This window comes from Nicotiana tabacum, chromosome 11 (assembly GCF_000715075.1).
Source record: "Nicotiana tabacum cultivar K326 chromosome 11, ASM71507v2, whole genome shotgun sequence".
NCBI classification, from domain to species: domain Eukaryota; kingdom Viridiplantae; phylum Streptophyta; class Magnoliopsida; order Solanales; family Solanaceae; genus Nicotiana; species Nicotiana tabacum.
The window spans coordinates 151,586,598-151,730,776 of NC_134090.1; the positions used below are offsets into that span (position 1 = coordinate 151,586,598).

The following is a 144,179-nucleotide window of genomic DNA, read 5'->3' on the forward strand; positions in this document are numbered from 1 at the left end:
TTTGAACATAGAATAACGTGACTTCATGCCGGATCCCTAGTAGGAACGCTTATTTGCATCACGTTGCATTTGACTTAGGGGACTCAACACAGGGGTTGGGTCCGTCTAGGACTAGCAACCTGATATGAAAAGACCATCCTGATGCATCCTATTTGTCTTCCGTGCATTTATTTTGTCTCGCTGACCGGTGTTTGAATATTATGAATATTGTGAAATTGAAAAGAAAAAAGAAATAGCGGTTGGGGAATTGATTGTTTATTTTTGAAAAACCCAATATCCAAATATTGTCAAAACTTTGCCGAAATTTTGAGAAAATGAAAAAATGTCTTATTAGTTTGTTTTATTAAAAGCAAAGGAAAAATAGAAAAAAAAAGAGTAGTGGCTTTGTCTTTTTTTTTTTAAAAAAAAACAAATTAGAAAAAAAAAATAGTTTGTCTTGCCATAAAAATGAAAATAAAAAAAGAGTCTTGTTTTGAAATGGGTTTTTATTTATTTATTTGTTTATGAAAATGCCAAAATAAAAATAAAAAATAATAAAATAGTTTGTTTTTTTAAAAAAAATAGTTTGTTATTTGTTGCAAATATATATATATATATATATATATATATATATATATATTATTTGTCACAAATATATATATATAAGTCCAAAAAGTTTTTCTTTATTTCCAAAATATATATGTATATCTTTATTAGTTGCAAAAAATATTTGTCTTGCCAAAAGTCTAGAAAAGTTTTTTTTAGACCCCCAATTTTCAAAACAAAAAATCCAAAAATATTTTCCATTATTGACTTCTTTAGAAAGTTTTTTTAATTATTTTAAAAAAATATATAATAAAATAAAAAATCCGAAAATATTTTGATTCTTCTTTCAAAATTGAAAAAAAATCCGAAAATATTTCAAAAAATATTTTTTTTAGAAAGCATTTCTTTTATTAAAGGTAAAATTCCAAAAATATTTTCTTTCTTCTTTAGAATAAGAGAAAACAAATGAAAATTCAGACAAAAAATATCTTCCTTTTACTTTTGCAATTCTCAAAGTTCAAATCAAAATAAAAGGAATTCTTACAAGTCTTTCTTTCAAAAGAAAAATCAAAAAAAAAAAATACTTCATTTCTTCTTTTGAAGCAGTTCTTTTACAAATTCCAATTAAAAAAAATATGTGTTAGTTCATTTACTTATTCATGATCTACCCGAACTACGCGGGTTTGATTCTCACTGGATGTGAGATACGTAGGCAACCCTCATCGGGTCCAACCCCACCTTTTGCTAAAAAAAAACAAAAACAAATAATAATAATAATAAAAAAAAAACAAAAAAAAAATGTCAAGATTTTTAATTTTGTCATAAATAAGTCGGGTGATGTCCAACTTCCCCTTTTACAAAAAAAAAAAATAGCAAAATATATATGTCAAATTTCTAAGAAGTCGGGTGACGCTGTTTTATCAAGACATAGCCGAATGTTCCCGAAGGGGACGCCGGAAGGCTGACTTTGCATAAACAGCCACTTTTGGGTCATATTTAAGATTTGGTCCAGTTGACCCACACAGCCTTAAAAATCTTCGTCCCCGAGACGTTGAAAGGCCGTGTTTGCAATATTGACTTTTCTAATTCGAAAAATGATAAAAAGAGTCATAAATAAGTCAGGTGATGTTGTTTTGTCATAAATAGCCGAATGTTCCCGAAAGGGACGCCGAAAGGCTGACTTTGCATAAACAGCCACTTTTTGGGTCATGTTTAGGATTTTTGGTCTAGTTGACCCACACGGCCTTATAAATCTTCGTCCCCGAGGCGCTGAAGGGCCGTGTTTGCAACACCAGGTTTTTATTGTAATTCGAAAAAAAAAACAAAGAGTCAGCGGTCAGGTGAATACTGTTTGAATTTTGTCATAATAAGCCGAGCCAGCTTCGGCCGCGTCTTAAACCGTTCTTGCCGAAATAGCCTTAGAGTATCTTTCAGTTGTCGAAAGGTTATTTTCGTAAAAGAACGGACAAGTTTGTAAAGTGTCAAAAAATAATCCTCCCCGGCCTCAAAATTAATGTGAGATTCGGAAGGGGCCACATTTGCAAAAATAGCCGTTCGGTTGCATTTGTCAAACGGGGAAAGAAACTGGCCGTTTGTAAATCTTTTGATTAGAATATGTGGGTTGTTTGATTTTCGAGTTTGTAGGTCATCTTCAAACCTTTGAAACCCAGTTTGTTTTAATATGAAAATTGAAAAAAAAATATTTATTATTGTTTATCTTTATTTGGTCCGAACTACGCAAGGTCTGATTCATGCGGGGACATGATACGTAGGCAATCTCCATAAGATTCGACCACCACTAAATAATAATAATAATAATAATAAAAAGAATAAATAAATAAAGGAAAGTGTGGGAAATTTTCGGAGGGGCACAATTGTATCTCTGATATATGATTGTCTGTCAAATGCCCGAACACTAACGTTGATGGCTTCCCTTTGTTGTGTTCATATATAGAAAAGTGGTTGGTTGTGGTAGCTCTTCCCTGCAAAGCAAAATCAAAGGACAATGGCTCAGAACTGCAGAACCGAGTGGGTCGGTATCGATGACCGGCAACAATTGGTCGAACGGAATAACGGGTTGGTAGAGGAAGTGAAAATGCTGAGACAACATGTGGCAGATATGTATCAGGCATGGATAACTAGAAAAGCACCACCCCCTCCACCGCCAAGCCTCTTGAACTCTGTCATTTCCCAAGCACCCAACACCATAACGGAAGATCCCCCATACTCTCCATCCCAACCAACTTATGGCAGCTTTCCCAGCTACCCGAGTAGCTCCATCACTCCTCAATGCTTCTCCGCTCCCCAACACCACTTCTTTCCCCGCCATACTTCACTTTTCAGGCACCCGGCTCCACAAAATGCCTACCCACCTACACAAGCCTACCAAAAGCCACCTGGATCAGGTTTCCGGCCCTGTCAACATGCAAGAATGAAGAGGCTGCTGAAACGAGGAAAGGCTCTCACCCCCATCGGGGTATCTTATGCCAGTCTGTTTGAAAGGCTAAGGCATGCTGGCTCGATTGAGCCACTCCCCGCATGTACTCTAAATCCACTTGCAAGGAGCTTTGATCTGGCAGCGCGATGCGCCTACCACTTGTAAGCACGTGATTTTTGACCCTCCCCGAGAATTTTCACATTTTTAGCGTGAATATGTGAAATTGGGTCTAGTATAGCTATTTTAACTATTTTTACTTTATTTCGTTGCAAAAAGAAAAATTTCAAAAAAATATATATATAAATTTTAGTTTATGTATCTCTCATAAACTTGAAAAATACAAAAATTGCACTTTATTTTTGTACTTTATATAATTTCGAAAATTACAAAAAATAAATAAAATATAGTTTTATTAATATTCTATAGTCATTTTAACTTTGAAAAATACAAAAAATATTGCTTCATATTTTATCTTAATATTTAAAACGAAAATTACAAAAAAAATAGTTTCATTAATATTTTGTAGCTATTTTAAATCTTGAAAAATATTTAAAAAAAAAAAGATATAGTTTTGTTTAAATACTAGTCTTATTTTTGGTAATTATTTTGCTTACATAGGACTAGTTAAGCAACATGTTCCTATTTCTCGGGTTCGGGCAAAAGAATAATATTCGGGTTCAAACTACCCGGTTTTAGGCCTAATTTTCGGACCTAGCCCATAATAAACCGTGTCCAGGACACGTGGGGAACCCCACCACGCGTGGGGCTCATTTTTATGGGCATTGTGTTACAAAACACGGACAGAAAGCCAAAGGAAAGGGGACTTTTGAATTTTTTTGGAAAAAGATCACTGTGGATCGTCTTCTTCCTCCTTGGAAAACCAGTGACTTCCCCCACGTCCAAACCGACCACCTTCTCAAACACCACCTTCAACGACAACAACCCATCCAAACGACCACCCGTCCCCTCCAAAACTCCAACGCCATAACCATCGTCAAACCTACCCAACGCCACCACGACCTTCCACCTCCAGTTCCCAGCACCATCGCCTCCTTCCTCCATTAAATCCGGCGAGCCCAGCTGCTTCGTCACAACCCACAACGCCATAACAGCTCCCTCTCCGCTAAACCACCACCAAACAGACCCCAAAACCCTCGCGTCCAAAACCACCGGCAGCCCCCACGTACCAGCTCCGTCGAGCCGCTGCTCGCTGCATCGTCAGTGCCCCCTCCTCGACCCTACTGTCGCTACCAGCCCCTTCACGTCCACCGTTCACTCCCTCACATCCAAACACCACCGCCCTCACGTCCAAAAACCAGAAAACCCTACCCGTCGTCACTGCCATCAGCCTCTACGTCCTCAAGCCTGGCGACCACAACCTGCTTCCCCCGCTGCCCCTCGTCGACCAACCCTGCCGACCAAACGGTACCCCCCCAGTATCATCGTCCCATACTGTCACTCATCCACGAACAGCAGTAACAGTTTTGGTCCGAGCTTGCTATTTCCATCGAGGTCGTCTTTGGTTCGTCGAGGTCCGGTACGTTGAGCTTGACGTCGAGGTTCCGTCGTTCTGTTATTGGAGAGGTGTCCGATAGTTTTCGGTCCAGTTGGTTGTTGTTCTGGCTTCAAACAGGTGCATACGCATTTTTAAACTTGTGATATTTTCTTAAATGGAATGAAATGATATGGATTTCCTATGCACTGTTTGTGTATCAGATTTGTTGAATGTCTCTTCCTTTGTTTCATTATTTTAAATAGCTATTCCGCATTTTGTTTCTTCATGCTAAGATTATTGTTATCTACATGCTTGTCTTAAGAGTTGTTTGTACGTATAGTAGTAATGTTAAAATCATAGGAGTAATTTTAATCCCACGGAAAACATTCGTTTCATCAAATAAGTTTAATCTACAACTCATGACCTCGCAAAGTAGCAAAAAATGTAGTTATTCTAGCCTTGTCTCTTTTTCTAAAATAAATAAATAAATAAATAAACAAAAAAAAACGAGACTAGCTTCGCCAAAAATAAAAATGTACAGATTGCGGAGTCCTCACAAAATATATGTATTAAACACTTAGATTCCGGGACGGGCCGTTTAGAAAATTTCACGGCCCCACCCAAAATAATAATGCGCTAGTTGCTTTAGGCGCGCCTTTAATAATGTTATCTCCCTAAACTCGGGTGCACATTTATGTGACCCAAATCCAAATCTCAACTAAATCGAAATGTGTCTCTAATCACGGGTACATTGACTGTGACGTGGTCTGAGATGCATTTCCATGACGTTGCGAATTCATTTTAAAATAATAAATGGGACGAGCCTCGACAAACAAAAAATGCAAATTGCGGGGCCCTCAGTAAATACTTGTTTTAAAGTTATTTAGAATTCAGGAGGGCCGCTTAGCGAATTTCGTGGCCTTCCCAAAATAATAACACGATAGTCTCTTTAGGCGCGTGTTTAATAATCTACTTTCTTAAACTCGGGTGTGCATTTCATGTGACCCAAATCCAAATCTCAAAACATCAAATAAAATGCGTTCCGGATTGTGGGTGCATTTCATGTGACGCAGTCCAAAGACGTGTTTTAAGCGATGTTCACATTCTTGTAAAAACAATAATAATAAAGTGGTTAAAAGTTAAAATTTGCACATAAGTTCATATTCGTATAAAATCAGATAATCAAGCCAAATATAACAGTTGAGCGACCGTGGTAGAACCACGGAACTCGGGAATGCCTAACACCTTCTCCCGGGTTAACAGAATTCCTTATCTGGATTTCTGGTACGCAGACTGTAATATGGAGTCATTCATTTCCTCGATTCGGGATTAAAATTGGTGACTTGGGACACCCTAAATCTCCCAAGTGGCGACTCTGAAATAAATAAACCAATCCCGTTTCGATTGTCCTTTAATTGGAAAAAACTCCCCTGCGCCCCCCGCGGGTGCGGAAAAAGGAGGTGTGACACCACTCCAATGTCATAGGGCACAACATTGAGAGCTGTCATAGTTGGAGAAGGGAAGTAGAGAAAATGATCCGAGAAGGGCGGGTTGTGATTAATAACAGTGACATGGAGCACTCGAACCCCCTCGAGAACTTGCCGACGGAGGTTGATGAGATTGAAGCTGGTAATGGTCTCGGCAGTATTGATGCAAAGCTCAGTGGCTAAAATGCCAATTTTGATAAAGTGGGAGGACGTTTCGTTCCTTGGTCAGCAAGAGAGAAGCTTGTGGTGGCTCATTTTGTTGTCATTTCTGTTGTTCGGATTATTAGGGTTATAAGTCGGATGTTGTCTTGTCCAGTTTGTTTTAGGATTTTGTTCTGGATGTTTTGTTTGTTTTGTTATTTAAACCATTTCACCGGTAGTCTAATACAAAATCCGGTCTTTTATTATTTCCAGTCATCTTTTTGTTTAGTCCTTTTATCATTTTTGTTCAATGCCGATTCTAGGGACATGACATGCGCACCCAGTTTGGGCCTAGTCTTAAAAGTTAATCATAAAACCCTGGGAAGGTGATCAAAGCATTTAAAGGAAATAAGAACGGTTTGAGATTATTTGGAGCCCGAGTCATGTGGAACTGGGTCAAGTTAAACACAAAGAAAACCGTTAAAGAAAGATTCGCCTAAATTGGCATGAGGGTCGTTCATAATAATGAGAATAAGAGTATCGCCCAACGGTGCTTTAGAAGTGACAAATGAACAAACATATGTTGAATATAATTGTCAAGTCCAGCACCATCGGAAGAGACTATAAATCTATTGTTTAATTGTGTTGTTTGCACTTGACATGTTTTGAAGACTGGAATGACGAAGGCATTTTGTTCTGCTACCCAAACACTTTATCCTTCGTTAACCCCTTTTGAGCCTTATTTATTTTCCTTTCATACCCCTCGTTCGGAATTAGTAGCAACGAATAGAATACGCAAGCGCGGCAGGTAAACAAAAGAAGAAAAAAAAGAGAAAGAAAAGAAAACAACAAAACGAAAAAAAAAAGAAAATGGTAAAAAAAAAAAGTCAAATGAAAAAGAGGAATTGGGAACTACGTTTGACCTGATTCCTCAAAGAGGATACGTAGGCGCTTCACGGCTCGGTCATAGTTTTGAAAAATAAAAAAACAATTCAATTAAGATATCCCCAAGCAAGAAACTGGGGTAGAGGTTGCGTTCGTTGTAAATAAATCTGGTTCCGAAAGTTGTAATTAATAACCCAGAATCGATGCACTTTTGAGCCTTTAATACTCTTTTTTTTTCCTAGCCCTATCCAAAACCCACATTACGGTCCAAAGAAAGACCTTCTGATCAGTCTTCAAAAGATGCCAAGTCAGACAAATGAAGAGTCTTACCGGCGAACATAACATTCTGTTCCACAGCAGAAAGGACTCTAATCTCCAACAAAAAGAGTCATGCCGGCAACACTCCAAATTCCCAGCTGGAGAGAGATATAAAACGAGAGAGTCTTATTGGTGAAAACCTTCACAGGCACCATAAGGCGATGAAAGCTGAGAGAAAGCCCAGAAATGAGAGAGACTTGATAGCGAAAATCCTTCGGGCACTACAAGTCGAATAAGATTAAGAATCCGATGGGGAATCGCCAATTGAAGATCTTGAAAGATGATTGACGGTAAAGGATAGGCCACATGCGCATGTCATGACCATTAGAGTCGGTATCTGCATTTGATAGGTTTTATTTATAGTTTCTTTTGTTAAAGAGTCGTCTTTCCCTTGGTCTTTTTATTCTGTTCCTTTTTTATCTTTTTCCTTTCATAGAAAAATCCCCAATAGAGTCTGTCTGGTCAGAACAAGTGTGAATTGACTTCAAAATATGCCATCAGCTTTCCAATTATGCCAGATGAGATCTGACTAGTGCACCCAAATGGTATAGTCGTCAAGGAACAAGCGCGGGGCCAGTGTCAAAAAGATATCCCCAAAAGGGAGTTGACAAAAAGATTGACAAGTGTCAAGAGGGATACCATCGCCTTTACCAAAAGTTATAAACCTCAAGGCCAAGGCCCATGAATAAAGCAAGGAAAGCAGTGTGCATGATTTGGGGAAATTCACGCTAGACTAAAAGGTCGGGGAAATGCCAGTTTCCGAGCTATGCCACGAAAGAAGAGGGATATCCCCAGCAGGAAGGGATTATCCCCAGCACATAATATCATCCCCAACAAGTTGTGGAGCACAGAGCAAGGAAGAGAGAAAGGGAAAGCCATCCCAGTAGGAGTATCACAACCAACCACCGCGTTTTAAACTAACAAAATTTTGTTTGATTTGAAGCAGGTAACGGAAATGACATTGATGCCAGAACTGCATGCCACAAGGGATATTATCAAACTGGGGCAGAAAATTTTCCTTCCATTTAGAAAAATTTTCTGGAAGTCAGGTACCCCCAGCTGATAACATTTTATCCCCCAGCAGGTAAGTAAATAATCCCCAGCAAGTGTTGAGGTAAGACATTTTCAAGCCTTAAGGATATTTTGGGTTCATCCGCCCTCGAATAGGATATCTTGGGTTCATCCTCCCTCGAATAGGATATTTTGGGTTCATCTGCCCTCGAATAGGATATTTTGGGTTCATCCGCCCTCGAATAGGATATTTTGGGTTCATCCGCCCTCGAATAGGATTCTATTTTCAAAGTTGTTGTCCATGCCAGGCGCCCACCTGTATAACAAGGGAATACATTTTGTGTCTTTACCATTAGGCGCCCACCTGTATAACAAGGGAATACATTCCACGTCTTTACCCATAGGAGATGCATTTCCTCCTAAGTTTGTTTTAGTTTCACCCTTAGGAGATGCATTTCCTCCTAAGTTTGTTTTTTACCCATAGGAGATGTATTTCCTCCTAAAGTTTATTTTTACCAATAGGAGACGTACATCCTAAGTTAAGTTTCACCAATAGGAGACGCACATACTAAGATAAGTTTCACCAATAGGAGACGCACGTCCTAAGGAGACGCACTTCCTAAGCTAAGTTTCACCAATAGGAGACGCACATCCTAAGGAGACGCACTTCCTAAGATAAGTTTCACCATTAGGAGACGCACTTCCTAAGTCAATTTCACCAATAGGAGACGCACATCCTAAGTAAGTTCCACCAAGAGGAGACGCACATCCTAAGTTAGTTTCACCAAGAGGAGACGCACTTCCTAAGAAAAGTTTCACCAATAGGAGACGCACGTCCTAAGGAGACGCACTTCCTAAAAATAGTTTCACCAAGAGGAGACGCACATCCTAAGTTAGTTTCACCAAGAGGAGACGCACTTCCTAAGAAAAGTTTCACCAATAGGAGACGCACGTCCTAAGGAGACGCACTTCCTAAAAATAGTTTCACCAAGAGGAGACGCACTTCCTAAGCTATGTTTCACCAATAGGAGACGCACATCCTAAGGAGACGCACTTCCTAAGAATAGTTTCACCAAGAGGAGACGCACATCCTAAGTTAGTTTCACAAACAGGAGACGCACATCCTAAGATAAGTTTCACCAAGAGGAGACGCACTTCCTAAGAATAGTTTCACCTATAGGAGACGCACTTCCTAAGAATAGTTTCACCAGTAGGAGACGCACTTCCTAAGCCAAGTTTTACCAATAGGAGACGCACTTCCTAAGAATAGTTTCACCAATAGGAGACGCACTTCCTAAGTTTAGTTGTACCAATAGGAGACGCACTTCCTAAGTTATTTCACCCAATAGGAGACGCACATCCTAAGTTATTTCACCCAATAGGAGACGCACTTCCTAAGTTAGTTTTACCCAATAGGAGACGCACTTCCTAAGAAAAGTTTCACCAATAGGAGACGCACTTCCTAAGTTTATTTCACCAATAGGAGACGCACTTCCTAAGTTTATTTCACCAACAGGAGACGCACTTCCTAAGTATAGTTGTACCCATAGGAGATGCACTTCCTAAGTAAGTTTTACCAATAGGAGATGCACTTCCTAAGTTTAGTTTTTCCCAATAGGAGACGCACTTCCTAAGTTCAGCTCTACCAATAGGAGACGCACTTCCTAAGTTTATTGTACCCAATAGGAGACGCACTTCCTAAGTTCAGTTTTACCATAGGAGACACACTTCCCAAGTTCAGCTCTACCAATTGGAGACGCACTTCCTAAGTTTATTGTACCCACATGAGACGCACTTCCTAAGTTTATTGTACCCAATAGGAGACGCACTTCCTTAAAGTTTAGTTTTGCCCGTAGGAGACGCACTTCCTAAGTTTACTTTTATCCCATAGGAGACGCACTTCCTAAATTAAGATTTCACGCATAGGAGACGCATTTCCTAAATTATTTTCATTCATAGGAGACGCACTTCCTAGTTTAAAATCATTAAGGTTTCACCCATAGGAGACGCACTTCCTAAGACTATTTTACCCCTAGGAGACGCACTTCCTAAGTTTAATTTCATGTATAGGAAACGCACTTCCTGAATTAACTTTTCATTATTAGGAGACGCACTTCCTAGTCTGGTTCGCTCAGGTTATACTTTTGCTTTAGGAGACGCACTTCCTAGTCTGGTTCATTTAAGATTTCATTCGTAAAAGACACATTTCCTAGTTTGAGTCATTGAGATTTTACCCATAAGAGGCACACTTCCTAATATTGATAGTCCATTTATAGGAGACGCACTTCTTAGTTTGGCTTTTTTAGATTATATTTTATTTCAGGAGACGCACTTCCGGAATTGAGATTTCACCCTTAGGAGATGCACCTCCTAGTTTGATTCATTTTAAGTTCGACCATAGGAGACGCACTTCCTAGTCTAGTTTATTGAACTTTTACCTGTAGGAGACGCACTTCCTAATCAAGGTCTTTCAAGTTTTTTAGGAGATGCACTTCCTAAAATCGAGATTTTATTCATAGGAGACGCACTTCCTAGTTCTAGTCACTGAAGTTTTCACCCCAAGGAGACGCACTTCCTAGTTTAGTTCATTCCGATTCAACCATAGAAGAAGCACTTTCTAGTTTGAGTCATCGAGGTTTTTATTTTAGCAGACACATTTGCTAGCAAGAGTTTTTGGTTTTACTCGTAGGAGATGCACATCCTAGTCTAGTCTTTAGTTTACTCTCATCATTGTATCTGTAGTATAAATAGGTTACAATTTTGCTAACGACTCACAAATCTTCCCAGTGCAAACTGAGGTTAGGAAATTTTCGTTTGTTTTGTTTGTTTTGGTGGTAGGATCCCACCTGGAAAATAGAGGTTGTTAAATTCAAGATGATGAAGCCAGGCGCCCACCTGTATAACGAGAGGAATACTTTTCAGTCTTCACATTTCATGCCAGGCGCCCACCTGTATAACGAGAGGAATACATTCAGTCTTTACATTTCAAGCGATGAAGTTGGGAGCCCGCCCAGATAACAGAGGCATACATTTCAGCATTAATTTTCAAGTATTGAAGTTGGGAGCCCGCCCATACAACAGAGGCACACATTTCAAGATCAAGTTAGAGGACAATAAAACAGAGGGTTACAACAGGAATCCCCAGCAGGAAACAATAAAAATCCCCAGCACCGGGAAGCAAAAGGATGCAACAAGAGGTCCCAGCACAAACTCAAGTGCATGTGTCAAAAGGAAGAAAAACATCTGAAGAAAAGCACCGGAGGAAACACAAGCCGACAAGAAAGCAAGGCAACAAGAACAAATTTTAGTCTAGCATAGCTTCTTGTTTTCTTTTAAACACGGTGTAACAAGGAGATCGGTAGGCAGTGATAACAGCATGCAACAACAGTAACATTGCAGTCTCACGGTAGTCCCAGCTACCAAAACTTCCCGAACTACATTGACCTGATTCCTGTTTAGCCCAGGATATGTAGGAAACCTTTGAAGCAAAGGTTCGGTCAAATCTTTTTCAAAATAAAAAAATAAAAAAAAATGCTTCACACGGAGTACTCGGATGGGCAAAAATCACTCGCTTTATCTTTGCACGAAAACCATTCGTGTCTTCGGGCAAAGAGGGGCAGCTGTAAGCACGTGATTTTTGCCCTATATGAGAATTTCTCCCAAAAAATTCAAAAATAAAATAATTTTTCTTGGTGTGCAATTTTTGTGATATTTTGTGTAACTATTTGTATGTTTGTCTATGCATGTTTATTTGTTAAATTAATAAAAAATACAAAAAATAGGCATCTTTTGCATTTTTAACATTTAATGTCCAAATGAACAATTTTATGCTTAATTATTACTTAATTGTGTGTTAATTGTTATTGGAAGTTAATTTGCGCTTTTATAACTTAATTTAGTTCTTAATAATAATTTAAGTACTTTTATAATTTAGTTTTAGAAAAATAAAAGAAGAAAAGAGAACAAAAATACAAAGAAAAATCGGATTGGGCCACTTCTTCAATTTCAAACCACAGGCCCAAATAATTGCCCAACTTTCCCCTTGACCCGGTCCGTTTCAAACCGGGTCGATCCGGTCCGCTCCATTAACCCAACACCCCTTCTTCATTTTTGTCCAACACAAAACAAAACCAAAAAAATAAAAAATAAAAAGTGAATTATCACTATTAATAGTTTTATTTTTTGTTTTTTTATATATAAAAAAATACGAAAATGTTTTATTTTATTTATTATTTTTATTTTTTAATATATATATATATATATATATATATATATATATATATATATATATATATATATATATATATATATATATATATAGTAATTTCGGAAATGATTTTAAAAAAATAAAAAATAAAAAAAGTAAAAGAATGTAGAAAATTTAAAAAAAGTAAAAAGTTTTAAAAAATTTAAAAGTAAAATAAGGTTGGAATTAAAAAATAAATATAAATGTATCTGAAAATTTAAAAAATTTAAAGTAATTGAAAGTAGCATTTTTAAAAGAAAAAGAAAAGATAGTGGTTTGTTTTTTAAAGAAAAGTTAAATAAAGTGAGATTCTCTTTTAAAAAAATAAAAAGTGGGATTTTAAATAAGATAAAGTAATTAAAGTTGGAATTTTAAAAATAAAAGTAAATAAAGGTTGGATTTCTTTTTCTAAAAAAATAAAAGCAATTTGTAAGTGGGATTTCTTTTAATTAAAAAAATAATAAAATAATAAAAAAACAAATCTGAAAATTTCGAAAATTTTGCTATAAATAGAAGAGAAAATTTAGGAAGAAGTGGTGGAAAAAAAGAGAGGAAAAACTAGATAGAGAGAAGAAAAAAAGAGGGGGCGGAGTGAGAAGTATACACCCGATATACATTCTGGATACACTGAATATACAGGGGCAGAATTCATTTGGGAGAGTTTTGAAGTTGAAAAAGAATAGTTACTGCTTCATTGTCTCGCTTAAGATCTGAAATAGTCAGAACCTTTCTGCCTTTTACTTCTTCTCTATACTTGGAGTCGTTTATAGTCTTCTGGGTTTTCTGCTATTCCTACTGTACTGGTTTGTGGTGTTGCTGAATCTGTTGTTGCTGTGTTATTACTGCTGCTGACTTCTCCTTCTTTTGTTCTTGTACTGCTGTTTCCAGGTACACATTTGTACAATCTCGGCTTGAAGCAAAAAATGAAATATTAATCAGGCTTTGTTCCTGTTGAATTCCTCCTGTTTAGATTTGTGGTTGAATATAATTTTTCTTTCTTCGTATAAAGATGTAGTTGAATGATTAATGAATAATGAAGTTGCATATGTATACTTTCTTCATCTAATAATGTTAGTTTAAATTAATCGGAGAATAATTAATCTGTTTTGATATTATGGTCAATCTCATGTTCTAGTATTATTGAATAACAGAATATAAAATGAAAGCAGTTTTTCTTTGTACAAACTCGATCGCAATTTTCCATTCGCATTAGCCGTAAACTAATAACTAATAAGTTACGTTTTTCAGCATGTAAATAATTAAGAAATTTTCTTTTATTTTAGAGACGAACTTAATAGAAAATATAGTCATTGTAGGTTTATCCTTTAAAAATAAAAATGAGACGAGCCTCGTCAAATAAAACGTATAGATTGCGGGACCCTCACAAAATGTATGGTTTAATTATAATTCGGAAGGACCGTTTAGCGAATTTCACGGTCTTCCCCAAAATAATAACGCGATAGTCTCTTTAGGCGCGTGTTTAATATTTTACTTTCTTAAGCTTGGGTGTGCATTTCATGTGACCCGTATCCAAATCTCAAAACATCAAATAAAACGTGTTCCGGATTGTGGGTGCATTTCATGTGACGCAGTCCAAAGACGTGCTTTAAGCGATGTTCACATTTCTTTTAAAAACAATAATAATAAAGCGGTTAAAAGATAAAATTTACACATAAGTTCATATTTGTATAAAATCAGATAATCAAGCCGAATATAATAGTTGAGCGACCGTGCTAGAACCACGGAACTCGGGAATGCCTAACACCTTCTCCTGGGTTAACAAAATTTCTTATCCGGATTTCTGGTACGCAGACTGTAATATGGAGTCATTCTTTTTCTCGATTCGGGATTAAAATTGGTGACTTGGGACACCCTAAATCTCTCAAGTGGCGACTCTGAAATAAATAAACCAATCCCGTTTCGATTTTCCTTTAATTGGAAAAACTCCCTTGCACCCTCGCGGGTGCGGAAAAAGGAGGTGCGACAATTACTGTGCGTGATTTGCTTTGGAAGATCTGGAAAATATTTAATTCCCCTTTTTAACGCATCTAAATAAGGAATCCTACAGCTATAATGATTCCTTATTTAATGCATTGTATATATTATGTAGAAATACTATTAGCATGAAAGGTAATATGCAAACTATGAATATATTTGACAATATAGTTTCCTATATGGTACAGGAACGAAAATTCCCAATTTTATTTTACCCAAATTTTACAAAGGAAAACTGCACAGTATAGTTGCTCTAAACAATAATAGCTCGCAAATTGTATATTTTTTTATTTATACATAATGTATAATATATATTGACGGCTGCAGAAAAAGAGATTAACAGAATTCCCCTACATTCATAAAATATCATTTTCCATTGGCAGAATGGCCTAAATGGCACCTATACTTGTGCCACTTTGTCATGCGGATCCTCCTACTTCATTTTTTTTCATCAAGACACTTTAACTTGTTCAAAATTAATATTTTAAACCCCTCTTACCGTTTGTGTATCTCACTTGCTTGACGTGGATGACACATCATATTCCACGTCATTTTTTAAATATTTTTTCTACTAAAAATATTTATTATATATTATTTTCTTAAAGAAAAAGAAAAAGAAAATCAATGCCTCCATCTCATCTCTCTTCCCTAAAATAAATTCACATATTACTTCTTCCTAGTAAATGTCAAAATTAAATGAAAATAGAACAAAATTAGTATTTGATAGCAACAATGGCCACTTTTAGTAAGAGATTTTCTAAAGCTTGTTGCTAACAAAAACATATGGCTAGAGTGCCGTAAAAATGGCCCAAAGAATATCCACCGTTTCTCATGGCCAAAGCACTACCGGAATTACCTCTCCCATGTTCAACATTGCAGAAATCGCCACTCTGTCAATCGTCTTGAGATCATGAAGCCAACTCTTGAAGAACCTAAGTGAATCACTAAGAGATGTTGAAGACCTTTCTCTTAAGTTTTCCATTGATGTGGACTTCAAAGCCAATGGGGAACTTGATATGGCAAGAAGGCAGCAGGAACTTATGGAGAAAACTCTCCCGGAAAGCTAATTCAATTAGCAAGCCTATTGTTAGCGTACATGGGGAGACGAAAAGGGGGTATTGTGTGTGTGTGGGGGGGGGGGGAGGGAGTGGGGAAGAAGAATAAGAAGGTAATTCGAGTCAGGGCGGGGAGGGGGGGGGGGAGAAGAGGGAGGAACAGAATATCCCTTTTGCTTCTTTTTTTCTTATTTATTTTTTATTCTTATTTTAATGATTTTTTTCTTTTTATTTTAATTATTTCTGGTTCAAAATATTCATATTCATGCTCCTTATTCGTGTGAATTACACCCACTTTGTCCAGCTCAACCATTATTTTGACACATGTGCTTGGTCAGTCAGAGGGGTTTAAAATATTAATTTTGAACAAGTTAAAATGTCTAGATGAAAAAAAAGTGAAATAAGAGGACCGACATGACAAAGTGGTACATGTATAGGTGTCATTTAAGTCATTCTGCCTTTTCCGTTACTTCTTCAAACTACAATAGAAATCAGCATTTCATTCTTCGTCCTTCTTTCTGACTCCAAATCAAGAAAACAAAGTCAGAGCTACCACGCGCCCAGAAACCCGGGGAAAAAAGGAAAATGAAAAATGAAAAAAAGAAGCTAATTACAATTGTAAATCAGCATGGCAGAATAATATGACCTATCATCACAGTTTACAGATGTACATACATATCCTCTTTTACCTCCAGGCACGAGCGGTGAAAATGAAAGCAATTTGGATCTCTAGACCTGCTACAGAAACAGCTGATGGTAATTATGAGAAACACCATGAGCAAAATACATAAAATGAACAAACAAATTCTCGTAGCAGGATTACAAAAGCAGCAAACCTGCACAGCATTTTAAGTACTGATGAACCGTTTGTTCCTTAGTCGCACGACTTTCATTCTCGCAGAACTACATAGAAGCACACTCCCAGAAAAAAAATCAACTAAAAGCACACAACTTCTGACCATTTGAAATCTTGGTTTTTAGTTGGCCAAATATATAAAGGACCCCTTTGAGTTGTCACAATCGATCAGCAAACACTTCCACTTGATATATATGTGTGTCATTTAAACACATGTAGCTGATTGGGCATATGCGTGATAGCTACCAAAATTTTGAGCACGTCAACTCATTTTTTCAGCCTATTTTTGTTTTCTTTGAAAAAGAAATACTCTCTCCGTTTCAATTTACGTAAAACTATTTCTTTTTTGGTCCGTATCAAAAAAAATAACTCATTTTCTTATTTGGAAACAATTTACCTTTATACAATTATCTATAGCCACACAAAATCATTTTACACCACACGCTCAAAAGTTTCTCTCTTTTTTTAAACTCCGTGCCTAGTCAAATGGGTTCACATAAATTGAAATAGAGGGAATATTTTTTTCTCTTGGTCTCTTTTCCACTTTACAGTCACCTCCATTACCGACCACCATTCACTGAAGCTTCATCTACGCCCCTTCAACCACTACCGGCAACAATACCTTCCATCCAATTGAAACACATAAACAACAACCAATTACTTGAATCGGCCAAATAATAATTTTAAGGAAAAAATTACACACAAAAAGAAAACAATAAATTAAAGAAAGAAAAGTGATACAAGTCCAAATTCATAATCAAGAAAATGACAGAGAGAGAGAATTAAAGATTCCAATACAATTGAATCTTTCAAATTTTTCCAGCGAGAGAGGCCACAAGATGAGAATTTTCGGCGAGGTCCGTGGGTAGTTGGGTTATTCGCTTGGCTATTCGATGTTTGTATTAGTTTTAAGAGAAGGTTATAGATTTAATTTTTGAATATGGATAGGATAGGTTTTGGGTAAAAGGTGTGTCAGGAGAAGAAGGTGGGAAATGGAAGGGGTCTGACGGGAAAAACTTAGGTTTGTTTGGTGGATGGATGGTTTTGGAAAAGGGAATGGGGGATCGGGAATTGCAATTGGGTCTGTTTGGGCAGAAGGTGGGTTTGGGTTTTTCTTTTTTAGTTTATTGAATTTCTTTTTAAATTATTGTTTACCATTTTAATTCAGCATTAAACGTGTTATTATCTTATTGGTTCATTTACCACGTAACCGGCGATTGCATTTCACGCATGTGATCTATTGAACGAAGGTGTCCAAATGACACATATATATTCGGTAAAAGTGTCTAGTTGGATATTTGGGAAGTGAAGGTGTTCAGCGTGACAACTTAAAGGGGTCATTCATGTATTTCGCCTTTTTAGTTAATAAAAAAGCTAGCAGTTAAAACCAACATAAACTTAGAAGGAAACAATGTCTTGCTTGGGTGAAAACAAGAAGGAATCAAGGTTAACGTTGACATATCTCAGGACAATACTATGGCAAGTGTCGATTAACTTTACACTTGCTATACTACTTTTGTCAATAATTAGTTACACAGATGTTGATTTAGAGCATAATGAATCATTAAGAAATGATAGAGAATCGAAGAATAACAGTTCAGGGATGTCACAAGAGGCATACACTTTCATAGAGTAATGTCTTTTCCTGCTATGTCCATAAAAAGAAAAGACTACGAGAGTGTTTTGGCTAAGCTTATAAGCTGGTCAAACTGGTTTATAAGCACTTTTTGGCTTATCTACGCGTTTGGTAAAATTAAAAGTGCTTATAATTTAAGTGCTTATAAGCCAAAAATAAGCCAAAAGCCATAAGTTGGTCTCCCCCAACTTATCAAATTTCAGCTTATAAGCACTTTAGGTTTGACTAAAATATTTACTATTCTATCCCTAAAATATTTCTTTTAAATAAAACTCTTCGTATACCCAGTTCTTCAGCTGCTTATTATTAATTTCAACACTTTTATCCAAACACGTAACTGCTTATTTTTTAAATCAGTTTCAGCACTTAAAAGTGTTTTTCAGCACCTATGCTTATCAGCTACTCTAAATCAGCTAAGCCAAACAGACTCTATAACTCTTCTCTGTACATACAAGGAAGTAAGTCTTCCACCATATTCTAGTGCAAAATAAGTGCAACATGCAATTGGAGGATCCATAAACAGAGAGACAGCATATTATAAGACATTATATACAAATAGCTGTATTTGAATTAATTTACTTTTCTCGGCACAAAGACATGCCAATATCAAAGTTATCCTGACAAAACAAATCATGAAGCTTTATAGTAGCAGCAACAAAAGCCATGAATTGTCTTATCTGCGGGGCAGTTGTTGCAGGAGAGGAGCTGCAAATGCAAGCTATCATCTTTTGACTTTTGGAGGCAAAGGATGTATGCATCCAACTGTTGCCCTGGAAAATTCACGCGCTTATGCATAAAACGCTTTGGAAAGAAATGCATACGCTCCCAACAAGACCACCAACGAGATTGGTAATTCAAATCCACAATATGTCAACATTATGAAAAATACATCATACATTTAAGGTACTAACAATCTATGTTGCTCGAACTCTCAGAAAACTTTGCCGGGTGCGTGTCGGATCCTCCAAAAATACTATTTTTGGAGGATCCGACACTGGTGTGACATCATTTTGGAGAGTCCGCAACATAACTAACAATATAAAATAACAATATAAAATTTACATGTCCGCAACTCAGCTCAGCTACATGTTCATCATGGAGCGAGATGCGAAGATTTGTTAACAATGCTTCTTGGTCCCAACTTAAGGGACCGGAAGCATACAATGCCTCCAAAGTAGAGCGATAAGCATGTAACTCCAAACTATGAATACTTGCTGCTATTTTCTCAGGTGAAGAAAGAGAGTGTCTTTCCACCTTATCTGCTGAATTTCGAAAAGACTCTGCATCACTGCAAAGAAGCTCAGTTCCTTGGCAATAAACTTGTACTGGAGAACAGTTAGAAAATTTTCTATCGTTAAGACTACAACTACCAACAGAACAGGCATCGCTATGAGAATCACTAGATTCTGTACTTGTGGAAAGGAAATAGCCAACTGAACCACTTCTTTTGGTTTGCCTCAATGCGCAATATCCATCAGATACATTGTTCAATGAATTACGCACATATTTTTCATCCGTTCTGTTTTCTTTGCACTTAGCACTAACATTCCGTCTCTTAAAAGCTCTCTCGGTTGCCTCTAAATCCTAAATGTTTCTAGAGGTTTCAGTTTTAGTGAGGGCAACATGGGATGCACTATTCAGCAAGCTAATATGAGACTTCCTCAATTCAGTACAATCCCGAGCAGCTAAATGATCATCCCCAACAAATTTAAGAGACAGGACCTTGCTCACTTTTTTAGAAGGTATTACAGCAGAAAGGCGATCAGGTCTCCGACACAGTCCAGATCCCTAAAAGAAGAAACAAACATGTACTCTAGTCAACAAACACAGATCAATTATTTCAACTCGGAGTAACTAAAAAGATGACGACTATGAACAACCAAACAATATAACGAATGAATAAATAAGATAAAGGATAAGTGGAACTCAAAATAGAAAAGGGAAAAATTCTCGAACAATAAATTAAAGCGAAAAAGGGTGAAATAAACCGGGAAGTTCAATTGGGAAAAAAGAGATGAACGCTAACAAAAAGAATCATAATGAAATGAATTGGGAGCATTAGGTTTGCGGAAAGGGAGAGGAAGGGAGACTATAAACTCACCTTCCCAATTAGGTTTAGCACTCTGGTATTTGATCTGTGCACGCAAGGCTCCTTCAGGCATCCAGTCTGACATACCAAATAGTAGTCTCTATCCAGAACCTTAACAATTGTGGCAGTTGATTCGTCAAATACCTCCACAACTCGACCAATTTCCTCATTATCCGAACCCTCCACACATGATCTGATATCCTTCCTCGACACCCTCTCAATCCTCCCCTGCTTTCCATTGTTGTCTCCACCCTATTCTTCCACTTTTCATAGTTACTTACCTGTTTTATTTCTATAGTTTCTAATGATAATACTACTTTTTCGTCTTCTTGAACCGAGAGTCTATTGGAAACAGTATCTCTACCTATGGTAGGGCCGTAGGGGTAAGTGTATGAGTCAAAATCTGACCACACGTGAATTAGCACTAAAAGGAATGGTAAGGGGTCAACCAAGTCGTGGTCGTACTCACAAGTCATAATAACGATGAGTATCTCGGCCACTGCCGAGAGCAATGAAAAGTATAATCAAGAGAGGGTATTCTGGCTAAATACCGTTGGGCAAAGGGGAATATTTGTAATATATATAGGAGGTAAGAAGGCAAGAAAGGGGGACTGAAGAAAGGGGGACTGACTCCCTGAGGAGAGAGAGGGATTGAAGAACAACAGGAGACCTCCAACAACAAAGCAAAAGATTAGATTTTGGTTGCAAATCTTTGTAATTGTCATTGATGAGTCAATAAAGATAGATCTAATAGTTATCAATGGCATTCCTTCCTTTCCTTCTTTGCTCTTACATTACGGAACAATATATCAAAGATGTAAGCTTATTATTTATGTTTGATGTCTCTTAATAATCTTAAGAAGAACTATATAAGCTCGACGGTATTCGATTCTCGTATTTGATATGCTTTGATCTAGAGTTAATTATCTTTGGCTAAGATTTACCCTTTATTTCATCATTAGTTAGTTTAACAAAAAGCTTAGCACTTTTTGGTCAAACAATTTGCCGCCGTTTGTGGGGATTTCTTAGCCAAAACCTTAATTTCCTTTAGATCTAAAACCAGCCAAAATATCACTTCTTGGCTGTCATAGCCTCACCATCTCGGTACACCAACTCTAAAAAGTGGTAGATAAGTTTTTGAGATAACCAAACCAATCTAGGTCAGATCTCTACATGAAATCGAAATAATATCCGACATCTATGCAAAAACCATGCCTCATCTATAGCGATGGGTTTGGCACGTCATAGGCATGCTCAAAGTAGGATCACAGTCACTACGCACTTAGCATGACCGCAACCCTATTTAACGTATTTACTCTATATACCAGCCTGTACTCCCACCTCTTAGGAAGGGACAATAGCCTACTAAGTGATTCTCTGAAATAACGGGCATATCCTGCCTTATTTTCGTACCCACACGCGCTGTGTGATTTATGAACAAGTATGACATGTTTCCCTTGTTGTTTGTGCATATCGAACGGGATCGGATTGGGACTCGAACTCGAGATCTCAATGGGTGAAGTAAGTCCAGCCCACGAGATGCCTAGATGTGACTAAACGAAGTCAAACACGACTGCCAAATCTGAAACCGCCATTTGAGCACGAGGCGAAGTAAGTAACCCTACAACGCCTTTCCCCATTCGCCGACTTTCCAGGCTAAGGTAACAAGCAATTTCGTTTGGATTTAACTTATCATACTCTCTTTTGGCTCAGAACAGGAACACGAGCATTCTCACAGGTACGCAAACAAGGAAAGAATGCCACCGGACACACCGAAAAAATGTTCTGTACCGTGTCATCTCGCAAGCAACGACAGAGCAAAGCCCTCTGCGCCATACCGTATCATAAATAATAGAAACAACCCAAAATAGGCCGACATTATTAAGAAACAATCTTTGAAACTGGGGACTGAGCAACGGGTCCATGAAACGTATAATCTCCCCAACCGGTAAAGCATGGGCTCGAAAAGCCTAGTGCCTAGTAACCCGAACAATAAGTCCATCATCCGTCTCGCCAACAACCTTTCCGGGCCGAGCAACGAAGGGACCGGGTAAACCCGTACTCCACCGACGCATACAAACTATGCAATGACGCACAATACTCTCCAATGAAAGCAAAATTAAGCAAACCAGACTCACCCCGATGCACACACAAACAACGCGGTAACGAGTAATAATCTCCAACAAAAGTAATGCAACAGACGAATCTCACCATCCCTCCAAACCCGCACATCACCAAAAAAATAGAATCTGATTTCGCTCGAACTCATATCGGTTATAATTCGACCTCGCTCGAGTTAACACCCTTACGACCATCGGCCATTGCCAAATGGGTTACGATTCGATCTCGCTCGAGTTATCACCCTTACGGCCATTGACTATCGCCAAATGGGTTACAGTTCGATCTCGTTCGAATTAACACCTTACGGATATCGGGTATCGTTTGATGGGTTACAACTCAATCTTGCTCAAATTATCACCCTTACGACCATCACCAAATTAAAAGAAAGTCCGACCTCGCTCGAACTTACAACGGGTCAAAATTTGATCTAGCTCAAACTCACACCCTTACGGCTGTTGGCCATCGCCAAATGGAAGTAAAAATTCATCCATTCGAATCAACAACTCAAAGTTCGACCTCGTTCGAATATATAAGTCAAAATTGACTTCGTCCAAGATGGCAACTCAAACTTCGACCTTGTTAGAATATATAAGTCAAAACTTGACTTTGCCAAGTCGGCAACTCAAAGTTCGACCTCGCTTGAATATATATGGAAAAATTGACTTCGCCCAAATTGGTAAGTCTAAATTCGATCCCACTTGAATATACAAGTCAAAACTGACTTCCCCCAAGCTGGCAAGTCTGAATTCGACCTCGTTCGAATATACAAATCAAGGTTGATTCCGCCCAAGTTGGCAAGTCAGAAGTCAACCTCGCCCAAACTTGCAGAGCCAAAGTGACTTCATTCGAACTCACACAACGAGACCCGACCTCTCTTGGATCAAGAAAACTAAATTCGCACTCATTCGAATTCCCATTTAAACGATCAGGGACTCATCACGGAGAAATTTGAAGATCTTCTCCCCAAGAAAGAAAAAACAAAAAAAAAATTGAGAGAAGCAGAAAGAAAGTCAAAAGATACACAAAAAAGTGAAGCAACTATTTTATTCAAATGTACGTGCGCAATAATCACTCCTTACAAAAAGGCCAAAACGGGCCCTAAAAAATGAAAATGAAAACAAATAACAAAAGGAACAAAAAATTAAATACAAGAGCTGCAACAAAGTTTCACTCAGCGTCATCTCCACCGCCGTTCTCCCCAGAATCATGATCATCAAGAGGAAGCCTATCCTCAATATCAACTCCATCACCAGCCTCTAGTGTCGCAGGGTCGTAACCGCAGGCAGTATAACCCTCGCGTACCTTCCCCCGAGCATCTTCAAAGGCGGCCTCAGCAATGCTCTCCACCTCCCACAAACCCTTCTATATATCACGTTGGGCCTCAGGATGGACCCATAGCTCATACAAACTGGGGAGGGGGGGAACAATAGCCGATGCAGACTCGTGAGGGGGAGCTTGAGCCAATAACTGTGCCTTCTCGGCTTCAAGAGCCGCAACTCGGTCTCCCAAGCTCGAAACATCCCGATTAAGTTCACCAATTCTCTCCTCGAGCCGTGCCTCCCTCAGCGTGGCTGTTGCCCTCTTAGATTCCTGCTCAAACTTGAGGACGCGGATAGTGTCTTCTAGCATGGCCGCCCTAAAGCCAACACTTGAGCACCCTCGGCTGCCTCCAACTCTGCCACTTTCCTTTCCAGCTCGGCAACCTTCTCCGCCCATTTTGCACTAAGCGCGTTGACTCTAGTAGCATTTTGCTCAATTTCAGCCCGTAAAGACAACACCTTCCCCTAAAGGTCCTCGCATTCCGCAGCAACCCCTTTGCCCACCTCGAGCTCCTCGTCTTTGGCATAAAGTAGCTCCTCAAGATCACTGCATCTACGGATAGACCGCATCAGTTCCTCATCTCTTTTCTTTAGCTCCTCCCCGGCAGACTGGGCACTAGCGCCCGTTCTAAGCTGATCGCGTATCTTATGGCACCTATTGCGATACCGCCGATACTTCTCTACCATTTTCAGAAAAATCTCAGCCTGTGTCTTATCCCTACGAGAGCTCTCAATCTCCAGCATGTAAGTCTAAAACAAAGAGAAATGAGAAAGAGTTAGTAAAGACAAAGGCCGCAAAACAAAGAAAACAAAAGTGAACTCACTCTTAGGCCCATTGCGGCCATGCCGCGTGACAACTCAGATTCGCTGACCTCCTGAAGAGATCCGCTTTTAGCGGCGGAGCATAAAAGATCAAACTGTATCACCAAATCCACCGTATCCTGTAATAGGTTGAAATTTGATGGAATTATGAGTATGCGGGAAGGGCCTTCCGCCCTTACCTCAATCCTGGTGAATCCCTCCTCGAACATCCTTATGTCCTCAGAGTCAATGTCGGATTCAGATTCATAATCTTTAACCATGACGCCTTTTCCTTTCTCATCTGCTCGGAACAACTAACCTCAAACTCTGTCCCTCCGTCACAATAGCCTCTTGAATGCTTGCAACGGGTATCGTTTCCGTGCCTAGGGTGGCACCACCGCCAGTTTCGGGAGCCATCAGAACAAGGTCGCCCCTCGAGGGCATTTCGGCTAAAGAAGCCCCTTCCAACACTACCCTTCGCCTCTTCGACGGGGCTTCTCTACTATCGAGGATTGCGCCCAAGCTTCTCATGGAAAGGCGCCCACTCACGAATCCCCATCATGTGGGGGAGAATTGCGCTCACCCACTCGCAGATATCGACAAATAGCGGGGGAGGCATTCTCTCGTATGCAAAAGAAAAAACAAATCCTCAGCGAAGTCATCAAAGAAAGACAACTGATGACCGTCTTAAGAAAAATTGCATAAAGTAAATAGAGAAAAACTCACGAGTGAAATTCCATGTCTCAGAAAATCATGCTAGGTTCGACACGACGTGATCTATTCGGATATAGAAGTAGCTCTCCCAAAAGCGGCGATTGGACTTATCGTCCATCTTCACCACCAAACTCTTGGTTCCTCGATGACACATATGAATCACCGTACCCCGAAGAAAATAAGGGGCGAAGAGGTGGAGCATGTGCCCTAGAGAAATTCCTCGGTCGGCCAGCTCCGTATACTTGATGAGCATGAGGAAGAGTTTGTATGCATACGGAGAGAGTTGAGCTGGACACACCTCACAGAAGCAGCAAAAATCCGCCACCAGGGAAGCAAGGGGAAGCGTGTACCCAATAATAAAGAGATATGCATAAAATGTGCAGTAGCTCGGGCGATGTAAGTGCACTATGTACTGATTCGCCAGCACCATTTCAATCTGATCGGGGATTCCCCACTTGGATTTGAGCGCCATAATCGCCGCAGCATCCATCGTGGAAAGAATGTGCGTTGGTTCATCTCCGGCAGGGCTGTTAAAATCAGTCCTCGTCTTTCCCAGGCGGGGAACCACCTTATCCACCATGGGAAACCCCTCGTCTTTTACCACATCCACTCCCTCTTCGAGTAGGGATACGTCATTTTCCAGTACTGGAGCACCTACAACTTTATCAAAATGGGAAGAAGCACTGGCCATTTGTTTTCTTTGATCGAAAGAAACGAAAATGATAAAGGAAAAAGATAATGGTCACAGCGAATCCTAGAAGAAGCAGAAGTATGAGAGACTAGAGAAGTAGGAGAAAGTTTTCAAAGTTCTTTCTTAAACAATTGAAAACCGTAACATTCAAATGAGAGGCTCCCCTATTTATACAAACATAAATGCCCTGAGCGGGAAAACTGTAACGACCCGACTGGTTGCTTTGAGCTTTTGCATTTTACCCACCAGTTCTCGGGCATGACTTGCCCCGTGTGGTATATTATGACTTAAATAAATCATTTGTATTGGGTTTCAGGTTAATCAGAATGAATTTGGAAGAACAGTCTCAGTTGAAAGCTTAAAATTTGAAAGGGTTGACCAAAATTTGACTTATGTGTATTTGATCTCGGATGAGAATTTTTATGATTTGGTTAGCTCCGTTAGGTGATTTGGGACTTAGGAGCGTGATCGGAATGCATTTTAGAAGTCCGTGGAAGGTTTAGGCTTGGATTGGCGAAATTGAGATTTCGGCGCTTTCCGGTCGATAGGTGAGATTTTGATATAGGGGTCGGAATGGAATTCCGAGAGTTCCAGTAGTTTTTTGTGCCATTTGGAATGTGCGTGCAAAAGTTTAGGTCATTCGGACGAGATTTGATAGACTTTTTGATCGAAAGCATAATTTAAGAGTTCTTGGAGTTCTTAGGCTTGAATCCGAAGTTGATTTTGTGTTTTGATGTTGTTCGGAGTGATTCGAAAACTCAATTAGGTGTTAATGATGTTATGGGAGGTGTTGGTATGTTTCGGTTGAGGTCTGATGGCTCCGGGTGTGTTTCAGGTGAGTTTTGAGCGAGTACGGACATTTCGGAACTTAGAAAATGGATGGGGGTAAAATTGTTAGCGCTGGCCGTGGTTGAATTAGCGGTGGGCGCGCTGGCTTAGTGCTGGGCGCGTAAAAGTGACCGCGGCCGTGGTCATGAAGATCTGCAGATCATCGGTCCAACTTCGGAAGCTCATATCTTTTGATCCACAGGGAAATTTGAGATGATTCAATAACGAAAGTTGTAGCCCTTCGTGTCTAGTTTCCAGAAAGATAAAGATATCGCAATTTGGTCATCTGTAGCAAAAGTTATAGCCAAAATCCTAAAGTTTATCACTGCAGAGGAAGGCCTGTGCGGCCGCGGTTGTGTTTGCACGGACCGCACTGGCTTGCGCGGACCGCGGTCATTTTGGTGCGGCCCGCGGAGGCTGGAACCTAAGGGGTACCCTATAAATACGAGGTTTTGGGTTTTATTTAATATTTTGTCCTAGAGAGCTCGAATTTTAGCGATTTTTTGAAGGTTTTTCAAGAAATTCATCGGGGTAAGTGATTTTAACTCAGATTTGGCTAGAATACGTGAATCTATCACTAAATTCATCATTTAATTCGTGATTTGGGATGGAATTTGGGAAGAAAATTGTGAAACCTTTCAAAAATGTAAAATGATGATTTGAAGGACCAAATGGTATTGGAATTGGATAATTTTGGTATGGTTAGACTCGTGAGGGTATGAGAATTCTGAAAATGTAAATTTTACCCGATTTCGAGATGTGGGCCCGGGGCTCGAGATTTGCTAATTTCGGGATTTTTGATATTTTTCGAATGTTTTCGCTTGGGCTTTGTTCCCTTAGCATATTGTGGCGTATTCGTTCTGATTTTGGATAGATTCGGTGCACATGGAGGCCAATTCGAGAGGCAAAGGCGTCACGAGCTAGAGAATTAGCCAGTTCGAGGTGAGTAATGGTTGTAAATGATGTCCTAAAGGTTTGAAACCCCGAATTGCACATCGTAGTGCTATATTGAGGCAAGATACGCGCTGGATGATGAGCGTGGGGTCTTTCACTACTGGGGATTGTGACTTGGTCCATCCCGATTGATGATTTTACGAAATATTTGACTGAAATTCATTTGTTATCATCATGATTTGGGCTGATTGCCATATTTGGGCTTCGTGCCAATTATTTGAACCCTTCGGGGATTTTTATCATTGTTTCCTCACTGCTTGACTTATTATTTGATCTCAGTCCTGTTGATATCTACTGTTTTACAAGCTTAGCCACTTTTACTCAGATTTGAAACTAAAATGATATTTCTACATCATGTTTTGGGCTAAGAACTACTGTTTTACTAATACCCAAGAGGCTTATGATGATTTCTGGACTGAGTGAGGCCGAGGGCCATATGTGAGGATATACTGAGTGATATGAGATCGAGGGCCTGAGTTACTATTTATGCCACGTGGTGGCTTGAGTGATGTGAGGCCGAGGGTATGAGATACTTTATATGCCACGCGATGGTTTGAGTGATGTGAGGATATGCTGAGTGATGATGCCACGAGGTGCCTTGATATAGCGCTTGGGCCGTAAGGGGCCCCTCCGGAGTCTGCACACCCACAATGAGCGCGGGTACCCATTGTTCTGAGTGATTGATGCTATGCCCGAGGGGCTGATATGAGTGATTGTAAGGTAGCCCGAGGGGCTGATACTATTCTGAGAGTGAGCCCGAGGGGCTGATACTGTTCTGAGTGATTGATACTGAGCCTGAGGGGCTGATACTGTACTGAGAGTGAGCCCAAGGGGCTGATACTATGCTGAGCGATTGATACTGTGCCCGAGAGGCGGATTTCTACTTGTTATTTACCTGTTAAATTACCATTTTACTTGTTTTAAAAGGAATATCATCTGATTTCTTCACTGATTTACTGCTTTAAGTGATTTTACTACTTGATATGGAATTGCTTTGTGCCTTTACGTGTTTATATACTTTCAGCCACTATTTATAATTATACTCACTGAGTCGGAGTACTCACATTACTCCCTGCACCGTGTGTACAAATTCAGGCATAGCAGAGTCCGAATCTGAGCGCTGATTCTTTCCAGGCTAGGCAGTGATTTGGAGTTACGAGGTAGCTGTCGACGTTCGCAGCCCTTTGTCTCTCTTATCCTCTATCATTTATGTTTTCTTCAGACTGTTGTATCGGATTCCGTACTTTGTATACCTATAGCAGATTCTGTAGTAGCTCATGACTTGTGGCACCCCAGATTGAGCATGTGTCGGGATGGTTCTTGCGGTTATTATCGTTAAATTCTGAAATTTATGAGTATTATATTATTTGTTATTACCGTTTATGATGATTAACTGTTTAAAAGAGTTGTTCTGTTTTGGTTTAGTTGGCCTTATCTTCACGAGAGGCGCCATCACGACTGGGTTCGGGGATTGGGTCGTGACAAAAACCAAGAGCCGCTAGTTAGAAAATGAAAAGGGAACGGGAAATGAAACAATACCTAGGAAACGTGCGCCATAATGATGCATGAGAAGTATTTATGACATCATGAATTGACGTGACGATCCAATTCTGAACTGACGTAACCGTCCGACACAATTCTTGAAACGTTACGTCGGTACCTTGCTATGAGGATCTTGATCCTCACATAAAGCGTTCAGATTCCTCCCAATTTTTGAATCAACAAAGTCCGCCCATCGAGCTCGCCAAGAGGCAACCCCAACGAGCGGATGGACTAACTGTATGGGTCAAAATTTGACCACATGTGAATTAACGCTAAAAGGAATGGTAAGGGGTTGACCAAGTTGTGGTCGTACCTAGAAGGTGTAATAACGATGAGTATCTCGGCCACTGCCAAAATAGAGCTATCAGAACGCTTGTACAGCAAAACATATGTCGTTATACTTGAGGGGAGTGATGAAAAGTATAATCAAGAGAGGGTATTCTGGCTAAATACCGTTGGGCAAAGGGGAATATTTGTAATATATATAGGAGGTAAGAAGGCAAGAAAGGGGGACTGACTCCCTGGGTAGAGAGAGGGATTGAAGAATAGGATGAGACCTCCAACAACAAAGCAAAATCCTAGATTTTGGTTGCAAATCTTTGTAATCGTCATTGCTGAGTCAATAGAGATAGGTCTCATAGTTATCAATGGCATTCCTTCCTTTCCTTCTTTGCTCTTACATTACGGAACAATATATCAAAGATGTAAGCTTATCATTTATGTTTGATGTCTTTTAATAATCTTAAGAAGAGCTATATAAGCTCGATTGTATTCGATTCTCGTATTTGACATGCTTTGATCTAGAGTTAATTATCCTTGGCTAAGATTTACCCTCTATTTCATCATTGATTAGTTTGATAAAAAGTTTAGCACTTTTTGGTCAAACAGTAAGTAGGATTGTTTATAGTTCGGTTTGGATCGATTTTTCCCTAAAAAGAAACCAAACCAAGTAAGTCGGTTTTCAAATATTAGAACCAAACCAAACCAATTAAGTTGGTTTTTTCTCGATTCGATTTATGTCGGATTTTGTCGGTTTTCGATTTTTTCGGTTACTTGTCAGTTTTTTCTCAAATATATGACATGCACTACCAAACACATATTCCATCGACTACATTTTCAATGTAACAATATCAAACATTTGCCCTTTGAGAAATCTATGATTTAACAAGATATATTGATGATAATTGAATCAAATAATGATGAATAATTTAAGGAATCAATTAAAAATAGATTATTTTTAACATGAAATGGATTCTTACACTTAACAAAAGAAAAGTATCAATCAATCTTGAATGTAAAGGCAAAAAACTATACTAATAGTGCGAACGATTAACATTTACCATAAACGACTAATATGTACCATAAAATTTTAGAAACTTTATATAAAAATATACATATATATAGGTATAATAATAAATTTAAATAGCTACTTCTATAGTCGGTTTGGTTCGGGTTTTTTCGGTTATTTTTTTATTAAAACCAAAACCAAACCAAATTTGATCGTTTTTTAAAATTCAAAATCAAAACCAAACCAAACCAAAAACGTATCGGTTTCTTTGGTCGATTTGATTTGGTTTTCGTTTTGGTTCGATTTTTCGGGGTTTTATGAATAACCTTAGGGGTAAGGTCTGCGTACACTCTACCCTCTCCAGACCCCACTTGTGGGATTTTTCTGGGTTGTTGTTGTTGTTGTTGTAGGGTTGTATCAGGTATTCTAGTTTTTTTTTAAAAATCTTTTAAGTGATGCACCCACTTTAGCCCCTTTACAATTTTGAATTTAAGAAAATAAGTGTAAATGACAGATATCTTACGTGTAAAAATAATTTCCCATGTGTAAAAAAAGAGTTAGGGCCATAAAACTAAAAATAAGTTTGTAAAGAGTCATAAAACTAATTGACCTGTGAGCTTTCAAGATGATATGGCCATTTACAAATTGAATTTAAGTAAATGTCCCTACTGATAGGCTCTAATCCTATACTACTATAGAATGGCAAGAGTGGTCGATGCAGCTTTTACTCGAAAGGTTAGGATCGAATCCACAGAGAGCTAATATTGGTTTGGAATTGGGTTTCTATCTAATCTAGCTATGTGCGATGTTCTTAATTGCACTTTCAATCATACTTTATTTTGGTTGCTATTCTACTTTTACTACTAATAAAGAATGAAATTAAACTAAGTATGATATTTTTGTAAGGGTTTTTTCAATTGGTAAAAAGGCACCAGGGAAGTGACTTACACCTAGGTGGGTATATAATGGTGTCTAAGACTTAGGGAAGACTTGTTATAATTGGGATCATGATATAACCATTGCACATAATTACTCCCACTATACCTCCCAGTAGTTTGAGTGACTTTGCCCTAATTGGCTTTCTCAAGCCCAATTGGGTGTTTAAACAATGCAAGCAAAATTGGCTCAAGTGGGGTATTAATATTTCTAGGTTTAACCCTTTAATCGAGGCTATCAATCTCTTGAATGCACCCCAATTCCTTGTTCGCTTGAATTTCCTAGACTTAGTCACTCTTTCTCAAGAAGAGCCTAAGTCAAAAAGGCACAAATCAGTGTTTGCAACCACAAATTCAACAATTAAAGCATGAATCAAGCTAAATATCATTAATCCATAAACATTTAAGCCCTAAAATTAAAAACCCATTAAATACCCACAACTAGGGTTGGGCCACAACCCTAGCTAATGGGTTTAACTACTCATAATCAAAGAATAAATCAAACATGGAGATGAAATGTAAGCCATAAAAAGTAATTACAAGAGTAAAATCTAAGATTAATAGCTAAAGATGTTCTAAAATTACTCTAAAGGGCTAAAAATGGCGGTTCATGTGCTCTACAAAATAACAGATGACCTAAAAATCTGAAAAAGAACTATTTATACACAACTAAATTTTTCGGACAAAATTGCCCTTACGGGGATTTCGCTGACAGCGGAAAATGGGTTGCCTCAGCGCTTGGACTTTCGCGGCCGCGCAAAAGCAAGCGCAGACCACAATTCTTCTATTCTGAACTTGGTCTAAACTCTGAGTCCGCTAAGAGCAAAAAATCTAATGCCTCAGTGCTCCTCCAACCACGGCCGTGAAATATGTGCGTGGACCGCGGGCTTCAATTTGAACTCCAAACTTAGATCTCTGATTCTCATTTTTGCTGAGGGCGAGAATTGGACCGCGACCGCGTCAGATGACACCGCTGATGTGCAATTTCACCATGGGCAGCGGTAACTTGTTAAGCTTCAGGAACACTCTCTGAATTCTCAATCCACTAAGAGCAGCATCAGGACCGCCTCAGCGGTAGACCTTCCGTGTCCGCTACTATTTCTCGTTGTCCGCGCCCTTTGATTTCAACTTTGAACTTGTGCAGGTTTCACTCTTTTTTGATCTTGTTATGACTTCGTTATCTCCTTTTGATCAAACACTGCAAACAAGCACACTAAGTTAGCATTCGGGAATACTTGTACATACTTTTAATCCAAAACCTAAGCAAAAATGAGCATAAAATAGGCTAGAATCCCTAGTTATCAACTTCCCCAAACTTAAGCTTTTTCTTGTCCTCAAGCAAACAAAGTAATTCCCACCTCCTCAAGATAAAAGGAAGGAAAATTTTAGCTGTCCTAAAGTAACCTCATCAAGAATCAATTGGGACTAACAATTACCCTCAATTCAAATGCATTATTAACAATACACAACCTTTTTAGTACCATGGCTTTAGTGCGACACAAAAGCATCAAGAGTTGAATCAACTCATCAAGGAAACTCTTTCTACTACTTTGGTCATTGTGGAACCTAAAAGCATACTCCTCAACTCTCCATATGCAAACCTCGTTTTTAGATTGTAGCACTCAGAACGAGGATTGTGGAAAACACACTCATCTCTCTCAAAGGAAGGTCACAAGTCCGGCTCTAAGTATCATAAGCTTGCCCCTTATGTGAGTCACCATAATGTAAGCTCACTCAACTCAAGGTCATATATGGATTTTGCGGGAATGTAATGAAGGTTTTTGGTTCAAGGTAGGATATATTGGTCAATGAAGGTTTCATCTTTCCTTAAGCACTTCATTTTCTTCATTTTGGCTCACATTTTCTTAACTCTTTGAGTCATTTACTTATTCCTTAGGGGCTAGAGAGACACACTGTCACTCTTTCTTGTTCATTTCAATCCTCTTTTTCTCTTTTCTAATCTTTCCAAGCCTTTCATCTTTGCTTTTATTGAATCCCTTCATTTCTTCCACATTGTTCACTTTCTTTTTGACTTTTTGGCTTTTCTTTCTTTTTCTTTTTGCCTTTCCTTTTCTTCATTTTGTACCTTTTATCACTTTTGCATTCCTCGTCTCCCCCCAAACTTATGCTTTTGCCTTGTGCTAAGGAAAGATCGGGTGCCAAGAGAGGATCATTTTAGAACGGATAAAGGCTTGTATCATGTTTATTGAAAGAATAAGGGCTATGGCTCAACGGGGTTGACTAGGAATATCATTCTTGGTAGGCTATTGTTGTTCTTAGGTCTCAATTTAGATCAAGGAGAGCCTATAATCACTTCTCAAATTGAGCTACACTTAGGATTTTGCCTAGATAAATATTCAGGGCAAATTCTAGACTTATTGGCACGAGACTTGGACTTGCAAATTAAAACCTCACTACACAAACTATAGGATTGCTAAAGAGACAAAGTCGAGGGCCCACAACAACCTTAGCTAAGATTTTGGCAACACAAATGGTTTCGAGAAACCACTCGATGGTTGTTTAGTCAACACAAGAGTCTCAAGGTCACAACTATCACCATCATATACACACCAATTTGTTTTTAACCATAAGGTCAAAGGTAAATGTGTTAGGACCAAGTGAAGCATTGCCTGATGCACTATTGTTCACTAACTACTATTTACACAAAAACGAAAAGAAAATAGACTCAAACCCTTAAGAAGGTTGTAATGCCATCCATCATCGGGAAGAGCCACCTCGTTCACACAAACTCCACCTTTGTAAAGAACCATGACGTTAAGAAAACCAAAGGCTTATTGATTACGAAAACTTGTAAAAAATAAGAAGATACCAACTAAAAAACAAACTACTAAATGAAATACTAAGCTAAGTTATTAAGGAAAATTGCAAAAGAAGTTATGAAGTAAAATACGGAAAGTAAACTGAATATGTACAATAGGGGATATAGATGAATATACATAATGAGGAATGAATATATACATGAGAAAGTAACTTTATATACAAACCAAGATTGAAAAATAACAAAAAGTGAAATAAATGGTAAAGTCATATACATACCAAAAGTGAAAAGTAACAATAAAAGAAAAATAAGTATCATATTTACATCCCAGTATCACAAATCAAAGTAGGACCACCCCCAAAATAGGAACTATCATTGTCCTCAATGCTAATAGCCAAAAAAAGATCACGGAAGAGGTTAAAGAGTAAAGAAAACTCCCTATGGGTCCTCTGTCTGCATGGGGTCCTGTGGCTGGGTCCCTGGATCACCTCCCTCGGGGTCCTGTGGCTGGCCTGAAGCACCTCCCTCGAGGTCCTCCAGCTGAATCTCCAAGTCATCAGCCTGAGGAATCAATCCTCTCCTCCTAGGATCGCCATTAGCCTCCTGCTCTAGTATTTGCTCTGTCTGAGCTGCTGGAATCTGGTTCTGTAATAATAGCTCCAATGGTAGGTCACCATCTGACTTCATCTTCTCCACCTCTCCTCTCAACAGCTTCACGAACTACTTTGAGGCCCAAGTCTTTTTCAGTTTCTTCGTCTGCTTGCTTAGCTCCTAAATTGATTTTCCTTGAATTGCAAGAGCATCAATGATGAGCTTTTGGTTGTCCATGAGCTTCTTCTGGTTGTCCAGAAGCTCCTTAAGAGATTCCTCCACTGAAGTTGGCACCTGGGGCTGTGCGGGAATTGATTGGTCTGCCACTGAACTGGATAGTACAGACAGCTTAGAAGTTGCTGCCTACATCCAGTTGTTGATGCTGGAGAGGGTCTGGTTCAACCTATGTGTAGTCAAAGGGTATGCTGATGAGGAGGGCACTGAGGAAGGCATGTAAGTAGATGGTCCGGAGGCAGGATCTAGTATGGCAGTGGGAGGCTCAAAAGTAGTGACCACCACTGCTGGCTCTTTAGACAGGCTAGTAGAAGTAGTCGCTTTGCCTTTGGATTTGGGGTTGCCTGGACCCTGAAGGTTGTACCATGAGAAGGGCTTCTTGGGTTTCACCTTGATATCAAAAACCCTTTTCTTGACCTCCTGATCCTCCAAATACATGGTAAGGAAGTTTGTAAAAGAGTAGGATCTCTCACCCCTATTGACCACTCTGGCTATTGCCCTGGACATGATATTTCCAACATTAATCGGGTACCCCGCTATAATGGACGCCACTATAATCGGCCGGGAAATCGGCATGTCACTGCCATGACTAGTAGGGTCCAATATGCTGCACACAAATGTATTCCAACCCTTTGCCTCGAAGTTCAGGGTGTTCCTATATATAGAGACCCCTACTGTCAACCAAGCTGGAGTAGTATCCAGGAGAGCTAGTAGTGATGCCAACCACGGGCGGGCCGCCTCCTCCAAGGCCACCTTTTCTAAGTACAACGACTCATCTTCATCATTAAAACCAATATAGTCGTTCATAGTCTTTCCATCAAACTTGATCTTCAGGTTCCGCACCTTAGTCATAAATGTGCCCTTTTTGATGTTGGCGACATTGGCATAAAATTCCTTGAGTAGGTGCTCATTAGTGTCCGGCAGCCTGCTTGTGAAGTATTTCCACCCCACTCTTTCATCAAAGTGCTGCTTCACATAGGGTTGTGGGGCAGAAGATCCCGTTCTATAAACTGACGCTCATGTATGAGTGACCTTTGAGGCCACCACTCCTTAAATTTATGATAGGCCTGCTCACTGACAAACCTCTACTGCCACACCTCCGGTTTTCTTGTCCTTTCCAAACCTCTAGTATGGGTATCACCCCCTCTCCCGTCATCATGTGTCTCAGTATCAACATCAATAGGCTCCGGTCTATGTGGGGAGGTAGTAGGAGAGGCTGGTGTCGAAGACTCACTATTCTCCGTTGAGCCATCAGACGACTCAGACGAAGAAAGAGAAGTAGGAGAGGCTTGGGGTGTATCTCTCAGTCAAAAATCTCTCCAGGAAGTCTGCTACATGTGTGGGCATAGAGTCACTCTCTGAGGCCTCCCGGGAGGGAACATACTCACTCCCCTCGGAGTGGGATGCATCTCTGTTTGCAGCTTTGCTAACTTTCCGCATTTTCCCAATAGATTGCCACACTGCTAGGGGTAACTTGATTTGTCCTCATCCCCTACCCTGGGAGGACTCTGCTTTCCCTTTTTTTTTTTTTTGTCATTGCCACCTTTTGTTTTAACCATTTTCTGCATACATAACTAGTGGAAGATTGTTAGTACTGGTGCTAAAAGAAGCAGTAAAGAACAACAAAAAACAATTGACAATATTGTAAAAACTAGCAGACTCGCTGACAACGGATAAAGCAACACTGCCGCGGAATGAGAACCATTGAGAGCGGAAACTTGGGCGCGGCCGCAGAGGCATGGGGATAAAACTACCCATCCTCTAATTCTATGATCCCGCTGAGCATAGAAAATTTGGTGCAGCCGCAGAAGTTGCACTGTTGTCCGCAAAAAAACAACCGCGGCCGCGGACCCATATTTATTACTTCTTTGAAGCTGAGTACCGCTGACTGCAAGAAATATAGCAAAACCACGTAAAATGGGCCGCTGTCAGCAGACTTTTCCACTGTTGACCGCGGTATTCAAGACTTCCAAACTCAAGTTTGTCTCATGAACGTTGACCGCGTAATTCAAAAATGGACTGAACAATCCCAGGGTTTCTATTTTTCAAGCATTTAGTGGATATCATCTACATTGTTAACCGCACTAAGTATTCATTAATCAATCCTAACTATTTAAGCCTAATTTAGTTACATTAATGAACCCTAAGTTAAAATTAAAAGAAAAAGAGGAAGAAGAAGCAAAAACTAACAAATAAGAGAAAAACAAGAACAAATTGAACAACAATTCTGAATTGAAATTACCAGTTGAGTGGTGAGTGATGGGAGTGGACTTCTAGTTCATTTTGTGTGCGGACTAGAGCTTGGGTGAACAGTAAAAATTTTGCTTGAGAGTGGAGAGAGCAAAAAGGGTAAAAGGTCTCATGACCTCCTATTTATAGAAAGCACCCTGAGACCCATAGAACTCACCTGGAGCGGCTGCGGAATATCACTGTGGTCCGCACTTTTGACGAACAAAAGGGTTGCTTATTTAAAACAGTCGCTGAGAGCGAAAAATGGCACGCGATCACAGAAAGGCACCGCTAATTGTGGAAAATGCACTGCAGATGCGGATGAAATTTCAGAGAAGTTTCATTTTTGGACTTTTCAAGCCCGCGTCCACTACAAAATTACGCCTCCGCAATATGGCCACCGCTGACCGCGAAAAGTGGAGCTCTATCTGCGGTCCAACTTTAGACTAGGCCATAATATTTTTCAGCTTAGTCCTGCACTGCATCAAATATTCCTACACACATCTCACAACCACTTAGTCAAAAACAAATCCTACACTAAGAAGAAAATCAAAAAGAAGAAAACACATGGGTTGCCTCCCAATAAGCGCCTGATTTAACGTCGTGACACGATGCAGGTTACCATCAATTATTTGAGATGGATCATTGCCACCACGTGGCTGTCATCGAACTTGCCAAGATAATACTTTACTCTGTGCCCATTAACTCTGAAGATTTCACCCTTTTTGTTTTTCAAATCAAGAGCACCAAACAGGGTTACATGCACAACCTCAAAAGGGCCACTCCATTTTGACTTGAGCTTTTCCAAAAAAAGTCGTAACCGGGAGTTGAATAAGAGAACCAAGTCACCTTCCTTGAATTCCTTACTACGGGCATACTTGCCATATAAGTACTTCATCTTGTCCTTATACAAGGACGAGCTGGAATAGGCATGAAATCGGAACTCATCAAGCTCATTGAGTTGCTCTACCCGGAGATTTGCTGCAACATCCCATTCAAGATTTAACTTTTTCGAAGCCCACATGGACTTTTTCTTTAACTCAACCAGAAGATGACACACTTTTTCAAACACCAACCGATATGGAGTCATACCAATTGGAGTCTTGTAAGCAGTCCTGCAATCCCACAAAGCATCATCCAGTTTCTTCGATCAGTCAGTCCTATTTGCATTGATAGTCTTTGACAATATGCTCTTAATCTCCCTGTTGGAGACCTCAACTTGCTCACTAGCCTGAGGATGGTAAGGGGTTGAAACCTTGTGATTTACACCATACCTTGCAAGCAAACTGTCAAATGCCTTATTGCAGAAATGAGAACCTCCATCACTGATGATTGCTCTAGGAGTGCCAAACCGAGTAAAAATATTCTTCTTGAGAAAAGCCACCACACTCCGGACCTTGTTGTTGGGTAAATCCATGACCTCAACCCACTTGGAAACATAATCAATGGCCACTAGAATGTACGTGTTACCACATGAACTCAAAAAAGGCCCCATGAAGTCAATGCCCCACATGTCAAATATGTCAACCTCAAGAATAGTGGTGAGAGGCATTTCATCCTTCTTTGAGATTCCACCAGCTCTCTGACACTCATCACATCTCTTCACAAGCTCATCCGCATCCTTGTACAATGTAGGACAATAAAATCCACAGCTAAGCACCTTTGAAGCCATTCTGGCCCACCATAATGACCACCGTAGGGAGAGGAATGACAAGCATCAAGAATACTCATTTGCTCCTCTTTCGGAACACATCTCCGGATCATACCATCATTACATATTTTGAACAAATAAGGCTTATCCCAGTAGTAGTCCAAACTATCCCGTTTAAGCTTCTTCCTTTTGTTAGAAGAGAGCTCACACGGAACAATTCCAGTCACAAGAAAGTTGGCAACATCCGCGAACCAAGGCATGCTATTCACAGATATGGAGAGGAGTTGCTCATCAGGGAATGAATCATTAATTTTGAGGCCATCACGAGGCCTCCCCTCCTCATCCAAGTGGTACAAGTGGTCCGTCACTTGGTTTTCACTTCCTTTTCGTTCAACAATCTCAAGGTCAAACTCTTGGAGAAATAGAACCCATCTCATCAACCGAGCCTTAGAATTCTTCTTTTTTCATCAAGTAGCAGAGTGTTGCATGGTCAATATGAACTATCACCTTCGGACCCATGAGATAAGGCCTACACTTCTCCATTGCAAACACAATTGCTAGGAACTCTTTTTCCGTCACCGTGTAATTTACTTGAGCATAATTCATTGTCTTGCTTGCATAATACACCGAGTGAAACATCTTGTTTACTCTTTGACCCAATACCGCTCCTATCGCAACATCACTTGTATCACACATGAGCTCAAAATGGAAGCTCCAATTGGGTGCGGTAATAATAGGAGTGGCTGTCAATTTATACTTGAGAAGTTCGAAAGCTTTTATGCATTCATCATTAAACACGAACTTGGCATCTTTTTCCAATAATTTGCACAAAGGATTCACTACCTTAGAAAAGTCTTTGATGAATCTATGGTAAAGCCCCGCATGCCCAAGAAAACTCCTAACCCCCTTGACTGAAGTAGGAGGAGGAAGCTTTGAAATCACTTTAATTTTTGCCTTGTCTACCTCAATTCCGTTCTTTGAGATATTATGGCCGAGGACAATGCCCTCCTTGACCATAATGTGGCATTTCCCCCAGTTAAGCACTAGATTTGTCTCTTCATATTGGGCCAATACTTTGTCAAGATTCTTCAAACACTTATCAAAAGAGTCACCCACAACACTGAAATCATCCATGAACACTTCCAAGAAGTCCTCTACCATGTCAGTAAATATAGCCATCATACACCGCTGAAAGGTAGGCGGTGCATTACACAAACTAAATGGCATCCTAGAAAATGCAAAGGTATCATATGGACATGTGAAGGTGGTTTTCTCCTGATCTTCTAGAGAAATCAAAATCTGGTTGTAACTTGAGTACCCATCCAAAAAGCAATAGAAGGCACGTCTAACAAGTCTATCTAGCATCTGGTCAAGAAATGGCAATGAAAAATGATCTTTGCGGTCACTTTATTCAACTTTCGGTAGTCCATGCACACCCTCCATCCGGTGATAGTCCTGGTGGAAATCAACTCATTTTGCTCATTGGTGACCACATCCATACCACCATTCTTTAGCACACATTGCACCGAAGAAGTCCAGGAACTATCCAAGATGGGGTACACAACCCCTGCATCTAACCACTTGATCACCTCCTTTTTGATAACCTCTTACATAGCCTCGTTCAACCTCCTTTGATGTTCTACGGAGGGCTTGACATCATACTCAAGTATAATCTTATGCATGCAAAAGGCGTGGCTTATTCCTCGAATATCATCTAGAGTCCATCCAATTGCCTTCTTTCTTCTTTGGAGCACCTCCAGTGTGACCTGCACGTTAGTAAGACAAGAAGAAATAATAACAAGTAAAGTTGAACTAGGGCCCAAGAATTCATACCTGAGGTGTGAAGGCACAGGCTTCAACTCCAAAACGGGAGGTTCCTCGATTGAGGGCTTTGTTGGTTGAGTCTTTCTGTTCTCAAGATCCAAAGAAAGCTTACGGGGCTCATAAGAATAAGAACCCATTCCGTGAAAAGAATTGACACACTCCACCCTACCTTCATCCTCATTCACTTCAAGGTTCAACAATACCGCTTCTAAAGGATCCTCCACATTGATCATGGCACTAGTATCATCAAGTATCACCTCCGTGACAAGATCCACAAAAGATCAAGCTTTAGTACTATTTGGCTGCATCATTGATTTGCACACATGAAAGATAAATAATGTTTTCTTCACCCTCGGAAGGTGAGCTCCCCTGCTTCCACATCAACTAATGCCTTCCCAGTTGCTAGGAAAGGCCTTCCCAATATTATAAGCACCTCATAGTCGACTTCACAGTCAAGAATCACAAAATCAACAGGCAAAATAAACTTGTCCATCCGGACAAGAACATCATCAATAATACCAAACGGCCTCTTCATCGTTATTTTTTGTGAAAATCAATTTGTGTTTGACTAATTAATTTGAAAAGCACTTTTGAATAGGCACTTTAAGAGTATTTTTCTCAAAAGTACTTTTCAAAAAGGTGTTTTGGGAAAGAAACTTTTTTTTTTTGCTTACTTGCCAATTTTCTTGCAGCGTGTGACACTAGTTTAAACAGAAGTAATTCAATGTATGAAAAGAAGTAATCATTCTTTCTTTTAGAAACTTTCAATCAGGAATAGAAGTTTATTAAGAAAATTCATCTGTAACAATTCAACAAAGATTGAACCGTCGATCCTTACTTCAGTAGGATGTTTACAGCTCACAAAAACCATAAAAAGAAGACTGAAAGAATGACAAATTAGTTCACAGCAAAATATAGCAGTTCTTCCTGCCATGTTACCTGGTGCTTGTCCTGGTGGAAGATAGCAGAGACCACTGATATAGCTAATGTGAATGTAAGCTGACCCGAACAGCGCCCTTATAAATTAAAAAGATACAAAAATAATAACAACATTGCGGTTCTTCCTGATCTCACAATGAAAATTAGTTCACAAAATGGCAGTTCTTCCTGATTTCACCCTTCCACCCTGTGAGGACATCCAAGGTACCCATATGCACCATTGCATCTGCGAATTTCTTACCCCACACGCGCCCATATCTCGCGTTGAAGTTCACCATTTTTGCAGTTTTAGGATTACTCATCAATGTTTGATCAGAAACTAATAGCCCCTTCTTACTCTTCAAATCCATGTAGTATCTATTATCCAACCTGTTTGGTGTTAGGACATCAAGATTCGCAGGGTTAGCGACTCCTGTTCCATTTGTAAGTGCTTCTGGTGGGCAAATGGACTTTAACATTCTTTCATATTCAGGATCAATTGGCAGATTTTGTTGCTTGTTTTGAGGGTATAGCCGATTTGCAAAAACAGCGCAATGAGCAATACCAATAGAATGTGCACCAGAGAGGGTGACCATTTCATCAACCGACATCCCTTTTCTTGCAAAGCTCTTGATCAGTTCCTTGACACCAACAAATGGAGATGGAAGATTAGGTAAAGCCTCATCCTTGATAGAAACGCGTCCATCACGGCGTCCTGCTTGGACAGCATAGTTTATTTTCCCTACTTTGTAAGAACTATCACGAGCAGCAAAGGCGAGAATGTCTGCACACGAGACAGTTCCAGGGCATGCAGCCTCAAGCTTAGCTTTAGCTGCATCAATCACCTCAAAACCTCGTAAACTGTTCTTATTTGCTACGCTTTCCTTTTCTGAATTTGGTCCATCCAATAGCACAGATGCATCACATCCCTAAAGTACATAAATTGCAGAAAAAAATATTAAGTTAACGAAATTATCAAGTGTAGCACTTGTTGAACTATGTGACAACCTCATTTAAAGGCTTAATGGGACGATCACACAATTCAATATGGTAACAGAGCAAGTCGAGATTTTGAGTTCAAATCTCACCACCACCGAAATATCAAAAAGTATTTCCGCATATTTGGTCCATGAAAACTAATGAGGCTCCCACGTGTGGGGCGTGCTGAGACATAATATGTTAATGAAATAATGAAATTGTTAAGAGAACACTAGCATATTAGACAAAAGGACATAACATACCCTCACAAAGCAGTCATGAAAATGTAGCCTGATAAGGCCCGCAGCAATGCCTGGATTACGAGAAACGGCTTTGTACACAACATTTCTCACAATGGATTCAGCAGAGGGACAAGTATGTTGATAGAAACCAACTTTAAGCGGACAGTGTTGTTGTTTTTTGGCCAAGGAAGAGACTGAAAAGGATAAAACCATGCAAGAAACAAGTGCAATAACTGAACAATTGAAGCCCTTTGAATCCATTCTTTTTTCGGATTAAGAACAGCTAGCTACTTCGGATTTTTCCTCTAGTTGCTCTCCTCAGATGATGTATAACTTATGTACACCGTGAAGTATTTATAGTTTGGAATATGCTTTGTGTCAATATTAAAACAGAACATGTCTGCCTCTAATACAAACTGCAAAGGTTGAAGTTTTCTTTAGTTTCTATGACTTTTGAAGTGTTCCACAGATACCACCTTAATATATTCATGAAGAATTTAAGTTAAGATGTCCTAGGATACAAGATAATCTAGAAATAATATGATTGAAAACCAAGAATCTGGACTTAATTTACTGTGGTTTACCTGAATGGAAATTGATTAATTTTAACTCTTTATCAAATGTTGATGAGGTAAAAACATCTTTTCGGAGAACAGAATAAGATTCTTGATTCTGGAAAACTTGACTCACTATGCTAATCCATAGGCAAATTTTGATTTCACGAGTTCAAATTCTCATTCTTTTCGAACCAAAATATTTTCCCTCAGTAATCTTTTTAGTGGATAAACAAATTTAATATAAAGGTCAAGTGTTCTTTTTTTATTTGATTAGATGGTAGCCACTATGTTCTCTTTTCATGGCCAATGTCAACTCCTTACTTTAAGTTGTAGAATAGAAAGTCTTGACTTTTTTCATCTGATTCTTTTTGTGATAACTTATACCATGAACTCCATTCCTATTGTATAACTCAAACATTCTTGATCAGCTATTTATATGTCCACCTTGATTGATCTGCAGACCAAAAAGAAAGTCCTTTCTTTCATTATTATATGAGTTTTATGAAATAAGTTAAAGGCATCTTATTAAGGTTTGGCTTTAGGCCGCCACTTCCATAGTTAGCTTTTAGTTTACTTGCTTTCATTCAGTTATAGTTAGTAAAAACATCTCCAATTGCTATTCAAAATATCTGTAAAGTTGATTACGAAACATTCAGTGAGTATAACAAGAGTAATTGGTAGGTTAATTCCCTGTTGATTCGACTTTGGGCTAAATACTCGGATTATATTTGCAGCGACCGCTTTGTTTTTTTATAAGGTATAGTTAGGCGTGATCAAATTTTGGTGTCGTTTCCGGGGAGTTAACGGTGTTATCAATTATAGTTGAAAGAAATACAAAAATTCTTAGTGTAGTCATTTTTCTTTATTTTCAATCTATACATTGAAATTTTAACGTTTGTTGACTTGGTTGTATAGGTGCATGCCTAGAAACTCATCGAGAACTGGTGAAGTATTTGAAACATTATCAGATCCCGAGAAAGTTTTCAAGGCCTTGAATCGGGCCAACCAGAAAAATAAACAACAACAATCAACTGAACAACTCGAACTAGACATGGGGGATAATGTGTTAGACCCAGCTGCGCCATTGGCGCCAGTGGCACCTCTTGTGTCAGAGGCTGCTCTATATGACTGGGCATAACCCACAACAGAGAATTTGGCCACAGCGATATTAGTCCCGTAGATACAGGCCAAGTCATTTCAAATCACGAACAACATGCTGCACTTGTTGCAAAACAAGGGGCTATTTTCGGGGTCATACATTGAAGATCCTCAACAACACTTTAAGAATTTCCTGTCAATCTGCAAAACTCAAAGGCAGCCCAACGTAACTCAGGAAGCAATAAAATTGTTGTTGTTTCCATTCCAGTGACAGGAGCTGCCCAGACTTGGCTAAACTCGTTCCCTATTAATTCCATCACGACTTGGGAGGAGTTAGTCAAGCAATTTGTGAATAAGTTTCATCCACCCAACAAGACTGCTCAGCAAATTGATGAAATTTTGAGCTTCAAACAGAAATCAATGCAGACACTGCAAGAAACATGGGAACGATTCAAAGGGATGTTGTTTATATGTCCACACCTCTTTATTCCAGATCAGATGTTAGGGCAGCGATTTTACATGGGTTTGACAGATAGCCTGAAGGCTAATGTTGATGTTTCAGCTGGTGGAGCATTCTTGGGCAAAACATGGAGAGAAAGCCAGAGCCTACTTGACAAGATGGCACAAAATTTGGGGTGGACAACCAGGAATGCACCTATCACTCCAGTAGTTCACTCAGTGCCCTTAGATCCATCTAACACTCTTGTTGAAAATATGGCCACATTAATGACACAGATGAGTATACTCACCAAAAAGGTGGAAGAGTCAGGGCAGAAGCAGCAGGTACACATTGTAGATACTACCAATGGGGGCTTATGCACATCTTGCATTAGTCAGCCAATTGGTAACCAATGGAATGCAGAAAGTGATCATCATAATTACCCTGGGAACATGAATTATGTATCTAATTATGGGGGCCAGAGACAGGGTGGTCAGATTTGAGGCTAACAGAATCAGCCATGCATGTCAGTCCAGCCACAGCTCAACAATGGAAATATGGGAGGTATGCAACCTCAAAATAATATTGTGCCTTACCAAAGGCCACATGGATAAAACAATCAAAATAAGCAGCAGGGGCATCATCCTCCTCAGCAGCAGCATGGTGGAAGATAGGAAGATGGGTTTGCTAGACTCGAGGCAATGGTGCAATAGGTTATTGGGTCAAATGCAAAAATGAGTGAAAGAGTAGATGCACATGAGTCATCTATAAAGAATATTGAAGTGCAGATGGGCCAGATATCGATGTCTTTGAACAATCGTCCTTATGGGACATTGCCTACAGACACTTAAATAAATCCAAAAGATCAAGGCCCGAAGCAGTTGATGGCAATGAGTCTACGTAATGGCAGAGACTTAGACTTGGAGAAAGAGAGGGCTCGAGAAAGCAGATAGATTGAGATGCTTGTACCAGTGCCCATTGAGCTAGATGATTCAACGAAACTGACAGAGGTGACAGTACAGCCTACCCAGGAAGAAACCAACACACAGATTGAGGCTGAGAAAGAAGCTGAGATAGCCCAGGAACCGCTAGTTGAGGTGGTGTCTGAAAAATAGAATACCCAAATCATTGGGAAGAAGAGACCTTCAGCACCATTCCCACAGAGGCTGGCCAAGTACCAAAAAGAGGAATAATACAAGAAATTCTTGGAGATGCTGAAACAAATCCAGGTAAATATTCCATTGATTGATATTTTGAAGGAGATGCCTGGTTATGCAAAAATGATGAAGGACTTGATGTCCCGAAAATTCAATTTCTAAGACTTGGCCATAGTGACTCTAACTCAAACCTGCAGTGCTGTGGTGACTAGACCAATTGCTGAGAAGTTGTCTGATCCAGGGAGTTTCACAATTCTCTGCACTATTGGTAACTTTGCCTTTGCCAAGGCACTTTGTGATTTGGGGGCTAGCATTAATCTTATGCCCCCGGCGATCTATAAGAGGTTGGGGATTAGAAGAGCTAGACCCACTTCTATGTTATTGCAGCTCGTTGACAGAACCGTGAAAAGACCCTCTAATATCCTAGATGATGTGTTGATTCAGGTAGAGAAATTTGTGTTCCCTGCAGATTTTATGATTCTAGATTGCAAGGTGGGTGAAGAAATTCCCATAATTTTGGGAAGGCTATTCGTGGCCGCAGGGAGAGCTCTCATTGATTGTGAAACTGGGAGCTTAAGATGAGATTGAACGATGAGGAAATAACATTCAATGTACATAAATCTATAAGGCGACCGAGTGAATTCGTCAATTGCTCTCTTATTGATGTCGTGGATGTAATTGTAGAAGCAGATGATGAGACGTTGACTATTAAGGACCCTCTTGTTGCATGTCTGGTAAATTTAGATGAGGTGAATGGGAAAGAATTGGTAGAATGGGTGCTGGCTTTAGAGGGAAGAGGGTTTTGGGATAGAACACTTGAATTCGAGCCCCTGCACTTAGAAAACAGAGAAACTCTTCCAGCCAAGCCATCCATAGAAGAACCACCAAAGCTGGAGTTGAAGCCACTGCCCGCCCATCTCAGTTATGAGTTCCTTGGACCTAACTCCACATTACCTGTTATTATTTCATCTTGTTTGTTAGATGTGCAGGCACAACAACTTTTGCAGGTACTCAAGGAGTGCAAGACTGTCATTGGGTGGACCATGGCAGACATTAAGAGGATCATCCCGGCATATTGTATGCATAAAATTCTGCTGGAAGGGGGGCACAAACCTTCCAGAGAACACCAAAGAAGGCTGAACCCCAACATGAAGGAAGTGGTGAAGAAAGAGGTGATTAAGTGGTTGGATGTGGGAATCATTTTCCCCATCTCTGACCGCAACTGGGTTAGCCCAGTGCAGTGTGTTCCTAAGAAGGGTGGTACGACGGTGGTAAAAAATGAGAACAATGAGTTGATCTCTACAAGAACTGTCACAGGCTGGAGAATTTGCATGGACTACATGAAATTGAATCTGGCCACCCGAAAAGACCACTTCCCACTTCCCTTCATTGATCAGATGCTTGATAGACTGGCTGGGAGGTCTCACTTCTGTTTTCTAGATGGATACTCAGGGTACAATCAAATCTCCATTGCACCAGAGGACAGAGAGAATACCTCCTTCACATGTCCATATGGCATTTATGCTTTTCGGAGGATGCCCTTTGGCCTATGCAATGCACCTGCCACATTCCAAAGGTGCATGATGGCCATATTTACTAACATGGTCGAAGACATAATGGAGGTTTTCATGGATGATTTCTCAGTGGTGGGAAACCCATTCGACGAGTGCCTTATAAATCTGGCACGAGTGTTGAAAAGATGTATTGAGACTAACCTGGTACTTAATTGGGAGAAGTGCCATTTCATGGTACAAGAGGGCATAGTCTTGGGATACCGAGTATCAAGCAAGGGAATCGAGGTGGATCGTGCTAAAGTTGACGTGATAGCAAAGCTTCCACCCCCCACTTCAGTCAAGGCAATTAGGAGCTTCCTCGGGCATGACGATTTCTACCGGAGATTCTTAAAAAACTTCTCAAAAATTGTCAACCCTTTCTGTAAGTTGTTAGAAAAAGATCACCCTTTCTTATTTTCTGATGATTGCAGGGTAACATTCGAGGAGGTTAAAAAAAGGCTAGTCATAACACCCATCATTGTCGCCCCCGACTAGGAGCAACCAATCGAACTCATGTGTGACGCCAGTGACTATGCAGTGGGAGCAGTGCTGGGACAACAGAAAGACAAGCTAATGCACCCAATCTATTATGCTAGTAGAACGTCGAGTGGAGCCTAGCTGAACTACACTGTGACTGAAAAAGAGATGTTGGTTTTGGTGTTTGCATTCGACAAGTTCAGATCATACCTGATTGGCTCTAAGGTAATTGTATATACTGATCATGCAACTCTTAGGTACTTGATTGAGAAGAAGGAGTCCAAACCACGCCTGATTCGTTGGGTGCTATTACTACAAGAGTTCGACCTTGAGATTCGTGACCGTAAAGGCACAGAAAACCAAGTCGTTGATCATCTATCACGACTTGAGGGAGCTGAAAACTCAGTTGAGGTTGAGGATATTCTGGAAATCTTTCCAAACGAGCAACTACTCGCTACAAGCCTTGAGGAAGTGCTATGTTATGCAGACTTTGCAAATTACCTAGCAAGCGGTATAGTTCCCTATGACCTTTCTTCTGTGCAAAAGAAAACGTTTTATCGTGACTGCCGCATGTATTACTGGGATAAACCTTATCTATTTAGAATATTGTTGACAATATGATCCGGAGGTCTGTCCCCGAGATAGAACAATCTTCTGTTTTGTAGGCATGTCATGCATCAACGTATGGCTAGCACTTTGTAGGAGTCAAGACGGCAGCAAAAGTACTAGAAGTCGGGTTCTACTGGCCAATAGTGTTTAAGGATGCACATCAATAGGTGAAGGGCTGTAATGAATGTCAGCAAACCGGGAACATTTATCGTCGCCATGAGATGCCCATGAACCCAATTCAAGAGGTTGAAGTGTTCGATGTCTGGGGGATAGACTTCATGGGCCCCTTCGTCAGCTTCTTTGGCAATAAGTACATACTTATTGCTATAGATTACGTGTCCAAATAGGTGGAAGCTGCAGCACTTCCCACCAATGATGCAAGAGTGGTGGTGGGGTTTTTGAAGAAGAATATATTCACCCGTTTCGGGACCACCCCGAGAGCTATTATCAATGACGGAGGCACTCACTTCTGCAATCGAGCCTTTGAGAAATTGTTAGCAAAGTACGATGTACGCCACAAGGTGGCAACCCCGTATCATACTCAGACCAGTGGACAGGTCAAAAAGTCAAATAGAGAGATAAAGAGTGTACTGACCAAGACTATGAACGCCACAAGAACTGATTGGGAAAAAAAGCTAGATGATGCACTTTGGGCCTACAGAACTGCTTTTAAAACACCAATTGGCATGTCACCATATAAGTTGGTATTTGGGAAAGAACATAGAGCTTGGTGGGCAATGAAACACCTAAATCTGGACATTGAGGCTGCGGGCACAACTAGAGTCACAGAATTGCATGAGCTCGACGAGTTCCGATATCTTGCTTTCGATAGAACAAGGCTGTATAAGGAGAGAATGAAGAGGTTGCATGCCAAGAACATTGTTGAGCGAAATTTCAATCCCAAAGACATGGTATTGCTTTATAACTCAAGACTAAGGCTATTTTCGGGTAAACTCAAGTCACGATGGTCTGGACCATTTCGAGTGGTCGAAGTATTCCCTTCAGGTGTCGTAGAGATTGCCTCAGAGAAAGACTCTCATACATTTAGAGTCAATGGGTAGAGATTGAAACTATATGTGGTCAGGAATGAACCAAAGGAAGTGTCAGAGATCCATCTAACTGAACCTCAGAGGTCGAGCGAGCCTTAAATGCGCTTATCTGCGTCGTGTCGCGACGTTAAATCAGGCGTTGCATAAGAGGCAACCCATTGATTTGTTGTAACTGTCGTGCCATAACATTAACTAAGGCGCTGGTTGGGAGAAAACCCAATGATAGTTAGTAGTTGTTAATTTTGATTTTGGGAAGTACTAATCAATGCAGGTGAGCTTGGGTAGGTGATAAGTCCAACGGACGTGGAAAGAACAGGTGAAAAAATAAAAAATGTTTGTGCCCAGGAGCGCGCCCGCGCTACAGGCCGCGCATATGGGCAAACATTCTACCTCAGCTTCTCAACCACTAGCATGACCGCGCTATGACCGTGCTAGAAGCGCGACCAGGCTAGTGGTCGCGCATATGGCCAAGCACACTATCCTCACTAGCGCGGCCGCGCTCGTAACGCGCTACGACCGGCCTAGTCCCGCCCAGCTAACGCTTTATTTAACTTAATAATAATTTTTTATTTTCTTTAGTCTTTATTTTGTATGTTAAATTCCCTAACTATCCCCCCCCCCCACTTTAATTACTCCTCTCTTCTTCACTCCCAATAATCCCCAACGCAGAAACCCCTGCCCCCCTCCCTCCCCAAACCCTAACTCCCTCCTTCTTCAAATTCCATCTTCTTCAAACTCTCCCTTCTCCAAATTCCCAACCCAAATTTCCCAGGGTTCAATCCCAACCCCCTACTCTTCTTCACTTCTCCCCACATTATCTAACTACAAGTATGGTTTCTTTTTGCCATTTTTTTTTATAGATTTTCGTTTTTCTTTTTCTTATTATGTAGTAGTTTTTTTTTCTTTTCTTTTCTTTTCTTAGTAGACATTTGTAGTGTTTGTGGGTGGTGATATTTGTGGGAATTGTCTCTTAACTTAGTAGGTGATTTTGGGAAAATTGTGGTGGTATTAGGGTGCAACATGTTTGAATTGGGGTGTGGGTATATAATGCCCACAAGGTGTTTGTTTAAGTGCCACAGTGAGTGTATATGAGTAATTGTGACCAATTGTGCGCGTGAAGTCTGAGTAACCGCATTGAGTCACATATTTTTTGGGTTGTGCTAATGTTATTCCTTTTTCAGGTACTATGGCTCCATCTAGGAAACGACGCACCATAGGTGCTTCTTCCAGCAGTCAAGCTGGATTGTCCAGGGCGCGCGGGTCAGCTCCTGCTCGTCCCTTTGATAGTAGCAGGTTCGTCGGCCAAGGATCAGGATCTCTTTGCGGATAAGGCCCCTAAGAAACCGATACTAGAAAGGGGAATGGATATAGGGTCACTCCAGCTGGGCTGCCCTATCTTGTATAATGAGCTGGTAAGACAGGGACTCCAAATATTCTTTGAAGAGCTGGACGAGGGAAATGTGATGGTTGTCCGTGAATTTTACGCCAATGTAAAAGAATATGTGAATGGCGTAGTAACAGTACGCAGAAAGGCGGTGGATGCCTCTTTTGAGGCTATACGTAGGATATACCAACTGCCCGCTCCCGTGGATCCGTATGAAGACGGCTATGAAATGTATGGCAGATCACACACACAGTGGGATATGTTCTTTCCAACAATCTATGCACCCGACAAGGAAATTATATGGATGAAGTATGGTCAGAAGTTTCACTCCGCGGCGCTAACCTTTGAAAAGAAGTGCTGGTTGTATGTTATCAACAACCACCTGATCTCGTCTTCCAACACCACGGAGGTGAATGGTCATCGGACGGCTCTGATTTGGTGCTTTATGATTGGCCACAGCTTTGACGTGGCCAAGGTGATTCATGAGGAGATGTTCACCCGTTGTCCGGTGAAAAGGTATGTGTTCTTTTTCCCGGGTCTAAGTCAACGTAAAAATAAAATTAAAAAAATATATAAAAAATAAAATAAAAAATAAAAACAGAAATATGTTGGACTCTTCCTGATGACAGATCTTCTAGACAGTTTTTTTGAGGGAAGTAAGTCTAAAGAAAATACCAATTTTTTTTTTTTTATTTTAGGTAGTATAGTAACTCCCCCTTGATTTTTATTTGGGCCACGGTTCTTTTCCAAGGGTTTTGCTTGAACCGGGTGTAGTTAGTTTTTATTTATTTTGTTTCTAGTTTTAGTTAGTTCTGATGGGCTACGAGCTGAAATAGAAAGAGAAACCCTTGCCGTTGATACACTTGAAAACAGTAGACACTAGAGTGTGATGCTTAATCTCAATGGTTGATTCTTGCTAGAGTGACTTAAATTGTATATTTGCAACTGACTTAAGTACTCAAACGAGAGTGTCTTGATAAGCCAATCTGGAGTGAGTCATGTACCATGTGTGTGTGAGTTGTACTGTATTCTATGCTCTGCATTTGATGGCTAGAACTTGCTCCATGTGTTTGCAAAGCGAAATAGTAGCTTTATTCAGTCTTAGAAGTGATATAGGCATTTCTTTGTTAAGCCAGATATATAAAGTAGACCCACCTAAATGCAATACATTGTAGTTAACCCCGTTGAGACTATAAGCCTGTTTCCTTAGCAACCACATTATTTGAACCCTTTTTACCTCTCATGAGTACTTGAATGGTTATGAAATATGTAAAAGCTAAAGTGTGGGGTGGTGGTTTGGTTTTTGAATGGAACCAATGAAATAGATAATAAGGTTCAGTATTTTGAAAAAGTAAAAGAACAAGCACCACTTAAAAAAAGAAAAAAAGAGAATGAGTAAATGTAGTATTTGATAAGTGGTGACTTGACACAATTGCACCTAATGGTTTGACATAAGTATGATTTTGAATGCTAATGTGATTGTATTAAAAGTGCTTAGGGAGGTTAGTCACTATATCCAAATATATCCTACTCGTCCCTTAGCCTACATTACAACCAAATGAAGTCCTTAATGATCTTAGACTAAATGGGCTCGAATAGTAGAGTAGTACACTACGGGCAAGCCTATGGTACATCTGTGTGGCATATGAATTTTCTTTCGGAGAGTGTGCGGATTTTTTCTATATAAATTCCTAATTATTCTTAATATTATTGTTTGTGAAACTACTCTCTTGTGTGATGTAAGGGCATATGATTTACGAAGGAAAGGTAAGTCTTGACTTCTATATAGAGTAATTTGAGTAAGTACGAATATTGCACGGCACGTGAGAGTCGATTTTTGGGGCAAAGATTGTACACTACTAGACGTGACTTTGGTGATTTGTTCTTGGTGTGATACGTTAGGGGAAAAGCTTAGTGAAGGACGCTTTATAGAGTATGGTGGATTGCTCGAGGATTAGCAATGATTTAAGTGTGGGGTGTTGATAATAGGCTAGATTTATGTAATTTGGCGAATGTTTATGCCCCAATTTGACTGTGTGCACTGTTCTAGGATAGTTAAATGACGATAAATTGGTTCTAATTGTGCATTTCATGTTTTGCAGGAGCGAATTGCGCTTATGAGGACTTAGGACAGCGTTTGGAGCTAAATGAAGCAAGGGAAGCCCCTCAGATCCTCCTTTCTTCCTTTTGTATTTTATCATTTATGATGAATTTTGTTGTTGTTAGTATGAATACGATTATGAGTAGCTAAATATTTAGTCTAGGGTTTTGATGGAACCTGTTGAAGAATGAACTTCATGTTATATTAATATAGTTTGCCCCGTTTAATCTCTATTTGTTCAACTACGTTCTTTTTGTAGTTAATTGATAGGATCCTCAATTAGTTGTGCCTATTTAGTATGTATTACTTGGGAGAGAGTGCATATTTAGGTAATTGTTAAACAACACCATTCCCAAAGTATATGAGGGATCAATAACCGAGGGTTTAAAGGCGGGATTAGGGATAACGAAGCCTTGGGTGCGATCTTAAGTGAGCTGTAATAAAAGTCAGCTAGCGTAACTCGGGAGAGTGCGTCTACTAAATTGTTGTAATTACTCGAGAGAGATTTAGTAAGAGTGTTCATGATCGATAGAGACGATTAGGCAATTCTATGCAAAACATAACAGGACGGGATTCTATCAATAGGGGAAATCATAACCTTAGGTCCTTCTCTTATTTGCATACAACCCAGTCATAGTTAGCTTTTAGTTTACTTGCTTTCATTCAGTTATAGTTAGTAAAAATATTTCCAATTGCTATTCAAAATATCTGGAAAGTTGATTATGAAAAATTCAGTGAGTATAACAAGAGTAATTGGTAGGTTAATTCCCTGTAAATTCGACTCTGGGCTAAATACTTGGATTATATTTACAACAATCGCTTTGTCTTTTTTTATAAGGCATAGTTAGACGTGATCAATATCAGATATGAGGTGCATATGATGAGCTTTAAACTCATAGCTGTAGTGGAATTGACATACGCAGAACCTAAGAAGTCTCTCATTTTCTTTTTGCTGATTCTAGAGATGTTAATTCAGTTGCAGCACAAGGTTTTGAGCCTATCTCAACCTTGAAAATTGGCCTTATTAATTTAGGGAAACACACCAATTTTTGGACCTTAAAAAAGAAATAAAGAAAAAGATCATTATCAAAGTGATTTAAAGATAGAAATGTATTTCACCTCGAAGGATCTTTCATTTTTGCAGAACTTTTGTATTTCCAAGTTCGCGCAGAATGTCACACTAGCTTAAATAGAAGTAATTCTTAAGTGCGAAAAGAAAGGGCAGCCCGGTGCACTACGCTCCTGTTATGCACGAGGTCCAGGGAAGGGCTGTACCACAAAAGTCAATTGTATGCAGTCTTACCCTGCATTTCTACAAGAGACTGTTTCCACGACTTGAAGCCATGACCTCTTGTTCACATGACAACAACTTTACCGGTTACACCAAGGCTCCCTTCAAAGTGCGAAAAGAAGTAAAAGTAAATTCTTTCTTTCACAAAGAAACTTCTAATCAAGAATAAGTTCTATTAAGAAGATTCATCTGTAACAATTGTACAAAGATTGAACCATCCTCAGTTACATAGGATGTATGCAACTCAAAATAACAATAACAAGAAGGCTGAAATAGTACTGGAAACCTTTACAAAACTGAAAAGGCAAAAGCATGACAAATTAGTTCACAAAATGGCAGTTCTTCCTGATTTCACCCTTCCACCCTGTGAGGACATCCAAGGTACCCATATGCACCATTGCATCTGCGAATTTCTTACCCCACACGCGCCCATATCTCGCGTTGAAGTTCACCATTTTTGCAGTTTTAGGATTACTCATCAATGTTTGATCAGAAACTAATAGCCCCTTCTTACTCTTCAAATCCATGTAGTATCTATTATCCAACCTGTTTGGTGTTAGGACATCAAGATTCGCAGGGTTAGCGACTCCTGTTCCATTTGTAAGTGCTTCTGGTGGGCAAATGGACTTTAACATTCTTTCATATTCAGGATCAATTGGCAGATTTTGTTGCTTGTTTTGAGGGTATAGCCGATTTGCAAAAACAGCGCAATGAGCAATACCAATAGAATGTGCACCAGAGAGGGTGACCATTTCATCAACCGACATCCCTTTTCTTGCAAAGCTCTTGATCAGTTCCTTGACACCAACAAATGGAGATGGAAGATTAGGTAAAGCCTCATCCTTGATAGAAACGCGTCCATCACGGCGTCCTGCTTGGACAGCATAGTTTATTTTCCCTACTTTGTAAGAACTATCACGAGCAGCAAAGGCGAGAATGTCTGCACACGAGACAGTTCCAGGGCATGCAGCCTCAAGCTTAGCTTTAGCTGCATCAATCACCTCAAAACCTCGTAAACTGTTCTTATTTGCTACGCTTTCCTTTTCTGAATTTGGTCCATCCAATAGCACAGATGCATCACATCCCTAAAGTACATAAATTGCAGAAAAAAATATTAAGTTAACGAAATTATCAAGTGTAGCACTTGTTGAACTATGTGACAACCTCATTTAAAGGCTTAATGGGACGATCACACAATTCAATATGGTAACAGAGCAAGTCGAGATTTTGAGTTCAAATCTCACCACCACCGAAATATCAAAAAGTATTTCCGCATATTTGGTCCATGAAAACTAATGAGGCTCCCACGTGTGGGGCGTACTGAGACATAATATGTTAATGAAATAATGAAATTGTTAAGAGAACACTAGCATATTAGACAAAAGGACATAACATACCCTCACAAAGCAGTCATGAAAATGTAGCCTGATAAGGCCCGCAGCAATGCCTGGATTACGAGAAACGGCTTTGTACACAACATTTCTCACAATGGATTCAGCAGAGGGACAAGTATGTTGATAGAAACCAACTTTAAGCGGACAGTGTTGTTGTTTTTTGGCCAAGGAAGAGACTGAAAAGGATAAAACCATGCAAGAAACAAGTGCAATAACTGAACAATTGAAGCCCTTTGAATCCATTCTTTTTTCGGATTAAGAACAGCTAGCTACTATAGCTTAAACAGGTGATGTATAATTTATGTACACCGCGGAGTATTTATAGTTTGCAATATGCCTTGTATCTACTTCCAGCACGTAACGAAGGAATCTTATGTCAATATTAAAACAGAACATGATTGCCTGTAATACTAACTGCAAAGGTTGAAGTTTTCTTTAGTTTCTATCAACTTTGAAGAGTTCAACAGCTACCACTTTATTATATTCATGAAAATTTTAAGTTGACAGTACGATAGTGCTCATAGGGTGGCTAAGATGATCGATAACCAAGAATCTGAATTGATTTACTGTAGTTTACCTGAACGGAAATTGATTATTTTTTAACGAATTATCAAATTTAATGAGGTAAAATAGATGTTGGCAGAAAAGCAGGAGATTCTTGGTTCTGGAAAACTTGAGTCACAATGCAAAATCTATAGGCAAATTGTATTTCATGAGTTCAAACTCTCATTCTTTTAGAACCAAAAATTTACATAAAATTTCTTAATGTATAAAAAAATTCCATTTGAAGGTCAAATTTGCTTGTTTATTTGATTAATTAGTTGGTAGCCTCTATGTTCTCTTTCTGGTAATGTCAACTCCTTATTATAAGTTATAAAAAGTCTGACTTTTCTTTTCCACATCTAATTTAAGTCTTTCCTGATAACTTATACCACGAACTCCATTTCCTATTGTATAAAAGGAGGAAACCTGCTCTCTGCTACTTAAAAAAAGCTTGTGTCAAAGAAGATTAATTAAGTACTGCCAAAGAAAATTATTCCTTATTCTGCAGAGCTGTATTTTTGGCTTTCCATCTAAGCTCTCCCATAAGAAAATTAACACCCTCTATAGAAATGATCGTCCTCTTAAGCTAATAATTTGAAATTGGTCAACCAAAATATGTGATACTTCCACGCGCATAGGCGGATTCAGAATTTAAGTTTATGGGTTCCTACAGAAATCTCAAGTTAATATACAACAATAACTGGATTAACGGACCAGGTTCCAAGCTAATTATTCTTATAATACAAATACCGGATCTAGGCAAAAGTTATTGGATTCACGGGAACCCGTAACTAATGCACTGAATCAACCCTATCCACGCGGATAAACAACAATAAAGGTGTGCCATAAAGGTCAATGAGGTGGGTGAAATATATGACAGATCAGGCGGATCTGACTTGTAACCTATGGGTTCTCGTGAACCTAGTAGCTTTGCCCGAACCCTACATATCTATTAAGAGATCCATAAAATATCTATAAATATTTGACTGTAAACCCAATTATCCATTGTATTTTAACTTGAGGTTGTTGTAGGAATCCATAAATTTCAAATTGTAAATCCGCATATATCCTCATCTGCCTAAGCCTTTGTGCACAGAGTTACTCGACTGTACTGATGATACGTAGCAGTAGCTAGTAGAATAGCCAAAGCGTGCACAAGTTGATTAGTACACTACCGTTATTTTTTATTTTTTTTTAAAAAAGGATCATTTACAACCTTGACTATTGAAATAGGAGTTTACTATAGGTATTGTTTCTTAATTATTGGGTTATATGAAAGGTTACCTAGACCCAATAACATGTAGAAGTAGTGCCAAGACATTGGGACTTGTTCTCAAGTTTCTCTTCTTCTTGCACAATATAAGAATCTAAACTGCATGTGAAGATTTTGTGATGAACAATTGGGAGCAAACATACAGTGAATAGTTTAAGAAAGGACCAATTTCAAATTGGTTGGAATTGTTTAGTAGCTTAAAACAAAACATGATTGTCCATACTAGGAACTGCAATGTTGAAATTTTCTTGGATATACTAGGCTGCCCTTAGATCAGTTCCATTTCTATGACATACAAGCCATCTGGTAATTGTACTGTAATCGGAATCATTTGATATGGAAGAAGGATGATTTATCAGAGAGAGATGATAATAAGAATGATTTAACTTTGCCCGTGTGAGCTTGCTCACGTTGTTACTCCCAAACCCGGATAAAGGAGGAAGCTTGCGCTAAATTGTCAGTAAGCATTAAATAGAATACAACCAGTAAATTTATAAATCCTCTCGATACAATGTGAGGATGCACATAATCGACCACAACTTGCTTGGGACTGAAGCATATGTTGTATGATAATGTGAATTTGGTTATGGGTGTTTCAATAAAGGAAAAACCTTGGAACATGTTCCCTCAACAGAGAAAACTAAGCAAGGAATCCAATCGTTAAACCAATGCAGGAAAGCTGAAGGTTCCATCACATATACCTAAAGGAAGCATTTTCTTAAGGTTACTTGCATTAAATTCCTGACAAATTTGTTTTCTCAGATGTTTAACTAGAGAGATAAATCAATGCACTTGATATCTATATCAAAGAAAACAACACCAAATGCTCAAGAACTTATTGCAATTTTAGATTTTAACTGTTCAAGCCTCATATTACACAAAGGAATTCTTGATAAAGTCGTATAAATCACAAGCCTTGACATACAATTCCAGGCCATTAGACACCATCAAGCTGTACCAACAGCTTCTGCAGGCTTTTCTTCAGTTTGAGCCGGTTCCCCTGCTTCCCAGAAAGATGTTGGTTTTCCAGTCTTTGAAACAGTCTGGAGAACAGCTTCTGGTTGAACATTTCCCTTTACTGTCACTTTTTGCTCCTTCAGATCAATGTCAAAGTTTTCTACACCTGAAGATGGTTTATAAAGAAAACATGAGTTGATATTTTACCGATATTTATCTGTTATGAGACCTATAAGCAAAAAGCGACTCAAGCTCTCGTTCTTTAGTGATGCATAATGCTATCCGATAATCGCAGGCTTCTTGATAAAGCCCTTTAGCAGAATGGAGAAGATTCCGATCGGTGATTGAGTTAGCAGTCAAAAGAAGGAATGTTTGACATATGGTGTAGGGTGACTGACTGAAGCTATTCTCACCATTAATGGTACAGTCAACTACATGTGGTCGAGTGAGAAAGATGACGAGGACTATAGAGGAGCATTCTTGGCCAAGTTCTACTCAAATAGAATAGACTACAAACAACAATTTCATAGTTTACGGAAAGATGGATGAACCAACCACAGCTGATGTTTTTTCAGAGATATGCAGATATGACAAGATAACTTTTCCCATATAATAATAAGCAAGCAAGCATGTGTACTGTAGCTTTGCAGCAGGCATGGGAGAATATACAATAGAAAGCATCCATATGACAAGTAATGTTATGATGGCAGTGTTTGACTGGGCATAGAGTTTAAGAAAGAAATAAAGACTTTGACACATACTAAACCATTAGAACTTATGGTTTTAAACGTGTCATGACATCATGACATTTCAATGATCATACGAGCATGGCATTAAGTGTGGAATAGGAAGTTTAAAGTCAAAGAGTTTCTAAGTATAGAAAGGTATCATTTTCTTGGGAACAAGCTCATATAAAATGAAACTGAGGGAGCAATATATTCTGCTAGTAATAAGGAATAATCTTAAACTGATCTTATCATGGCAGTCTTACACAGGAGGCTAGTAAGTTAAATGTTGTAAACCAATAAGAATCCTAGTACAGCAGTTTACCTTCCATTTTCCCCAGCACCCTTTTTACAGCTCCGACACAGCCTTGGCATGACATGCCAACCTTGAGAACAACAGTCTGTCATCACAAGGGGTAAAAAAATTTGCGTTAAATTGACAGTTGCAGAGATGTACAGTTATGATAGCATAACATAAGCAAATAGCACATTCATCAACTAGCCAGCATGGCATGAAGCTTTTGTAAGTTTAAGCTACTTACTGTTTAAATCTTTTCAAGTGTCACAAGACTCGCAACAACCGTTGAACATATGATGCTCGACTTTATAGAGCGTTTAGCAGCTGTGGTATCAGATGACCCCCGCCCAACCCCAACAAAGAAAAACAATCCCCAACCCCCTCTTCAACCAAAAGAAGAAACTAAGAGTCGTTTCAAATTTCGAGCTTAACTTCGACAATTTTTTTATATATTTGAAGGAAGATATCTGTGAACCACGACATGTAAAGGGCCGGTTTCGTCTAAGTGAAATACTTAAATGGACACTTTGTGTCAAAGCTCCTAAACAAGAAAAAGTGTTCCTTCATTCAAATTCATCAATTAACTGCTTTCTTGTTTCTTTGAGAAACTCTTGTTAGAAAAGCACTTTTTGAACAAAGTCAACTACTTAAAAACCCAAGAAATAGCCGAATACAGCTACCAAACACAGTAGCAAACACTAAGAAATTCATTCATCTTCAAACAGTCATAACTCATAATCATGTCAAGAGTGATTTTTTCATATTAAAACAGTAAATTCATTCCAAAACCATATCTTATCAGCTGAAACAAGAATAAACCAGATCAACTTCCCACTAAACAGACAAAGCTTACCAAACCCTTCAATTAATTAATTCAAGATTACTCTTTAAAATTAACAAAGTCAGACAGCATATAAAAACCAAAATTTGAATCTTGAACTTAGTTTCTCTGCATATGGAAGAGAAAAACTCAAGCCTAAACATTGAAAAGCAGAGGAAAAAACCTCATAATCATGTAAGAGTGATTTTCTACCCCCATTCAATCAATCAATTAACTACACCTTAATCTCAAAAGAGTTGGGAAACGAGTTGGGGATTTTCTTCCCATTATAACAACATATTCATTCCAAAATTCAAATCGAAAATCCCACTAAACATGTAAATTTCATCAAACCCTTCAAAGAACAAATTCAAAATTATGGTTTAAAATTACTAATTTGAAAAGAATAGGAAAATTAAAAGTACCTGAGACATGATTATGAGAAGAAACTTGAGAGGTTTTTGAAGAAAAGAATGGTTTGATACAAAAAGTCAAGAGAGAAAATTTGGACCTTTGAATGGTGTGATATGAGAGGTGTCAAAGGCCTGCTATTTATACATTACAAAATGGAAAAAAAAATTCTTTCTTATTGTCTTTTATTTTAAAAACAAATTATATAAGGAAACGGTTAATTTGGGATTTGATTTTAGTTAGTTTACCCACCGGTTAACACAGTACATCAGTTTATTTTTTAAAAAGAATTGCTTATTTGGCTAAATTTCTAAAATCTGGTAAATTTAGCAAGTGTTTTTTTGTCAAAAATTGATTTTAGATAGGTATTTTAAGATAATAACAGTTTGTGTTTAATTTAAGCATTAGAGAAATGTTATGTTAGTATCAAAGAAATAATTTTGTGTTCGGTTAATCTTTTCAATGAAAAATTACAAAATTTATTTATTTATTTTTTACTTAAAATCACTTATATTACTTTTCGAATACTTGGAACACTTTTTATAAATAATATCATGCTATAACATGATGGATAGACTATAAGAAATCAATAACACGATTAACAGAAGTAGATATGATAACTAATGGAGGATATATATATATACTTTACAGCAACAACAAACTTAATGTGTATTTACAAAGTCGGGGTCAAGATATGATAGTTCGTATGCACACCGATGTTATTTTGATAAAACCTTGGCTTAATTTATGTGTACATATAAATTAAAAATACTATATATATAACATTGTGAAGAACAATATTCATCTCATAATGTTATGTTTTTTATTGAGAAGAATGTTTTTCACAAAAGTCTCGAATTTAAATATGAAAAACAGAGAACGTTCTAATGATTGAGCAGTGTTTTACCTTTGAGTGACCAACTCAGCATGAATCAAAATTAATCGGACAAATTAGCTTTAGAATTAGATTAGATGCATAAATAAAGAAAAGAAAGAGGTATTCGTTGGACCTAACATTCATTTTCCTCAACCAAACTTTATCAAATTTAGAGCAGTACAAAATACTTCTTCCTATTTTTTCTTTTTTTCTTTTCAATGGTAGTAGTAGTACATGCACTTTGTAATGCAGTACCATGTCCTTTATGCAGTACAAGCTCGTGAACCGAATGATAAATAATAAAATATTCTTATTCTCCTCCTTTTACCTAAGGACATGAAAAAATCATTTTTCTTTAGGCCATCCATTCCAGACGAGTTTAATTTTAATCTTGAAAAAGTCGATCCTCTATATCCTTGACAAAATTTCAAGTTAACTACGAGGAATTTCATTGAAGGTTGAACTTGGAGGAGTTATTATTAGGGATAGAGTCAGGATTTTAACTTTATAATTTTTGAATTTTAAAACGATGATTTCAAGTGTTAATGACTGAGTTCTAAAATATTTATATATATATTTAATAAATTTCTTGACCAAAAATACATTGTTTAAGTTATTGTATTCGGTCAAACCCATATGTATATCAGCTTCTGCCTCCACCCCTGATCATCAAATGCCAATGGAGGCAGTGTTGCGTGAAAATTGTTCAAGCAGTGTTGACCTATTGTTAATTAAGATTAATTTGTATAGTGTTAAAACTAAATTTAGCGTTTTGTGATTCACAGACTTTAGTTTCTATCACAAATTAATTTTATTTTGCATTATTTTTCAAATAATGTTGACATGCGTTGTCGAATGACACCACTTGATTTCAAAGTCGTATATACCTCTATAATAGAGTTAAAGTTTTTCAAGTACTTCATTCTCTATTTTTACCTTATTTTGGGGTAGTATATATATCAAGTTCTATAGTTCCTTAAACTTCATGAAGTATAATCAGAGATATTATATGTCCATGCTCGCTAGTTTGATTAACTTTTGCGCTTTTTAAGTATTTAGGACTTGAAATCTACTAGTCTGATTAATTGAGATTCATATGGAATATAAAACGTAAATCAATTCCTAGAAAAAAGTTCATGACTTTTGATTGGGGGCGAAAGAATTCTTGCCATCCAATTATTACCCTTTTAATATGTAGCACATAATGCATGAGCATATTCTCAATGCGAGATTTAAGGGTAACATATGAACTTGGACAGCCATGATATGCTCATTGCATTTTCAAATTGATTATTCCAAGTATTGGCATCACATTCTATACATCTAATTTAATATACATATTTTCGTCTTGTACAGCTTGGTGAATAAGAGTCAAAACTCGTTAGTTACTATAATTGTTTATGAATTATCCTCAAGGTAACTTGGTCTACTAAGAGTGCATTATTTGATTCGAGGAAAAGTATTGGCTTAATTCCCAGAAGAATAGAAATACATAACTGCTGCAAAAATTTCAGGTTTGAGGAATAAGTCCCACAAGGCATCTTCAGTTTTTGTCACAGTAGGTATATATGAGATATGGATTTGGACGAAACCAATAGTTTTTGCTTAGTTCCTTTATTTATATTAAGAAGCTTGTTAAATATGTAAATTTTTAATTGCGAACCTAGTAACTTGACGAACTATGAATTCGGTAGCAATTCAAAACCCATAAACTTCAAATTCTAGTTCTGCCTTCTTCTAGGCGATGCAGTGTTACGTTGGTCCTCATTTGACTAAATTATAGAATGCCTGGTTGAAGGTTTGATGCAATAGATAGTGTTCTTTTTATTTTGGAAAATGATGAGAGGAGAGAAATCATGGCTGCCATATTATGATATTACGGAAGAACAAAATTATGGAATTCTCTTAAATGGAAATGTGGTCTATATGGATCAAAATCTATCCCTAAAATAATTAAGTCAAGATAGCATTAACGATACATTCTCAGGCCGCCACGTGTCAAAGTAGTTTAAGAAACAATGAAAATCATGGTCGAAGAGTCAGTAAGGACTGAGGTCGAGGAGTCATCAAGTGCTACAGAGTTATAACGGTTAGTTTCAAGATAGGACATTAAAGAGAATATTTTAGTAGATATTCTCTGCATTTGTACTATTAGAGTTTCAAGGAACATGTTCCCTATAAATAAAGAGACACAATGATAGGAAGAACAAAATATTCATTTGTAAAGAATACATTGACTTTATAAGAGAGAATCTAGTCTTATCACATATATACAAAAAGAACCTTTTTACCAAGATTCCAAGAACAATACGAAGGTTCGAAAGACTTCTCAATCATTCATCATTGTCTGAAAGAATATCCCCAGATCTCATCCCTTTATGAGTGACTCATACAATTTATTTATATAAATACCATATATTGTAATTTATTACTATTTAGTGTCATATTCCTTCTTTTTAGATCGTTGAATATCACTATTTCTGCTCATATTTATTACCATCTGGATAGTATACATTATTTATTGGTTTTACACACGTAGCTCCATCTTTGGATATTATTTTTAACTAAGACTAATCCTTTGTTGAAGAAATATAATTGGGTGAGCCAAAATCAATATTTTTCGTCAAACGGTTTGGCGCCGTCTGTGGGAATTTTTTAGTTAAATTTTTAGTTTCCTTTAGATTTGTAGCTGACGTAAGTCGCTAACCTCACAAACCCGGAGAACTTTCTTTGCACGTACAAAAATATACATGGCAGGTAACCAAGGAGAGAGGACCAACCTCAAGAATGCTATCAACGAGAGCTGTGAAACCCTAGGCAAATATGTGACGCCCATTGCCTCCCCTAGGCATGATAGGTCGCCTCCTCCCATTGTAACTGTCACGACCCTAAAACGGACCCTGTCGTTATGGCGCCTATCGTGAAACTAGGCCAGTCGACACAAACCCCCAAACCAACTAAGCAGATATAATAATTCATTTAAAGTCATTAATAAACTATAAATCCCAAAATATAGAGTGGAATAGAACAGTGTGGAAACAAACACAGCCCGACATCGAGGTATCACTAGTCATGAGCATCTAAAATCTGTCTAAGAGTATGAAAAGATAACATAGTCTAATACAAGTCTAGTACAAAAGGAAATAAGGATAGGAAGGAGAAGCACTGAGTTGCGAACGCCGAACAGCTACCTAGTCAACTCCGAACAAGCCTGCTAGGAAGCAAATCAGCATTAGCTAGCGTGATCCGAGACTCCTGGATCTGCACACAGAGTGCAGGGAGTAATGCGAGTACACCAACTTAGTAAGTAATAAAAATAAAGGCAGCTGAGGATAAGAAAACACGTAAAATACAGCATAATGCTACAACAAAACAATATAAAACTAGAGCAATGCAATAAAACAGTAAAAGCTCGTAAAACGCCTTAGTTCAGTAATAACCTCTTTAAAACATCTTTCAGCAGTTCAAACAAGTGATGAAAACATGGAAAAAGGGTAAAAACATAAATCAGCCCCTCGGGCAAAATACCAAAAGAACCATCCCCTCGGGCTATCTCACAATCACTCGTATCAGCCCCTCGGGAAATAACATGAAACAACAACAGCCCCTCGGGCTATAACACATCTCACACTAGGTACCCGCGATCACTAGGGGCGTACAGACTCCTGGAAGGGCTCCTTACAGCCCAAGCGCAATAACAAGCCATCACGTGGCATAATCAAACATGCACTCGTCCTCATAACAAGCCACCTCGTGGCGTAACAAATCAAGCCATCGGCCTCGTAATCATGAATCAAACAACATTGTTGTGGCGCGCAACCCGATCCCATTGTATCCTCACAACACAATACCTCGGCCTCACTTAGTCAGAAATCTCTCAAGCCACTCGGGCAATAGTAAAACACGATGCTCAATCCAAAATATCATTTAAAATATCAAAAACGAGTAAATATGGATAAGTTGTGAAAACAGTAGAATACAGCATGACTGAGCATAAATACGAAGTCAAAACAATGAGGAATAGTAGTAAAAATCCCCTAAGGGTCCAAAACAGTTGGCACGAGGCCCAAATATGGCATTCAGCCCAAAACATGGTAATAATTTCCAAAACACAATGATATCAACAAGTTTTCAATCAAATACGCGGTTTAACAGTCATACGGGACGGACTAAGTCACAATCCCCAACGGTGCACGACCTCACACTTGTCACCTAGCGTGTGTGTCACCTCAAAAGAGCACAACGATGTGAAATCCGGTGTTTCATACTCTCATGACAACATTTACAATCATTACTTACCTCTATCCGGTCCAAACTCTAGCCCGCGATGCCTTTGTCTCTCGAATCGGCCTCTGAATGCTCCAAATCTATCCAAAAACAGAATTATACCATCAAAATATGCTAAGGGAACAAAGCTCACTCGAAAATAACCAATTTACATCAAGAATCCCGAAATTGGACAAACCAGATCCCTAGTCCCAAGTCTCGGATTCCGACAAAAATCACAAAACAAGAATCCTTACACTCTCACGAGTTCATACATATCAAGAATACCAAAATCCGACCACAAATGGCCCCCCAAATCCTTAGATTTAAGTCTTTAATTTCCAAGCCCTAACTTCCAATTTTTTAGGCTTTAGATTCCACAAATTCCATGTTTAATTAGGTAGAAATCATAATAGGATCGAGTATTAAGTCCATAAATCTTACCTCCAAGTATTTCCCCTTGATTCCCTCTTCAATCCTCCTAAAAAAGCTCCAAAATCGCGGAAATGGTCTTTTAAACATTCTGCCTAGCTATTCACGTTCCTTCTTCGCGAACGTGGTCAACGCCTTGCGTTCGCGAAGCACAAACTTACGTTGACCACTAATTCCCTCATTGCGAAGACGACACCCCTAATGCGAACACGAAGCTTCAGCTCAACAAAGCATTGCGAATGCGACTACCAACTCGCGAACGCGAAGAACAATTCTCCAGGATCCCAGATGCTCACCTTTCCTCTACGCGAACGCGATGACCACTGACCTCAGCCCTTCGCAAAGGCGGGACCACCTTCGCGAAAGTGAAGGCCAACTCTACTGCCTCACATCCTAAAACTTCGCGAACGCGAAGACCAAATGCCTTGTCACGCCCCAAAATCCGAGGAGCGCGACCGGCACTCAACCGAGTAAACCTGACTGAGCAAGCCTGATAGGTTTCATTCTACCCAAACAACTTCATGATTAAATAGGAGATGGACTCCTTTAATCAGATTTAGTAAGTATTTCATTAACAACTTCCATTAGCAACTTAAATCATAATTATCAAAATATTACAAGTTTCATAAATCCTTGCCAAACATCAATATTTCTATTTAAATTCCAACACCCGACACTACCCACAACCTGTCTACGGAGCCTCTAAATACAACTGAAGAATAATACGGAAATGCCAGCAACAAGGCTCCGGTTTTACCTTACACAAATACCAAAATAAGACTCCGGGAAGAAAAGCGACATGAGCCACACAGGGCCCCGAGAGGAAAGGGGCTCACCAATACAGCTGACGAAAAGTGGAGGAGGTGCTACTGCCGGTGGGCTGGAGTACCTGCTATGGATCCACCTACAATCATAACACGAATGTAGCGCCCCCGGCAAAAGGGACGTCAGCACATTTGAATTGTACTGGTATGTATGAACAAACTTGCCCTAAGTAAACTCAAACCATACACAAGTAACAAGTAGCAATGGAACCAACAATCAAATACACATGAAAGAAAACCATCAAGCCAAACAAGTTACAATCTCTCCATTTCCCCTTCAACATTTTCACATCAATGATTTCACAACTTTCTCATATTTTCATTTCAATAGTGATTTCGATCACTTTTCCACCCTTATTACCTCGGCCACGCTTATCACCACAACCCACACCTTATTACTTCGTGTTGCGGCGCGCAACCCGATCCCACCGAACAATCACAATATACAAACAACACAACAGCAACAACAACAACAATTCACAAAGAACAACAACAACAATTCTCAAAGAATTTCTATAGCCATCAATACTATTTCCATCATATTCAACAACTCATATGCATTTTATGTCACCGCGATAATTGCCAATACAAGCCATATATATTATTACCATAGTTTTTCCAATTGCATCATTTACGATTTCCTTCCACCATTTGTTTCTCAACTCTTACCACATAACACATTCATAATCACACATTTGGTTTATTGCCAATTATGTACACCATTATATCGGGAGACTTAACCACGAACAATCAAATCATACCAATCACAAGAATTCCACAAATAATCCACATAGATATCACATACCAAATATTCGTACACCAAACAAAATGAATTTACAAAGGTCAAAGTTAGCCATACATACCTTGTTTGAGCTTTCCTTAAGTTACTACGACGTTTCGAAAATTCTAGCAATCCCAATCTACTTGAGACATAAAAAAAAATTGACACAAATTAGGAAGGTATTCATGGTTTCAGCTCATTTGAGCATTTTATCAAACACTAGTTGAGCATCTTGATTTTAAATTCCTTTTACAAGATTTTCTTCTTTCCCCAACCCAATCTTTACTTATTTATATTCATCAATCTTCCCACAAACCTAATTTGTACATGCATGTATACATAATACTATTACCCCAAGAATCATACCCCAATAACCCACCTCACAATCTCTACAATACCAACACAACCTAGGTTAGGCACCTATGACTTCCAATCCCCATCCCATGAGTTACAATACTTAATCCATACTCATATTTCCATTATAACTCCATATATGTAAGTCTAAGGTATAGGATTACCTCTTGTAGACCAAATCTTTAAAGACAAATTTGGGGGTGTTCTTGAGATTTTGAAGAAACCCTATGAAACTCAATCAAAATCATGTTATAACTAGTGATTGAGGAGTGAAATCACCATGAAAACACACTTAAAACTCACCTTAGGTGTGCAATTGGATGCCTTGGTCGAGTTGGGGGTGTAGAGGAATCCCTAAGCTTGAGAAATGACTCAAATTCTCTTATTTCCGGTCTTTAGGATATTTAAAAACCTTCCAGGTGCGCGAGCTCGTGCTATGTTCGCGCGCGGGAGGCAGAATACTCAGCATAATGCGCGACTTCGCGCTAATGTTCGTGCTAGAGACACCTGCCCAGTAAAATGGTCATAACTTTCCGTATACACCTCTAAATGACGAACGTTTTGTTGCGTTGGAAACTAGACTCAAAGGGCTTTAATTCGATAGGTTATGCATCACACAAATTCTTATAGAACTGGAGATATGATCGTTCAAAGTGAGGTCTTGTGCTCACTCATTTACAGATTTCGTCTAATATGAAACTTTTCTAACTTGGCTTAGACTTAGGCCTCTCCTTAGACCCCAATTTACCTCTAATATGAATTATATGCTTATTAACATATCCAATTGATATCCATTATATCATGAATCCTCACTTGCACACAAAATGAAATAATTAGCCTACCTTGGCACGACGAAATCTCAAATTACTTGGAAATATTTTCTGAGGCCTTACATTCTCTCCCCCTTAGGATCATTCGTCCTCGAATGAGGATCAAGGTTCACTCATTAGTCATCCTTATGTAACTTCTGCTTTTTCACATTATGAAATATATCAACAGCCCCGAATTTGGCTAACTCCTTAAATTTTCGAAAATTTCGGCAGAGTTCCCTTTGTAACTAGGCCTATCCACCTGTCAGAGAATCACCCAAAACCATCCTAAAAACTCATCCATAGCTCGACAAAGCACCATAATGTATATATCAATGACAAGAACCTCAGCATTACAAACACTACTTTATCACGATGATACCTGGGCATGGACTGCACATTTTTAAATCATATCACCTAGAAAGTACCTTTCAAATCAAAACCAACTGCTATGCAATCAAGAGAAAATATTTTATTCCCACAACACTCTCGGCCCTCAATGGCCTCTCATATCTACAGACTTCGCCAGAACACATTCACGAGAGTAATTTCTACCCCTAAACTTACTTAACAAGGATAACAAGTAGATATTTCGCATAAGCTAACCATCCACTAACTTCACCTTCAATAATTTCCACCGGAATGATACACAATGATCTCCACCTACCTTCTTAGACATAGACATATGAATCCACAAGATATATGGCGGACAACTATGGGAACACTTCATACTCCTAGTGCGACCTAATGTGGAATACACTTATGCAATCTTTATTATCAACTCACATAACATCTTCAGGGGAAAATATTGAGAATAGCCTGCTCACCCTCCAAACTATAAATCTCTAGGCGAACACTCACACTAAACCCATGATGACCTTCAACAATTACTCTAAGATGTGCTATTATAAATTGACCATAAAAATACCTATCAAATATATATGTGATCAAACTGCGAAGCTTCCTATTTGACTTGTCTGATCTTATAATACCCAATGGACCTAATACAATGAGTAACAATAGAGTTCAAGATTAGGCTGGAGCTATTCAGGAATCCATTAATGCGTTGAGTAGATTTTTTTTTTTTTGAGGTTATATGCTAATGGACACGAAAGTTATGACTAATAATGTTGACATGGTTAATTACTGTGACGACGTCAATTATTACACAAATGAGGCATAGGGGTAAGTAATACATTAGCAATAGGAATCATTAAGGAGGAATATTCAAGTACATGACCCAGTCTTTTCCTAGGATGAAGGGAAAATCAATTCATGCTCTAGTACCTTGAATGCGATATGGGATTCAAAATACATGAAGTGGAATTACACTCCTGACGTTAGCTGACACAAGGAATCTATACCGTAAGCCCATGAGGATGAAAATAAAGTTGAACACTTATGAGATTACCATATTTCAAACAGCTTAACCTATCCTGATAGTTGATCCTATATGATAGAACTAAAGATACGACAACGTGTCTTCCAAATCAATATGCTCATGATATGTGCAAAAATCTGAGGGCATCTAATCTCACCCCCCTTTCACGAGTAAAACCACATAGCTCAGACATCTGAATGTTGGGATGAAATCATGTACTGGTTAGAGGCATTTTAATGGTATACATGATGCCCCGGGGAGAAAGACAAATGACACACTTATTCACCCAAGGAGGTGTAATACCAAGGGTAGCAAAACTCCCCTCTCATGACAATGATATAGTTAATTATTCTAGAGGCCGAGTGAGAAGAAAGCCACGTAACCCATCCAATCCGACCCATTTAAGACTTTGGAAAAAGGTATACACTTTGGTTTGAAATTATGGCAATTAAATCTCGAACTTTAAGGAAAATCATTACTTACTTTTTTTTGAAATCCAAGAGACAAGCCCTTGTAGTCCTAGAAAATCGTCAACAATGGCAATAAAGTACTTAAAACCATTACGAGTTGGTATGAAACAAGGCCTTAAAGTACCCACATGGATAAGTTTGAATGAATGAGACGTCTTAATGCATTTATCGAGGAGAAGTAACCTGGGTTATCTAGTCACATGGATAAGCAGAGCAGGTAAATGGTTGTTAGAAGAACACCTACAAAGAATACCAACAATAATTACTTATTCCAACTATAGGAATATGTCCCCTTCCTTAATGCTACCAGACTTCCTCTTTGATGCCATGAAACATAAAGAAATTTTACAATGAGGGTTATCAGATGAAATAGATATTAGTGTAGCAAAACTAATAAGCACCATTTGGAACCAACAAGCTTAAACTAAGTCAAAGATATTAGAAGTCCATAATAAAGGGGGATTTACCTAATTTCAGTGTCCTTTTAGAAACAGGTACTTGTAGAGTGTAAAAAAAAAGAGGTGAATTTAATCGAACCGTATAGTTGGATGACTAGTCAATACATTGAGATAATATCGAATTGAAGATTATGGGTAAACAACATATGATGCAAGAAAAATGAAAAGAAAGTGAAAGAGCCTTATGGAAGTCCTTTTACATTGTAACCACTAGGAATGGTGGTAATATAAAGCGATTACGAGAAGCTACATTTTTGAAAGAAGATTTTTGTATGAAGTCACGTGATGTATAGCTCTGGAATTCCAAAATCCAATTATGTTTAGAAAATCTACTTCATAATGAAGCACTACAACACACTTCCACACAACCAGCTATTGCAAACCACTTTGGGAGATGCTATAAGACTTAACGGAGAGAAAGGCTTTGACATATGAATGTGTTACTAGGTGTATTTCTCCTTTGTTAACCCAAAACCTAAAGGCGGGAGTTAGACTGATAAGCAGATTGTTGGACTAGCACAAGTGTAGATAATCCATTATCGGAAAAAGATCATTCAATTTCAGTAATTGCGGCATGCTATCAACCCTTGATGAACTTGAAGTGATATGAAATCCAAATGAGATAGTATAGAATAATCATGGAGGGTTTGCAGATGTTCATAGTGAGTTCTTCATGGATTTTAACTTGAGAACTACCCAGATGCTAATGAAATACAGAAGAATATGAGAAATAGGCGTTGTGCTATCATAACCCCCAAAGGTGTGCTTGGTCTTAACGGAGAGCCTAGTAAGGGTCCTTACGAGATAGAAAGTGTTACAATGACTCACAGAAGGATATGTTCTCTCATGGTTATCGAACAAGTGTGGGGAAACTGGCACAATGAATTCACTAACTAAAGAACACAATGAACACATGTTATGGAGGTGTAAGGAGAAGGTAAACATTTGTTATGAGATGGACATGCTTCTGCTATTTTAACTCCCAACTGCAATATACGACCATGCCATGAGCAACCACAATACTAGGACAAAGTGAGCTACTTACTGCGGCACGTCCCAAGTGGACACGAACATTATGGCGACACATGATCTTCCTATGACGTGGATATGAGGATCTCAAATTTCAGAGAGACTTTATGCACACGGTGACCATTTCGATTGACATGCACTCATGTGAGGTGTTAAGGTATGCTCTTATGTTACTAGGCAGTGAGAAGCTTTCATGATGATATTCGCAAGAGAGTAGATTGATTGTTCAAACCATATAAGCCATATACACAACTGAGTAAACGAGTGACTCGAGCAGGATCGCAACGCTGGGACGCTTTGCATGGAACTTGACACCACATAGGTAAACTTTACGACGGTACAATTATAGGCACAAACGAGTAGATTTTGTCCGTTTAAATAAAAGATTCTGTAAGAAATTCATCGGATATAGTCCCTTGGTGAGAATTTAGGAAAAGCAAGTGGAAAGTATCAATCTTAGAGTTATAACTCAATTCAAGGGCATAATTATAGAACTTAATTCCACAAGAATGTAAATAAGAGAATTCATAATAGAGTGGATTCACGAATAGTGCATCTCGTTCAAAGAGTCGATACACGCAATGTTTTGTTATTCAACACCTTGTTATGACCATGTTTATGAGAACTCTTCAATATGGATGTACATATATAATGAGTAGAAATTTTCATTTGACTCCCTTAATGACGTCAGGTTGATAGGGCAATAGCTTAATCGATACCCATCGACTCCACATCCCTAACGTACGTAGGTAACATACTGATATACTATATGATCTGACGGTGAAGAGACATCAATAGGGACAGGGACACTCTCCTCTTAGCGATATGTTTTACCAATCCATCCACAGCTCAATACATTCTCCTACAAGTTCTTGGGCAATCCACTCGGACTCAATGGTGGGATCAATCCCTCCTTTCATGCTTCTAATTCGCGGATTATGGTATCAAGGTTACCAATCTTGAGAATAAGGCTTAGAGAGGAATTCAGCTCCCTAACTTGAGCTCTATCGCACGATTGGAGTATCAAAGAAGGGTGAAATTCCTAAATGTCCGAATAGCCTCCAACTTATAGATGTGGTCGACAACACACCGGTAAGAAGGACTCTACTAGACACGGTTCCAAGACATACTAGGATACTTTAAAACCTTAGGCTCTGATACCAAGTTTGTCACGCCCCAAAATCCGAGGAGCGCGACCGGCGCTCAACCGAGAAAATCCGACTGAGCAAGCCTGATAGGTTTCATTCTACCCAAACAACTTTATGATTAAATAGGAGATGGACTCCTTTAATCAGATTTAGTAAGTATTTCATTAACAACTTCCATTAGCAACTTAAATCATAATTATCAAAATATTACAAGTTTCACAAATCCTTGCCAAACATCAATATTTCTATTTAAATTCCAACACCCGACACTACCCACAACCTATCTACGGAGCCTCTAAATACAACTGAAGAATAATACGGAAATGCCGGCAACAAGGCTTCGGTTGTACCTTACACAAATACCAAAATAAGACTCCGGGAAGAAAAGCGGCATGAGCCACGCAGGGCCCCGAAAGGAAAGGGTCTCACCAATACAGCTGACGAAAAGTGGAGGAGGTGCTACTACCGGCGGGCTGGAGTACCTGCTATGGATCCACCTACAATCATAATACGAATGTAGCGCGCCCAGCAAAAGGGACGTCATTACATTTGAATTGTACTGGTATGTATGAACAAACTTGCCCTAAGTAAACTCAAACCATACATAAGTAACAAGTAGTAATGGAACCAACAATCAAATACACATGAAAGAAAACCATCAAGCCAAACAAGTTACAATCTCTCCATTTTCCCTTCAACATTTTCACATCAATGATTTCACAACTTTCTCATATTTTCATTTCAATAGTGATTTCGATCACTTTTCCACCCTTATTACCTCGGCCACCCTTATCACCACAACCCACACCTTATTACTTCGTGTTGCAGTGCGCAACCCGATCCCACCGAACAATCACAATTCACAAACAACACAACAGCAACAACAACAACAATTCACAAAGAATAACAACAACAATTCTCAAAGAATTTTTATAGCCATAAATACTATTTCCATCATATTCAACAACTCATATGCATTTTATGTCACCGCGATAATTGCCAATGCAAGCTATATATGTTATTACCACAGTTGTTCCAACTGCAGCATTTACGATTTCCTTCCATCATTTGTTTCTCAACTCTTACCACATAACACCTTCACAATCACACATTTGGTTTATTGCCAATTACGTACATCATTATATCGGGAGACTTAACCACGAACAATCAAATCATACCAATCACAAGAATTCCACAAATAATCCACGTAGATATCACATACCAAATATTCGTACACCAAACAAAATGACTTTACAAAGGTCAAAGTTAGCCATACATACCTCGTTTGAGCTTTCCTTAAGTTACTACGATGTTTCAAAAATTCTAGCAATCCCAATCTACTTGAGACATAAAAAAAATTGACACAAATTAGGAAGGTATTCATGGTTTCAGCTCATTTGAGCATTTTATCAAACACTAGTTGAGCATCTTGATTTTAAATTCCTTTTACAAGATTTTCTTCTTTCCCCAACCCAATCTTTACTTATTTATATTCATCAATCTTCCCACAAACCTAATTTGTACATGCATGTATACATAATACTATTACCCCAAGAATCATACCCCAATAACCCACCTCACAATCTCTACAATACCAACACAACCTAGGTTAGGCACCTATGACTTCCAATCCCCATCCCATGAGTTACAATACTTAATCCATACTCATATTTCCATAATAACTCCATATATGTAAGTCTGAGGTGTAGGATTACCTCTTGTAGACCAAATCTTTAAAGACAAATTTGGGGGTGTTCTTGAGATTTTGAAGAAACCCTATGAAACCCAATTAAAATCATGTTGTAACTAGTGATTCAGGAGTGAAATCACCATGAAAACACACTTAAAACTCACCTTAGGTGTGCAATTGGATGCCTTGGTCGAGTTGGGGGTGTAGAGGAAGCCCTAAGCTTGAGAACCGGCGATATGATCGTTCAAAGTGAGGTCTTGTGCGCACTCATTTATAGATTTCGTCTAATATGAAACTTTTCTAACTTGGCTTAGACTTAGGCCTCTCCTTAGACCCCAATTTACCTCTAATATGAATTATATACTTATTAACATATCCAATTGATACCCATTATATCATGAATCCTCATTTGCACACAAAATGAAATAATTAGCCTACCTTGGCACGACGAAATCTCAAATTATTTGGAAAAATTTTCCGAGGCTTTACATGCCTGCAACACCAACAGCAGTTTTTCTGCAACTTTTTCCAAGATGAAATGATCCGTTCAACCACCCGAAACTCACCCGAGGCCCTCGGGACCTCAACCAAACATGCCAACATATTCCATAACCTCATTCAAACTTGTTTCAACCTTCAGAATGCTCAAAACAACATCAAAACACCAAATTGACATCGGATTCAAGCCTAAGAATTCCAAAAACTTCCAAATTCCGCTTTCGATCAAAAAGTCTATCAAACCTCGTCTGGATGACTTGAAATTTTGCACACACGTCAAAAATAACACAACGGACCTACTCCAACTTTTGGAATTCTATTCCGACTCCTATATCAAAATCTCGCCTATCAACCGGAAAACGCCAAAATTTCAATTTCGCTAATTCAAGCCTAAATCTACTCCGAACCTCCAAAACACATTCCGATCATGCTCCTAAGTCCCAAATCACCTTCCGAAGCTATCCGAACCATCAGAATTCACATTCGAGCCATTTTTCGCATAAGTCAATATCCGGTTGACTTTTCCAACTTAAGCTTACTCAAAAGAGACTAAGTGTCTCAAACCTTACCAAAACCTCTCTGAACCCGAACCAACCAACTAGATAACACATAATATAGCTGAACAAGACAATAAGAAGTAGAAATGGGGGAAACAGAGCGGTAACTCATGAAACGACGTCGTTACATCCTCCCCCTCTTAAACAAACATTCGTCCTCGAACGAGTCAAGAAACATACCCGAAGCCTCAAATAAGTGAGGATATCTGCTCCGCATCTCCCGCTCGGTCTCCAAGGTAGCCTCCTCCACGGGTCGACCTCTCCACTGCACTTTCACTGAAGCTATATCCTTTGATCTCAACTTTCGAACCTGACGCTCCAAAATAGCTACTAGCTCCACATCTTAAGTCAAATCATCATCTAACTGAACCGTGCTGAAATCCAAAACATAAAACGGATTGCCAATATACTTCTGGAGCATAGAAATATGAAATACTGGATGCACACTAGATAAGTTGGGTGGCAAAACAAGCTCATAAGCCACCTCCCCAATCCTCTGAAGCACCTCAAAAGGCCCAATGAACCGAGGACTCAATTTACCCTTGTTCGCAAATCTCATAACACCCTTCATGGGTGAAACCTTCAATAGGACCTTCTCACTAACCATGTAGGACACATCCAGAACCTTTGTGTCAGCATAACTCTTTTGTCTCGACTACGCTATATGAAGCCTCTCCTGAATCATATTCTCCTTGTCAAAAGCATTCTGCACCAAGTCTGTACCCAATAGCCTATCCTCACCGGACTTAAACCAACCGACCCGAGATCTACACTATCTCCTCTACAAAGCCTCACATGGAGCTATCTGAATACTCAACTGATAACTGTTGTTATAAGCAAACTCTGCAGCGGTAGAAAATGATCCCATGACCCTCCAAAATCAATGACACAAGTGTGCAACATTTCATCCAATATCTGAATAGTATGCTCGGACTGCCCGTCCGTATGAGGGTGAAAAGTTATGCTCAACTCAACCTGAGTACCCAACTCTCGCTGTACAGACCTCCAAAACTGTGAAGTAAACTAAGTACCTCTATCTAAAATGATGGAAACTGGGACACCATGCAAACGAACAATCTCTCGGATATATATCTCTACTAACCGCTCTGAAAAATAGGAAGTACACACAGGAATGAAATGCACGGACTTGGTCAGCCGATCCACAATCACCCAAATAGCATCGAACTTCTTCAAAGTCCGTGGAAGTCCAATTACAAAATTCATAGTTATCCACTCCCACTTCTACTCTGGAATATCCATATGTTGAAGCAAGCCACCTGGTCTCTAATACTCATATTTCACCTACTGACAATTGAGACACCGAGCTACAAATCCCACAATGTCCTTCTTCATTCTCCTCCACCAATAATGTTGTCTCAGATCCTGATACTTCTTTGCGGCACCCGGATGAATGGAATACCGCGAACTATGGGTCTCCTCCAGAATCAACTCCCGAAGCCTATCCACATTGGGCATACATTTCCGACCCTGCATCCTCAATACCCCAGCATCACTAATAGTCACATCTCTAGAATCATCATGCTGAACTCTGTCCTTAAGGACAAGCAAATGAGGATCATCATACTGACGCTCTCTGATGCGATCAAATAAGGAAGACCGATAAATCACACAAGCCAATACCCGACTGGGCTCCGAAATATCCAACCTCATGAACCGATTGGCCAAGGCCTGAACATCAACTACAAGAGGTCTCTCCCCAACTGGAATATACGCCAAACTTCCCATGCCCACCGTCTTCCTACTCAAAGCATCGGCCACCACATTGGCCTTCCCCGGATGGTATAAAATAGGGATATCATAGTCCTTTAGCAGCTCCAACCATCTCCGCTGCCTCAAATTGAGATCCTTTTGCTTGAACAACTACTGGAGGCTACGATGATCAGTAAACACCTCACAAGACACACCATACATATAATGCCTCCAAATCTTCAACGCGTGAACAATGGCAGCCAACTCGAAATCATGAACAGGATAGTTCTTCTCATGTGGATTCAACTGACGAGAAGCATAAGCAATAACTCTACCCTCCTACATCAACACACACCCAATACCAACTCTCGAAGCATCATAATACACGGTATATGAACCTGAAACTGATGGCAAAACTAACACTAGAGCCGTGGTCAAGGTAGTCTTGAGCTTCTGAAAGCTCTCCTCACACTCATCCGACCACACGAAAGGAGCACCCTTTTGAGTCAACTTGGTCAAGGGTGATGCAATAGATGAAAATCCCTAAACAAACTGGCAGTAATAACCTGCCAAACCAAGAAAACTGCGAATCTCTATGGCTGAGGACAGTCTGGGCCAACTCTAAACCACCTCTATCTTCTTCGGATCAACCTGAATACCCTCGTTGGACACCACGCAGCCCAGGAAAGCCACTGAACTAAGCCAAAACTCAACCTTGGAGAACTTTGCATAAAGCTTCTCCTCCCTCAATCTCTGCAACACAACTCTCAAATGCTTTGTGTGCTCCTCCTGACTACGTAAATACACCAGAATATCATCAATGAAAACTATGACAAATTAGTCATGATAAGGTCGAAACACGTTGTTCATCAAATGCATGAACACTGCTAGGGCATTGGTCAACCCAAAAGACATCACTAGGAACTCATAATGACCATATCGGGTCCTGAAAGTCGTCTTAAAAATATCCGAGTCCCTGATCTTCAACTGGTAATAACCTAAACGGAGATCAATCTTGGAGAACATCCTAGCTCCCTAAAGCTGGTCAAACAAATCATCGATACGAGGTAAAGGATACTTGTTCTTGATTGTTTCTTTGTTCAATTGTCTGTAATCAATGCACATCCTCATTGTGCCATCCTTCTTCTTCACAAATTGAACAAGCGCACCCCAAGGCGACACTCTAGGCCGAATGAACCCCTTATCAAGGAGTTCCTGAAGCTACTCCTTTAACTCCGCTGGTGCCATACGATACGGTGGAATAGATATGGGCTGAGTGCCCAGCACCAGATTACTACTGAAATCAATATCCCTGTCCGGTGGCATGCCCGACAGGTCTACAGGAAAAACATCGGGAAAATCCCTCACAACAAGAACAAAATCAATACTAGGAGTCTTTGCACCGACATCCCTCACAAAGGCTAGATATGAAAGACAACCCTTTCCAACCATACACTGGGCCTTTAAAAATGAAATCACCCTATTGGGGACAAAATCAGTCGAACCTCGCCGCTCAATCCGTGGCATACCCGGCATAACCAATGTTACTATCTTAGCATGATAGTCCAAAATATCACGACACGGAGATAGTCAATCCATGCCTAATATCACATCAAAGTCTACCATGCAAAGCAATAACATGTCCACTCGGGTCTCCAGACCCCCAATAGTCACCACACACGACCGGTACACATGGTCTACGATAATTGTATGGCCCACCGACGTAGATACACGAACAAATGAAACAAGAGACTCACGGGGCGTATCCAACTAACAAGCAAAATATGATGACACATATAAAAAAGTGGAACGGGGATCAAATAACACAGAAGCATCTCTGTGGCAGACTGAGACAATACCTGTAATCACAGCATCTGAAGCAATAGCATCGGGTTTAGTTGGGAGCGCATAGAAACGGGCCTGACCACCACTTGATCGACCTCCCCCTCTGGGCGGCCCCTAGTTGTCCGACATCCACCCCTAGTTGGCTGGGTGGGTGGTGGTGAAGTGACTGGCATTGATGCTAATGGCTGACTCCTCTGCTGAGACGAACCCCCAAGATGACGAGGACACTGTCCCACATGTGACCCAACTCTCCACACTCATAGCACCCTGGTGCTGGAGATGGGGACTGAAGGGAGGCCCTAGCACTAGAATGACTAGCAAATGCACCTAGCATAGAAGAGCCCTGAACTGATGGAGCATGGGACAAACTCTAGGCTGGAAGGGCATTGAGTGAGGAATGGACCTGATGAGAACTGTGAGAACCATGACCCGATGACGCCACATAATAACTTGGGCGAGCTGACTGAGCATGTCTGAATGGACGGCCTCTGTCATGCTAAAACTAACCTCTCGAATGAGCACCACCATAACTACCAGATCCCCGAGGCATCTTGGCCTCCCTCTCATCTCGCTCCTGGCGACGAAATAACTCAATCTCACAATCAATGTCAACAACCTCCTCAAAAGTAGCACCAGACACCCTCTCCGTAGTCATGAGAATCCGAAGCTGATACGTGACGCCATCAACGAACCTCCTAATCCTATCTCTCTCTCTATAGGAACCAACCAAACAACTTGACAAGCTAACTCCAAGAACCTCATCTCATGCTGCGTCACAGTCATATCTCCCTGACGCAACTGCTCGAACTACCTGCGCAACTCCTCTCTGCAAGGCTGTGGCACATACTTCTCCAAAAAGAGAACAGAGAACTGCTGCTAGGTAAGGGGTGCTGCACCAATAGGCCTACGCCTTTCATAAGCCTCTTACCAAGTGAAGGCAGCTCCAGAAAACTGAAAAGTAGTAAATGCGACCCCACTGGTCTCCAGAATACCCGCTATACAAAGAATCCTCTAACACTTGTCCAAGAAATCCTGGGCATCCTCGCCCTCTGTACCATTGAAAGTCGAAGGCTGAAGTCTACCTAACCTCTCCACCCTGCATTGCTCGTCCTCTGGCATAACAGGAGCTACATAGTCCTAAACAGCTCCAACCAGCTGGGCTGGAGGTACCCCTAGTGTGTGAAGTCCTTGCACGACCTGCTCAGGTGTGCGCGTGGAAAGAGTCTGAGTGCCTCCCTCGTCCTGAGAAGTAGATGCGGCTGTAGTAACTAAGACCGCCTGAGCTAGGCCAGTGCATACAAATAGAATCTGGGCCAGGGCCTCTTGAAGACCTGGAATCAAAATGGGCATAGTTGGTGCCTGCGCTGGTGCTGCTAGAGTGTCCACAACTAGGACCTGATCGTGAACTAGGGCAGCTGGTGGATCTGCAGGTGCTGCCCTAGCTGCTATACGAGCTACACCCCTGCCCCTACCACCATCTCGACCGCGTCCGCGGCCTCTAGTAGCCCCAGCTGGTGGTACTGGTGGTCGTCCATCCCGACCGGTAGCACGTGTCCTCACCATCTATGAGAGAATAGAATAATAAAAGTTTAGTACTCGGATCAACAGATTCACACGATAAGAATTCAAGAATATGAAGTTTTCCTAAAGGTTCTGCAACCTCCCGAGGATAAATACAGACGTCTCTGTACCAATCCGCGAGACTCTACTAAACCTGCTCATGACTTGTGAGACCTATGTAACCTAAGCTCTAATACCAACTTGTCACGAACCTAAAATGGACCTGGTCGTGATGGCGCCTATCGTGAAACTAGACCAGCCGACACAAACCCCCAAACCAACTAAATAGATATAATAATTCATTTAAAGTCATTAATAAGTTATAAATCCCAAAATGTAGAGTGGAATACAACAGTGCGGAAACAAACACATCCCGACATCGGGGTGTCACTAGTCATGAGAATCTAAAATCCGTCTAAGAGTATGAAAAGACAACATAGTCTAATACAAGGCTAGTATAAAAGGAAATAAGGATAGGAAGGATAAGCACTAGGCTGCTAACGTCGAGCATCTACCTAGTCAACTCCGAACAAGCCTGCTAGGAAGCAAATCAGCACGCGTGACTCGAGACTCCTAGATCTGCACACAGGGTGCAGGGAGTAATGTGAGTACGCCAACTCAGTAAGTAATAAAAGTAAAGGCAGCTGAGCAATAAGAAAATACGTAAAACACAACATAATGCTACAACAAACAGTATAAAACTAGAACAATGCAATAAAATAGTAAAAGCTCGTAAAAACACCTTAGTTCAGTAATAACCTCTTTAAACATCTTTCAGTAGTTCAAACGAGTGATGAAAACATGGAGAAAAGGGTAGAAACATAAATCAGCCCCTCGGGCAAAATACCAACAGAACCAACCCCTCGGGCTATCTCACAATCACTCCTATCAGCCCCTCGGGCAATAACATGAAACAACAACAGCCCCTCGAGTTATATCATATCTCATACATGATACCCGCGCTCACTGGGGGTGTACAGACACCTAGAGGGGCTACAACCCAAGCGTAATAACAAGGCATCTCGTGGCATAATCAAACATGCACTCGACCTCATAACAAGCCATATCGTGGCATAACAAATCAGGTCATCGGCCTCATAATCATGAATCAGTACAACACTGCTGCAACACGCAGCCCGATACCATAGTATCCTCACAACACAGGCCCTCGGCCTCACTCAGTCAGAAATCTCTCAAGCCACTCGGGCAACAGTAAAACATAATGCTCAGCCCAAAATATCATTTAAAATATCAAAAACGAGTAAATATGGCTGAGTTGTGAAATAGTATAATACAGTATGACCGCGTACAAATACGAAGTCAAAACAGTAAGAGATAGTAGTAAAAATCCCCTAAGGGTCCAAAACAGTTGGCACGAGGCCCAAGTATGGCATTCAGCCCAAAACATGGTAATAATTTCCAAAACACAATGATATCAACAAGTTTTCAATCAAATACGTGGTTTAAATGTCATACGGGACGGACAAAGTCACAATCCCCAACGGTGCACGACCCCACGCTCGTCACCTAGCATGTGTCACCTCGAAGGAGCACAACGATGTGAAATTTGGGTTTCATACTCTCAGTACAACATTTACAATCATTACTTACCTCTATCCGGTCCAAACTCTAGCCTGCGATGCCTTTGCCTCTCGAATCGGCCTCTAGATGCTCCAAATCTATCCAAAAACAGATTTATACCATCAAAATATGCTACAGGAACAAAGCCCACTCGAAAATAACCAATTTACATCAAGAATCCCGAAATTGGCCAAACCGACCCCAGGCCCACATCTCGGATTTCGACAAAAATTACAAAACTAGAATCCTTACACTCTCGCGAGTTCATACATATTAAGAATACCAAAATCCGACCACAAATGACCCCTCAAATCCCTAGATTTAGGTCTCCAATTTCCAAGCCCTAACTTCCAGTTTTTTTAGGCTTTAGATTCCATAAATTCCATGTTTAATTAGGTAGAAATCATAATAGGATCGAGTATTAAGTCCAAAAATCTTACCTCCAAGTGTTTCCCCTTAATTCCCTCTTCAATCCTTCTGAAAAAGCTCCAAAATCGCTCAACAATGGTGAAACTTAGACCTAAAATCGCGGAAATGGTCTTTTAAACATTCTGCCCAGCTAATCACGTTCCTTCTTTGCGAACGCGGTCAATGCCTCGCGTTCGCGAAGCACAAACTTACGTTGACCACTAATTCCCTCATCATGAACGCGACACCCCTAATACGAATGCGAAGCTTCAACTCATCAAAGTATCGCGAATGTGACTACCAGCTTGCGAACGCGAAGAACAATTCTCCAGGACTCCAGCTGCTCACCTTTCCTCTACGCGAACGCGGCAAGACCCTCGCGAACGCGATGACCACTGACCTCATCCCTTCGTGAATGCAGGACCACCTTCGCGAATTCGACAACCAACTCTACTGCCTCACTTCCTAACCCTTCGCGAACGCAAAGGCCAAAAGCCTACAACACCAACAGTAGTTTTTCTGCAACTTTTTCCAACATGAAATGGTCCGTTCAACCACCCAAAACTCATCAGAGGCCCTCGGGACCTCAACCAAACATGCCAACATATCTCTTAACCTCATTCAAACTTGTTCCAACCTTCAGAACGCTCAAAACAACATCAAAACACCAAATTGCCATCGGATCACGCCTAAGAATTCCTAAAACTTCAAATTTCGCTTTCGATAAAAAATCTATCAAACCTCATTCGAATGACCTGAAATTTTGCACACATGTCACAAATGACAGAAAGGACCTACTCCAACTTTCGGAATTCCATTCATACCCATATATCAAAATCTGACCTATCAATCGAAAAACGCCAAAATTCAGATTTCGCCAATTCAAGCCTAAATCTACCTCCGAAACACATTCCGATCATGCTTCTAAGTCCCAAATCACCTCCCGAAGCTATCCGAACCATCAGAATTCACATTCGAGCCCTTTTTCGCATAAGTCAATATCGGGTTGACTTTTCCAACTTATGCTTACTCAAAAGAGACTAAGTGTCTCAAACCTTACCAAAACCTCTCCGAACCCGAACCAACCAACCTGATAACACATAATACAGTTGAACAAGACAATAAGAATCAGAAATGGGGGAAACGGAGCGGTAACTCATGGAACGACCGGCCGGGTCGTTAAAATAACATAACAAAACCCAATGGAAAAGGGGTCTTCCATGTCCATAGAAGAAGGGATGCCACCAGCCATGAAAAAGCTCCTTGAAGTATGGCTGACCGATATGCTAGTAAGCGTATTCATTACGCTCGTTCCATGCACAACTGCAAAAATCGCAAAAATCTACATAGTACAATGAGCAGATGAACAGAGCAATCGACTAGACCCTCCAACACCAGGTATACCTCACAATATTACTAACAATGTAGGTGATAGCGCCCTTGCTTCTGTTCTAAAGAGGATGGAGAAAATGGAGAATGAAACTTAGCATACACTGGTTAAAAGGTTAAATGTAAGACACTCAAAGATCAAATGAAAGAACACCAAGAATGAGTCGACAAGATACCAGGCGCCCCTAAGCTATTGCCAAAGAGAGATGCAGGCAGGTTCGTAGAACAGCCGTACAACGAAGAAGCAGCCCCACATGCAATACAAAGACCTTCAAAATACCGCCCTACCTCAGGATATACGACGGAATGGCCGATCCCGAAGATCATGTGACTCATTACGTCGCCGTCGTGAAAGGCAATGACATCACCAAGGAACAAATGTCCTTCTGGTCATATTTATTACCATCCGGATAGGATGTATTAGTTATTGATTTTGACACACGTATCTCTAGCTTTGGATATTATTTTTAACTAAGATTAACCCTTTTTTGAACAAATCTAATTGGGTGAGCCAAAATCAATATTTTTTGGTCAAACAGTTTAGCGCCTTCTATGGGGATTTCTTAGTTAAATTTTTAAGTTTCCTTTAGATCTACAGATGACGTGAGTCGCTAACCTCACAAACCTGGAGAACGTTCTTTGCACGTACAAAAACCTATATGATAGCTAACAAGGAGAGAGGACCAACCTCATGAATGCTATCAACGAGAGTTGTGAAACCCCAGGAGAAGACGTGATGCTCACTGCCTTCCCTAGGCACGAGAGGTCACCTCCTCCCTATTGTAGCATAACAAAACCCAACGGAAAGGGGCTTCCACGTCCACAGAAGAAGGGACGCCACCAGCCGTGAAAAACTCCTTGAAACATGGCAGATCTATATGCTAGTAAGCGTATTCAACATGCCTGTTCCATGCACAACTGCAAAAATCGCAAGAACATGCACAGTGCAACAAGAAAATGAACAAAGTGACCGACCAGACCCTCAAACACCAGGTATAACTTGCAATGTTACTAACAGTGCAGGTGATGGAACCCTCGCCACTGTTCTAAAGAAGATGGAGGAAATGCAGAATGAAAATAAAACACTCATAGATCAAATGAAAGAACACCAAGAACGAGTCGACAGGATACCAGGAGACCCTAAGCTATTGCCAAAGAGGGACGCATGCAGGTTCGTAGAACAACCATACAACGAATAAGCAACCCCACTTGCCATACCAAAGACCTTCAAAATGCCGCCCTACCTCTGGATATACGACGGAATGACCGATCCCGAAGATCATGTGACTCATTACGTCACCCCTGTGAAAGGTAATGACCTCACCAAGGAACAAGTGCCCTCATAGGAGGGGCATTAACATGTTACTCATAGCTACCAGCCCGCTCCCTAGAAACTTTTGAGAAAATGGCTGATAAGTCAGTACATGATGGATCCAAGAAGGCCAAAACAAAGGTAAATGATATATTAGCCATCAAGCAGTCCTTGGGAGAAGGACTGAGGGATTTTCTCACCCGATTCAACACAGTAAGGATGACTCTACCGAATGTGTCCGAGGGGCTGGCGGTCGCAGCCTTTTAGAACGGGTTGAGTAAAGATGGTTCGAGAGCAACTAGAAAATTATTGAGCCAATTGATGAACAAGTCCAAAGGTTAACTGGTCGAAACACCGCCTTATCGAGATTCATCTCGCAGTCGTTTGATAGATATCACAAATTTTTTCACGTGCTCAAAAAAGGGCAACAGTCTCTAATAGACTTCCGAGTGCGTTCAAGCTCTTGAAAGAACTAAAGGCATATCTATCATCACCACCTCTGCTTTCAAAGCCTGAACCTGGGGAACACGTTTTCGTCTATCTATCCATCTCTGAAGTAGTAGTAAGTACAGTCCTGATCCATAAAAGAAAGGGTACGCAATCTCTCATCTATTACATTAGCAAAACACTCATTGACGCCGAGACGAGGTAACCGCACCTCGAAAAATTGGCTTTGGCATTAGTCATAGTTTCATGAAAGCTTAGACCCTATTTCCAGTGCCACCCTATCTCGGTCGTTACAACCTTTCCCTTGAGAATCATTTTGCATAAACCCGAGCTATCGAGGAGGCTGGACAAGTGGGCCATCGAGCTAAGCGAGCACGATATCACATACCAGCCGCGAACGATGATAAAGTCACAAGTGGTTGTCGGTTTCGTCGTAGACTTCAATGCAAAGATAATGCCTGAAGTTAAGAAGGAAGCCGTCCAAGCTTCCCTCCAAATGCAAGACCTCTGGATCCTATATATTGATGGCACATCCAACGCTTCATAGTCCAGACTGAGACTTGTACTCAAGGTCCCTACTGGCGAAGTAATTCCCCAGTCCATAAGGTGCCTAGATATGGCTATTTGCAGGACGACAAACTCCCAAACGACAAAAAAGAAGCCAAGAAACTAAGAATGCAAACATCCAGATACAGTCTCTTCCATAGCGACCTGTACAAGAGGACTTACGATGACCCTCTGGCAAAATGCTTGGTCCCAAACTAGACCCAGCGCGTCCTTGAAGAAGTCCATGAAGGCCATTGCGGTGCTCACTCCGGCAACCGAGCACTCATTAGATGCCTCATAGGGGCAGGATACTATTAGCCTACCACGAAAAAGAATGCCTCAGACTTTATGAGAAAATGCAAATAATGTCAAAAGTATGCCTCAATGATTTTCCAAGCAGGCGGACACCTCCATTTGGTCACCTCCCCATGGTCGTTCATCAAATAGAGAATGGATATTGTGGGCCCCTTTCTAGCAGGGCGAGGTAATGTACGATTCTTTTTTATTTTAACTGACTATTTCTCTGAATGGGTGGAAGTAGGAGCCCTGAATGAAGACCGGGCGAACAAAATGCAAAACATATCATAAATGTTGAATTCTAAGAAAGAGGGGGAGGGGGAATAGGTAATGTTGCACCAATGCCCAACTAAAGGGCGACTGCGGTACCAATCAAAAAGACAGTCGTCGATGCTGGACAGCGAAATGGATAGGATTTGGGTCTTCATGAGTAGTTCTTGTCGACGATCCCTTGAAAAAAGTTCTTTGTTGAGCCAGCTTTCTCCCCTGACAAAGGACTTTCCTTGGGTTGGGACTCTTTGGACAAGACTAAGTGCTTCAATTCCACTCATGTCAGCTCATAACTTCGAGGTAATGTACGATTCCTTTTGATTTTAACTGACTTTTTCTCTGAATGGGTGGAAGTAGGAGTGTTCGACCAAATACGGGAACAAGAGGTAATCATCTTTATATGGGCGAACATCATTTGCCGATTCGACCTACCTAAAGAGAATAGCTGCGACAACGAACCCCAGTTCATGGGAAAGAAAATCGTTGAATTCTTCGAGAAATGGCATATCGGGAGGATACTATCGACCCTGTATCACATAGCGGGTAATGGACAAGCAGAGTCCTCCAACAAGTCCATATTAAACATCATGAAGAAAAATATCGAAGACGCCAAGGGACTGTGGCCGAAGATACTGCCAGAAGTATTATGGGCGTATAGAACTACCCCAAAGACGAGCACAGGAGAAACACCCTACTCTTTGGTCTATGGGACCAAAGCAGTTATACCAGTCGAAGTCGGGGAGCCCAGCCTAAGATACTCCCATGAAAGCAGTACGAGTAATGATGAGAGTAGTAGGCAGGAACTCGACGAAATTGATGAACAAAGAGATATGACGTACATAAGGATGGTCGCCCAAATGAAGCAAGCAGAACGTTATTAAAAAAAGAAAGCAAAGGCCCGGCCACTCAAAGTCGGGGACTACATACTCAAGGACAAAACTCAAGCGAGCAACGACTCACGAGAAGGAAAGCTGGCATGGTCTATATAAAATCATAGCCAAAGCAAACAAGGGTTCATTCCAATTAAAGACAATGGAAGGAAAGCAATTACCAAACAATTGGAACATCAGCCACCTCAAATACTTCAACTTCTAAGAGAAAAAGTGTCTCCCAAGCCGCACTCTTGTTTCCTCACTTTAAGTTTTGTCCCATTATGATTTTCTCAAGGAGGTTTTTAATGAGACGGCAAAAGGAACACTTTGAGTCGAAGTATGCGAGGGAGGGACTATTTTTTCTCTTTCATTGTCCGACTCCTCAATACTCTCCAAGTCAAGAAGGGACTAGATAGATTGGGACTAGGGACTGGAAAGCCAACCAATGCCCAAAAAATTTGTAACTCTCTCTAATCATGTAATCAGAGAAACAACATCAAAGTAATAAGAAACTTACGTACATCATAAACACCCATCGGCCCTCGGTCACTATTATGAAAAGGTTATGTTGACACCACTCGAAAAACACCTATCGACCCTTGGCCACGACTGTGAAAAGGTTATCTTCGATCCTGCTCGAACAATACCTATCGGCCCTCAGCCACGACTATGAAAAGGTTATATTCGACTCCACTCGAATAACACCTATCGGCCCTCAGCCATGACTATGAAAAGGTTCTGCTCAACCCCGCTCGAACAGCACCTATCGGCCCTCGGCCACGACTATGAAAACGTTTTGTTCAACCCCGCTCGAACAACACATATTGCCCCTCGGCCACGACTATGAAAAGGTTATGTTCGACCCCGATCGAACAACACCTATCGACTCTCGACCACAAATAAGACAAGGTCATGTTCGTCACCGCTCGAACAACACCTACCGACCCTTGGCTAAGATTAATAAAAGGATAAGTTCGACCAAGTTCGAACAACACCCACCGGAGGTCGAGATTAATAAAAGATAAGCTCAACCAAATACGAACAACACTTACCGACCCTCGACCGCGATTTAAAGAGGTATAGATTAGACCAAGTTTAAATAACGCCTATTAATCCTCGGCCTCGTTCTGATAAACTATGATATATACAAGGACAACGACAAAAGCATGAAGGAGCAAAACGTACAAAGTACAGAAATAAACCACAGCAAATAAGAAAGGTGCAAATAAAGCTTCAACTCTGATATTATAAATAAAGGTTTCTTACAAAGGCTCTTAAAGACGCCAGCAAAAATACACAAAAACTTCAGAAAAAGCAAAAAGAACTACTGTTGATCACTACTATCACGACCCTCAACGCCCTTTCCATCCTTGCCCCGAGGGTATATGGAATCATACCAAACCTCATCCTTGCCCCGAGGGTATATATATATATATATCTTTATCTTTAACTAGCGAATATAATTATTTTTGGTCCCTCGACCAAATGTGTAACTTACCCAAAAAAAAAGTCCTAACAACTCCCTTAGATTTGGCTATTTTGTAACCTTTTCCCCTAACACTAAGGCCCCCTTTGTCCATATATTTTTTTTTCAGAAATGTGTTTGTCCATAAAATTTTGCAAGTTTTTGAAAAAAAATTCTAAAATGAGTTTTTCAAAAATTCAAAATTTTCAGAATAATTTTTTTCCCTACTCACAAAACTGCAACATTTTTTCTAGTGAAATGCATGTCCAAATATAATTTTAAATTCCAAACGCCATTTTTAACTAAACTTCAAATACTATTTTTTTTCAAAAATTACAATTTTTATGTCCAAACGTCTACTAGTAGTAACTCATTTAGAGAAGAGGTAAGCGGAGTTTAGTCAAATAACTTTTTTAATGAGTAAGTCAAAAAATTGAAACAACACATAAAAAAAATAGAGGGAGAAATAATTTAATTTATCACTGAAATATGATAATTTTAAGTATTTTTTTAGTTATTACTATTTCATCTTTTTTCAATTTAGAAGACGTACGTTCACTTTTAGTGTGTCCTTACAAGAATATTAGACTTTATTATGAATAATCTAACTTTAAATTTTTATTTATTTTTACTGAAATAATTTATAGTAACATAAATATCTATAGATTTTTCAAATATCATAAGACACGAGTATTAAAAAGAAAGAATTACAAGAAAATACACATGACTTCACACCATAACAAAAAATGGTCCATCTTTTTAAGTTTTACCCGACCTAGCCCATATTGTACATATTTTGAAATCACTAACTCTTGCAAATTCAAAATCTGTGTTCTTACAACTATTGCTTCTAAAAGCTATGGAGTTAAATATGTGTTCTCACAATCATTACTTTCACTCTCTCTTCTTCTCACATCTTTTACATATGCTCCAAGGGGCCGTTCGCCATTACTGTTGCAATGTAAAAAAAAAAATTTGAAGAGTAGAAGTCCACCATTGAAGGTCATTCAAAGCTTTGCTTTTGAAAATAGAATATTTTGAGTTTGTTAGTTGTTTGGATTGAGTGTTGTTCCAATTGATTGAAATATCAAAAGGAGTTCAAAATTTAAATTTGAAGAGATATTTGAGTAAGATTTGAGTTCAATTTCAAAAAAGACGCAAGGAAGAAGACGAAGTCAGTTTTTTGTATAATTATGTATAATCTTGTATAATAGTGTATATGAGTGTATAAACACATCTTATACACTATTATTAACCTTTATACAAGCGTTTGTAGACGAACTTCTTCCACGATTTTCATTTGTAATTCTTGTTCAAAGCCAATCCGAATCTCCATTAAATAACTTCAAATTTTATATACAACCTCCTTATACTATTTCTAACAAGTCTAAATAACACCCACTCCAAATTTCTCACAAAATTAAATTCAGAGTTTAAACCCACATATTTAAGCTTGTTAAAAATCTAATTTTTACCACCCAAATGGATTTGGTTTGTTAAACTAATATTTGAGTCACAGTTACTGATTCGAAAATTAACTTAAAAGCTTAAGCAATATAGTAATTTTGAGAACATATTGGAGTTGGATATTGAATGTTAACCTATTATTTTTGGGCTAGTCGGTTGTAAATTGAAATATGAGGTATAAAATTGAAAAGTAGGGAGGTAAGTTATTAAATTTTCATTGTACATTTTGTATCAAATCTGTCGCATAAATTGGTTACTGTATACTATATGAAGCCTGTTGAAAAGTGTGCCTTTGCGTCTTCTCTATGCTTTTGACGACCCGAAGCTTCTCCGAATCTCAGTCTCTTTCCTTTCCTTCTCTTTCAATTCCCAATTCTATTTAAACCTCTTTCAGAAACCCTAATTTCCCCTATAATCAATTAATTGCTCAATTGAGTTTCTCTATGATCCTTCCCAAGTCACTAGATATCAATTTAATTCAAATTTATTCTAATTAACAATCTCATACAGTTGATCACAACTAGCTCGTATCAATGGCGAAACAATTCAACGTTCCGCCAGTGATATTCCCCTCCGGCGTACAACACCGCCGGCCTCCGACAGCTCCATTTCAGCCGCCGATATCTTCAAACCCTAGCATCCCTTTCATGTCCTTCGACGTTACCTCGGCGGCTGCTTCCACTTCATTCTCCACTCCACATTTCGCCTCTACCACCATCGGTGCAGGCGGCTCAACTGGCTTTGAAGATGAGCCGCTGTTACTAGAGGAGCTCGGGATCAACACAAAACAAATTTACCAAAAGACCCTGTCCATTCTCAACCCATTTAAAATCAAAACAGATCTTCATGAAGACGGTGACTTATCCGGGCCGTTTATATTTTTAATGTCATTTGGGCTTTTCCAATTATTAGCTGGAAAGATTCATTTTGGGATCATATTGGGCTGGGTTGTAATGGCTTCGTTGTTTCTCTACGTAGTGTTCAATATGCTTGAGGGTCGAAATGGGAACCTTGATTTATACAGATGTGTTAGCCTAATTGGTTATTGTATGTTGCCAATTGTGATATTATCCGTGATTTCACTGTTTTTGCCTGGTGGATTGGTAATCAAGGTGTTAACGGGAGTTTTTGTTGTATGGGCCACACGGGTTTGTACGAGGCTTTTGGTTGAGCTAGCTTCTTGTGGAGACGAGCATCGTGGGCTGATTGCATATGCTTGTTTCTTGATTTACATGCTTTTCTCTTTGCTAGTGATATTTTGATGTTTACAGAAAGGAAATAGATTAGAAATGCTGGTATTTTGCAGCTTATGCTTAATACGGATTTTAGGTATTTTGGAGGCTTTAACTGTTCGGATTCAATTGTTGTTAGTTATTGAAAAGAGAATAGAAAAACTGAATTATGCAGTGTTAATGTCACAATGTCTCATTAATATATCCCAGTTTGCTTGTTATACTTTGAGAGGTTTAAAAGTTAAGAGGCTCTGAACTTTTCGCCATGTATGCTGTTTCAAATTTCGTGCTTCCTAAAAATGTGTAGCTTTTTTCTTTCTCTGGGATATGCAGATGAAGATGGTTAATTGGGCATGGTGGTGTGCTAAAATCTTTAGTTTTCAAATTGATAGCCAAGTCTTTTAGAACTGTTTTATTTTCCTCTTTTCAGTTTCTGTGTAAAAACCAAAAGTAGAATTAATTTCAGTAGTGCTGTTGTTGATATGTCTTGATGTTATACTGCTCTTTGCTGGCAAAATGTTCTAATTGTTTTATGAGATGTAGTGTGAGCGAAGATAAGTGAAAGATAGCACGAAAAACCAGTTGGAAGATATCTATTTCGGTGGAGAATGCTGATTGAGTTCTGAACCACCATCTTATTGCTCACCTTCGTATCAGCAAAGAGAAAGTAGGGTGATCAGTGATGGATATCTGTGTCGCTCCTCCTCGTCTTTATCCTGCATATCCTAATTAGAGAATTTAAGGGCAACTAGCGATGGTAAACTGTCTCATGTTCAGATCATAGTGATGGTAAAGTGGTAGTGGCTATCTAGACAAATAAAATGTATCAGACTGTTCTATCAAAGAATAGTTTCTAGAAAGAAAGCGAGTAGTATATTCCTTATAAATGGGACATTAGAGCTATATGTTTAGATCTGCTCCCACAATTGCACGATATTATCAACTACAAGTTCTTAGTCTGCATCTGGATAGGTTAGAATTTTGTAGATTGAACAGGTCCGGAGCAACTTCTGTTGTTGATAACGCTAATCACTTTGAGTGCAGTCTATGTCAGAATAAATTAATTGTTTTAATCAGTGATGAGCAGACATTGCTAAAGCAAAGTTTATTTTCATTTAATATTTAAAAGAATTTCTCTGCTTTTCTGAGCAGGGTAAGGGGCTACATTGAAAATCTGTTGTTCTTATTAAAAGATCCCGATTTCCGTTGTGAGATGTCATTGTGTATCATATAAGTAGGCTTACAGAAAATATCTTATTTGATATTATTTGTCTGTAGGATTAAAAAGAGTCATTAGTAGTAATCGCTCAGCTTTATGGACTAGCTATTTTTCAAGCTAGTTGGTTGAGCAATTCTGGATACATAAGTGTGTAATATTATTGAGAAAATTAGGTTGGACGAAATGCTATCATGAGTTGTTTCTTGGATTCTCTCTTTTTTGGCTGTTGACTTATACTTCTTTGCTCATTAAATTTGGTGACAAAAGTCATCATGATTCCAGTCTGTTTGCTGTCAAAAAGTTTAGCTCTGATTTTCTTTTGCTCATATATTTTTTCCCTCTTTCTTTGACAAGTAGCTCTATCTCTAAGATGAGTTAATTAAAATCTTTGAAATTTTGTTAAGCTTCATCGGAATTCTGGAGGAAACTCTAATTACGTCCTTCATTTTGTTTGGTCCATGCAGATTCTGCAATTTTTTAGCTGCTGTTGTTTCAAGTTATAATGTGATGGATGTTTTGATATTCAATATCGTCATTGCTCTTTTACTCTGTTATATTATGTGGCAAGCTCATCTGATATCCTTTAGGCGTGCTGGTTGCTATACTCTAATATTTGCTTAGAAATCATGATGGATTGACATGACTTGAAGCTAAGGGTGTTAATGAATCTCTTTAAAAAATGATTAAACTGACCGAATCAAATCATATTGTACCAATTATTAGGTTTCTTTTCATAAAATCGTAGTTTTATATAAATCTATAATTGTATCGAATAATTAGATTGGTTTTTAATAGTATAAAAATAAACTAAAAAATTATCGAGTTGCAGTAATTTAATTTATATATGAAAATATATTTTATATATTAAGTTTAAAATTGACAAAATATTAAATTATTTGCCTTGGGCCTTGGATTACAACTATGATCCAATAGGTAATTAACACCCAAAATTTAACTCTTAAATTAACGGATTGAGTTCCAAGTTAAATATTCTTTTACATCCACTAGATTTTTCAATACAAAATACAGGATCTAGACAAAAGTTGCTGGGTTCACGGGAACCCGTAGTTATTATGCTGGATCCGCCCCTGCCCCCACCCCTACCTCTTTTCTCTTCATTGCAACTCTGAACAATTCTTGGCTAGTCTTCATTTCTCCACAAACTAATCATTTTGGCGTTGGTTGGTCTATCTCATTTTTTTCAGTTTAGGGCAAATGTATGGTGGTGACAACATTTCCGGCGATCTTCTTTGGCTGATTAAGACGACGAAATTATTGGAAACATTCAGGCGTGGGAAGTAATAGGTGCTTAAGGAGGTCTGTTAGTTTTGATTTTAACGAGTGTCGCCGGGATGCCACTTTTTTCGAGGAAAACCTTGTCGGAATGATTTTGATATTTTTTTAGAAAATCTGATGACTTGTTTGAACTAATTTCTAGACTGATATTTGATTAAGATATGCATTAGGATATGAATTGATTAGATTTTAATTTTTACTATTGGAAATAGTGGCTAGGTAAGGGAAGGTTTTGGCGGAGCTTTGGTGAAGAAGAAAGGAAAGAGAACAAAATTAAAAATTTAGTAAATTGATTTTGAAAAGGATGGGACCCAGATATTACAAATGTCAAACAATAAATGATCTTAGCATGATCTGACGTGGTATTTATGTCAGGCAATTGAGATACACGCTCTTAGGGAGGGGTTTATTATAAGTATTTTTATCGAGTTGAGGTGCTAAAATAGAAAACCGAAAGTTTATATATGGACTTTATAATCCGGTGCAAGTTTAAGTGGCCTAGAGGCCATTGCGCCAACATTAATTAGGGTGGCTCAATGGAACTGGTGGCTTAATACTAAAATATATTAAAAGACCCTGAAATTTCTTTCATAAAATTCATATAATACTAAGATAAAAAAAAGTCTATATATCTAGTGGTGAGAGAGCAATGTATAATGTGCGGGTTAGGTGCACGTCATATGGTATTGAACTCTCCCATATACAAAAATATAGCATTAAGTGAATATGGCAAAATGGTTGAGCCTAATATCCATCGTGTTTGAAACCTTATGACACTTGTCTTGGGGATTTCTTAATTAAAAAAGATAGACACAAAAGTATTTGCTTTCTGATGTGTAGATCAATCAAATGCAACAAAAAATAATAGCTAATTTAGAGAATTTGAGTTGAAATTAGAAAGTAAAATAGTGAAAAATATGAAAAAATAAATAAAGAAAAATAGAATTGATGAGAAGGTAAATATATTATTTGATTTAGTGAGAGAAATTTTTTATCCTACTAACTCATTCAATCCCACCTCTATCAAATTTTATAAAAATATTAAAATTTAAAATATTTTATCAAATAATTGTATAAATACAAATTACATATCTATACTATATTAAAGCATGAAGGCCCTTAGAGAAATATTGTTCGCTTTTTTTACCCTTTAAAAAATAATTTTACATTAGATAAAATAGTTATTTCGTTATTTTCCTAATATTTAGGAATAAACATTTAATTATTTCTCTAATATTTATGACTTCAAATCAACTTTGTTTGGATATTAAATCCTTCCGTATTTGAACTACATAGTATAATAAATTTGAAAAGAAAAATAACAACACATGAAAATTAGCAACACATTGGTTTTCTTTGTATTGTAAAACTTTAAGTTTGTGATAATTACCTATTCTTCAATATTATTTTAGTCTCCAAAAAGCAATTTCAATATATATAATTAAGTAACTACTCGACTTACTAAAATCTTAAGTAATGTTTCTTTTAATAAAATGAAAAAATTATTTTTTAAAAACCATAATCAAATTATGATTGAATACGTTCACAAAAATTGATTAATAAAATATACTTTAAAAAAAAAAGGAATAATTTCATAATAGAAAATTGAACATTTTAAAAAAAGGAATTACATACCCCCAAATCAACACACACAGAGAAATTTTCGAACAAATGCCATTTTTAAAAAATGATGATCTTTTTATTTTTTAATTTTTTTTTCAGTATTTGTATATTGATTGATATTTTTAATATATTGATAATTGAGAACTTCTATGTAGTAATTTCTCCCCTTAATGAGTTTGGTATATAAGAATGATATTTTTCATTTTCAAAAACATACACTTTTATTTATAATAATTCAAATATAATTTTTAGTAGAATATTTTTATGATCATTTATAATAAAATTAGTAACTTAGATAAGGTACATGCACAACGCATGTATCATAAAATTAGTACATAATAATACAATAGTACTTTGTATTTCTTGAGGCAAGAGCTTCACTTGCCTTGTTAGTAAATACTAATCCTAATCCTAGTAACTATAGGACTTACGCTACTTTAGGAAACATTAAAATCCTAGTCCCAGGAACTAAAGGATTTCAGCTACTTATATATATTAGTACACATATGAGTAACATACACATTGCCAATCACTTAAAAAAGCACCAAAATTCAGAAATAGTTTTTTCCATTAGGTTCGTGTTATCATGACTACAAATTGGCAAACTCGTCATCTTTCTCAAATTCCAGATGGTTTCGTATTTCCAAGAAACACTAGGGATCGATTTGCTCCACATAACTTTTTTCACAGCTCTGCTCATACATATAATAATGGACAGACAACGTTTAATCACAGCGAGGATCCATATAATTATCAGCCAACAAGTGAATACGTTGATGATGTTTATGTCGCTACTGATCTGGCAAATTATAGGAATTCCTCGCAATCAAGAAACGTTTTTGCTCCACATAACTTGTTTCACAACTCTGCTTTTCTAGATTCATATGCTCAAAGTTCATTAGAAAAGGAGGAGATTACAGAAAATGCATGAGAACACGAACCTACTGTTGTTCGACTTCGACTTCTAAGGTTGAAGTTAATTCAGAAGGAGAAATATGTGTTATTTGTCAAGGAGAATATGTAAATGATGAAATAATTGGTACACTTGAATGTGGACATGAATATCACGGAAGTTGCATAAAGAAATGGCTGCTGAGGGGGAAAAAACTTGTCCAATTTGTAGATCTTCTGTCTTGCCATCACAGGAACACAGTTTATAGAGAATCTTAGCTTGTCCTTAAGTTCCTATAGATTTGTTTTTATTGGTCATTGTATTGATTGACCTCTTTGTAATTCCTTTATTCACTTTGCCATTTTTGGCTATGTATTGAATGGACAAGTTACTTAAAACTGTTGATTAACATTCACATACAAGAAGGTTTTACTCCTTCAATTTCTGTAAAAAGAAGAAAAACAAATAGCCAACTACATAAACAATAATCGATAAGCCCTTGATTGGCAAGTTGTTACTATCTTTCATTAAATATGACATCATTCCACCAAAATATATAAATCTTATTCTGTTAATTTGATATGATCTGGATAATATAGAATTATTGGTTAATATTTTACAGTAAAACTGCTAAGAAAATCATTATGGATACAATACATACCTCAAAAATAAAGTTGTGGTTTGTGGACAGACGAAGAATCTCTTTCCTCAGCTTCTGCTCAAGGTGACATTAGCTGTATCCCGAACAAATAGTGTATGGCTTGTTTTTTCTTCTGATGGATTATCTTCTCAAAAATACTTGTTGTAGACCTCAAATTGTTTGAGAAGGAAAATGAGAAACATGATGATTCTTCTCCTAGAGGAGTTACTAAAGCATGCATCAGAAACCAGGAGAACGGCTCCGATTCTCCTAAAGCTAAACCCTCATCAGGTTCTCACCTCTGCTTGTCAAATCCGCGGATGGCACAAGTTCTTCAAAATGTGGAAGAGAAGTTCCACTAAGAGATTAATGAACTAGTTTCCAAGGTAAATATTCTTATATATTTAATAAATTTTTAATACAAATATCGAAACAAGATCATTAAAGTTATTGAGTACACGGGAACGCTTAACTAATGCACTGGATCCACCCCTGACAAGAGTATATTCTCAGCTTGTATATGGTCAAAAGCACTTGCATTTAATATTGACAATTAAGTGTTGCACAATAACTTTTTTATTTGTTGGGTGGAGCAAAGAAAGTTTGAGGCGGAAATATGAATGGGTACATATGAATGTGTGACACATCTTATATATGTACTACTCAAAATACGTTTTAAGATGGTGACAAGTAGTTACAAATATATGATACATCTTATGTATCGTTCAAACACGTTTTCAGATAAAAGACAAGTAGATACATATGATACATGCATCCAATGTACTGCTCGTAACACGTTTTCAAATAAAAACTAGCAGATGCTTATTATACATAAGCAATAACATGTTTTCTGATAAACACTAACAAGAGAAACGACACATGAAAGTTATTAGTGGGAAAGAAAAATAGAGAAGAGTAAAGATAGCATCAAGAATAAAAAACAAATGGTATGCATTATATGAGATACATCATGTATAACGTGCAAAATACGTGTAGGAAAGAATATGCAAATGAGGAGAGACTTTATTAGAATGTATAGAGTCACCCAAAGATTATAAGAGGGCATACTTTTAGTTTTTCTGCGTAGTTGTACAAAAAATTACAGCACTACTTTTGTGTCGTTTATGACTAAATATAATTATTACGGTTTAAGAAAAAAAAAATCATGTGATATCACACGTGTATAACATTCAAACATGTATCTCTTCACAATTGTACTGATGGAAAGATCTTGCACCTTGCGACAAGAATCATGTGAGAAGAGTACTTGGTGACCTGCCATCCTTGTTTAACATTCGACCAAATAGGGCATTGATTGAGGCCGCTATCATATTTTGGGATGAGAAAAGAGCCGTTTTCCGATTTGGCGACATAGAAATGACTCCTCTCCTCGAAGAAATAAGAAGCTTTGCTAAGTTTCCATGGGATAGTCCGGGATTACTAGTGCCAGAGAATCACACTCCCCGCGATTTCTTGAAGATATTGGGTTTTAAGAAAAATGATGAGCTGCTCTGTTTAAAGAAATCATACATCCCTTTTGCATTTCTTTACGAGCATTATGGGCATAGCAAGTCATATCGTCTCCACCATGATGAACTTACCATTACTTCCTTGGGTTGGACGCATCGCCGGGTTTATGTGTTCATCATCTGCTTCTTGGGGTTGTTGATATTTCCAATGAAAGGAGGAAGGATTCATACTCGCTTAGCCATGGTCACTAGGACCTTGATGGAAGGCATCGAGGGACAAACTTATACCATTATCCCTATGATCTTAGCTAAGATGTACTACGCTCTAGATTGGAGCAAGCATGGATTTGGACACTTTGAAGGTTGTAATCTGTTACTACAAGTATGGCTGCTGGAACACTTTTAGAGGGGAGAGTATAGTCAAGAGCTTCTTCGACGGCCGTTGAATCACTATATAGCTTACCATCACCCAAAGAAAATGACGTTTATCCCAGATAGATTTGTACAACCTGGAAATGCTATAAGTTGGGTGTGATTCTTCAGCAATCCGATGGACGAGCAGGTACATTGGATGTTTGAGTGGTTTCCTAGAAGTAAGTTCATCATCAGGTCAAGATGGACTACTCATATGGTAGTGATCGGGTTGCGAGGCATCTATCCTTATGCTCCTATAAGGGTAATAAGACAAGCGGGAAGAAAACAGGTCATACCCCAGGTTTCCAACATGGTCCAATACAAGGCAGATTTTAAAGGAGACGTCATTCCGTTCAAGTTTGAGGCACAACATATGTGGAATCAAAAGATCATTGTGGAAAGAGAAACCATTGAGCCAGACATGTATCATATCGGTCATATGTACTTCTATCTATCATGGTTGGAGGACAATGTAGCGGGAGACATCAAGCCAGGAGTCAATCTGAAGGACAGAATCATAGATGACGTTGCTGAGGCATGGTTAAGTATGGAAGGCTACGCAAAAGGGTTTTCGAGTCTGAAGCTAAACATCTGGAACAACACAAAGTGAACATGAAAGCAATAAAAGAATGGAAGGAGATTTCCACTAAGTCAACAGAGAGATTGGAATACTTGGAATAAGGATTGATGGAGCTCGAGGGAAAGATGAGAAAGAGACTCTCAAATTGCTAAGGCACGGATGGCAGTGAAGGAGGGCATCTAGCAAAAGCTTATTTATTGTTGGATATGCACGATTTGGGGAACCTGATTGATTGGGTTAAAAGAGACAAGCACAGAGAAGGTCCTTCAGGGACCAAGTAGACTAGGAAATAATGTTCTTTACTACTTTCTAGCTTAGCTTTAGATTTCGAGTGTAATAAGGCTAAATGCCATTAGTAACTTTATTATTATTATCGATTTAGTAAAAGTTTGACTCATTTTTGAATTAATGATATGACACAATTGTTGGCATTGATTTTCTCCAAGTCTATGTGTCGCTTAGGCCTACCTCAGGCACAACGAGATTCCCAAATTAGGACGCGACTCATTGCATAACTTTGTGTAATATGTTTAAATATTGCAAACACTCTTTTATTATTCCTTTCTAACTTGGTTACCTTTTTGCTTTTCTTTCTTTTGATTATTTTTCATTCCCCAAGGTTGATTCGTACATACTGGCATCGTCAGCATATCACACTAGATCTAGAGGTCCTCCACCTCCTCCTCCACCAAACGATCCTAAAAGCAAAAGTAGAGGAAAATAGATAAAATGGATGATTTGAGTGGTATCAGAAAAGACAATGCTACCATGGTAGAAAACGTTGAAACTTCAAATGGTCGAAGTACTCTATCATAGAATGAGTTGGTCTTACGTCTAGAACAGAAAATCCTGGAACTACAAGGCGAGCTTGAGCAGGTCCGAAATTTGGCAAACCTTTTCTTCACTCTCAATGTCCCCCACATTAACCGGCAAAATCCGATTAGAACCAAATACCGCTACAAAACACACAAAACCAAAACCCACCACCAAATCCTTCTACACCAAACTAGTATCCCGCACCTTCTTAGAACCTTAACTCGCCGCCAGTACTAACCCCTCAACAACTCCACTATCATCCAACTCAATACCCATAAACTACTACTTATCACACTCTCCAAAGTGCACCATAACCTACTCCCAATCCCCAAAACTCAACCAATGACCACCCTTATGCCCAAATTTCCGGAGTCCATCAAAGCAATCCGATATATGTGGAAACTTTACCCCACACCCCGCAACAAACCCTATACATACCCAAATCGACTGAGAAGGACCTGCTCATTAAAAACATGGCGGAGGAACTCAAGAAGCTCACTGGTAGAGTTCTGAGTGTTGAAAGTGGTAAAGTCATTGAAGGTCTAAAATATGAAGACCTGTGTATTCAGCCAGATGTGGAACTGTCGGAGGGATACAAACCTCCCAAGTTCGAAATGTTCGATAGAACTGGGATCCAAAAGTGCATCATAGAACGTATTGTGACAAGCTTGTAGGAGCAGGCAAGAATGAACAAATTCGCATGAAATTGTTCATGCGAAGCCTCACATGAGATGCTTTGTCTTGTTATAGCAATCAAAACCCAAAGAAGTGGGTTAGTTGGGTAAGCATAGTGTCAGACTTCATGGATAGATTTAGGTTCGACACAGAAAATGCGCCAGACGTTTTCTACATTCAAAACCTCAAGAAGAAGCCAATAGAAACCTTCCGCGAGTATGCTACTCGTTGGAGATCAGAAGCTGCAAAAGTAAGGTCAGCACTTGAAGAAGAACAAATGAACAAGTTCTTCGTCGGAGCTCAAGACCCGCAATATTATGAAAGGTTAATGGTTATTGAAAATCACATATTCTCCGACATCATCAAGCTAGGAGAAAGAATAAAAGAAGGAATTAAGAATGGGACGGTGACCAATTTCGAGGCACTACAGGCCACGAATAAAGCTTTGAAATCGGGAGTCATTTCAAAGAAGAAAAAAGTAGGTGCCGTGATAGTAACCCAGGGTCCTAAGTCTCCTCTCACATACCAAACACCTCCACCCACACGCCAACTTTCACCCCCAGATACCCACAACCTACTACTACCTACTATGCCTATAATACCCAACCTGCATATTACCATTCACCACCACCCGCTCGCCAGAACTACCAAAAGCCACGTCCAAATTTCGACCGCAGACCACATAGAGAATACACCCCAATTGCTGAACCCATAGACCAACTGTACGAGAGACTGAAGGTCGCCAGTTATGTCACTCCCATTCCTGTCATTGTTATGGAGAATTCTTCCCAGTGGATCAACCCTAACAAAATATGTGCCTATCATTCAGGCATGAAGGATCATACCATTGATGAGTGTCGCACATTGAAAGATAAGATTCAGATGCTGATCGACACCAAGGTCATATAGGCAAATGAAGATGCACCAAATATTTGTAACAATCCTCTCCCGGATCAAAGAGGTGAGGGAGTAAATGTGATAGAGACTAACGAAGAATGGGATCAAGAGGGGTCCATCGAACTCATTCGAGAGGGGGATGCTCCTAAAACATCTCCAGTCACTCTCACACCAGTTGTGGTATATAGCCAAGGCGTTGTTTGAAGTCGAGGTAACTACACCATTCACTGTAATGGTAGCTCCCACACCATCTTACAAGTCTGATGCCATCCCATGGGACTATGTTGCGGAAGCAAGGAAAAAAGGAAAAGCAAAAATAGAGGAAACAAATAACGCACAAGGTATGACTAGAACTGGCAGAGTTTATACACCTGAGAACCTGGGAAGAACAAACAAGGAAGATGCACCTAAGCCACAAGTTGTCGAGATTGGCACTGATGACCTTTGGAGAAAGGTACAAGCAAGAGAGTACTCTGTTATTGACCACTTGAACAAAAATCCCGCTCAGATATCCATCTCGTCACTACTGCAAAACTCAGATACACACAGGAATGCTTTGATGAAGGTGTTGAGTGAAGCTTATGTACCTATCAACATCACTAGTGGGGAGATGGCTAACATGGTCGGACAGGTATTAGAGAGTCACAAAATCACTTTTCATGAAGATGAATAACCACCAGAAGAACTGAGTCACAATAGGGCCCTATACATCACGGTGCAATTTGAGGATAAGTTCATCGTCGGGGTCTTGATAGATGGGGGTTCAAGTCTCAACATATGCCCATTGACTACTCTAAAGAGACAGGTTAAAGGTCTGCATGAGATACAAATGGGAAGCATGAATGTGAAGGCGTTTGATGGATCTTAGAGAGCCACCATCGAAGAAATCAACCTCAGTCTACAGATGGGTCTGACTTGGTTTGATGTCGAGTTTCAAGTGCTAGATATATTTGCTACTTACAACCTATTGTTGGGACGACCATGGATACATGTTGTCGGTACAGTGGCTTCAACCCTGCATCAAGCTGTAAAGTTTGAGTGGAATCATTAGGAGGTGATCATTCATGGAGATGGAAGTAACCCCATCTACACCAATCAGATCGTTCCATTCATCGAAAATAGAAATAAGCCGGTTGGAGAAACATACCATCACATTGAACGAGTCAACGCAATTAAAAATGACCAATGGTGGAGAAAAAAGATAGAAAGCATATTGCTATGGACGGGGTATGAACCAGGAAAGGTCTCTGCAAAAATCTTCAAGGTATCACCAAACCCGTACAACCACAACATCATGGCACGACTTTTGGACTCGAATATGAATACACGTGGAAGGAATACCAGAATTGGTCACCACCATGGAATGGTTCTTATTATCCACTAGAACAACTGGTACCACCTTTGCACCATACATTCCATCAAGCTGACATGATGTGGGGATCTGAGGAAGATGAAGTTTTAGCTGGCATGAGCAAGATGTTTCTAGATGAAGAAGATATGGACTGCAGTGCTATAGTTGAGGAGGGGGAGGAGGAGGAAGACCTTACCATTTAGACCGTGTAGAAAGGAGCTATTCTCAAGAACTGGATCGTTGCACCATCCCGGGCCCGTCGAGTTCCTGGATAGCCTGGCAAATTAGCATGAATTACTTTAAAATATAGTTTTGAGCATTTGAGACATCTTTCAGTATTTTGTTTTGAAATAGTTGCTCGAGCCATCGATCCACACTTTTTGATGTTTTAAAGATTTTATCGATGCATTACTGCTTTTCTTATTTATTATTATCTTTACATTTTCTTTTCAGCATTATTATTACCTATCCCGATGAACCTATGACTGTGACATGTAATGAGACAATGCAACATAAGGATAATGATTGAGAGTATCTGGAAGATGATATAGTACCTGAGGAAATCGGCAGAGAAGTAGAAAATTTTGAAAACAAACCAAAGTTTAATTTGGAGGAAACTGATGCTATTAACTTAGGGGATTCCAAAACAGTCAAGGAAACATATAAGCATTCATCTATCAGTGTCAGAGAAGAAAGATTTCATCAGATTCCTAAAAGAATATGATGATATCTTTGCATGGTCCTCTGACGATATGACTGGTTTAAGCACATCCATAATAGCCCACAAGCTACCCACTAATCCCATGTGTCCACCGGTAAAATAGAAGCTTAGAAAGTTCAAACCGGATATGAGTTTGAAGATAAAAGAAGAGGTCACCATGCAAATCAAAGCCAAGGTTCTTCAAGTGGTCAAATACCCGACTTTGTTGGCCAACGTTGTGCCAGTTCTGAAGAAAGATGGGAAAGTTAGAGTATGTGTTGATTACCGAGATCTGAATAGAGCGAGTCCTAAAGATGATTTTCCGTTGCCCAACATACACATACTGATTGATAACCGTGCCAAGCATGAAGTGCAATCCTTTGTGGATTACTTCTCATGATACCATGAGATCTGGATGGATAAAGAGGATGTCGAAAAGACAACCTTCATTACACAATGGGGAATATATTACTACAAAATAATGTCGTTTGGTCTGAAGAACGCTGGAGCCACCTACATGAGAGCCATGACAGCTATCTTCCACGATATGATACACAAAGAAATAGAGGTGTACATGGATGGTGTTATCATCAAATCTAAAAGGAGTTCGGATCACATAGCAGACTTGAAGAAATTTTTCGACCGACTTCGAATATACAATTTGAAGTTAAATCCTGCAAAATGTGCCTTCAGAGTCCTTGCTGGAAAGTTGTTAGGATTCATTGTCAGTCGCCGAGGTATTGAGTTAGACCCATCAAAAGTCAAAGCTATCCAAGACTTTCCACCTCCAAAGAATAAGAAAGATGTGATGAGTTTTTTAGGGCACCTCAATTACATTAACCGCTTCATAGCACAATCAACCATGATATGTGAGCCAATCTTCATAATACTGAGGAAAGATGCTGCAACAAGCTGGACTGAAGAATGCCAGAAAGCCTTCGACAAAATCAAGAAGTATTTATCTAAACCACCCATTCTGATCCCACCAGAGCTAGGAAGACCTTTGCTGCTTTATTTGCCCGTATTAGATGGGGCTTTTGGTTGCGTTTTAGGGCAACATGATGAAATTGGATGAAAGGAGCAGGCGATATATTATCTGAGCAAGAAATTCATGCCTTATGAAGTCGGTACTCTTTACTGGAATGCACATGCTGTGCTTTGACATGGATAGCTTAAGAAGTTGAGGCATTATTTCTGTGCATACACTACATATCTCATATCAAGGATTGATCTGCTAAATATATCTTTCAATTGCCTATAGTCAATACACATTCTCATAGTACCATCATTCTTCTTCACAAACAAAATCGGTGCACCCCAAGGCGACACACTAGGCCTAATAAACCCTTTTATCAAGAAGTTCCTGAAGTTGCTCTTTCAGTTCTTTCAACTCAGCTCGTGCCATACAGTACAAAGGAATGCCCGACAGGTTTGTAGGAAACACATTCGAAAAATTTCGCACCGCCAAAACGGAATCAATAGTAGGGGTATCAGCACCAACATCCCTCACAAAGGCGAAATAAGATAAACAACCCTTTCTAACCATCCGTTGGGCCTTCAAGTATGAAATTACTCTACTAGAAACATAATCTAAAGAACCTCGCTACTCAATATGTGTCTACCCCGGCATTGCCAACGTCACGGTCTTAGCGTAACAATCCATAATAGCATGATATGGAGACAACCAATACATACCTAAGATCACGTCGAAATCAACTATTCTGAGCAACAAGAGATCAACACTCGTCTCCAAACCTCCAATGGTCACTACACACGATCGATATATACGGTCTACAACAATATTATCGCCCACTAGCGTAGATACATGAACAAATGAAATTAGGGACTCACGGGGCATATCCAGATAATGAGCAAAATACAATGATACATAAGAATAAGTGGAACCAGGATTAAATAATGCAGAGGCATCCCTGTGGCAAACTGAGACCATACATTTGATCACTGCATTAGAAGCAATAACATTTGGTCTGGCAGGAATAGCATAGAATCGGGCCTGACCACTGTAAGCACGTGATTTTTGACCCTCCCCGGGAATTTTTACGTTCTTAGCTTAAAATATTTAATTTAGGACTAGTATAGCCATTTTAACTATTTTTACTTTATTTCGTTGCAAAAAGAAAATTTCAAAAATATATATATAAATTTTAGTTTATGTATCTCTCATAAACTTGAAAAATACAAAAAGTGCACTTTATTTTTGTATTTTATATAATTTCGAAAATTACAAAAATATAGTTCTATTAAGGTTTTATAGTCATTTTAACTTTGAAAAAATACAAAAATATTACATCATATTTTATCTTAATATTTAAAACGAAAATTACAAAAAATAGTTTTATTAATATTTTGTAGCTATTTTAAACCTTGAAAAATATTTAAAAAGATATAGTTTTGTTTAAATACTAGTCTTATTTTTTGTAGTTATTTTGCTTACATAGGACTAGTTAAGCAACGTATTCCTATTTCTCGGGTCCGGGCAAAAGAATAATATTCGGGTTTAAACTACCCGGTTTTAGGCCTAATTTTCGGACCTAGCCCATAATAAACCGTGTCCAGGACACATGGGGAACCCCACCACGCGTGGGGGACATATGCCTTGAACCCCACCACGCGTGGGCTCATTTTTCTGGGCAAAACCCAGTACAAAACACGGAAAAGGCAAAAGGAACAAGGGGGGACTTTTTTTTGAAAAATTCTGAAGAGGTACTGTTTCATCATCTTCTTCAGGAGAAGAAGGAAAAACCTACTGTCCAAAAATCTATCTACAACCCTCCCCTCGTCGCAACCAGACCAACACCACCTCCCTCGTCGACAACCACCCGTCTCCTCCTAACTCCGTCACCCTTTTGTCCGAAACCACCGTCGACCACTACCCGCGACGACCAGTCGACAAACCAGTCCAAAACACCATGTCCGCAGCCACTCCATCACCACCCAAACGCCACCTCCATCAACTTCACTAGCCCCCACGTCCAAACCCACCGGCAACCATCGTCGTCCCTGCCCCCTACTCACTCGCGACCCACCAGTCCAAAACACCACCATCAAACCACCCCGTCACCTCCCGTAAAACCACCACCAAAACCAACGAAAACCCTAGCAAACAGGAAACCCACCATCGTTCCACCTTCAAACCGCCCCGGACTGCTCCCTCTCCGTCTCACCATTACCAAACGACCCCTCCATAGACACCTCCATCAACGAAACCAAAAAAAACAGCTTCCCAGCTCCCCTCCCCACGACCAACCTGAGCCACTGCCTAAACAGCTCGTCACAGCCCCCCACAGCTGCTCCCCCGTCGCGAAACCACCAACAAACAGCCTTCGACCACTGGCAAAACAAGCCCGTCAGCAGCCTCCTTGTGTCGAACTTACTACTGTCGACATTGTTCATCTTATCGTGAGCAGTTGTTGGTGGATGCAATTCGGCCTTGGCCGAGTTTTTCTGTTTTCCGTCGAGGTCGACTTTGGTTCGTCGAGGTCCGGTACGTCGAGTTGTTGTCCGAGGTTCCATCGTTGTTCTTCGTTCAGAGAGGTCCAGCTTGAGTTCCGTCGGAATCGTGTTTGTCGTTCTGAGGTTGTTGAGGTTCAAAGGTTAGTAAACCTCAAGTATTAGATAAGAAAATGTTACGTTAAATGTTCGAAGATGCAATATAGAAATTGGTATGATAACTTTCTGCTCGTGTGTTCATCCTATGCATTTTGTTCATTTTGCGTTGTGTTATTCTTGTTTATTTGATGTCATTTAATTAAGTTGGGCTAGTTATTCTATGACACAAGTTCGACGTTAATCTGTTCGTCTTTTCCTTTGCTTAGGTCATTCGGACAAAATTATTATTAGTACATGCTCTTGCTACGCCCGAAACACTCGTTCACTAAACTCATTTTATTAATTTTTTGACAAGTTATGAGATTTTAGTTGTAAAAAAGTCGTAAGGTTTAGTAATGTTAAAGGCGTAAAAATGGCATCCTTTAAAAATAAAAATAAAAAGGGTAAATAAAAACAAATAAATATATAAACAAAAAAAAAATGAGACTAGCTTCGCCAAAAAAAATGTACAGATTGCGGAGCCCTCTAAATGTATATATTAAATACTTAGATTCCGGGACGGGCCGTTAGCAAATTTCACGGCCCTACCCAAAATAATAATGCGCTAGTTGCTCTAGGCGCGCCTTTAATAATTTAATTTTCCTAAACTCGGGTGCACATTTATGCGACCCAAATCTAAATCTCAACGGACTCGAAATGTGTCTCTAATCACGGGTATATTGATTATGGCGTGGCCCGAGATGCATTTCCATGACGTTGCAAATCCCTTTAAAAACAAATAAGAATGAGATGAGCCTCGCCGAATAAAAAACACAAATTGCGGGGCCCTCAGTAAATACTTGTTTAAAATTACTTAGAATTCAGGAGGGTCGTTTAGCGAATTTCACGGCCTCCGCAAAATAATAACGCGATAGTCTCTTTAGGCGCGTGTGTAATAATTTACTTTCTTAAGCTCGGGTGTGCATTTCATGCGACCCAAATCCAAATCTCAAAACATCAAATAAAATGCGTTCCGGATTGTGGGTGCATTTCATGTGACGCAGTCCAAAGACGTATTTTAAGCGATGTTCACATTCTTGTAAAACAATAATAATAAAGCGGTTAAAAGTTGAAATTTGCACATAAGTTCATACTTGTATAAAATCAGACAATCAAGCCGAATATAACAGTTGAGCGACCGTGCTAGAACCACGGAATTCGGGAATGCCTAACACCTTCTCCCGGGTTAACAGAATTCCTTATCTAGATTTCTGGTATGCAGACTGTAATATAGAGTCATTCTTTTCCTCGATTCGGGATTAAAATTGGTGACTTGGGACACCCTAAATCTCCCAAGTGGCGACTCTGAAATAAATAAACAAATCCCGCTTCGATTGTCCTTTAATTGGAAAAAAACTCCCCTGCGCCCCTCGGGCGCGGAAAAAGGAGGTGTGACAGCTCTGGCGACTCTGCTGGGGACTTGGCCCAGAACCACTGGTTCAAGGTTCAAGAATTCGAGCTTAAAATAACTGTTATAGTTGGCTTTATTTATTATCTGATTTTTACATGATATATGCTTAATGTGCTAAATGATGCTTTTACCGCTTTAATATTATCTGAATTGTGTATATAAAACTGCTACGAAACCCTTCTTTCTGAGTCTTCTGAATTTATGGTGTACACGTGCGCGTGGCCCACTTTTCTGTTAAAGTCATACCAAATAAGACGAAGTTGGGACAAGTAACTAGGCCGGGTAGACTTTCGTGCTCCCGGTACGCTGCCCCCCCTCGGCTCGAGCTGTCCGCTCGGGTAAGCCAGGTCTAGAACAAACACCCAGGTTCTGAACTTAGTATAACAAAGCCACATGCCGGATCCCTAGTAGGAACGTTTATTTGCATCATGTGCATTTGACTTAGGGGACTCAACACAGGGGTTGGGTCCGTCTAGGACAAGCAACCTGAAAATAATAGACCATCTTATGGCATCCTATGTGCTACATGTTGTATTCAGTCAAGGGCGAATGGGTCATTTGGTCATTTCCAGCATGATGTTATTTTAATCAAAGCATGGGGAACATTTGTGGAATCCAAGAAGTCTTGGAATTCCCATATGTCCCCCACGCTTCATATGTTGGGAAAAGCGCATGGGGAGCATTTGCGGAATCCAAGAAGTCTTGGAAATCATTATGTCTCCCATGCCACATTTTTGAAAGAAATAATAAATATAAAAAATAAAATTACAAATAAAACAAAGCATGAAAATTCAAAAAAAAAAGATTTTGTATGTTTTCATCATCATCCACAAGTTAGAAATAGTGGAAAAGAGGAAAAAATAACAGTTTATAAATGTGATTACTTATTGTTAGAAAAAAAAAACAAATGTCCAAGTAGTGTCGAAACTCTGCCGAATTTTTGAGAAAATAAGGAAAATATATGTCTTATTAGTTAGTTTTATTAACAACAAAGGAAAAGTAGAAAAAATCATCATTGTTTGGTTTTGTTTTTCAAAAAAAATAATTTGTCTTGCCATAAAAAATAAAAGTAAAAAAGGGTCTTGTTTTTAAAAATATGTTTATTTATTTGTTTAGGAAAATGTCGAAATTATAATAATCCAAAAATACTTTCCATTATTGATTTCTTTAGAAATTCTTTCTAATTGTTTTAAAAAAAAAACAACATATATATATAATTAAAAAAAATCCGAAAATATTTTGATTCTTCTTTCAAAATTGAAAAAGCAAATTCAAAATTCAAAAAAAAAAACATTTTTAGAAGCATTTCTTATATTTAAGGTAAAATGCCGAAAATATTTTCTTCTTTTCTTTAGAATAAAAAAAAAACGAAAATTCAAAAAATATTAGTCTTTCTTTTAAAAAGAAAATCAATCAAAAATAATATTTCCTCGCTTCTTTTAAAGTAGTTCTCTTAAACGAAAATTCAAAAAAAAAGTTAGTTCATCTGCTTATTATTATTTGCCTACTCATTCTTATTTGCCCGAACTACGCGGGTTTGATTCTCACCGGATGTGAGATACGTAGGCAACCTTCATCGGGTCCAACCCCCATTTTGCTAAAATAGCCAAAAACAGGTAATAAATAATAATCAAAAAATATATATGTCAAATTTTAGTTCTGTCATAAAGAAATTGGGTGACGCTGTTTTGTCAAAACATAGCCGAATGTTCCCGAAAGGGACGCCGGAAGGCTGACTTTGCATAAACAGCCACCTTTGGGTCATTTTTAAGACTTGGTCCAGTTGACCCACACAGCCTTAAAAATCTTCGTCCTCGAGACGTTGAAAGGCCGTGTTTGCAATATTGACTTTACTAATTTGAAAAACGATAAAAAGAGTCATAAATAAGTCGGGTAATGTTGTTGTCATAAATAGCCGAATGTTCCCGAAAGGGACGCCGGAAGGCTGACTTTGCATAAATGGCTACCTTTTGGGGTCATGTTTAGAATTTTTGGTCTAGTTGACCCACACAGCCTTTTAAACCTTCGTCCCCGAGACGCTGAATGGCCGTGTTTTGCAACACCAAGTTTTATTGTGATTTGAAAAAAAAAAAAGAGTCGACGATCAGGTGAATACCGTTCAAATTTTGTCATAATAAGCCGAGCCAGCTTCGGCCGCGTCTTAAACCGTTCTTGCCGAAATAGCCTTAGAGTATCTTTCAGTTGTCGAAAGGCTATTTTTGTAAAAGAACGGACAAGTTTGTAAAGTGTCATAAAATAATCCTCCTCGGCCTCAAAATCCATGTGAAATTTGGAAGGGGCCACATTTGCAAAAAATAACCATTTGGTTGCATTTGTCGAAGAGAGAAAGGGAGCTGGAATTTTGCTTTTGAGTCTACCAATCTTTTGATTAGAACATGCGGGATGTTTGATTTTCAAGTTTGCGGGTCATCTTTAAATCCTTGAAACCCAGTTTGTTTCAATATGAAAATTGAAAAGAAAAATGTTCATTATTGTTTATCTTTTATTGGTCCGAACTACGCAAGGTCTGATTCATGCGGGGTCATGATACGTAGGCAATCTCCATAAGATTCGACCGCAACAAAAAAAAAAGCAAAAAAAAAAAGAGAATGAAAAAGAAAAAGAAAAAAAAAAGAAATGAAAAAGGGAAAAACAAAGGTAAATAAATAAATAAATAAATAAATATATATATATTGATAATAATAAGGACCGACTGAGTCCATTCTAACATATTTGGTTTTGAATTGTGAAGAAAGTTGAGGTGATTGGTTTGTGCCTCAAAGAAAAATGACAACTAACGTCGAAGCTGTTACAAGTACTCCAGAGACTCAGAGTGGGAAGGTTCCTCGTCATGAGTCACAATTTGCGACACAACAAGAGCAGTACCACTCTCCTGAGTACCACTCGTACTCGTTTGATCTTGCTGCAAAAACTGAGAAGCCTGCCCGAAAGATGGTACAGGAAGAAATGACCCGAAGAGTGAAAAGCTTAGAACAATGGTTGGAAAACATGCAAGGGTTGGCAGGCCAAAAGAGTGTTGCCTTCAAAGATCTATGTGTGTTCCCCGATGTCCACTTGCCGCCTGGTTTCAAGACTCCAAAATTTGAAAAGTACGATTGACATGGAGATCCCATAGCCCACCTGAAAAGGTATTGCAATCAACTGAGAGGGGAAGGAAGAAATGAAAAATTGTTGATGGCTTATTTTGTGGAAAGCCTTACGGGAGTAGCCTCCGAATGGTTTATGGATCAAGACACGTCTCGCTGGTATATCTGGGATGACATGGCACAGGACTTCGTCAGACAGTTCTAATACAACATCGACATTCCCCCAGACCGCATGTCCCTTTCAAACCTGAAGAAGAAACCAAGTGAAAGTTTCAGGGAATATGCCATAAAATGGAGAGAGCAAGCAGCTCGAGTTAAGCCACCCATGGATGGTCACGAGCTAATTACTGTCTTCCTTCAAGTGCAAGAGCCAGATTACTTTCAAAACATGGTGTCCGCAGTTGGCAAAACCTTCTCGGAAGCAATCAAAATTGGAGAAATGGTAGAGAATGGTCTTAAGACAGGCAAAATTATAAGTTAAGCTGTTCTTAAGGCCGCAACTCAGGCTGTCCTGGTTGAGTCAGATAATCTTGGCGACACAAATGAGGAGATTGAAGAAATCATGATGACATCAGGGTCTAGAAGAGGTCCCAGGAGAACATCTCGAGGGTATGAGCAGCCTCCTCAAATTTTCTATGGCTCCCCTGAGCAGTATTATCCACCTCAAGACGCTCAATACTCTGTCGCTCCACTTCAGTATGTTGTCCAGCCACCAAGGCACCCCAGGAGACGAGCACGAGCATCACAAAATCTCCAGAAGTCTCCACAAAATTTTCAGGTGCCCTATAACCCACAGCCAAGCCAGTGGAATAAAGGGGAACAAAGGTTGAAAGATAATTTTACACCAATAGGAGAGTCCTATGAAAGCTTATTTGAGAAATTAAAGAATCATGACCTGATTGCACCTATTCCTCCAAATCGTGTGGACCCACGTGCAAGAAGCTTTGACCCTTCTAAAAGGTGTGAATACCATTCCAATGTCCAGGGGCACAATGTTGAAAGCTGTCGGGATTTGAAAAGAGAAATAGAAAGAATGATCCAAGAAGAGCGGATTGTGATCAATAACAGTGACATGGAGCACTCGAACCCTATCGAGAACTTGTTGACAGAGGGTGACGATGTTGAAGCGGGTAATGGTCTTGGCAGTATTGACGCAAAGCTCAGTGGCTAAGATGCCAATTTTTTTTGGGAGGACGCTTCGTTCCTTGGTCAGCAAGAGATAAGCTTGTGGTGGCTTATTTTGTGGTCATTTCTGTTGTTCGGATTATTAAGGTTGTAATTGGGATTTTGTCGTGTGTCAAACCTTCTTATCTTTCCATTTTATCATAGCAGTTTGTTTAAATTTTGTCCAGTTTGTGTTAGGATTTTATTCTAGTTGTTTTGTTTGTTTTTTTATTCAAACCATTTCGCCGGTAGTCTAATACAAAGTCGGTCTTTTGTTAGTTCCAGTCGTCTTCTGTTTAGTCCTTTTATCATTTGATTCAATGCCCATTCTAGGGACATGACATGCGCACTCACTTTGGGCCTAGTCTTTAAAGTTAATCCTAAAACCCTGGAAAGGCGATCAGACCATTTAAAGAAAATGAGGACGGTTTGAGATTATTCAGAGCTCGAGTCATGTGGAACTGGGGCAAGTTAAGCACAAAGAAAACCGTTAAAAGCAAGATTCGCCAAATTAGCATGAGGGTCGGTCATGATAATGAGAGTGTTGCCCAATGGTGTTTTAGAAATGACAAAGGAAAAATAAAACGTTTAACATAATTGTCAAGTCCAGCACCATCAGAAGAGGCTACAAATTTAAAGTGTGTTGTTTGCACTTGGCATGTTTTGAAGACTGAAATGACGAAGGCATTTTGTTCTGCTACCTAAACACTTTATCCTTCGTTACCCTTTTTGAGCCTTATTTATTTTTCTTTCATGCCCCTCGTTCGGAATCAGTAACAACGAAAAAAAAAGAGAGAAAGAAAGAAAACAACAACGAAAAAAGAGAAAAAAAAAGAAAAGAAAAGAAAAGAAAATTGATAACAAAGAAAAAAAACAAAGAAAGTCGGAAAGAAAAGAGGAATTGGGAACTACGTTTGACCTGATTCCTCAAAGAGGATACGTAGGCGCTTCACGGCTCGGTCATAGTTTTGAAAAAATGAAAAAAAATCAATTAAGATATCCCCAAGCAAGAAACTGGGGCAGATGTTGCGTTTGATGTAAATAAATCTAATTCCGAAGGTTGTAATTAATAACCCAAAATTAATGCATTTTTTGAGCCTTTAATACCTTTTCTTTCTAGCCCTATCCAAAACCCACCTTACGGTCCAAAGAAAGACCTTCCGATCAGTCTTCAAAAGATGCCAAGTCAGACAAATGAAGAGTCTTACCGGCGAGCATAACATTCTGTTCCACAGCAAAAGGGACTCTAATCTCCAGCAGAAAGAGTCATACCGGCGACACTCCACATCCCCAGCTGGAAAGTGATACAAATGAGAGAGTCTTATCGGTGAAAACCTTCACAGGCACCATAAGGCGATTGAAAGCTGAGGAAAGAACCAAAAATGAGAGAGACTTGATAGTGAAAACCCTTCGGGCACTACAAGTCGAATAAGATTGAGAATCAGATGGGGAATCGCCAATTGAAGATCTTGAAAGATGATTGACGGTAAAGGATAGGCCACATCCGCATGTCATGACCATTAGAGTCGGTATCTGCATTTGATACATTTTTATTTATAGTTTCTTTTGTAAAAGAGTCATCGTCTCCTTTGTCTTTTATTCTGTTCCCTTTTTATCATTTTCCTTTCATAGAAAATCCCCAATAGAGTCTGTCTGGTCAGAACAAGTATGAAATGATTTCAAATATGCCATCAGCTTTTCAAGATGAGATTTGACTAGTACATCCAAATGGTATAGTCAGCAAGGAACAAGCGCGAGGCCAGTGTCAATAAAGATATCCCCAACAAAAGGAAATTGACAAAGGGATTGACGAGTGTCAAGAGGGATACCCTTGCCAAAACCAAGGTTATAAACCTCAAAGCCAAGGCCCATGAACAAAGCAAGGAAAGCAGTGAGCATGATTTGGCGAAATCCATACTAGACTAAAAGGTCGGGGAAATGCCAGTTTCCAAGCTATGCCACAAAAGAAGAGGGATATCCCCAGCAGGAAGGGATTATCCCCAACACATAAGATCATCCCCAACAAGTTGTTGAACGCAGAGCAAGGAAGGAGAAAGGGAAAGCCATCCCAGTAGGAGTATCACAACCAACCACCATGTTTCAAACTAACAATTTTGTTTGATTTGAAACAGGTAAAGGAAATGGCATTGAGGCAGAAACGCATGCCACAAGGGATATTATCAAACTGGGGCAGAAAATTTTCCTTCCATTTAGAAAATTTTCTGGAAGTCAGGTACCCCCAGCTGATAACATTTTACCCCTCCCAAACAGGTAAGTAAATCAAGGGAGGTAGTCTTTGAAGGAAGAAGCTATGCAAAAACAAAACAAAAAAAAAGGAATAAAAAAAAAGAATAATAATAAAAATGGGGAAGGTAGAAAAGGAAAATTCATCCCAATCCCCAGCAAGTATTCGAGGTAAGACATTTTCAAGTCTTAAAGATATTTTGGGTTAATCCGCCCTCAAATAGGATATGTTGGGTTAATCCGCCCTCAAATAGGATCTGTCGGGTTAATCCGCCCTCAAATAGGATCTGTTGGGTTCATCCGCCCTCAAACAGGATATGTTGGGTTCATCCGCCCTCAAATAGGATATGTTGGGTTCATCCGCCCTCAAATAGGATATGTCGGGTTCATCCGCCCTCAAATAGGATATGTTGGGTTCATCCGCCCTCAAATAGGATCTGTCGGGTTCATCCGCCCTCAAATAGGATATGTTGGGTTCATCCGCCCTCAAATAGGATATGTTGGGTTCATCCGCCCTCAAATAGGATCTGTCGGGTTCATCCGCCCTCAAATAGGATATGTTGGGTTCATCCGCCCTCAAATAGGATATGTTGGTTTCAGTCTTTACATTTCTTGACAGGCGCCCACCTGAACAACGAGAGGAATACTTTTGTCTGTGCATTTCATATTTTAGGCGCCCACCTGTATAACAAGGGAATACATTTTGTGTCTTTACCATTAGGCGCCCACCTGTATAATAAGGGAATACATTCCACGTTTTTACCCATAGGAGATGCATTTCCTCCTAAGTTTAAGTTTTACCCATAGGAGACGCATTTCCTCCTAAGTTTAAGTTTTACCCATAGGAGACGCATTTCCTCCTAAGTTTAAGTTTTAGTTTCACCCGTAGGAGATGCATTTCCTCCTAAGTGGTTGTTAAAGATAAAAAAAAACAAGACCTAGTCTGATGAACCTTCTCCTAGGATCAAAATCTTAGTCTGACTCCTAAGATACCAAAAAAAAAAACAAAAATGACCTAGTCTGATGAACCTTCTCCTAGGATCAAAATCTTAGTCCGATGAATTTTTCTCCTAAGATAGAGACCTAGTCTGACGAACCTTCTCCTAGGATCAAAATCTTAGTCTGATGAATCTTTCTCCTAAGATAACCAAAAACAAAAATGACCTAGTCTGATGAACCTTCTCCTAGGATCAAAATCTTAGTCTGACGAATTTTTCTCCTAAGATAGAGACCTAGTCTGACGAACCTTACCTAGTCTGACGAACTTTCTCCTAGGATCAAAATCTTACTCCGATGAATTTTTCTCCTAAGATAGAGACCTAGTCTGATGAACCTTCTCCTAGGATCCAAATCTTAGTCTGATGAATCTTTCTCCTAAGATACCAAAAAAACAAAAAATGACCTAGTCTGACGAACTTTCTCCTAGGATCAAAATCTTAGTCCGATGAATTTTTCTCCTAAGATAGAGACCTAGTCTGATGAACCTTCTCCTAGGATCAAAATCTTAGTCTGATGAATCTTTCTCCTAAGATACAAAAAAAAAAACAACGTTTGAATTTGAAAAAAAAACAAAAACAACAACGATTGAAAAAAAAAAGAAAAAAAAAGAGAAAAGAAAAACGTTTGAAAAAAAAGAGTCATTTTCTAACCAGGCGCCCACCTGTATAACGAGAGGAATACATTTTGGTTTTACTTTCAAGTGTTGAAATTGGGAGCCCGCCCATAATAACAGAGGCATACATTCAGTTCTTACTTTCAAGTGTTGAAGTTGGGAGCCCGCCCAGATAACAGAGGAATACATTTCAGTCCTTACATTTCAAGTGTTGAAATTGGGAGCCCGCCCATAGAACAGAGGAATACATTTCAGTCCTTACATTTCAAGCATTAAAGTTAGGCGCCCACCTGTATAACAAGGGAATACATCCTAATCTAGTGTTTAGTTCACTCTCAGCACTGCATCAGTAGTATCAGCGGGCTACGATTTTGCTAACGACTCACAAACCTCCCCAGTGCAAACGGGGTTAGGAAATTTTGTTTGTTTTGTTTGTTTTGATTGTCAGGAGTCCGCCTGTCAAAGATCAAGCAGTGACCCACTGGAAAGCAGAAGGATTACAAAAGAAATCCCCAGCACTCAATCCAAGATAGAAGCAACAAGAAGCTCGCCCTAAGAATGCAAGTCAACAGTCTGGGATGATCAACAGAAGCTGGTCACCAAAAAACAAGAAAACAAGAAAAAAAAAGGGAGAAAAACACGGAAGTGGAGAACAGATGTGACCTGTTCAAGAACTAGCGCCTACAACTAGCAAGTATGAAGATTCAAATCCAAAGTCTGTATGAAGCACCATTCAAGACTCAAGACCAAGTTTCAGAAGACTTAGGAGATATGAATCCTTGTAACTAGTAGCTGATAGGCTTAGTTAGTCTTTTTCAGTTTTCATTTTTGTTGTAATGACAGGACCGCGGACCGGAACCTCAACGGAACGGCACCTCGATCGGCTCTCCACCTCGGTACAACTTCACTATCTCTCTCATATCCCGAACTACACGTGGCTTGATTCCTGTATAACCAAGGATATGTAGGCAGCTCAGATACCAGGGCTCGGTCACATTCCCTCCCTTTCCTTAAGTGTAGTCCGTCCAAATAATGGTCGGGTCAAAAACACGTCTAGTCGTTCTTTGTCGGAAAACTCTTCGTGTTTCCAGTCAAAGAGGGGCAGCTGTAAGCACGTGATTTTTGACCCTCCCCGGGAATTTTTACGTTCTTAGCTTAAAATATTTAATTTAGGACTAGTATAGCCATTTTAACTATTTTTACTTTATTTCGTTGCAAAAAGAAAATTTCAAAAATATATATATAAATTTTAGTTTATGTATCTCTCATAAACTTGAAAAATACAAAAATTGCACTTTATTTTTGTATTTTATATAATTTCGAAAATTACAAAAATATAGTTCTATTAAGGTTTTATAGTCATTTTAACTTTGAAAAAATACAAAAATATTACCTCATATTTTATCTTAATATTTAAAACGAAAATTACAAAAAATAGTTTTATTAATATTTTGTAGCTATTTTAAACCTTGAAAAACATTTAAAAAGATATAGTTTTGTTTAAATACTAGTCTTATTTTTTGTAGTTATTTTGCTTACATAGGACTAGTTAAGCAACGTGTTCCTATTTCTCGGGTCCGGGCAAAAGAATAATATTCGGGTTTAAACTACCCGGTTTTAGGCCTAATATTCGGACCTAGCCCATAATAAACCGTGTCCAGGACACATGGGGAACCCCACCACGCGTGAGGGACATATGCCTTGAACCCCACCACGCGTGGGCTCATTTTTCTGGGCAAAACCCAGTACAAAACACGGAAAAGGCAAAAGGAACAAGGGGGGACTTTTTTTTTTGAAAAATTCTGAAGAGGTACTGTTTCATCATCTTCTTCAGGAGAAGAAAGAAAAACCTACTGTCCAAAAATCTATCTACAACCCTCCCCTCGTCGCAACCAGACCAACACCACCTCCCTCGTCGACAACCACCCGTCTCCTCCTAACTCCGTCACCCTTTTGTCCGAAACCACCGTCGACCACTACCCGCGACGACTAGTCGACAAACCAGTCCAAAACACCATGTCCGCAGCCACTCCATCACCACCCAAACGCCACCTCCATCAGCTTCACTAGCCCCCACGTCCAAACCCACCGGCAACCATCGTCGTCCCTGCCCCCTACTCACTCGCGACCCACCAGTCCAAAACACCACCATCAAACCACCCCGTCACCTCCCGTAAAACCACCACCAAAACCAATGAAAACCCTAGCAAACAGGAAACCCACCATCGTTCCACCTTCAAACCGCCCCGGACTGCTCCCTCTCCGTCTCACCATTACCAAACGACCCCTCCATAGACACCTCCATCAACGAAACCAAAAAAAACCAGCTTCCCAGCTCCCCTCCCCACGACCAACCTGAGCCACTGCCTAAACAGCTCGTCACAGCCCCCCACAGCTGCTCCCCCGTCGCGAAACCACCAACAAACAGCCCTCGACCACTGGCAAAACAAGCCCGTCAGCAGCCTCCTTGCGTCGACCTTACTACTGTCTACATTGTTCATCTTATCGTGAGCAGTTGTTGGTGGCTGCAATTCGGCCTTGGCCGAGTTTTTCTGTTTTTCGTCGAGGTCGACTTTGGTTCGTCGAGGTCCGGTACGTCGAGTTGCTGTCCGAGGTTCCATCGTTGTTCTTCGTTCAGAGAGGTCCAGCTTGAGTTTCGTCGGAATCGTGTTTGTCGTTCTGAGGTTGTTGAGGTTCAAAGGTTAGTAAACCTCAAGTATTAGATAAGAAAATGTTACGTTAAATGTTCGAAGATGCAATATAGAAATTGGTATGATAACTTTCTGCTCGTGTGTTCATCCTATGCATTTTGTTCATTTTGCGTTGTGTTATTCTTGTTTATTTGATGTCATTTAATTAAGTTGGGCTAGTTATTCTATGACACAAGTTCGACGTTAATCTGTTCGTCCTTTCCTTTGCTTAGGTCATTCGGACAAAATTATTATTAGTACATGCTCTTGCTACGCCCGAAACACTCGTTCACTAAACTCATTTTATTAATTTTTTGACAAGTTATGAGATTTTAGTTGTAAAAAAGTCGTAAGGTTTAGTAATGTTAAAGGCGTAAAAATGGCATCCTTTAAAAATAAAAATAAAAAGGGTAAATAAAAACAAATAAATAAATAAACAAAAAAAAAACGAGACTAGCTTCGCCAAAAAAAATGTACAGATTGCGGAGCCCTCTAAATGTATATATTAAATACTTAGATTCCGGGACGGGCCGTTAGCAAATTTCACGGCCCTACCCAAAATAATAATGCGCTAGTTGCTCTAGGCGCGCCTTTAATAATTTAATTTTCCTAAACTCGGGTGCACATTTATGCGACCCAAATCTAAATCTCAACGGACTCGAAATATGTCTCTAATCACGGGTATATTGATTATGGCGTGGCCCGAGATGCATTTCCATGACGTTGCAAATCCCTTTAAAAAAAAATAAGAATGAGATGAGCCTCGCCGAATAAAAAACACAAATTGCGGGGCCCTCAGTAAATACTTGTTTAAAATTACTTAGAATTCAGGAGGGTCGTTTAGCGAATTTCACGGCCTCCGCAAAATAATAACGCGATAGTCTCTTTAGGCGCGTGTGTAATAATTTACTTTCTTAAGCTCGGGGGTGCATTTCATGCGACCCAAATCCAAATCTCAAAACATCAAATAAAATGCGTTCCGGATTGTGGGTGCATTTCATGTGACGCAGTCCAAAGACGTATTTTAAGCGATGTTCACATTCTTGTAAAACAATAATAATAAAGCGGTTAAAAGTTGAAATTTGCACATAAGTTCATACTTGTATAAAATCAGACAATCAAGCCGAATATAACAGTTGAGCGACCATGCTAGAACCACGGAACTCGGGAATGCCTAACACCTTCTCCCGGGTTAACAGAATTCCTTATCTAGATTTCTGGTACGCAGACTATAATATAGAGTCATTCTTTTCCTCGATTCAGGATTAAAATTGGTGACTTGGGACACCCTAAATCTCCCAAGTGGCGACTCTGAAATAAATAAACAAATCCCACTTCGATTGTCCTTTAATTGGAAAAAAACTCCCCTGCGCCCCTCGGGCGCGGAAAAAGGAGGTGTGACAACCACCATCTGATCGGCCTCTCCCTATAAGGCAATCTCTAGCTGACTGGGCCCCACCCCGAACTGGCTGAGCGGGTAGTGTAGTAACTAGTGCGGAAGTTGCATCATGACTCCTCTGTTGCATCGGACCTCCCGGATGATGAGGACACTACCTCCACAAGTGCCCAAACTCTCTGCACTCAAAGCAACTCCTCGATGCTGGTGGTGGGGACTGAAGGGAGCCTCGAGCACCGGGATAACTGGTAGAAGGTCCTAGCATAGAAGAGCCCTGAACCAATAGAGCATGGGATGAACTCTAGGCTGGAAGGGCACTAAGAGATGACTGACCCGGACAAGCACCGTATGAACCATGGCTAGCCGATGCAGTACGATGAACCGAACGAGCCATCGAAGAGTGCCTATAAGGACGACCTCTGTTGTGGTGGGACTGTCTTCCAGATGAGGCACTGTTGAAAACACCTGAACCACGAGGCCTATTGTCCTCCCTCTTCTCACTCTCCTAACTGCGAACCTACTCTAGGCATCTAGAAATATCAACCACCTCATCGAACCTAGCACCTGATGCAATCTCCCGAGTCATGCTGATATGTGAGGCCATTAATGAACCTCCTAATCCTCTCCCTATCAGTGGGAACCAACCAAACCGCATGACGGGCCAACTCAGAAAACCTTATCTTATACTGTCTCACAAACATACAATCTTAACGATGCTGCTCAAACTGTCTGCGCAGTTCCTCTCTACGAGACTCCTGCACGAACTTCTCCAAGAAGAGAATGGAGAACTCCTGCTGTAAAAGTGGTGTTGTACCGACTGGCCTGCGCCTCTCATAAGCCTCCCACCATCAGAAGGCGGCCCTAGTGAACTGAAAAGTAGTGAACGAGACCCCACTGGTCTCCAAAATACCTGCTATATGAAGAATCCTCTAACACTTGTCCAAGAAACCCTAGGCATCCTCCAACTCTACCCCACTGAAAGATGGAGGCTAGAGCCTCTCGAAATTCTCCAATCTCCTCTACTCATCATCAGTCATAACAGGGACCACATGGGCCTGAGCAGCTCCAACCGGCTGGGCTGGTAGTGCCCCCGGTGTCTGGAGACCCTGCATCACCTGCTCTGGTGTACGAACGGCGGGAGTCTGAGTACCTCCCCCAGCCTGAGAAGTGGCTGTTGCGGCCAGAATAGAGACCGCCTAAGCAAGACTGGTGCACACAGTCAAAATCTGAGCTAAAGCCTCCTGAAGGCCTGGAATCACGATGGCACAGCTGGTTCCTGAGCTGGCCCCACTGGCTCATCCACAACTGGAACCTGCTCGAGAATTGGGGCAACTGGTAGGTCTACAAGTGTTGTCCTAGCTGCAATACGAGCTGCACCCCTGCCCCTACCGTGGCCTCTACCACGACCTATCGCGACCCTAAATGGTGCTACTGGTGGCTGTCCATCCTGTCCAGTAGTACGTTTTCTCACTATCTGTGAGAGAATAGAATAACAAAAGTTTATTACCGGAATCAACAAATCCTCACGACAAGAATACAAGAATGTGAAGTTTCCTAAGGGTTCGAGAGCCTCTCAACGATAAGTATAGACCTCTCCGTACCGATTCGCAAGACTCTACTAAACCTGCTCATGACTCGTGAGACCTATGTAACCTAGGCTTTGATACCAACTTGTCACGATCCAAATCCTAATCTGTCGTGATGGCGCCTATCGTGGTACTAGACAAGCTGACATTTATGAATAACTCTAACACTTATAACAAAAAAGATTTTTAAAGCAGTTTAAATAGCAATTTCTCATAAACAAGATAGAAAGATCCAAACAAAACACGGAAAACTCCCAAATTGGGGTGTCACAGAGTACATAAGCATTTATATGTCACAAGTCTGGAATACACTGTCTAAGATAGTCCGAAACTAAATACAATAAAAGAAAAGATGGGAAAGGAGAAACAAGGACTGTGAACGCCGGGCAGCTACCTCGAAATCTCCAAAGGTCAACTGTGCAAAGTATCAACACCCACCGTGTCTGAAAATACCTGGATCTGCACACGAAATGCAGGCTGTAGCGTGAGTACAACCAGCTCCGTAAGTACAAGACTAAATAAGGAACTGAAGATAGTGACGAGCTACACATTTATAGTTCAATTTCAGTAGTCTCAAAAAAAGAAAAATAAGCATGCTGTCAAATCTGGCAATTTAAATTAAATCAGTTTATACATGTCAAGTTCGAGTAAAATTGGTTATAATATCTCTCAGATATTTCAAAGTAGTGATATATTGAAACTAAGTGCAACAATAAGGAGATCAAATGCATCCTCTCAAAGCAACGAATCACTCAGTCCTCCCATTCACTCCAACTTCACAATCACTCATTTTCCCACAGTCACTCATTCCTCATATTCACTCATTCCTCTCAGTCGCTCTGCACTCGGCACTCGCACTTTGTAGGTACCTACGCTTACTGGGGGGTTTACAGACTCCAAAGGGGCTCCTTCAGCCCAAGCGCTATATCAAGCCAATCATTGCATAAATTAATAAAACATGTTGCGGCGTGCAACCCGACCCATAAATATCCTCACAATCAGGCCCTCGGCCTCACTCAGTCATCAACCTCTTCAGTCTCTCGGGCTCTCAATAATCATGAAAATCAGCCCAAACAGCAATGATATGATGTATCAACAAGGAAATAATAGAGACTAAGATATGATATACGAGTAAAACTTAGACTGAGTACAAATATCAATTAGCATGTAATTCAACATGTAACACGGCCTCTATGGGTCCCAACAGTACAACACATAGCCTAAACATGATTTCTAAAATGATTTACAGTCAAATTTCGATAACACATTGAGAGCATATAGCTAACAAGTTATTCAGCTTTCCATTTCCACGGAATAGACCAAGTCATAATTCCTACGGTGCACGCTCACACGCCCGTCAACAAGCATGTGCGTCACTTCCAAGCCAATCACATAACACATAATCTAGGGTTTCATACCCTCAGAACCAGATTTATAACTGTTACTTATCTCAATACGTGCCAATCTCTACTCCAACACACCTTTGTCTCGCGAATTGGCCTCTAAATGTCTCGAATCTAACCATAAACAATACGATATAATCAATATGGGCTAAAGGAATCAATTCCACAAGAAAATAGGATATTATAAATCAATAATCCAAAATTGGCTCAAAGACGGCCACCGGGACCACGTCTCGAGATCCAACAAAAGTCACAAAACCCGTAAGCCCATTCAACCACGAGTCTAACCATACCACATTCATCAAAATCCGACACTAAATCGCCACTCAAATCCCCAAAATCAACTCTCTAAATCCTTAGCCTCCAACCCCTCAATTTCACCTCAAAACCACATAATCTAGGTGGGAAAATTGATGGGGAAACAAGATTATTGATTAAAAACGAGTACACAGAGCTTACCTCAAGAATTCCCTCGAAAATCCTCTCAAGAATCGCCAAACCCCGAGCTCAAAATGTTAGAAATGGTAAAAAATCTTGGAACCCACGTTTTTAAATAGTCTGCCTAGCAATCTTGCTTCTGTGGCCAACTTAGCCGCTTTTGCGGCTTCGCAGGAGCGACGCAAAACCCTCTGCTTCTGCGGAGCGCAGCTCCACTGCACTATTCCGCTTCTACGGTCCTTCTGCCGCATCTGCGGTCACGCAGGTGCAGGAAAGCCTTCAACCTGCGACCACCTACTCACTTCCCTTCAAACTCTGCATCTGCAGACCTCACTCCGCACCTGCGACCGAGGCTCCGCAGGTGCGATTACACCAGCAGTCCTCAACTGCAGCAACTTCTCCAATTCAACTCTTGATCCGTTAACCACGCATAATCAACCCGAGGCCCCCGGGACCTCAACCAAATATACCAACAAGTCTTAAAACATCCTATGAACTTAGTCGAGCCTTCAAATAACGTCAAACAATATTAAAAACACGAATCACACCCCAATTCAAGTCTATTTAAACTAAGAAAATTCAACTTCTATAAATGATGCCGAAACCTTTCAAATCACATCCGAATGACCTCAAATTTTGCACACAAGTCATAATTAACACCACGGACCTACTCCAACTTCCAGAATCGGAATCCAACCCCGATATAAAAAAGTTCATCCCGGTCAAACTTCCCAAAAATTCAACTTTTGCCATTTCAATCCTAATTCCATTACGGACATCCAAATCACAATCCGGATATGCTCCTAACTCCAGAATCACCTAACGAAGTTAATGGAACCATCAAAACTTCATTTGGAGTTATTTACATATAAGTCAACAATCGGTCAACCATTTCAACTTAAGCTTTCCATTATGAGACTAATGTCTCAATTCATTCCGAAATCTCTCCGGGCCCAAACTGACTAACCCGGTAAGTCATATAACAGCTATAAAGCGCAAAAGGAGCAGTAAATGGGGGAATGGGGCTACAACTCTCAAACCTACCAGTCGGGTCGTTACACAAAATAAGAAGATCAACACGGTCAAATATCAACTCCTATATAAAGAGATAAAAAAACTTGAAGACATTTCTGTAACTTTATCAAGGTTTTCATATTTTTAGTTCTTAATTAAACACTGTATTCTTGAGTTTACTAGTATCATAAAAATATAAAGAGAAAAAGAAAACAATTGAGAGGTTGAGTCATCACTTGTAGTTGAAGCAGAAAAGTTCAACAGTTATAACACGGTGGTAGTGAACAAAGGAAAGTCACAAAACCAAGTTGTAACACAATTCTATTGAAGATGTAAGAGAATTCTAGTAACCCAAGAAAATTGATTGTAGGTATCACATCAGTACTCGAACCAATATAAAATTACTATGTCTCATTTAGTTTTAGTTCTTTATTTATTGCTTAGTTATCTATTACTCGCTCTGTTCCAATTTATGTGAACCTATTTTCTTTTTGGTCCATTCCAAAAAGAATGAACCCTTTCTAAATTTGGTAACAATTTAGCTTAAACTTACAACTTTACCCTTAATGAGAAGCTTTTATAACCACACAAATACTCTGGGGCCCTTTGAACTTGTTTAGGACCACAAATTCTAAAAATCTTTATTTTTTTCTTAAACTCCGTGCTCAGTCAAACAGGTTCACATAAATTAAAACAGAGGGAGTACATTAATTGCTTGCGGGAAAATTGGCCGACTAAAATACAATCTAATTAACTTAATTTTAAATTATATACAATTCATCCATTCTTATACTCTCATATATGTGTCATTACTAAAAATTGGAAGGAGTGACTGGAATCTCACAAATTCTCATGTCCATCCAACGAACTCTTGACTCCAATGTGTTGCAGGAAATATAGAATATGTAACATGTAAATTAGTAGTAGTATTATATTTCCTATTTCTTAATTTTATTTCTAAAAAGAAAGAAAAAGAAAATCAAAAGAAAAAAGAAAAAGAGCCAATAAAATTTTGACACATGGTAGGACACTGTGGGATTTTGGACATAAGAATGGTAAAATTTCAAAACGTAGTGAAAATTTTTTTCAAATGAAAATGATATTTAAAAATTAGAGTTGTATTTGGATATGAATATAATTTTGGTTATTTTGAAGTTTTGTGAATGATCTTAGTGAAATTTTTAAAAAATAATTTTTTAGAGTTTTCTAAAATTCATGTGTGAATATTAAAAATTTTATGGTCAAACAATAATTTCGAAAAAAATAAATAAAGTTCGGAAATTCTCACGTCCAAACGGACTCCTCTCTTCTGAATAACTTGGCAACAACTCAATTCACACACATGCACCTTTACAGTTACACGTTGCACTCACACCTCACATTCTCGCCACCTCCACTGTACAATTGACATTTACCAATTACACTCCACCACACACACACACAGTGTAACTATCCATCACTACTCAGATCTAAACGGAAGGGCAAATCTAGCTAACGAGGCTGCCCATCGAAGCTCCTGCCAGAGGCCGTTTCGTCTAATTTTTGATGGAATTCTCTATTAAAGGTCCATTTCTCAACCTCTCTTTTTTGTTTTAATAGGTTCCTGTTGCTTGTATGATTTTACTTGTTGTTCAGATGAAGTGATTATATGTGATGCTTTGTGAATAATCTGAAGTTCCTTAATGTTTGATTATCCGATGGAATGCATTTGGTTTTAGTAACTAGTCTTTTGATTATTAGTTGTTCAATTTGGATAGATAATCTGTTGCTTAAGCAATTTCACTAATTAAAAGGCAAGTGGACCATTAGCTGAATGGAATAAATTGGGCCCTGAGTTATTAGATATGCACAAAAGAGTTTGGGCTTGGTTTAACTGATATTAAATGTGCACAAGAGGTTTGGGGTTAGGTTAGAGGGGGCATTTGTATTTATACCCGCTTTTTGTGTCACCCGCTTTGCAAAAAAAATTGCAAGCATACCCGCTTTTTCGCATAACTTCAACATACGGGGCTGAAGTAGCAAAGACAATCACGCAAAACTTCAGCATTCTAGTAGCCGGGCCTGAAGTTCAGCTCTAGAGTTGAAGTTTTTGTTTGTAAGCTTAAGCTCTAGAGCTGAAGTTTTTGTTTTGTAACTGTCGAACTTCAGCTCTATAGCTGAAGTTTTTGTTTGTAACTGGCGAGTTTTTGTGCTGGAAGAATTATTTGTGCTTAGGAAGGTTGCATGCATGATTATTAAGTTCCAACAACTCGATTTGTCTTAGCTTCTGAATCTTTGCCACCAAAAACATGCGACAATCCAAAATTTGATATTTGAGGTTCATTACCGTCTAGAAGAATATTGTTATTCGCCTCCAGATCTCTATGGATAATATTTATCCTTTATGAAGATAAAGAAGCCCCTTGGGCAATGATAAAGACATGAATCCTCATTAATCTAGCATTTCTTTAATTTTTGTTTGAATCTGTCAATTCCTTTGTTAGTAATCGAGAGACCAGGAAGAAAGTGTTCATTTATATAGTATCACTGCATGGGAAGAACGTCCTAAGGTTCTTAGCTGAGATTCTCCTGTATATGATTTGAGAGAGTTGCAAAGCAATGAGGAGGAGAAAGGGGGCTGAAGTTATTTAAAAAGTGGGTACAAGTTAAAAGTTTTAAAAAAAATTGGTATAAGTTAAATGGGGGCGACCAAATAGGGCGCCCCGTGCAATTTAGACAGGTTAAAGGGAATTAGGCCTAATGATCTTTTTGATAATTTCATCCATGTTTTTAGGGATTTTTTCATTCTTATACATTATTTGAAATCTTATTACGAAAAATGTCCATGTTTTGATATTTACCCGACCTAAACACATTTTAGTTACAAAATATATACCATCCTATCTACAACTTTCCAAGCAGCTAAATTGTTCACAAGTGGTACAATAAACATCGTTGTCTTCATCCTCCGTTTTCTCTCTACGGTTTTCAGAATTTTCAAATTTGAAGCCTTTTCTCTCTGTCTCTCTCTCCCATTCGGATTTGGATTTTTCGTTTTTAACGTCTCCAAATATCAATGTTGCTGCTTCAATCAGAACCCATGAATCCTTGTTCCTCTTTTAGTTCCCCAATTTCGTGTAATTCTTTGCTCGTTTCAGAAACCCCATCACTCTCAAGCTGGAAATTTTCTATAATTTCCTCTTTGATATTCCCAAATGGTTCCTCTAATAATATAAACGAAAGATATTTTTATGTGGCCTGGTATACTCCATGAACTGTCTATCACGCAATTCTTATTTTTTTAACTTTTTTTTGTTGGTTACTTGGTCTATATACTGACTTTGCTGCGACACTTATCTACAACTTTCATATATTATTTCTAACTAGTTAAATATAACTATAATATTATACAATTTAAATATAATTTTTATATATTTTTATACAATATGTTTTTTATATATTTTGTATCTGATTTATACATAGTAAAAATAAATTTCATACAACTAATTATATATTATACAACTTATTTACAATGTTCATACATTATTTCAACTCAATTATATACAACGACATTATTTCTACCCAGTTATATACAACTACAATATCATACAACTTAAATACAATTTTTATGCAATATTGTTAAACTTTCATATAATATTTAAATAAAAATATATATATAAACAACATAATATAATTTTTCTACAATTTTACTACACGTCTACTACAATTTCGTAAGTATAACGTATGTCATGTCTTCTTTTTCTTTTTCTTCTTCGAGTTTCAATCTGACATTGAGCCAAAATCAAGTGTAATCTTCACCAAAACACCCTCAAAATTGATATATAAACTCCAAACAATATTCCCAATTGTTTGCAACAACACCCAATCCAAACAAATAATGATTTTTGAAAATTTAAATTCGAATTCAAAGCTTCAAAGCTTTTTAATGGTTGTCAATGGCGGAATTGCTGCTCTCCTTTCCTTTGATTTACATTACTGGAACTAGGGATGGAGAGATAGAGAGAGACGTAGAGAGAATTCTCAATTTTTTGCAACAACACCCAATTCAAACAAATAATGTTTTTTGAAAACCCAAATTCAAATCAAAGCTTCAAAGCTTTATAATAGTCGTCAATGGTGGAATCGTGGGTGAGTGCAAGATACGTGGGGAAGGGGTGGGATGTGGAGAGAGAAACATGGGGTGAGTGGAAGATATGTTAGAGTTATTTTAGGACACTAATTATTATCATTAATTCCCTTAAAATGTACTAAATGGTAATTAGGTATATAAAATGTAATTATAGTAAAATTTGAGTCGGGAGGATAATATAGTTTCATATAGTGTATAATTTCATGTTTTTATTTAGAAGAATTAACCCAAATAGCTGCCCATCTAATCTCTTAAACTAAAAATAGCCCGTAAATATATAATTTATGTATAATATGTGTATAATTGTATATAAATAATGTATAATCTATGTATACCGACTAGAAAAAATATACAGTAAATTTGAACGGCTATTTGTGCAACAATCCCTTTTATTTACTTGGGTCGTTAGGGACATGTCTAGATCTACAACAGATTGAGTAGGTAAACTCAGGGGCCATTGGATTGATTGTGTGCCTCCTTTCGAAATCTCATGTACATTGTCCCGCGAAAATGCCCCGAAGTATCTTTGAATTGGGTAAAAATTGCACGGGGCGTCCAATTTGGTTGTCCCCATTTAACTTATGCCCACTTTTAATTTTTTTTTTTAACTTATACTCATTTTTTAAACAACTTCAGGCTTCTATTTGACAATGATTTTATATGGTGGTTGTGAACATATTTTAATGTAGTTTATGATGTTTTACAATATTGGTGAGCTTGTATGACGCTTTATTTTTTACTATTGCTTAGGATTTCTTCTTCTTTTTCTTAATTGCAAAATGGGTTCATTAAATTTATTGTTGTTTTGACAAATTGATGATTGGGGTTTGTTCCTGATGATATTTGGAGGTTATGTTTCAAATTTGAGCTCATTTGGAGTAGATTTAGGTATTAAATCGTATATTGGATTGTTATAATTCGAAGAACAAATATCTCTTTCTGGTTTGCACTTCAGGTCTATTTCGCCTTAAGTATATAAAAACGTTGGTTGCACTTCAAACCTTTTGGTCTTAAGTGCATCTGAAGTACAATTTTTCACTTTAGACTTATTTGCCTTAAGTGTAGCAAAACATTTGTTGCACTTCAGACCATTGGCAAGTGCATATGAAATGCAATTTTTCACTTCAGATTTATTGGCCTTAAGTGTAGCAAAACGTTGTGTACTTCAGACCTTTTGGCCTTAAGTGCATCTGAAGTCCAATTTTTCACTTCAGACTTCTTGGCCTTAAGTGCATTAGACATTGGATACACTTCAGACCTATTTCCTTGATCTTGATTTGTTTCCAGGAGCAGAGATGGAATGAAATAAGCAATCAAGTCCGTCTGGACGGAGATCGAGAAAGCCCTATACTCGACCTACTTCCATCTTAAAGCATTGAAAGAAAGGCAGGCAGCTTTGCCGAGTTTCATAGGTGAGGGAGGCCAAAAAAGGAGTTCAACTTATTGGCCTTAAGTGCATCTGAAGTGCAAATCACTTCAGACTTATTAGCCTTAAATGAATGAAAATGTTTGTTGCACTTCAGATTTTTTGGCATTAAGTGCATCTGAAGTGCAATTTTTCACTTCAGACTTATTGGCCTTAAGTGCATCTAAAATGCAATTTTTCACTTCAGACTTATTAGCCTTAAGTGCATCTAAAATGCAATTTTTCACTTCAGACTTATTAGCCTTAAGTGCATGACACCATTGGTTGCACTTCAGACCTATTTGGCCTTAAGTGCATTTGAAGTGCAATTTTTTCACTTCAAACTAATTTTTTTTAACTTCAGACTCGATAAGTCTGAAATTGATCGTAAAGTGGGTATGCTTGCAAATTTTTTTACAAAGTGGGTATAGGTTCAGTTGTGACCAAAAACTAGGTATAGATGCAAAAGCCCCGTTGAATTGGAGGCCATTAGTGGACTAGATATGTGGATGTTAGGGAAAGCATAGAATAGGGTAGACAAGATAGATTAGAATTTTCTTTTTCTTTCATTTTGCTTAGGGGTTGTAACAAATATTTTGAACCTCATGTCAGTGTGCTTGCATGTCCAAATTTCATTTATTCTGTCTCTACTTACGTCGATATGAGTCGATGCAAATGATCCTGTCTCAACACAAGACTTGGGGTGCTTAACTAGGGGTGTTCAAACCGAATCGGAAAATCGCACCAAACCGAAAAATCAAACCAAATCGATTAAAAAACCCGGTTAGGTTTGGTTTGACTTGGTTTGGTAGTGAGTAAAAAAACCCGAACCAAACCAACTATAAATATATAAATTTTATTTATATTTTTAAGACTTTATAATGATTTTTTTTTGAAAATGTAGAAATATTTGGGATCCTCTCATGTATTAACCTTGAAACGTAAATTAACGAAAGATTATTGTTAGACGACTAAGAAAATAACTATCATGTGTTACTAAAAAAATTCACCCATTAGAATATTTTAATAGATCATATGTTTGTAAATTTTTTTCCATATTTACTAAACATATATTCACTTATCAAAGCTTTCTCTATAATTTTAACAAAGTAAGATTGAAATAATATTCATGTAACAAAAAACCCGAAAATCCGAAAAACCCAACAAAACCGAACCAATCTAAACCGATATAGTTGGTTTGGTTTGGTTTTGATAAAAATCAAACCAATCCGGTCCATGTATACCCCAATGCTTAACATCTTCCTCCAGCCAACTAAATCTGCTTAATCCGGATATTTCGTCCCTTACCAAGTAAGGGACTCATTTTGGTATTTCAAAAGGGATTTTACTTTTTCAATAAACAAGTTTTTCGGTTAAGGCGATCTACACCATTCCAGTGTCATATTTTTGTTGCTTTCAAATAAAATCCCCTTATTTTTTATAAATAGCTTTTTAGTAAAGAAACACGTTGCTTAAAGGGTGTATGACATGGGGCACTCGGCCATCCAATACTATCATGCAGTTGGTACATGAAAGAACATAAACACCAAGATTGCTCGAAAGTATTAAAGTAAGCATCATCAGGAGATGTCATGAAGTGTGTATATATATATATATATATCATTTAAGCAAAAGTTATTGGGTTCGTCCGAACCCGTCGCCAATACTCTCCGCCCTGCTTCTATACAAGGCTTATCGTGCAACTTGTAAGCATGGGCGGATTTAGGGGGCTGGAAGGGGGTTCCGAACCCCCTTCGCCGAAAAATTACACTGTACATATAATGCAAAATCTGTTTTTACCTCTATATATTAAGTTTTGAATCCTTTCGATACAACTCAAAAGTGTGGCTTAGTGGTCAAGAGATTCAAAACTTTTGTAAGGTCATAGGTTCAATTCCTACTAGCTACAATCTTTTTTTTTTTTTGAACTCCCTTAGCAGTGATCCTGGCTTCGCCACTGCTTGTAAGGATTCTCTTTCGAGCTGTTGAGTGTTGTTTCGTGTCTTCCTCCATTTTAACTCCACAATTTGGACTTCAAACATGTTGAACATGTCGTGGAGTCCCTCTAACGCTTTAATTTGATTCTGTGTGGTACAGTGGTAGCCATCTACTTTTTTTTTTTTTTTTTTTATAGAGTGTAGCTTGGGTCGACGTTCAGCTTGTGAGATAATGGAAGGATCAATCCTGATGTATTTTGAAATAAAATAATTGTCTAGCTAATATCCATAGGTGGAGGTAGTTAGATAAAAGTGACATTTCTACTATCAAGTACCCAATTATCGGTACTTTATCTTCCCCCACATTTTGGTCCATGTTGCGTCCTTTTTATTCCCCAATCTTTATAATGTAAATAACTTTCATTATTAACTTGTAGGAGTATCAAGTGAAAACATAATTTTTGAAAATTGACAAGAAATTAATATTTAATAGGTGATGATAGTTATAGAAAGTAGAAAAGTGTACTATACTGAAAAGGTATTGATTATCCACAAAGTAAGAAAGTGTATTGCAATGAAAATATCAATTTAATTCTGGCTCTCACCGCGTAGACCTATAGTTACTTGAAATATGAGAAAAGTTTGTATTTAAACTGGATCTTTTTGGTATTTTAATATTTTGATTGCTTTTGGGGTAATCTAACTAGATAATACTTTTCAAATTCTAAAATTTTTCTTGATACTCCAACAAGTTAATAATGAAAGTAACACATTATAATGATTTTAAAAAACATGTACCTTATGTAGAGGGAGATAATATTTGGTAGCAGGAATGTCATTTTCATCTAATTACCACTCTCTATTGGTAATAACTAGGCAATTTTATATTCAAAGTTTATATAAAAATCTCAACCACTATTGGTGGTAGTTATACAATTATTGTAATTAAAAGATATATCATAGCATGTTTGGCCAGGCATCTAGATCTCCTTATTTTGGGAAATGCTTTTCGAAAAATATACTTTTAGAAATTAGTAGTTTGTGGTTGGCTAATCAATTTGCAAAGCACTTTTGAAAACATTAGAGCATGTGTTTGGTGACTCTTTGTGCACATTGAGCAAGATTGCCCTTGTTTATTTCCATTCTCAGGTATCATAATTTGATGTTGCTTTAGTTTGCTGACTATATTTATATGCAGGCATATGTTATACAGCAAGGGGAGTTTGAGTCTCTCCATCAAGACCTGATTTCTGGTTTTGTAAATTCTAATTTGTTAATCATTTAACTAACAATAAAGCCTCTGTTCACTGTGGCAAGGTGCTGAAGATGAAATTGTGCCTAGTGGCATAGCCAAATACAAACTTTGTCAGAAAGTTATATTGCGTAAATAGGATAATACATATATAAAATTTTGAATTCACTTCTCTCAAGAGAAGTACAAGTTCTGAAATCTCTTGTGTGGAATTTTGGATTTTTAATTTTGATTACATTGCATCTCCTTTTCCCAGCAATTCCCAAAATTAAAATATAAAAATCTCAGGTTTAGATCCTCTATTGTATATGTTTAATCCTAGATTATGCGTCTACTGTATTTGTTGATGAGATCTGAACTCCCAAGTTAGGAGCCTTGACGTAACTGGTAAAATTATTGTCATGTAACCAGGAGATCAAATTTTAATGTAATTTCAAAATTAGACCAAAGGAGGGTCATTTTACTTGGAATATAGGTTGAATTTCAAAATTACTTATAGTTTTGTCGAGAACTATAATTAACCTTTTTTTGAGAGTTGAACTGACATCCTCACAGAGGTATATAAAATTAGGCCTAGATAGGCTTTCTTCCTATCATCATGTACAGTAATGGTTTTTACCATTTTCAAAATTGTTTCTGGGGGCTAGGTTATATCCTTCCCTATGTAATTTTCGAGTATGATATTAGCCTGTTTCAACACTGAAACTTAGATGCTTTTGACATTTTTTGGTTTAAAAAAAGTAAGAAACGAAGACATTAGCCTGTTTAGCCAAGCTTAAAAATCAGCTTATTTTGAGAAGTATTTTTTCTTGTTGAGCTGTAGATGCAGCGGATGGAAGATCTGGAAGCTTTTTAGAGAGAGAAGACTAAGAAAAGATATTTTGGAAATGAAAATTATGTGTATTGCATTGATGTACCGTACAAACTTATAAACATACACACATGTAACTCTTGAACTATTGTAACTAACAACTAATCTAACAGCTAAGCAATTTATTGGAACTAATCCATTAATGCATAAATACACAGCTCAATACCCCTTAAAAGGAGACATTTTCTCAATTTTTGTTATAGCTATTGCAGCCGCTGAAGTAGCCATTGGACTGGCTATTGTTTCATCAATTTACCGTAACAGAAAATCAACTCGTATCAACCAATCAAATTTGTTGAATAATTAGTATTAATCATCTAGATTCTAATATTAATAAATCGATTTTAATTAGCATGTTTGCTACGTAAGGTGTGATCTTGTTTGCAAAACATAAGAAATCAAAGTATTTTGGCCCTCTCTCATATCTCATAAACCAATCCAGAAGGGGGCTGATTAGAAAACTATTATAACTCATTGATTCATCTGGTATATAAATATATGATTATATGATTCGTTTCTAAGTTTACTAGATCGAATATTTCTAACATTAAAAAATGTATAGACCCAATGTCACATTCAGTAAAGATTTATGATACGTGTATAGCATGTACTCAATGTGTCTGAGCCTGCCCCACCGATGTATTAGAAATGATACCTTGGGACGGTTGTAAAGCTAAACAAATTGCTTCTGCTCTACGAACATAGGACTGTGTTGGTTGTAAGAGATGTGAATCCGTCTGTCCAACAGATTTCTTGAGTGTCGGAGTTTATTTATGGCATGAAACAACTCGCAGTATGGGTCTAGCTTATTGATACGTTCGAGAAAACTCTACTTGAATCCATTAAATTTTTTTTACCGACAAACCTGTGCTCGAAAATCACAATATTTTGAGCACGGGGTTTTATGGTCCAAGTGTATCTTGTCTTTACTACGAATTATTTTCCTTGGTTAACAACAATTGTAGTTTTACCAATATTTGCGGGTTCCCTAATTTTCTTTCTTCCCCATAAAGGAAATAGGGTAATTAGGTGGTATACCATATGTATATGTATTTTAGAACTCCTTCTAACGACTTATGCATTTTGTTATCATTTCCAATCGGATGATCCATTAATCCAACTAGTGGAGGATTATAAATGGATCAATTTTTTGATTTCCATTGGAGATTAGGAATAGATGGACTTTCTATAGGACCCATTTTATTAACAGGATTTATCACTACTTTAGCTACTTTAGCGGCTTGGCTAGTTACTCGAGATTCTCGATTATTCCATTTTCTCATGTTAGCAATGTACAGTGGTCAAATTGGATCATTTTCTTCTTGGGACCTTTTACTTTTTTTCATCATGTGGGAGTTTGAATTAATTCCTGTTTATCTACTTCTATGCATGTGGGGAGGAAAGAAACGTCTGTACTCAGCTACAAAATTTATTTTGTACATGGCGGGGAGTTCTGTTTTTCTCTTAATGGGAGTTTTGGGTCTTGCTTTATATGGTTCTAATGAACCAACATTAAATTTTGAAACATCAGTTAATCAGTCATATCCTGTAGTTTTAGAAATAATATTCTATATTGGATTTTTTATTGCTTTTGCTGTCAAATAGCCCATTATCCCCCCCACACACATGGTTACCAGATACCCATGGAGAAGCACATTACAATACTTGTATGCTTCTAGCCGAAATTTTATTAAAAATGGGAGCGTATGGATTAATTCGAATCAATATGGAATTATTACCTCATGCCCATTCTATATTTTCTCCTTGGTTGATGATAATAGGTACAATACAAATAATCTATGCAGCTTCAACATCTCTTGGCCAACGGAATTTAAAAAAAAGAATAGCCTATTCCTCTGTCTCTCATATGGGTTTCATAATTATAGGAATTAGTTATCTAACCGATACGGGACTTAATGGAGCCCTTTTACAAATAATATCTCATGGATTTATTGTGCTGCACTTTTTTTCTTGGCGGGAACGACTTATGATAGAATCCGCCTTGTTTATCTTGACGAAATGGACGGAATAGCTATTCCAATGCCAAAAATGTTTACGATGTTCCGTAGCTTTTCGATGGCTTCCCTTGCATTACCAGGTATGAGTGGTTTTGTTGCCGAATTGATAGTATTTTTTGGAATAATTACCGGCCAAAAATATCTTTTAATTCCAAAAATATTAATTACTTTTGTAATGGCAATTGGAATGATATTAACTCATATTTATTCATTATCTATGTCACGCCAGATGTTCTATGGATACAAGCTATTTAATGCCCCAAAAGATTCTTTTTTTTATTCTGGACCGCGAGAGTTATTTCTTTCGATCTCCATCTTTTTACCAGTAATAGGTATTGGTATATACCCGGATTTCGTTCTTTCATTAGCAGTTGACAAGGTCGAAGTTATTCTATCTAATTTTTTTATAGATAATTTGGATGACTGAAATAAAAAACCTATGTTTGTTTTGAAAAACATTCTTGGACAATGAAAAAAAGAAGATTTTTTTCTTCTCTTAACTCTTAAGCTAAGTAAAAACAATGAAATTGAACTACATATGGTAGAAAACTGTGTGAATCATCAATACAATATTTCATTCACACGGTCCACACGCTGGTTCATACAATGCGCAGCCCGCTCTTGTATTTGTAATAACTTGTCTTGAATTCAATTAAATGTTGATGGAAAAGAACCATAACTATGTAACCCTATTCCTAAAAGATTGACCCCAAAATAGTATATCCAAATTATAAGAAAGCCTATAGACGCTACAATTGCATAATTTGCACCCCGCAAATTTTTATTTGTTCGAGTATGTAAATAAATTGCAAGTACGATCCAAGTAATAAATGCCCAAGTTTCTTTTGAATCCCAATTCCAATACGACCCCCACACTTCATTAGTCCATACCGCTCCCAAAAGGATTCCTATGGTTAAAAAAGTAAATCCTAAACTAATAACCTGATAACTCCAATAATCCAATTGTTGAATCAATTGGGACTTGTAATAATTTTTAGCAGAAAAAAAAGAAGTATTTTGTAAAATTGTGACGACCCAAAAGGGTCATCACCCGTTTCTAATTGAAATCTGTGTCTCCGAGGCCCTGAAAACCTCATTTAGAGTCACCTCTATTTGTGTGCGCAGTCCGGACGCGTAGCCGGAAAGCTTAAATGTGAAATCTTGTGAAAATTGCTAAGTTTTGACCTCGAAATGAATAAGTTTGACTTCGGTCAACATTTTAGCTAAACGGACCCGGACCCGTGATTTGACGGTCCTGGAGGGTCCGTAGGAAAATATGGGACGTGAGCGTATGCCCGGAATCGAATTTCAAGGTCCCATGCCCGAATTATGAATTTTTAAGTGAAATTGTTTTCTGAAAAAGGTTTAAAGAAAATTGAAATGAAATCTGATGTGAGAGTAATGGTATCGGGACTGTATTTTGGTTCCGACGCCTTGTACAGGTCTTATATATGACTTGAGTCATTCCTGTGAAATTTGGTTAAAAACGGACGTCGTTTGACGCGATCCGGACCCTAATTGGAAAATTGATGTTTAAAAGGAAATCTGAGAAATTTCATCGATCTTGAGGCTCAATTCGACGTTCATGATGTTATATCGGTGATGTGATCACACGAATATGTTCGTAGGGTGTTTTTGAGGTAGTGTGCATGCTTGGTTTAGAGTTTCGAGGGCTCGGGTGAGTTTCTAGTAGGTTCCGGGATGCCTTAGGCTTTAAAAGATCAGATGTTGCAGGTTCAGGAATTTGGACAGGTCTCTAAACCCTTGTGCGTGGCCTGCGAGGAAACGCGTGCGGCCGCGAAGGGGCCAATGCGGCCGCGGTCGGCTTTGCGCGGTCCGCAGTGGGTGCTGCGCGACCGCGGTCGGCTTTGCGCGGTCCGCGCGGGGCATAGATCCGCAGGCCTTCAGGAAGCCTGTGCGGCCGCGGTGGGAATTTCAGAGGGGTATAAATACACGTGAATTTCAGTTATTTTACACTTTTTCAAAACCCCAAAACATAAGAGGCGATTTTCCAAACAACTTTTCTTCTCCGAAACGATTGGTAAGTGATTTCTAACTTATTATTTTCACTTCTTAACATCTTTTAACATGATTTCAACTTCAAATCAAAGATTATCATGGAAAAATTGGGTGATTTGGGTAGAACCTAGGTTTTTCTAAAATTGGGGATTTGGACCTCAATTTGAGGTCCGATTTCAAAGCAAACGATATATTTGAATTTGTGGGGGAATGGGTAATCTCCGGTTTTGGTTCGAACCTCGGGTTGCGACCACGTGGACCGGGGGTGAATTTTTACTTTTGGATAAAACTTTGGAAAACTCATTTTCATGCATTGGAGTTGATTCATTCAGCATTTATTAAGGTGATTAAGTAACTTATGACTAGATTCGAGCGGATTGGTGGTGGAATTAAGAGGTAAAGCTATAATTGAGACTTGAGTAGTGTTCAAGATATTGAGGTAAGTGTTTGGTTTAACCCTAGCTTGAGGGATTATGAGTCGAATCATATTTTCTACTTGCTTCTTGTTGAGTACGACGTATATGCATGGTGACGAGTATGTATACGTTGGTGTCAAGCATGACCGTGGGTCTTAACTTGAAAGTTGTTGTGTTTTTGAATGACACCTTGTATACATTGATTAATGATCCTCTATGATTAAGTATTTCCATTAATTGAACTGAGTACTAGCAAAGTGAGATTGGTTATAGCTGATTCTCCCTTGCCGGGATGATTATTTCAATATCCTTGTTCCCTTGCCGGGAAGTTATTATATTACTTATGTTCCCTTGCCGAGATTTCTTGTGATTGTGTGATGAACTGAATTGGGAGCGGGTGGTACGCCTACCACAAGATATTATGAAATAGGAGCGGGTGGTATGCCTACCACAAGATATTATGAAATGGGAGCGAGTGGTACACCTACCACAAAATTGATGAAATGGGAGCGGGTGGTACGCCTACCAAAAGATATTATGAAATGGGAACGGGTGGTACGCCTACCAAAAGATATTATGAAATGGGAGCGGGTGGTACGCCTACCAAAAGATATTATGAAATGGGAGCGGGTGGTACGCCTACCACGAGACAGAATGAAATGGGAGCGGGTGGTACGCCTACCACAAGATATAATGAAATGGGAGCGGGTGGTACGCCTACCACGAGATAGAATGAAATGGGAGCGGGTGGTACGCCTACCACGAGATATGAGAAATGGGATCGGGTTGCACGCCTGCAACAAGAGGAAACTGAAAGTGAAAGTTGCCTTTATTTTCTTCATTTGTGATAGAAGTTATAGTGCTAGCTTCCTTATTATTCCCTGTTATTTCTTTTAACTGCTATCCCCGAAGCATGTTCCCCTTCCCCAGCTTTAACTGCTTATTACTTGTTTACTTTTCCGCCATATATTATATAACTGTACAGGTTTATTTGGAGTCTGGTCTTAGCCTCGTCACTACCTTGCCGGGATTAGGACAGACACTTACCAGCACATGGGGCCGGTTGTGCTGATACTACGCTCTGTGCTCTTTTGCACAGATCCAGGTTTTGGACAGCAACAGTAGCGCGGGAGCCAGCCTTCAGTCCAGTGAGACACTGAGGTAGCCTTGCAGGCGTTCGCGGGCCCGATGTCTCCTCTATCTTTTAATTTCGTTTGTTATCTCATATATTCGAGACAAACAGTTTATATTTTCTTTCAAACAGTTGTATTTAGCGCTCTTAGAAGTTCGTGAATAATGTGACACCAGTTCTTGGGTAGAGGCATATGTTTGTTCTCGCATTATTGTTCAGTTTTCTTTAAATTTAAGTCTTCAGCATATTTACATAATTCCGTTGCTTTCATGTTATCGCTGATAATTGTTAAAAGAAGTAATTGTTAATGAAGTAAGCAATTAAGGATTGACTTGCCTAGCTCTCATTAGTAGGCGCCATCACGACTCCCAAGGGTGGGAAATCCGGGTCGTGACAAGTTGGTATCAGAGCTCTAGGTTACATAGGTATCACAACTCACGGACAAGCTTAGTAGAGTCTGAGGGATCGGTACGGAGACGTCTGTATTTATCCCCAAAGGCTACCAAGTTAGGAAAACTTCACTTTTGTTCTTTCTTGTCGTGCGGATTTGTTCCTCAAATACTATTTGAACTTCTACTATGTTCTTTGCAGATGGCGAGGACACGCGCTTCCTCATCTACTGCTCAGTAGCCCGAGCCTACTGCAGCAGCTCCCACTAGGGGCAGAGGGCGAGGCCAAGGTAGGGGCAGAGCTCAGCCCCGAGCAGCAACACCAGTGGCGGAGCCTCAGGTTGATTTTGAGGAGGAGGTTCCAGCCCCAATAGTTTTGGTGGGCCCAGCTCAGGTCCTAGAGGGGTTTATCGCTACCCCAATTCTTCAGGACGCTCTGGTTTGATTGGTGGGCCTTATGGAGAAGTTCACCGGAGCAGGTTTGCTTCCTGTAGCACCAGCCACTTCTCAGGCTGGAGGAGGGGCTCAGACTCCTGCTACATGCACTCCGGAGCAGGTAGCTCCCCAGATTCAGGTTCCAGCGATTCAGCCAGCGGTGGCAGTCCAGTCGGGTGTAGTGGCTCAGACCGGCGATGGAGCGGCTATGTCCGCCGATGCTTTGGGGAGACTGGACAGATTCACCAAGCTCTTCACTACTACTTTCAGCAGAGCTCCTTCTGAGGATCCCCAGGATTTCCTATACAGCTGCCACGAGGTTCTCAAGAACATGGGCATTGTTGAGACTAATGGGGTCGATTTTGCTGCATTTCGCTTATCTGGATCCGCCAAGACTTGGTGGAGGGATTATTGCTTAGCGAGACCAGCCGGATTGCCATCTTTGATATGGGAGCAGTTTTCAGTGTTGTTTCTGGAGAAGTTTCTCCCCGTGACGCAGAGAGAAGCCTATCAGAGGCAGTTTGAGCGCCTTCAGCAAGGTTCCATAACGGTCACTCAGTATGAGACCAGGTTCATCGATCTAGCTCGCCATGCTCTTGTCATACTTCCCACCGAAAGAGAGAGGGTGAGGAGGTTTATTGATGGTCTGATTCAGCCGATTCGTCTTCAGATGGACAAGGAGGCCGGGAGTAAGATTACATTTCAGGAGGCGGCCAATGTGGCCCACAGAGTTGAGATGGTTCTGTCACAGGGAGGTGGTCATGGGTCGAATAAGCAGCCCCATCATTCAAGTAGATTTAGTGGTACCTCGTCTGGAGGTAGAGATTCATATGGTAGAGTCCATCCTCCTAGGCCCTTTCAGTCAGCTCTTTAGGTCTCCCATGGTACTTTAGGTGCTCGTGGTTCTCAAACGCACTATTCTGATCAGTAGCCTTATAGTGCACCATCAGTACCTATTAGTGCACCGCCGCTTCAGAGCTTCCAGAGTCATCAGCCCCAGCAAC

At 39.1% G+C, this 144,179-nt stretch overlaps 5 protein-coding genes and 1 long non-coding RNA gene across 6 annotated transcripts; 3 read left to right on the top strand and 3 right to left on the bottom strand.

Moving 5' to 3' along the window:
- Positions 1-41,759: 41,759 nt before the first annotated feature.
- On the bottom strand, positions 41,760-43,100 carry LOC107768677 (peroxidase 5-like). The gene is made up of 2 exons (XM_016587818.2): positions 42,837-43,100; positions 41,760-42,524 (listed from the first exon to the last, which is right to left on the bottom strand). The coding sequence occupies exons 1-2, from the start codon at positions 43,074-43,076 to the stop codon at positions 41,760-41,762; spliced, it is 1,005 nt and encodes a 334-aa protein (XP_016443304.1). The 5' UTR covers positions 43,077-43,100.
- Positions 43,101-49,307: 6,207 nt separating this feature from the next.
- Positions 49,308-51,084, top strand: LOC142166066 (uncharacterized). The gene is made up of 2 exons (XM_075224479.1): positions 49,308-49,653; positions 50,936-51,084. The coding sequence occupies exons 1-2, from the start codon at positions 49,308-49,310 to the stop codon at positions 51,082-51,084; spliced, it is 495 nt and encodes a 164-aa protein (XP_075080580.1).
- A 3,599-nt stretch (positions 51,085-54,683) lies between these two features.
- LOC142166576 (peroxidase 5-like) lies at positions 54,684-56,356 on the bottom strand. The gene is made up of 2 exons (XM_075225941.1): positions 55,928-56,356; positions 54,684-55,615 (listed from the first exon to the last, which is right to left on the bottom strand). The coding sequence occupies exons 1-2, from the start codon at positions 56,165-56,167 to the stop codon at positions 54,851-54,853; spliced, it is 1,005 nt and encodes a 334-aa protein (XP_075082042.1). The 5' UTR covers positions 56,168-56,356; the 3' UTR covers positions 54,684-54,850.
- Positions 56,357-58,564: 2,208 nt separating this feature from the next.
- LOC107768675 (copper transport protein ATX1-like) lies at positions 58,565-61,098 on the bottom strand. The gene is made up of 3 exons (XM_016587816.2): positions 60,966-61,098; positions 59,748-59,823; positions 58,565-58,863 (listed from the first exon to the last, which is right to left on the bottom strand). Exons 1-3 carry the CDS (start codon positions 60,972-60,974, stop codon positions 58,688-58,690), a joined length of 261 nt encoding a protein of 86 aa, XP_016443302.1. The 5' UTR covers positions 60,975-61,098; the 3' UTR covers positions 58,565-58,687.
- A 30,881-nt stretch (positions 61,099-91,979) lies between these two features.
- On the top strand, positions 91,980-93,150 carry LOC107796171 (uncharacterized). Its single transcript, XM_016618915.2, has one exon. It carries the CDS (start codon positions 92,228-92,230, stop codon positions 92,954-92,956), a length of 729 nt encoding a protein of 242 aa, XP_016474401.1. The 5' UTR covers positions 91,980-92,227; the 3' UTR covers positions 92,957-93,150.
- Positions 93,151-128,597: 35,447 nt separating this feature from the next.
- On the top strand, positions 128,598-136,090 carry LOC107782789 (uncharacterized). The gene is made up of 2 exons (XR_001647323.2): positions 128,598-128,736; positions 135,842-136,090. It is a non-coding gene; the product is annotated as an uncharacterized LOC107782789 (long non-coding RNA).
- Positions 136,091-144,179: the final 8,089 nt, after the last annotated feature.

Excerpts from the sequence above, each read along its gene's own strand:
- LOC107768677 (XM_016587818.2), bottom strand. The coding sequence starts at position 43,076 with ATGGATTCAAAGGGCTTCAATTGTTCAGTTATTGCACTTGTTTCTTGC. Across the intron at positions 42,525-42,836 it reads TTCATGACTGCTTTGTGAGG|GGATGTGATGCATCTGTGCT; the intron begins GTATGTTATGTC and ends TATGTACTTTAG.
- LOC142166066 (XM_075224479.1), top strand. The coding sequence starts at position 49,308 with ATGAACGCCACAAGAACTGATTGGGAAAAAAAGCTAGATGATGCACTT. Across the intron at positions 49,654-50,935 it reads AAGACTAAGGCTATTTTCGG|GTACTATGGCTCCATCTAGG; the intron begins GTAAACTCAAGT and ends TTCCTTTTTCAG.
- LOC142166576 (XM_075225941.1), bottom strand. The coding sequence starts at position 56,167 with ATGGATTCAAAGGGCTTCAATTGTTCAGTTATTGCACTTGTTTCTTGC. Across the intron at positions 55,616-55,927 it reads TTCATGACTGCTTTGTGAGG|GGATGTGATGCATCTGTGCT; the intron begins GTATGTTATGTC and ends TATGTACTTTAG.
- LOC107768675 (XM_016587816.2), bottom strand. Across the intron at positions 58,864-59,747 it reads GGTGCTGGGGAAAATGGAAG|GTGTAGAAAACTTTGACATT; the intron begins GTAAACTGCTGT and ends AACCATCTTCAG.
- LOC107796171 (XM_016618915.2), top strand. The coding sequence starts at position 92,228 with ATGGCGAAACAATTCAACGTTCCGCCAGTGATATTCCCCTCCGGCGTA.